We start from the raw sequence: 115698 nt of genomic DNA on the forward strand, positions 1-115698 counted from the left end.
ACGAAGGCGGAACCTTGGCGTGACCCCCCCCGAATTTGAATTAATGAGATATTTAGACTGTGATTTTCTTTCCCCGCCGGCCCCTGAGGGCTACGTGATTATCCTAAGCTGTGGAGTACATCTGTGTCTATTAATTTTCATCTGACACTAAGTAGGCAGGCACACATTCAGCAGGCAGACGTCCCGGTCCCACGTAGCAGAGCTTTCAACGCGCTCGCCGCGGGTCAACAGTCGTTTTGGCGAGGCTAAAGAGCCCTCCCTCCGCTGAACTGATGGCCGCTGTGACTCTCCTGCACCCTCGTCGCCTCAGCTTGGAAGCTGACTTCATTAAGGAAGTGTCTTGCCCCCCCCTCCCCCCTCCCCTCTGAGGACTGTGCCGCCTCACTGTCACGTGGATGTTATGATCTTATGTCACAGTAATTTACTGAATTCAGAGTGGAAGGAGAATCTTTCAATCAAAGCAACTCCATGTACATCGATGAAGTTTTCCAAACATGTCTAAGGACAAGAATTAGCAAGCGTCTCCCTACGTGGCACTTAGAAAGACCACAAATCACCTGACGGGGCCAAACCAGAAGCCGATTATAACAAAACGACGTCAGGAATTTATTCCTTCAACGGGGCGACATCATCATTGGCCTCATTCGTTCTGCTGAGGTTTTCCCTCCCGCCATAAATCTCCAAGCTGCAATTGCAATGATTTGCTCAAAGTAATTAAAAATCTCCAGTACGCGTTTATTATTTCTTAAAATATTATGTAATTCAACATAAACAGAAGCATTTGAAAATTGACAAAAGTTCATCAGGGGTAAAGCTTTCTGATGTTGACTCGTCGTTCTCTGATTGTCGTTTTGGTCGATTACTTGAATCCGCCGCTGAAATTGCATAATACGCAGCAAATAGCATCACAATAAAGTTGTTTTCTTATACCAGCGTACCAGCTTCGTAACATATCCAACATACCAAACAACAGTGTCTCATCCTGGTGATTTATTATAGTTCTCTTTGACATTTGACTCCTACCTTCTCTTTAGAACTCCTCATTAACACAGCGGCTAATGACACACCAGCAACTTTATGTAACAACAAATGTTTGCCAGCGCAGCGTCATGACTCTCAGTCCATATTCTCCTGGGACTCGGTAGTTTCATAGTTGAGAATCCAAGTACATCGTCTGTCCCTACGATTGTCTGCGTACTCGCCGCCGAGGTAGTTCACGGCAATGCATAGTCTTATAGTCGCGTATGGTTTTTTTGTAGGGAGAGTGAAATGATAAGTAATCGTATCGGTGCTTGGTATCGGAAAGTATCTAAGGGTCAGTACTAAAGTAAAAAAAAAAAGTGATATCAACGCATCTCTAGACCACAGTGTACCGTCTTCTACTGGCGACTTCCAGAAGAATAATACACCATGTCAGAAAGCGCCAACCAATTCAAACATCTTCTTTGAACCTCATGAGAATGAAATCACTGGAGTGGAACTGCCTTCAGAGTTCCATGATTTCACATCAAAAGAGTGTCTGTGGGACGTATTTCAAGAGATGCTTAACATCATGGATGTTCAGCTGACAAATCAGCAGCGGCGCTGCGATGCTGTGGCGGGTTGATACGGATGAAAATCTCCCAGGAATATGTTTTTTTAGCATCTTGTGTAAATCAACAACATCAACAATTGCGACACTCCTGAAGTTAAAACTTGGTTTACCTATTATTATAGTGTGTAGTTGAAAATGTATCCATTCTGTACTCTCAGAACTTTAAAAACTTCACACCCTAAAATAACTCTGATCTATATACCATTAAAGCTCGGCATTGGATTATTTTAGCCTCCTCGCTCACCTATCCCGGCACTGCACCTTGCATTATTGTACATATTTAAATAATGCGAGCAGCACAGGCAAAATTATGCGCGGTGTTACGGGGCGATTGCAGGGCTTCTCTCGCTGCGTCGTGCACCGGCAGATTGTAATGTCATGTAAAATGTAGCGGTTCATCCATTTGTGATGGAGGCGCACGGTGCCCGGCTTCGCGTCGCACCCACCGGATCACGTGACCCCGATACCTAGAACGAGCCTGTGATTTCAGATTTTTATTTGGGGGTTTGGGCTCTGACGAATTGTGTGATATGTCAATGCGTGGGCGTGTTGTTGTTTTTTTTTATCTTTTCGTCTCTATTCGTCTGGTTTAATCACATATCCATTCCCGGGTTTTTACACTTATTTTGATCTAAAAAGAAAAGGTAAGAGGTAGAAGAAGAAAAAAAAGAAATCACACAAAGAACGATACTCTAACTTATTCAATCAAAAAAAAAAAAAAAAAAAAAGGAGAGACATCTTTAGAAGTCACACATCCCAGCCCTTTATATGTCTATTGATTTCCCTGCGGATGCCAGTTAATTTAATACAGTTCTTCTTTTCTTTTCTTTTTTTTTTTTGAAGTAAGAGTCAAAGGAGGCGCGATAAAGAGCAGGAGAGGAGAAAAAAAAAACAAGCTGCATAGGACTGAAGTTGAACACACTGAGAATCTGACAGCAGCTGCTGCTAGTTTGATAGAAGACAGACTTCCTTTCAAACACATTGCTGTTCCCCCCCCCCCATCCCAGTATGTCGTATTGCCAGAATGCCACTGACTTGACTCGCAAGGCTGCATAACAATGAGCCGGGCACAGCTCTTTCGCTTTGATTGAGACCTCGAATGGCGTTAAGGTGGGAATTCGTACAGCACAGATGTGTAATTTGTAGAGACGTGCCAACAGGGGCTCTCTCGCTAATGCAAGGAAATAAGTGATTGAAGCATGAAATGAAAGAGGATCCGAAGCAAACAGGCAGTTTGATCTATTTACCTGACTTCGTGATTCGGAAGCTGGAGGCCTGAACTATTGAATTTTCCTTTCAAATTACTATATCCACAGAATAACCAGCTCAGGTATTGAAGAAACGAGTATAGAATCTAGATGTATGGATAGCGAATCCCTTGAAGCCTTGCACTGTATGTAAACCTGGAACCGGGTGAGCAGACGTCTGCGATTTGGGTGATTTGTTCAGAGTTAAATCTGCTTCTGGAAATGTTTAACATTGGATTGGAAGAGAAAATAAGTAGTTTTTTTTGTTTACACCACATTGGTGCTCGGAGCCACTGGAAATGCAACTTTTGGAAAACGCTCTGTCTGACGTGGCAGAAATGCTGCGACTGCATATGCGCACCACGGCCACGGTAAACAGTCCTTCTACACATGCTCAGTAGATAGGCAATAACAACAACGGCGGCCTCCGGAGTGACTTGACCGACAGTCTTTATTGGGGATGGGAATTTATACGATTTTATATGATTCCGATTCCATTCTTGATTCTTGATTCAGTTGTTTAGCGATTCTCTTTTGAACACCTGCAGCATTAAGAGCATCGCACGTGGCAACATTGCCGCTGCTGCTGGGTTGAAAAGGCGATATTCATTCAAGGTTAATGCTGCTGTGTGCAAATGTTTCTGCATAATGGTCCCATTTCCTCCCTTCGATGAAATATCCACTAAATATAAATAAGTATTGCTGTGATGTCATCCTTTCTCCTGAAGTGGAACCAAAACTTTGTGCGTTTGCGCGCCCTGGGGCGCCATGTTCTCCCTCTGGCTGCTCTGGCGATTGACGTAGCCGATGGAATCGATAGGGGAATCGACTGCAAAACGATTCCAAGGAATTGAAACACTGGGAACCGTTTTATCAACAAGAATCGTTCGCCGTCCCTCGTCCACATTCTCCTGGGACTTGGTAGTTTTATAGTTGCGAGTAATAGCATGCTACATTTACCCGCTGTCTGATGCTATAACGTTCTTACTAAAGAAAAACAAAGCAAGGTTGCCGTTTTTAAAAGTGTCCACTCAATGAGAATATGTTTAACTCACCGAAACATCTGCAACACCATTTTTGCTGGGATTCGCCTAAATCCTCCACACAGGAATGTTTGAGGATTACTTTTTTTTCCATATCTACTTGCAGTCCTGAGACTATCTTTAATAAGGATCCATTCAATAATGGTTTTGTGAGGCTAACATTGAGCTAACAAGATTTACCCGGCACTCGTGGAGTGTAATCCCAGAGTTTAATCGACACACAGGCTCTCAAATGATCATTTATTCAGGGTAATGACTTCCCTGCCTGTGCCGGCCGACCATGGTGTTCTGATTAGGTGTCTCTGGCAGGCCAACACAACGCGAATGTGGACCTTTGTCGCCGTGTCCCACTGAAGCTGGAAAGCAGGAAACAAACATCCGTACAGAAAGCGAGTAATTTCATTAAGCGACAAATGGTTTAACTGTGGCCGTTTATCGTGGACGGAGGGAGGAAAGGGGCCCGCAGAGGGTAAAATCAATCTGATCACTAAACAGAGCTGTGACAAACAGCTCTGACAGTCCTGAAACACTGAGTGTCTGAAACTGGAGGGAGACACGCCAGGCCCTCCGTGACAAATCGCCTGAGACCGACAATCTGTCTGCCTGCCCACAAACTTCCAGCTCTCCAATATTGTGGACTGAGAGATTATGGAGCCAAAGCCATATTTCTGATTTCTTCCCCTTTACCCCTTTAAAGAGAAACACGGCTCCGCAGGCAGATACGAATATTCTAAGTAGGAGGAATCCAGAAGCACAGAAGATTGTGTGGACAAAACAAATCTGCATGAAAGTGTCTTTTTAACATTAGTGTTCTGAGGTCTAAAGTCAAACTTCATTATGAAGACACGACGGAGGGCTTTATTCCGCCGAAACGTCGGTAGAAAATGTAATAAACAGTACCCAGTGCTGAATAAGTTAATGAGTAAATACTGAAAAAACAAGAAGGCAGTAATATCATTTCATTTCTCTCTCCGATTTATCAAAGAGGAAATTGAAGCAGGTCAACTGATCTGTCCTGGATGACATCGCACCCCTCTGAATGGCTTCATCAGTTCCACCTACACGAGGCTGGCTGGAGAGTCCTCCTAACTGGACGGATAAAGAAGACGCACGTCACTGATTTATCTCATTTAGGACCCGTTTGCACAACGCAATCAAGTGAAAATGCTAGATTTCCGTTGCATTTTTGGTGTCTTTTTACACGGAGCCACTGAAAACGCAACTTTTTGAAAGCGAGGGTGGGGTGTTTTGAAAAAGCCACAGACTCCGTCTCCATGGAAACGGTTGGGGAAACGCACCTTTTTGGAAACACTGCTACTGCGCATGCTTACTGTAGTGAAGAGTTCTGCACATGCTCAGTAGATGGACAATAAGAATGTTTTCCTCCAGAGTGTCATGGCTCCCGGTCCTTGTTCTCCCATGAACCCCTGTTGTTTCACTACGAGGCTAAAATGCTAATCAAACACCATCATGTGGCCCAGAAAGCACAATTCAAATGTTGGCAAAACAACTAGAGAGTCATTATCTACTAATGTCAGAGGGTAAGAAACAGGAGATTAAACACAGGCCAAGACTTTCTTGAAGGACTTGTGTTGAGACAATTATTTTTTCTTAACTTAAACAAGTATCAGACCCCCAAAAAATTAAGCGAAAATTTGTCGAAAAGCTCCGATATTCTGCACAAAGGTGAATGTAAGAAATGGCTTTTTTCCTGTTGATGATTCCTTTGAAAAGAAGCTGAAATAAGTTTTCTCTGTAGGATGATGAGGCTCTCTGTCCATGACCGATTGAAGACTGTCCAGGAAAGAGATAAAGCTCCTCCACATCGATAGAAGTCAGTTTGAGGTGCTTCTATCATATGAACAGGACGTGTCTTGGTCACTTCCACTTCCATCCGATGGCAACAATTCACATCATTCAAATGGTTTTTCCAAGAGTCATTCTGATGTGTGAAGCTAACCAATAAAACAATTGTCTTTTTCTACTTCTGTTTTTTTATTGTTGCTATGGTGACTTGTTGGGGTTTTTTTTACCAGCTGTGTCCATAAATTAACTGTGAGACTAACTCACCATATGTTCCAAAGGAAGAATAATAATTGCGTCCAATCACTTGCAAATCTTTGTGGAGGTGGAGAAAAAAAAAAAAAAAAAAGAACAATCAAGTTCATTAATAATGGATGAATGCTAATGTAAACACTAAAAAGCTTTGTAACGGTCAAAGCAAAGAGGAAGAGCAGCTGAATGTCACTGTATATATAATCAAATGTATTTAACGAGCAAAGTCACGGCAAGATTAAACGTACAGTGAAACTGACCTGTGGGAACGTGATTAAAGATTATAACTGATTGGACACCTGGATGTAAAGTCTGATGCTTTACACTTTAAATTGTACGAAACCATTAAATGTCCAACGCGAGCCTCCCACTCTGTACAACACGAAATTCAAGCTGCTTTAAAATCCCGTTAAATTAAAGAAAGATGCATCCAGTATTATGCAAATAGTCACCTTTCTGTTGGAGAATCATGTAAAACCCTGTCATATATTATCACAGTGAGACACTGTGGCTTCATAAAGTCGTAATTTTCCTAAATGCCAAATACATTATGTGGTCTTTAAACAAAACAGAATTCACATTAAACCTCGTGCTTTTCTGGCAAGTAAAGTCTTTCATACTTAAAGAGCATCTGAGCGGGATTTAATACTAAAGATTGGAGAAATACATCGATTAAAATAAAAACATTAAAGGGAGTATTGAGTAGAAGGATTACTTTTTGCTCAGACATACTACTCAGGCCTCGATTTCACGTTTTCAAGCAAACGTTTCTGCCACAATTTGCGATTCTGATGATTTACCTACCGTCAGGATTTTTAGCCACCGATGGTCAATTTTCGGAAAGAAATAGTGGACGCGTTGCTCAAAGCCTCTAAAATATTTGTATAAAAGTCGTCACTATTTGTCACAGTCTAATTTTGCCTAAATTCATATTTTTCCCCCCAAAATATAGCAAATTATCGGCTCAACTACACAACTCGCAACTGACTTCCGGTTTGTATTACGCCCAGTGACGAGCAACACGATTGGTCAATTGATACCATGTGGTTTATACCTTTTGAAAGGCGGCCTCTGATTGGTTCGTAATTCTCTGACTCATCCTGGTGCGTTCAAATGCTGAAGCAGAGAGGAGGAGTTTGGACGAATTTTCTTTCCAAGAATTCTCTCTGCAGAATCCACACTGGTGGGGCGGATTCTATGGACCTATGATTGGGCTCATTTTTAATTTCCTAAGTGTTGACACATGTTTGTATAACTGCACATCATTCATGCTTTTCAGTGAAGAATAAAATATTCTTTGCTGTGAAAATGTTTTGGTTTTGATATAAGTATTGACAATCGTGCTCGTTCTCCTACAAATTTAATAGTGTGACTGTGACGTTCTAAGGCTGAGCTATAGGAGGCCTGCAGAGAACAAATAAGATCTAATATTCAATTAAACACTAATAAGAGGAGAATAGAAACTATTTCACGGTTCAGAGTCTACAGGTGCTCAGTTTAGGGTGCCGATAGAATCAACGTGAAACTACTGGGGTCATAAACAAGTACACATGCTGATAGTTTGGAGTGATGTGAATCAGGTATGTGAAGTAAAAACCACCACTAATGAAAATAAGGTACTACCTCAAAAGAAAAAAGGCAACTTTTTAACAAAGCAAGAAAGTACATTAGATGCATCAGCCACAATGTCAAGGAGAAAAGGAAATATAGTACTATTAAGAAGCAAAATCTACATGTCGCAATGCAGTATTTAGTGGTCCAAAATGCATTAGGATGCACCATCTATGGTCTATCTCTAACTACACTCTAATTTTGGTTGTTTTTTTATATGGTGTATGAGTAAAGGCTTTTTCGTGTCCGCTAAGTGAGTTATACTGTCATTCAACGAAGAATAGGCTGTTCCAGCTGGAAACAACTTTTAAACTTGAGTCATTAAGCGCTCGCCTTAATCGCTGCAGACGACCTTACTTCTGACTCAATCAAGATAAACAAACGGCTAAATAGAGTTTAAATGTTGTGGTGAAGTGACAGTTATTCTTTCTACGATTCCCCCGGCATTTCCTTCAGACAAACAGGAAAAACAAGACAACTTAAATGAGTTATAACGTTTGAGGTTTGCACTTTTACAACGAAGGCTTCTGTTCCTTGGACACGACAATTCATGATGCTAAGCTAGCTAGCCTTCGCCCTCACATGCGTCCACAGAGACTTGGACCAGGACCTCCACTCCACTTCACTGCTTTCACCTCACATGGACCACTTTTCTTTTTTTTTTATTGATATTGACCTCAACGGACCAGAAACAGTCCTCACCAGGGGGCGGGTCTCTCTCTATCTCAGCATTCTGACTTTAAACTCACAATTCATACTTTTTTTTTTTTTTCTCAAAAATTCTGACATCAAACACAGAATTACACACAGAAACGTTGCTTCCCCACAGGCACCCGTACTTGTTAGTATTAAGGTCAGAATTCTGAGAAAATAAGTCCGAATTCAGTTGTTGTTTTTCACAGTAGCTGAAAATATCTTATACTTTCATGAAGTCTTGACTCCTCGCACCATTTCCAATCAGTGAAAATGTCTTTTTCTTGCCTCCTTTTCATGGTTCTTCTTTCTTAAAGAGAAAGAGTCTCGTATTTCTGAACACGTGGGCTCTTTGGAACTCCTCAATCCACGGAGTCAAGCAATTATTGAGTTACTTTGATAAAAATTTTACAAACTCGGGCTAAATTGCAGGAAGACGGGCAGCTTAACTGAAGGTCACATTTGCATACAATTTCCTCCGATTGACTTGTAACCTGCACAAGCGGCGGCTGGGAGAGGTGAATATTCCCTCTGACAGCAGCAACATGCTTGAGCGCCGGTGAGAAAGCCCCGAGCCGTATAAAGGCCGCCTGCAAAACTGTTTGTCACAAACACTGAGGTTCTTTTCCTCCTCTCAGACGCCAAGCGCTCCCCTCTTCATTCAGAGCACCAGGGGGCGCACACAGCAACAACGCCGGAAAAGTGCCTCCGGTACAGGAGCGTCATACAAAATTGACTTGTTGGTTAATCCTGGAAATTCAGCCGCTGCTGCGGCAAAACTTTATCATTTACTGCAAATAAAAAGTCAACTTTTGAACTTTTTCAAGCAAAAACATAAAACCTTTGTGTGTGTCTGTGTATGTGAATGTGTATGTGTGTGTGTGTGTGTGTGTGTGTGTGTGTGTGTGTGTGTGTGTGTGTGTGTGTGTGTGTGTGTGCGTGTGCGTGTGCGTGTGTGTGTGTCTGATACGGAGCCACTGAAAATGCACGTTTTTAGAACAACTCTGTGTAAATGGAGTAAAATGCAACTTTTTGAAAAGCTGGTACAATATGAAGATTTGTGTGCTCGCCATTATTGTTTATTTATTGTTTGTGGTTTTCATTTTTAAAAGCATAACTACATCGTTTTTTTGCGTCTCTAATATTTCTGTGAAAATGGCAGATCCTTTTCAAAACATTGCCGTGTAAACACGAAACTTTTCTGAAACCAAAAACACAAAAACGATGCGTTTTCACTTGAAACGTTGTGTAAAGAGGCCTAATTTAGTCATTATATTAAAATAAAGCTATGTCAGTCAGTGGGAGGAAGATGCTCTATATTCAATAACAGCAACATGACCAACGTGCAGACGGCCACACCAATGAAATACTTATTTTAATCATGTTAGTGCATCAATGTATAAGGACCAATGTTAATATTTTTTTTCCATTTAGATGCAATCATCAGTAGGATTTAACCATTCAAGTGCCTTTTAGTCTTTTTTTGTTTGTCTAATGCACTTTCTTTTCCCTGTTTCATTTTGAATTCCCCTCTCAGGCCATGTTTACACGTACCCGGGTATTTGAAAAAACTGTGATATTTCTCTGCGTTTGGGCCGCGCATTTACACATAAAGCAGCTACGGCTCACCACAAACAATAATTCTTGAAAACTGTCCACAGCGGAGATCTGGATAAACTCTGTGTCTCCGGTTGCATCTAATGGGGGGTAGGTGGATATTTACGTGACAATTCGTGACGTCATGGTTTTTTTTCCAGGATTCTGATTGACTGCCATGGCTTCATGCTTCTCGATACACTGCCCCCTACAGGTTTGGGTGCTAATAGCGGCTCCAAATCAGGTCCATATGTGGGTCGGGTAAATGAAGATTTATTTATTTTTTTTTTTTAAAGAGGGGGAAATTTCCGTTTTTGTGAAAACCCAGGTACGTGTAAATGTGGCCTCAGGCTCCTCATATCTGATTGCTGCGCCCCGCCCTGATGTGTTTCGCCTGTGCCTGATAGTGTGATTGTCTTCACCAGGTGGCAGCACTATATATCGAGCTTCTGTCGTGTGTCTTGTTTGCCAGGTCGTCTGTGTTTCAGCGCAGTCTCAGTCCGTTTGCAAGTTGTTGTTTTTTTGTTTCATGTTCTTTATTTAAGTTGGGAGGTTTGGACATTTTTGGTTTTTGGTTTTTTGACTCCACACCGTTTTGGCTGCTTGCTCAACCTACATCTTACCCCGTGCTTTAAGGAAAGCAAACTCGTGTAACTTCGATGGTCGTGTCTGGCCTATGCTGAGTTTTCCATCCCAGAAAGAAAGCAGCAAAAATTCCCCAAATCAATTTGGTATGTTCAATCCACTCGCATACACGCATGTGCAGAAAAGCTGAGTACGTATAAAACTACTTGGAAAAATTCTGAAAAAAAATCTATACATTTTGGATCTGTTTAGATGAAAACAATTCCCTTTAAACTCTGGATTTTATTTTTCCGAGACTTGAAAACTTTTTTTTGTTTGTTTTTGTAAGCAAACAGCCAAAGCACAACGAAAGTTTACTCTTTTCACAAATTAGAATAACTGTTGCTCTTTTGCTGTACATTACTGTTTGGTTCATAGTACCAATGCATTCAGGCATCTCATCTACCTTAAAAAGCCTGTTTTAATTTGCTTTTGGTAACGGATTTATCAGGAAGCCGCATCTGTGGGATGAACAGCAAAGCTCCATGTGTGGGTTTTCCTGCTCCATAAATACTAAACAGTTTGTTCTGGTGAATTTCTGGATAAAACTCTAAGATCTTTTGCTCTCTTAATCTCCTCTTGACATCGTAAACATTTTAAGAATTTGTCCAATCACCTTCAAAGTTTCAAATGATTGAACTCTTTTCTTTTGAAATCTCCCACAATAGTATAGTTGTTTAGTTTTGTTTCCTGCCAAGCTGTATACTGTATTCTCCATCTTAAACCCCCGAGAGCCCCCATTAACTTAATCATACTCTCCACCCCTGGTGCTTATCAGTGGGTCGAGCCCTGTTATAAAGACGGTTTTCTCTATTCATGCATACAGTGATTCCCAGGAGGGTTGAAGAGTAAGTGATTAATTTGATTGGCTTTCCCCGCTGGCGCTACATCCTCACACTTGTGCTGAGCAGATGGGCGCTGCTGCTTCGCTCCTGATGAAATTTTATGCAAACACTATCTCACCTCTGTGCGGCTCTCCGACAAACACCTTGTCCAACACCTCATTGGTATTATAGCGACGCAACTAAACCCCGTCGTATGTGAAATCACCAATAAGTTAACTGGCTTTTGCAGCATTTTAAACTCAATAAATCTTTTTTATTGAGAAACGACTCGCTTAAATAATGTTTATATAGCATATTGGTTGGACATAGTCATTAAAAATATAATCACATACTTCTCTAATTTTACAGCAACTTATCTTAAGATCATCATCTTTTTTTTTTTACCTTGTCCTTCCAGCTATGGCAGAACAAGAAGTGATTTGGATTCTCATGCTGTTGCTGCTTTTATTGGAAATGACGGGGGTGGGAATGCTCTGAGAGCACAGAGAGATAATAATAATAATAATAATAATAATAATAATAATAATAATAATAACATAACGTGAAATAGTCGTGTGCGACACAGCAACCATGTAAATACACGGCCAGTATCACCGATAACGATCCGATACTAATCCTATAGCGATACCTTTTATTGTTCAAGGTTAATGCGTCATCAAAGTGCTAAATCTGGATTATTTTCATGACTTTTAAGGGTTTTTAGGATTTTTTCCTTTGCTTTATTTCTTAGTTAAACCTAGAACACAATTTGGAAAAAGTTTCTCGGTATATAATTATCATAATAAAAACTTTTGTTCAAACAACAGTAAAATAAAAGATTTCCTCCCATACATTGCAATGTCTGGATTTTATTTTTTTAAATAAGGAAAGTGTACAAAATGACCACTCCACAGCCAAATATTATTTCAGGTCGAGAGTTCAGGATGGAGCGGCGTGCACGCATACAGGAGAGAAAAGTATCGATCTCAATGCACTGGTATCATTCGATATTAACGTAGGTATCTATTATCGATATTTCTGATCGATCCGCCCACCGCTGGTGTCAAAGTCCCAGCGCATGGGCCACCTCTGGCTCACGCCACACCTACTTCTGGCCAGTCATGAAAAAGAACCAGTATCGGTAGTTTTCAATCGCAAAGAAGATTTTTCACTAGTTTCTTTACAATAGTAATTATGAATGAAATATGGGCATAAGCGCTTTCACGTGTCTCTTCAGACATTTTTATTCACTAGTTGACTGCAGACCATCAGCATCACTGTAATATTAGACAATATATGAAATAGGAGACACATTTTGAGAATTAGCTGAGTTTTTCTTTGTGCTCAGATGCTGAAGAGGCCCTCCAATGACACGACGGTGCCAGTCGTGGCCCCCGGGTCAGCTTCAGTTAATTATTACGATATTAAAGGTCTTTCAATGTGTTGACACGCTACCGTCATGAAACGTGCAGATAAAGACGGGATTATTAGAAGCCATATAAATGCATAAGTGTAGGTTGTACCTCTTAATGTTGAGCAGCGGGTTGAGTGAAACGTTTGTTTAGATTTTAAGATTTTATCGCTTTTTAATCTGACGCCACCTTTTTGTCTTTTTTCCACAGAAATCACCAAATTAAAAATGCAAATGAGTAGTGCCTCCTGTGACAGAGAGAGAGAGAGAGAGAGAGAGAGAGAGAGAGACCTGCGTCGAGCATATCCCATTAATCTTGTTATGGGCCCGTCCTCTTTCTTACTGTTAAATATGCATTAAAAAGAATGGAGTCATTGAGTATATTTGGCATATAAAAGATACGGGCTCATCATTAAAAATCCATGTAAGCCCTTTAAAGCTGAAGAGAGGTGATTTCATGCTTGGCTGCGTCGTTTCGTAGGTGCTACACCACACCACCACAATACAAACACACACACACACACACACACACACACACACACACACACACACACACACACACACACACACACACACGGGTGTAGAATGAGACGGTGACGTCCTTGGTTGTGCCTCCCCCGTGCGAGGCTCGGCGGGATGAATGTGGTGTCTGAACTAATGGAGCAGGGAGAACACAGGCTGCCTGTGAATAGAAGGAGGTGGAGGAGAGATCAGGGTGCTCTTGAAGCGCCGCTTTATATTCGCACAACAGTCGTTTACCGTCGTCGCGGGTGGGGTTTCTTTTCTTCGCCGCGATTTGGTGGGAGATGAATATTTAGCGGCGGGGTCGGTGAAGCTGCCCGGATCCTCCTCCGATGCTGGAAACCGGATTCCCTCCCGCTGGAGTCCCTTTTTTGGGTGGCGGTAATATTTTAAGAAGGCCCCGTCCTCTTGTTTACATCCAGCTTGGCTCGTACATCAACTCTCTTTGTGTGTGTGTGTGTGTGTGTGTGTGTGTGTGTGTGTGTGTGTGTGTGTGTGTGTGTGTGTGTGTGTGTGTGTGTGTGTGTGAGTGTGTGTGTGTGGGTAAAACACGCCACTAAATCGCGCTCTAATGACACAAACGCGCCAAAAAGTCCCCTAAAGAACATCTGCAGTTCCATAACCATAAAAACATTTTGCCTATGATTAATGTGGTATTCTTAGGCTCATGGCTCTCCTTAGCAGGACCACCAGACGAGATGTTCAATCAACTATGCATGACTTGACCTTAATGGATTTTTCACAGGGAGGCTTGGGTTGGTTATTAGGGAACCAGCTCATGTGGAACAACCTTGTCCCCTTGGGAGGGGAATTACACCAGTTCAGAGGAAGCCCACATTATGGCGCGAGGAGAACCGAGGAAAAGCGCCGTTTCCTCTCGACTCTCCTCTCATACGTCTTTCAGTTTCCAACGTGCCAACCGTGTTGATCGCCAAAGAAAATCCTCCCATCTGCCGCTCCATTATGAATTTTTTTGTTTTCGCTGGCGGGTCGTCTCACTCCGGCTCTGTTTGTCTTCACTGCTTTAAGTTGCCTGTCGTGACTTTTTTTGCGTACACTTTTTATTTTATTTATTTTTTTCTAATTTCTACATCCCCGGCTGAGATATCGGCTTCTCGTAACCATCCGACTGTGCTCACATTTGGCTTAATGGGCCCGGTGGGCGTCGTTCATTAGACTTTGGGTGGGTTTTTGGGGTTTTTTTTTTAAGCCGTAGTGGAATTTGAATGGTTGCACTGGGCGAAAACGATGGCCGGCGGCGGCGTAAGCCTCGATCGACGAGCTTTTTGTTTGCCCCATTCCAATTTGTGCACATCGGTAAATAAACAAACAGAATGGCCCGGTGTTGAATTAATTTTCTCCTCCAGCTGTGTACTCTAATTGGGATAATAAGCTGAAAGGTTATCAACGCTCCATGAGCCATTATTCAAGCACCTAGCTCCGACTCCCTCTCCGTCGCGATCTTCAGCTGCATCAATGTATAATGCAACGTCTTTGAATACCTGCATTTATTACAACAGAACGCAAATGATTATGAAAAAGCAGGAAGACGAATACATGTGGATCGCAAGGTCGGAATCGGATAGAAGTGGATCAAATAGAAAATACAGACAGGTGCCCGAATAAAAGAAACAGACCTGAGTGAATTAGTGGAGACACATCGTAATGTATGCAGATGCTTCCACTCAGCGACACGGCATGATACAAATAGGTAATTAATATCCAATCACACTGTGGCAGGAAAATGCAGAGCAGGTCCAGACGAGGCTGATTTGGTATCGTGGTGATGTGAAGGAGGAGGAGGAGGAGGAGGAGGAGGAGGGTTCAGTATCGGTGCACAGAAAACCAAGAGCTTCAGTCACTAAAACACAAATTAGGAACGAGACAGTAACTTGAGGTGGGAAACGGTGGAAAAAGAACTCATGATCACGTTGCCTGTAAATTTATCACTCAACGTTCACTGATTAACCCCAAATGCAAGGTTTCTGTGAAAACAGAAATCTTTCGTTACGTTTTGGGTTTCTGTTCAAACGTCCGTGTTCAGAGCGCTTTTTGAAAATGGCTTGCAAGGTACAACTTTTTGTAAACTCCCCTCCTCCATGGGAATGGGGCCACAGTAAATAGTTCTTCTATACATGCATGATTGGATGAACAATAACCTTCTTGGTAGTCACCATAATAGCAATCCAACTTCGCCCTCTGTCCATACGGATGTCTGTGTGCTCGCCGTCTCCAAGTGTGTGGCTTCATTACGAAAAATAAACGTGAAAATGGGGCGTAAACGTGGCCTTAATTTCATCCTGCTGGGAAAAAGCTTCCCCCTGACCCTCTGATAGCCCGAGCTGCAGCAACGTGAAGCTCTCTTCTTCCCCCTGGACCCCCAACTGTGAGCTAAATCATAGTTTCCCCACCCACTTTGACAACCACTGTGCTGTTGGATAGCTTGGACATTAAATATTTATATACAGAAACCAAGCGAGAGACGAGAGGAGCCACATTTTAAAAAAAAATTATTAACCACCAGAAAAGGAAGTCATTACGTGGAAGACGCCTCAAGTATTTTTCACTAATGAAGGCCATGAAATGTCAGTCCTGACCCGGGGATAGTCTTTCAACCTGTGTTCTGTCAGCTGCAGTCCTGCTCCGATCGTAAGGTGATTTAGTGTTTATTAGCCTAATGTTAGTATGTTTAGATAAGTGGTCATTGTGCTCTGGACTCTAGATTATAGGTACGCTGAAGCATCGTAATAGGAATTTGACTGAATTTCAAACGTAATGTGAATTTCTTGGTGAATGTCTGACCACAAAACGAAATCAAATCAGCCTCCCTGGAAGTTTATAAGGTCACGAAGCTCAGGAAGTGTTTTCATTGGTGGCACCAAAAAGAAAAGATGAATTTTAAATGAACCGAGAGTACTACCTTTGGTAGTTTGATTTTCACGGTCACCGCTCTTCGTGGCTTAGCGATCTAAAGCTAAACATAGCTGCATGGTTTTATACTCGCATACTCATTGTCTTATTTGTTATCATGTAGTGTTGTGGTGCTGATATCTGCCTGTAAGGCTGATATTAACTTCTTCATTAGTGCAAAAAAAAAAGCCTTTCTACTGACCTTTGCAAGTTCTTTGGTCAACGAATGACTCTACAGTTGGTAATGAGTTCCCAGAGACCGGAATACAGTGCACCGAATTATTGAATTATTGAGTGTAATTTTTAAGGAATCATCAAAGCAGGTCGTGGTAAATTAATGAATACCCATGTGACAGAGTCAGCAGCACTTCCTCCAGATGCCATTCTAGATTAAAACCGATTTGATTTTCCCCGGTCAGTCAAACTGCTGATGTGGCTTTTTATTATCTCCACAGAAATGAGGAAGTAAGGTTTATAACACAGCCCGTGGAGGATTTTTAAAACACCCTCTAGTGGCCGTAGAAATTATTGCAGAACCAATGCAGTCGCTTAATTCAGTGTTCGTGCTGAGAATTACAAAAACCGAACACAATAACTACATAAATTCCATTTCTATTATAAAATGAATCAAGCAGATGTATTTTTGTTGCCTGGACTATGTCTTTAAACTGTATTGTACGTCTTCTATTGTCAAATGTTCAGCGTCGCGCTGTTGGAAATGCTTGGAGCAAATTACATTACATTGTCAGTCCACAAGCCTTACGTTAAAGCTATGAAGTTCCTTGAGAGGTTTGGATTTTGTCTCTGGGAACATTTGCCTGTTCTGTACGAAGAGTATTTGTGAAGTTTGACGCTGATGTTGGAGGAACGAATTTTGGCCAAAAATGGAGCGTATCCGCAAACAGACATTTAAAATCAGTGACGGCAGTAGACGTGAACTCAACCTAACTCTGATGTTATCGCTGTTCTTTCCTCAGCTTATCCAGAGAAAACAACCTCCACACTGATATCTGTCATTTCTGGCCCCGTTTACGCAACAAGATTTCAAGTTAAAACGCATCGGTTTTGCCGATTTTGAAAAGGAAAAGACTGAAAACGATGCATTATACCACTAGTGGGTTCTGTTTGTTTTTGTTATGAAACCACACACACACACATATGCTGTAAGGATCAACATGGTCAAGACCACAGACATTCGTATAGACAGACAACGAGGGTGGATTGCTATCATGGGTACCTCTCAACTGTAAATCTACCAAGTCACTGCAGAATATGGACTGGGAGTTATGACACTACACTTTGGGAGACGATTTCCATAAAAAAAAAAAAAATTGCATTTTCAATTAAAACATTGAATAAATGAGGCCTGAGGATGTTTACTGATCAGAGTTTTATCATGCCGCATAAGCAACTTTGGTCAAGGCGGTTTGACTCCTCCGACGGTGGCGACTGTTTCAAGGAGAACAGGTCTGGGTAAGCTGAAGAAGGACTTTAACCAGAAAAAACAAGGTCAAACTGTCATTGGTCTTTGACCAAAACCCAACCGTTCTGATCCTGCGTGTGGGAGGATAATGTTCTGGCAATTTGTCAACCTGTACTCGTCCGTCAGAATTTAGAAAGAGAGGTATATTTACTGAAGGTAGACGGCGGTGGCCTGGAGGTCAGAGAGTTCCAGAGGTCCGAGGCTCAAACAGGTTACCACTGTGGGGTTCCTGACCCCCCAGCAGCTCCAATTATGTGTAGTTAAGGTTAACTATGAAAAGGATGGGTTAAATGCAGAGAGAAGATTTCCCTGATGGGATCAATAAAGTATCTACACCTGAAAAAAAACAAAAAAACAACCTCTCTCCATTAGTCCAGTTTCAGGTGCTTTACACCATCCCTCACTCTCGGTGATGTAAGCCTTGCATGCAGCCGCTCGCCGCATGAAGCTCCTGTTGCACCGGTGCTGCGCTGAAATAATGCAAGAGGAGGTTTGGAAGTCCACGGTCAATGAAGCGTTGACGACTTTAACGCACTATTTACCTCGGCTCTTATCTAAAAGTCTTTGCAGAGCTAATGTGGTCTGACACATGGCGGCTGAGCGGCTTCCAGTTCCAGTTGATGATGGAAGACCTGCGAGAAAAGAAACTTTACTAAATGACTCGCGAGTACAGTGCCACGCTTTTACTGTGAAGTGTTGGAAACCCAGTGAGACTTTTAAATCCCCCAAGCTCACACTCCAGGACTTCCAATTGTTTTTAACATCATAGGAGATATCATTGTTAGCGACTGCTGAGCTCTATATGCGATAAAAAGCACGCAGGCGCCTGAAATTTTGAATATTATTGAAAATGTGTTTTTTGTTGGTTACTTCAGAACATAAAGAATTAATGGGTTCCAGCTTTCATAATCTTTTGATTATCAGCAACACATTAGGGAAATATTGTGAACTTACATAATCTTTTTTTTTTTAATGATGTCTGTCATTATTATTGATAATATACTCCCAAAGAAAATGCTTGAAATACGTCAGTTGATGTGAGTAAAACACTTTTTACAGGTTGTGAATGGGCAGATCCTTTTCTATTATACCTACTTTTTTATTTTCAAATAATTTAGGTTCTTAAACTTTGCTGCTAAACATGCAGACTCCGGCTGAAGTCAGTAGTTTTGTTCTGCACATGCTCAGTAGTTGGACAATAACGACAATGTTTCCTCCAGTGTCATGATTCCCAGTCCATGTTCTCCTGGTAGTTTTATTTTGACAGTCACCGGAATAACAATCCAACTTGGTCGTCTGTCCGTATGAATTGTCTGAGTTCTCCCGTCGTCATTGTTGATATAGTATTGTTCTCTGTCCGCGTGTGTGTGTGTGTGTGTGTGTGTGTGTGTGTGTGTGTGTGTGTGTGTGTGTGTGTGTGTGTGTGTGTGTGTGTGTGTGTGTGTGTGTGTGTGTGTGTGTGTGTGTGTGTGTGTGTGTGTGTGTGTGTGGGTGTGGTTTCATTACATAAACAACCAACAGCTCCCACTAGAAGCGTGGTATACTAACTACATCAGTTTCTGCCATCTAATCTGTCTTCGTTACACTTGTACTATGTTGTTTGTCCTCCAGGTATAAATTCCTTTTTGATTTTTTTTTCCTCATCAACAACCTTTTGTAGGGAAAAGCCCCCCCCCCCCCCCCCCCCACATTGAACAATCCCACCAAATACATTCTGTTTTCTTTTAACTTCCTCTGCGTAACAAATGTCATAAAATAGTCTTTGAGGATGACTTGAAGGTCGGTTGATGTTCCTCTTCTCTCTTTCATTCGCGCTGAGAGAAAAGTGGTGAACATTTTTTCTTTTTTAAAAAGCCTTAATGAAGCAAAAAGGGGTCTGCGACTGGAGCCGTTGTTTGTGTTTTCGAGGGTTCGTCATAAAACATTACAGGCCCAGCTCATCAGACTCAGCCTGATGAGCTGTCACATCCCTCAACTCCGGCGTCCGACCGCCTCTGGGCTCGGCGCCGCTTTAAACTTAATGGTAATGCCCTACTTTGGCGGGATTAGTTGTGACATTTCCTGTGGAAGCAGCCTCCCCGGTTCGGCTGGCATCGTGTTTGCCCGCGCCTCGTGGACGGCTATTGACAGCGCATATTGTTGATGAAGAGATACTAATGCGATAACCGACCACCCAGAATGAGGTACATCACTTATGAAAAGACTGTAAGCTCGGTTGCATTACATGATACAGATCAGAGACATGGCATCCCCCTGTTGCTGTAATTATGCACCACAACGGTGCCAATGCATTTAAAGCAGCCGCATTATTACAACTGACAGCAGACTCATCGCTCCATCACTTATTCAGCGCAAGGCAATTTTCCAAGGCTTCCCCAGATGGTTGTCAATTTTATGCAAAATGGAAAAGAGATTCAGTCCAGCCCGGCTCAAAACTGATATCTCCCGGCTCAGGGCTTGGATGGTTATTGGAAAAGCCTGGAAATAAAAGTGCAGGGGGGGTCCAATATCTGTCTGACAAAAGTGACAAAGAAAATACATGTTTCTCGCTGATATTTTTCATGGAAGGATGACAAAACATCCCGGCCCGGCTTTTATGGAGCCATTTATTCCACTTTAACATCTCCCACACTTTTAAGGGTCACTTAGGTTACGTCAAAAGTGGCCATTAGCGCCACTTTCAGAGACGGGGACCTCTGGCGCGGGGAGCACGGCTTGATACAAAGAGCTTCCTTCGTCCGGTCCTTCCATCTCAACCCCCGAACACAAACACATCACGCCGAGGTTAAATTATAATGTGTCCAGATAACAGATCCCCAACCTGTTGGGAAATGCATTAACGTCATGAGCATCCAGTGTGTTCTCTCTTTCTTTTTCCTTTTTTTTTTTTACATCTGGCAACCTAGAATTAGTATTAATATGTCATACACAATGCAGCTCGCTTTTTTGATTTGTGTAAAGCTCAATACGGAGCCGCTCATGTCGGTTTTCAATTGCAGCTACCATACAGCGAGGCTTTATTTACCTCTCTCTTGTTTTTATTTTTCATTGAAGGTTGTTTTATTTTTTTGTTTTTTTTGGGCTTAAAAGCCCCTGATGAATGCGTTGGACTCGTACCCGACTCAACTGGCCTCCTTCGCAGCAGCGTCGCTCGGAGCCGCGGACCGAAACGCGCTGCGGTAATATAATAGCTCCTCTCGGCAAAGGTTTTAATCGAGCCAAACCACTTCTGCCATCTCTACGTTTCAGACCCGCGAACGATTAATCCAAATATCCGTCGCTCTAATTCATACGAGTCACGTTCAGACGGCGTGAGCCAGGCTGAGAAACGGCCGCTAAAGTCGCCGTTCCCTATGGTTCCCCGGGTGTCCGTCGGTCGGTGGGAATTGGAGATTAAAAAAGGAGGCCCTCCTTGTTATTCTGGCTGGTTGCAGGGAAATTCAGGTACAGTTCTGTCGCTCAGTGACTAATTGTGTTACTCAACAGTTTGTGAAAATAGAGGGAACAGTTTAATGTCTGCCAGCTCCAGAGCTCGAGTGTAAGAGAACCTCTCCGGTATTGTGTAAAAGATGAACGACTGCTGTAGGAACATATGTTGTTGAATTCAAGGGGACATAATGGCACTTCTGGGAGTTTTCTGGGATACGTTAACGACGCCTCCCCCCTCGGAAGTCCTTCACGCTGCCATTAGCAGTGACTTTTTTGGTATTGCGGCATGTGGAATAATGATTCTCAACGGCGATCGAGGAAAAAGAAGACAGGATTTTGATGATAATCCCGGTTCCAGGTCAGATTTTCCACGGTTCTCCTCGCTTGGCTCCAAGTCAAGGTTCTTCTTCTCCTCTGTTCCCTCCTCCTCTCAGGTGTCATGCTCCACAACACTCAGCATAATTTTTGAACCCACGTCGATGGCGTCACTCGTGCATATTTCCATTTGTGCAACATCAGCTGCCTTTGTCCCTCCATCTGACGGAGCAGCACCACCACACTGGCCCGTCCGCTGGTTACCTCCCGTCTTTCAAGTCAGATGTCAGGTTTGTCCACTTTGATATGGTTATTTCTCCCGTTTCATTGATCCCTGCTGATGATCATATTGAGGTTTCTACTGCTGGACTACGATATTTTTGAACCTGCCAACCAGGTTTCTCATGCTCTCGCCACGAGTGAAACGTCCCGAATCATCATTTAGGAGATAGAGCAGGAGAAAATGGTTTTGCCCTGAAGGAGTATAAAGCACCTTCCTCTATAAATCTGAAATTCCAGGGCATTGCCACACTATATGAATAAAGAAGCCAAGAGTTCCATTAGGGCAAAAACAATTATATGGGTCTGGGGCCAGTCCACTTTGTTGTCTAATTGTCAGTGTATTTTATGCCCAATGACAACATTTAAAATGCATATACTGATTTGGGGTTTTTTGAGGCACCAGCTACGTTTATCCAAATCACATCCCATTCCAAGTTGTTTGTTTTTATGCCACCTCAGCTCTGTCTGATTATTTCATCTCTTATCCAAATCCTTACATAAAGTGGCTCAAACTGCTTCGGCCCAGGTCGTCTCCAGAAGACCATCCGTCTGTCACTGTTGAGCATTTTCCTCAAGTGGAGCCCATCTCTGGCCTCCGACCTAATTGACCTCCTCCACATGAACTCCCCACCACAGGCGTCCAGAGCTTTCAGCTCAACCCCTCCGCCTGACTCCGGATACTGGGAAATAAAGAAAATAAAAATGTCTGTTTTGTGTTTGTCATAATTTGAACAAGTAATGTAACCAAGTTATATTTGTTGTTTGGATTTTTAGCATTCAATTCAAAATTATTATTTTTTTATATATAGATTATTTCATACCAATAATAAAATCAAACACGTGATGTTGACGTTCCGCCATAAAACACTTTGTCATGGAGGTTAATGAACGATGTATAACACATCATAACCACCACTTTACAATCCTTTATGAACTTAGATTTGGTCTTATGAATGTTTTCATGATGTATTATACAATTTACCTTCACAGAAAATCTTCTGCACATATGACGCATTTCTAACTGGAAAAGTGTTGGCAAAGTGTGTTTCCTCCTCATAATATAATGCCTTCTGATATTACATGTACATTGCCATCGATCCATCCATACCATAAATGTATTTAATTGGGGAAAAGAAAGGATAAATCAGCAGAGCCCTCTTCTAAATTGTGCAGTTATGTTGAATTTGTGTTATTTCGTTGGAACATTTTCTGAGGGGACAGCTGAATTCCCGTCACTCACATGGCTCGGATGGACTTCTGTGTGTGTTTACAGCCAAAATCTAAGAGTTTCCTGGAACAAGTGAAACATTTCACGCGTTCTTTTACCTCGTCAGAGTACTCTTTGGCAGAGTACACGCAAATCTCTCACTTCCAGCAAAGCAAAACATTGAGTTGTCCGATGCAGACAAAACTGAGAGCAAAGAAAGGATGAGTGTTCCTCTTGCTTTGTTGTGTATTTTCTTTTTTCAATTGCGCCTTGTTATGCCAACCGAATAGTTCGGTTTGGTTTGGGGGATGTATTTGCTCGTAAAAGTAACTTGCTGAGAAAGTCGCTGCCAGAACAGATCCGGTTTTATTCATCAGGACTTTCGCCACGTCAGACGTTCTGGGAAGCTGCAGTGGTTGGACCAGCAAGAGCAGACATGTCGTGTCGTGGTTATCCTGAGGGAAAATCACTTAAACTGTAATAAAGATAATAGATTTAAAAATAAAATACATCTGATGAACTGTACGACTGTGAGCACAAACTTCTGCCAGTTTTCTGAATTAAAGAAATACAATCAATTGATCGCCAATTGTCTCGTGTTTGATGTGTTTAGGTGCCAGAGATTGATAATAATGACGAGCCCCACCCAAGAGATTTATCAGCAGCCGCCACTGGTTGCCCACAGTTACCTTGAAAACGTAATCCGATTACTGATGTCTAGTTACGCCTTTAAAAAGTAACTTGGTTAATTTACTGATTACTTGTTTTCAAAAGTAACAAAGTTATATTACAAGTAACCTTTTAGTTACTTTCAGCAGCTGCCGACGACACGCCGCCCCCCCGATCTCAACATTGAAATGACAGTTTAACCAATAACTCAGTTCTGATCACTGCCTGGCCTCCTGCTGAAACATATTTAACCTTTGACCTTCATTCCTTGTTGTATTTAGATCTGACTCATGCTTTTATTATCAGATGTTTACTATTACTGGTATTTATTTACCCCAGAGATTAGTTGTACTCTGTGTTTGCACTATTTATTTGCACTACCTGCTCTATGCGACCTTGTAATCCCCCCCCCCCCCCCCAACAATAGGAACAAATAGTCCTTGATTGGTTGAAAAAAAAAAGGAGGGCGGATTGCAATGTTAAGGTTTATTGATGATGTCAGTTTGTTCCCATTTTTTTGTGTCACCTGCTACCATTAGAGCAACTTGGCCTGTGATTGGCTGAGAGTGGAGAAGGGGAACGTGCAGACTGCATCATGCGCTGTGCCAGTTTGGACGAGAACGGAGAAGCGCCTGGTTCTGCCAAATAATAAAGCGGCTTTACAGACAAGAAACTCGTCCTGCTGGACGATACAACAGTAACGCACAGTGACTTGGAGAAGTAACTTTAATCTGATTACTGGTTTGGAGATAGTAACGCTTTAGACTACTCGTGACGGAACAGAGTAACGTGCTATTAGTTAACCGGCATCACTGCATATCAAGGCACCTTTACAGAGGAAAAACACAGCATTTCTTCATGACGGTGGAAAGGAAAACAGGAAGAAACCTGTCGAGGTGGAGAGAGATCACAGAGTCGAGCAGAGAAACCTGGAAAGAAGCTCAGTTTAATGTCTCTCAGCAGTCTAAACCTATAGCAGCCTCATGAGAAAATGATCCGGGGTGGCCTGAATCTGTGAGCTTTATTCATTTAAATGGGCTTTAATTAACCTTACAAAGCTGAAACTGGGTTCTTAATTAAGTTCTTAATGAGAAAATCTACAAATAATTAAACATTAAAATATATATAAAAAAAACATTTGTCGAATTCTATTATTGCAGCATTATAAAATTGTAAATACATTAAAATTGTACTTTTCCACAGTTGTAGATCTTCAATGTTTTTTTTGCATCAAAAGATACAACAAAGACTTCACTTTTATTTTAGCATAAATTTTGCATCCATGTCCTCAGCGGGATGTGTGGCAGTGGAGCGCGCCACCGCCGGGCTCACCCACAGAGTCACGGAGTCAGAACTGCAGTTCACCTTACTTTTTACTAAACTAAAGCAAAACACAAACTCAAAACCCCCACAGCCACAGCCACAGCCACAGCCACAGCCACAGCCACAGCCACAGCCACAGCCACAGCCACAGCCACAGCCACAGCCACAGCCACAGCCACAGCCACAGCACCGTCTGTCTCCCGCCGGTCACTCCTGTGTCTCCGGGCGGCTCCTCCTTTATGGGCAGAGAGGTGAGGCAGCACACCCGATTCCCATCAGGGCCTTAATCACCTCCCTGCCACAGGGACGTTTTCAGTCATTCACCCCGACAGTATTGACTTTGACACTAATGTTAATTTTCTACATTTTCCTGCTGTATTACTGATGCTATGTCCAATATTCTCATAACCACAGTGAAGCAGCAAGAGTTTACTTTGCAAGGTCGTCCAATAGGCCAGAATTGTCCCTCTGACGGGACTGTTTATCGGCTTGGTCCAAAATGGACTTGGACGCACCAACGTCTACTTGCCCACTGAGGATCTGGATGAGGGAGGTTGAGCTGACGCAGCTGTGATTTTACCCTAAACTCTTGAATATCAAACATTAAATCCATAACCACTTTGAATGGGAGCGCCGTGGCCGATTCCCTTCAAACCTATTGAGGGACTTTCACATAAAGCTATTCAGTTCAGTATTATTCATATAAGTAATTATTAAGTCGCCATGTTTATGGTACTTTTATAGAGGAAACCCGAAAAGTCTTACATGAGCAAGACAAGCATTGAAAAGTAGAACAAACTTTATTATAGAATTTCATGTTCTTACTTGAGCTTGTTTCATGAGCGTCTTTTCTTTATGTGTGTGACTTTTTTAAAAGGTAGAAATCACCTTTTCAGGGGGGGAATTCTAACTCTTGTCGGAAAACTGTAATGCTTAGTTTTTTTTCTACACGTCATCGAGTTGAACTTTTAGGCCCCGTTTGCAGGACAACGTTCCAAGTGAAAACGGATTGTTTGGGTGTTTTTGTTGAAGAAAAGTTTCGTATTCAAACGACAACATTTTGAAAGCGATGTCCATTTATGGTTATGATTTCACGGAAATGTAAAAAAAAAACCCCACTCAAAACGATGTAGTTTTGTGGTTTATGCTTGTTTTTGTGATGAAACCACGCTCTAACGCACACAGAGAATGATACGCTATAAACATTAAGGACGGTGAATAAACAGTATGGACAGACAAAGAAGTTGGATTATTATTCCGGCGACTATCGACTATAAAACTACTAAGTCCGAGGAGAATCCTGACTGGGAGTCACGAACACTCTGGAGGCCGCCATTGTTGTTATCGTCCATCTACCTGCGCCTGTGCAGTGGAACTATTTATTTAGTAGCGTCGTTTCAGAAAAGTTGTGTTTTCCCCGTTGGAGCATTTTGGAAAAGTTGTGTTTCCTGTCTAAACATGTTTTGTCGTGGAAAATGGACACCCAGAACTCTGTCGCATAAACAGAGACGAGTTTTTCCCTGAGTGCTGCGGGGCCCGCCGGGCCTTTATGATAAACAAGGTGTGTTTTACGGCCGCAAGGGTCTCCTGTAGACAAGCGGATTGTCCAGTGATCAAAACGACGCCGCGTCCTTGAGTGGTGGTTAAATATGAAACACGATCCTCTTGACACCTGCACGTAAACCCCTGCTCCTCTTCCCGCTTCTGTCGGAGACGTTTTTTTTTATTTATAAATTTTTTTTATTGATGCGACGACTGGAAAAGACTCGGGACCCTATCGTTTTGATTTATTAGCTCCCCCTTCGATGTAACTGTACCTGCATTTGAAAGGTACATATTGGTCGCGGCCCGCTATCGATTTCTCTACAGTTAAAATGGATGGCTTTGTTTAGCGGTGGCGGAAAAAAAAAAGTGAGCAATTTCAGCCGCACTAGCAAGCTGTTTAATAGTCCCAAATCTATATTTCATTAAAATGATGACACGTCGCACCCCGAGCCCCCTTCTCCAAACTCCTGTTCTATTGATCTCCAACAGTTCGGGCCTTGTAGAGAATAATAAATTGCTGCGGCGTCCGCGGCGCTCCCTCTGAAACGCTCACCTTCCATTACACATGTAATGAAGCAGGCGAATTACACGGTGACACCAGGGAATTTGAGGTCACCCCGCCATGAATCTTTATCACTCAAAATGTGTTACGGAGCAATTTCATCCTCGTGATTGCGGCGCGGCGCGGACGGACGGTAAACAGTCTCACGCGACTCGATGAACATTCTCCAAGAGCAAGAAAGAGGAGAATCCATCTCACTTAGCCGCGCGCTGCTCTCCAATTTTTTTTGGGGGAGGCCAACGGCGAGAAGCGCAACAATCAATTTTTCAATTTTTTTTCCCAAAACCCCCACCCCACCCCCCCACCCGACGATTACAGGTTAAATCCCTGCCCCCGCTCGCTCCCAGATCGTCATCATTCACGAGAAGAAGACGACCTTTAACGCCAACCCCGTAAGCGCCGGCACGGCGTCAAAGTTCTCCTGCGTTTCTTTCGGGTTTTTTCCCCCACAGTTCCAGCTCTCAAAGGAGCGCGTGAGTAATCCTGTCGCGTTTGATGGATACCTGATCTGCGGCTTCTGGAGGGTAAACACGCCTGACATTTGCTGATGACCTTATCGCGTCTATTAGGCCGCTTGTTTTTCCTGACAGAGATGAATAAGCGAGCTTTTTCTCGTTTCATCACACAGACTGACGCCAGTTAACAGGGTGTCCTTGTTAGGTCAAAGCCGACTGGCGTTTACATTTCCCACCGGAGACCGCCGCCGCCGCCGCCGTGGCGAGCTCGTGATGAGCCGCGAGAGAGAGGAGACCGTGACATTCACGCGTCACAATGTCGGTCCAAAAATCTTTATAAGACAAGACTTCAGTTATGGAAAGAAAAAATCATTAAAATCCCCCCAAAACAAATTGAAGTTAGTTTGACATAGAGAATTGACGACGAAAAAAATCTTAATTTATGGAAGCTGAATATTGATAAATTACCCCAACAAAGTTTATAAAAGTACAGCAGCTTGTTCCATGAACAATTTGGAAGCTCTTTAAGACCAACTTTATCATTTTAGTAAATAACAATAGGCTTACCGTATTTGCAGTCACACATACCATACCAAACCATTTTTATTTATAAAACACTTTCCCACGACCACGGTTGACACAAACTGCTGTACATAAGGAGTGTGATTTAAAACACGACATGGAATAAGACATAAAACGAGAAATTACACCTAAAGCAGGAATAAATAAGCACATTTAAAAACAATAAAGCAAATACAATCAAATCAGCGTCTGGGTTGTCAGCCAGTCAGATGAAGTATAGGTTTTAGGACAGGTTTTAAAATTGGACAAAGAAGAGACCTGTCAGATGTAAGAAGGCATTTTTGTCCTAAAATTTAGGGGCAGCAACTGTAAATATTGTCAACTCTGAGCTTCTCCTTCGACTTTAAAACCCGGTTAAAAAAACTGTTTCAAATCCTAAAACCTTTCTGAGACGCAAATGCAAAAACATACAATGGGAGAGCATGCGGAATCCATGAAAGGCCTGCAAGTCCAAACCACAGAGGAGAAAGTTCAAGTTCTTCTGCACACAAGTAGAAAGTAAGTGCATTGTGGAAACTCTTGGATGTGCTGCAGAGTGAGCGTGTGCTCCAGATGTCACCGTGTCCAGCACGCCGACCTGACGGACAGGCTTGACCTTTGCGGCGGCGCTGCTCCACGATGTCGTGCAAAGATGCCGATCAGGATTAGCACCTGGGCTCGGTGGCGTGTAGTGGCAGGCCGCCACCAAATAACGGACGTGGGGGGGGGGGGGGGGGGGGGGGGGGTGACCCGGCCTGACCCGGACAACCTCCCCCGACTCGGCTCACGGCTTCGCGCCTCGCCGTCTGGACTCCGTGTAGAAACAAAGCAATGGCCGCACAATACAGTCAGGCAATTAAGATCATCACCGATAGCATCTGGATTTGCGGTGTTTGCACAATGCTCCCAATTTGTCACCGTCGCTTCGGTACACAGAAGGCATTTTGGAGGATTCATGGAATGCCGTGCATTTATGACCTTCTGCTACTAAAACCCACTGCTTAAATACACAATAATCTATCACAATCAGACGGCATGAGGCTCCCTTTCGCTTATCTCCTTGCTGTTGCTCCCATCGTTGGATCTCAGGTAAATCTCTGGCTGCTTTTTCTGTCTGAACGTTTTACTTCTCTTCACACCTTTGGCTTGCACGACCGCTGTGTTTGTTTCCTGTGGAAGGTTGGCCGAGGCAAGCAGACTGTACGGACGCAACTTTAACTGAACCCTTTGGGAGTATGTTCTGTTTTCTTTATGACTACATTCGGTGGGTAAAGCCAACAAACACATCGAACACATTAATCTGATCCGACAATGAGACGGCAGACTGCAACCAGCCAGAGAATGAAATATAGGTAAGGATACATGTCGTGTGAAGAAATGAGGACACCCCATGATGCTCAGTTCTCTAATCCCATTGTTATTCATCTCTGGAAAAGAAAGTTATTTAATTGCAGGTAAACAACAAAAATCAACCTTGTTTTACTCATTAAACAAACATTAGGAACAAAAATGTGGATTCTAACTGAGGAAGCAGTCAGGACGGCCTACCCACCAAATAGCTAGTGTTTCCCCCTGTGGCTGGAAGACGTACGTCCCCTGATGACATCATAGGGGTTTTTGAGATTTAGCATCTTGCGTTCAGTGTGAACAGGGTGAACTTTTTTGGACAGCCAGACCTGAACACGTTGGTATTTGCTTTGAACGTCCTCCACTTGTTAACTACTTTCAGGATATTGAAATGGATGATCGTAAATAGTTTTGAGGTCTTTTTAGATCACTTAGCAGACTCATGCGCTGCGACAAATTAATCAAACGAGGCTTAGAGTGACAAGAATGACATGGTCAGAGACTGTAAAAGAAAAAGCACAGAGTAAGAAAAAGGGCTGAATATAACAACCGGTTAAAGCTACATAACAACCACATGTAAACAGAAAGTAACAAAATAACCACATGTAAACAGAAAGCTACATAATAACCACATGTAAACAGAAAGTAACATAATAACCACATGTAAACAGAAAGTAACAAAATAACCACATGTAAACAGAAAGCTACATAATAACCACATGTAAACAGAAAGTAACAAAATAACCACATGTAAACAGAAAGCTACATAATAACCACATGTAAACAGAAAGTAACATAATAACCACATGTAAACAGAAAGTAACAAAATAACCACATGTAAACAGAAAGCTACATAACAACCACATGTAAACAGAAAGTAACAAAATAACCACATGTAAACAGAAAGCTACATAATAACCACATGTAAACAGAAAGTAACAAAATAACCACCTGTAAACAGAAAGCTACATAATAACCACATGTAAACAGAAAGTAACATAACAACCACCTGTAAACAGAAAGTAACATAATAACCACATGTAAACAGAAAGTAACAAAGAAGTCACAAGAAATTGGTTAAAAAAAAAATGTCTGTGTCCTAGGACCTGGTGCTTAAAGCTCGCTTAGAAACACTCCAATCATTTGTGAATGAGGAAAGCAAACCTTTTGAAAACACACTCTGTGTGTGTGTGTGTGTGTGTGTGTGTGTGTGTGTGTGTGTGTGTGTGTGTGTGTGTGTGTGTGTGTGTGTGTGTGTGTGTGTGTGTGTGTGTGTGTGTGTGTGTGTGTGTGTGTGTGTGTATGAATTCCAGCCATAATAAACAGTCCTTCTGCACATGCCACAACTAGCTGCGGACAATAACAACAATGGCGGCCTCGCCGACCGTAGTTTGTATCTGAACCGAAAAACATTCTGGCACATGAAGCACAAAGGACAAGATCCTGGCATAGCACTCCCAGTCCTGTTCACCATTTCGTCAGCCAAGGTGAACATTCCATGGTTCTCTCGTCCTCGCGAGGCTCCCCGAATCCCAAACATTTCTTTTTGTCGGCGCGTAGCTGCGGGGCCCTGCGAGGGCACGTTACAAGGCCCGCGCTTCCACCTGAACTCTGGTTTTGATTACAGCAATGAGCAGGTGTGAATCAAGAAGGGGCGCAACAGGACAGCGTCCTGTGAATAAATGCATTTTGATTATGAGCAAACATTGCCCTCCTTTGGCCCTAATTATGCAAATGAGGAATTGTATTTTAGGTGGCGGGGAAGAGGGAGAGGGCACGGGCGGTTTGTTTGCAGGAGGATTTTCGTGCAGGCTGGCAGTCATATGCTGTTGATTAACGGACTAATGGACAGGCAGCGGAGTGGGGTGAAGTAATTTCATACCAATCACTATTCATTACTTAATGAGAGATGATGACTCGGGGCGCTCTCCAGCTCAAACAGCAGCAAAATGCGAAGTTGATGAATCGTAATAAAAAAATAAATAAAAATAAATTAAATAGAAATATCATATCATTATTTACCTCTTTAAATTCACCGGGGCCGAGGAATGTAATTAAGAGGCACACGGGAGGAAGATGGAGCCATTTCTTTTTCACGAGGAGACAATCATTCACCGTGACCTAATAGGATTTTTTGTTTACAGCTCGGGCCAGCACGACAGCTGTACTCTTTACCTGTTGAACCCGAGCGTAATCGAATCAAATAGACCAATACGTCCACCATATACTTCACTTTTTTTTTAATGCACCGCCTTCCATTGACTTTGTGGATGAGTGAAGCAGAAAGAGTCATCTTCTTTAATGTCTCCACTTAATTAAATTTGGCAGGATTTTTTCTTTTAATGGCATGTTATCCGTGTTTTTTTTTGTTTTTTTTTTTTCAGAGAATAATGAAGTGGCTCTAACCCTTTCGAGCAAGGATACACCCGAACGTGTTTACTTGAGCTTGCACAGAGGACAATTTTACCTTCAGCGAATCCATTAATAAATAGAGCGCGTCTAAACTGGAGCGAGCACAACAAACGACGGTCTAATCCGATCATTATTTGTCCCGAAGTTGAAGTTAGCAAAGTTAAGTGTGCATTGATCAGCCACGGCGATGCGACTGCTTATGGCGGCGAAGTGAATAATGTGAGGCGGCGGTGGGATCAGGGAGGCGGCGTGGTTCAGTTCGGTCTGTTGAAAAGCAGGACGCACGGAAACGCGAGAGGAACTGACCGGCGCCAAAACGGAGACGCTGCCATTTTTAGATCGACCCAGTTGGATTTCAGGACCGAGGACTTGATTTATTAAAATGTCGCACACAATTAGCAGAAGCTCATGCAGTACTACAAGGTGCACAAACTGAACAAATACTACATAATACCTGCGGTGTTCAACAAAGGCTCACGTTTACTGTCCTTGGAAGAAAAATGGTTTCAACGATCAACACATAGTTCCATGTGTTCAAAACTCTTAAATGTGTCAAGTTCATGGAGACGCCACAGATTTTAAGACACCATTGGAGGATACGCGGATGTCAGAATTGTCTGATTGCTCTGGTTTTCTCACGACATCACAGATGTTTGTCGGGAAAAAAAAAAAAAATATTGCAGAAAAGACGTTGATTTAAAAGTGTCAGCTCGGTGATATTCCTCCACAAATGTAGAAAGTTTCTAAGTGGCTTGGCGAGGTGTGTGTAGCTGGTATTGACCACGAAAGAAACAACAGCATCTTAGAACCAACAGCTGACTTGTTCCTCGCGGGTCTGGCTCCAGGGTCTGGCTCCAGGGTCTGGCTCCAGGGTTTGGCTCCAGGGTCTGGCTCCGGGGTCTGGCTGTCCATTGGCTGGTTGACATCTGTTAACTGATTGGTAGTTTTATCGAGCCTTTGATCAGACAATGAACTAAGATCGCGGATGAATGTAAAACTACCGAGTCCCAAGAGAATCTGGACTGCGGGTCATGACACTCGCCGTGATTCGGACGCACAAGTGTAGGGTTTCAGAAAAGCTGTGTGTCCCCCCCCCCCCTCCATTTCCATGGAGACTGCAGTCAGAGTGTTTTTTTTAAAAAGTTGCATTTTCCTCTGTTTACATAGAGACGGAGAGCTTTTGAAAAGTTCCACCTTGGGAGCCATTCTCGCATTTTGATTTGACGTTAAAAGGCAGACAGAGACCAGATTTTCACTAATTTAGACGCAACGTTTGCCTGTTGGATTTCAACCTTCTCATTTTGGATTGTCTCGTGTTGGTCTCAGCTTTGTAGCGTCGTGGCTTCGCCAGACTGTAAGAACTGCGCAAACTTGATGGCTCCTCTGATCAAATTATCCATCCACTCCTAAAAGAAGCCGGTATTCAATTTTAATGAACTCAATCCAGGATCGAAATCAAACGAGTTCTAATTACTGTTTCCCGGAAGCCGACAGGAACACTATCGACATTTTTGCTTGACAAATCACTTGGCAATCAAGCAATACCGCCGATACTGCTGTTCGAATAATCCTCTGACAATTACTGTATTACTATACTGACACAGAAATGCATTGTTCTTGATAGACGTACTTTTCAGTTCTGGCCTGTGAGCTCGTTTGGACCTCGGGGGCTCTGAGCAGATTCGTCCATCGGTGTATGAAAACGTTCAAACATCCTCGCAGCGATGCAGTTAAACATCCTCAGTACAGAGATCACACTGAGCGCCTCCAAAAGACACTCATTAAAAGTAAAGCCTCTCTTCTCTTTCTCTCTCTCTCTCGGTATTAATGTGCTACAACTCACTGCCTCTGTTTGTTAAAGGTCCTCCGGCAACGACTCGGCAGGCTTTTTAACAGTGTGTGTTTTATGTCCCTATTTTTACCAGGCTTGTACTTGAAGGAGATATGTGGGTATGTGGGGGTCTTTATAGGAACCGAGGCAGATTTTTATTTCTTCTGTGCAGGTTTTAGGAGTTTTGTGTGCGAGAGAGAGAGAGAGAGAGAGCGAGAGAGAGAGAGAGAGAGAGAGCGAGAGCGAGAGCGAGAGAGAGAGAGAGAGAGCGAGCGAGCTCAGCTCATCACATCAGGTGCCCAGACAAATTGCAGAAGTGCATATGGTCCGATAATCTGATCCATATGGCTGAAGTTCTTCCTCCGTGTAAACATCCAATTAAATATGCGCTGCCGTTCTCCTCGCAGTGTTGATCTATCATTACCGAGCAGGAGCTGTTTGAGGAGTGGATGGTGTATATTGTGGACCCGGGTTTCGGCTTCCCCCTTGATGGCTGGTGCGAATGTGTGGACAAGAAATGAGGAAAAAAAAGAGGGAGAAAGGGGACGAAGTCACATTGCAGATGGAGGCGGTGCACCCACACTCCATTGATTCTGGTCATCACAGTATATTGAGTTGCGGGAGGACCTGCGGGCTTCCTGAGTGCCTCCACTTTTGCTGCTCGCCGTCTCGCTATCTGTATGGCACATATGAAATTCAAAGCATATGGGAGCCTGACGGGGAGAGCGTTCCAGCAAAGTTTTCTTCCTCATGTGACTACTGTTTTGAGACGACAACCACAAGGCATCACAGGTCTTGACATTGTCAGTCTGTCGGGTAGAATACAGCAGAACCGGCGTAAAGGCGAGATGGAACCTTCAGCCTGGACTAAAGATCTGTGGGTCTCCACTGAAACTCAAAGCCATTATGTGAAACTGAGTCAGCTGCTGCACAATGAAGCTTTTCTCGACTCGCCACTTGTCCAAAGAGAGCTTGAAGGCTCTTTTATTCTCAAACAAGCAATGGCCTTTGACATCCGTATTTCTGACTGTCTCTTCAGAGCTTAAAGGGGACATATCATGCAAAATCCACTTTTTTAGCCCTTAAATGCATTTTGTTGTATATTTAGAGTGTTTAGAAGTACAGAAAAGTTCAAAGTAGTCTCTTCAGGTGCTCCGTTGATATCTTTATATTCTGTTTTGGTCATATTTTGCGATCGGTTTCGATTTTTCTATTCTCTATTACGTTTTTTGAACAATGACGTCACAGTATTCTCAGCGGAACTGCCAAATTAGGACATCGACATTTCGAGCAATCCGCCATTTTTGTTTCTCGCTGCGATTTTGTAGTCCAACCGAAGTTACGAGAGGATAAGTCGAAATGTTCGGTTGTTGGATGTAGTAACCCACAAGCTTCGTTACACCGTCTCCCAGCATCAGAACCTTTTCCAAGTGCCTGGTTGAGTTTTATTTTTCACAGAAATGTACCCACATCTGTGGGTAAGGTCATTTTTGTGTGCGCGAATCACTTCAAGAATGACTGCTTCAGCAACCTCCGCCAGTATAAAGAAGGATTTGCCGAAAGACTTGGTCTGATTGAGCGGTCAGTTCCTTCTATCTATGGAGACGACGAACAGAGCACTTCGGTAAGCTGTATATAACACTAAAAAGTGTGATGATAAGACGTCCCTGTCATTGTGTTGTTAGCATTAGCAGTTGCACCGTCTTCATATGTTAGCGCTGTGTGCTCGTTTTAGATTATAATGTAACTTCTGTGTTAAATAGTCGTTGTAATACAGGCAGTATTGTAGTAGTGGGCATGGATGGAGAAGTTAGTGTAAATATAGTAACACACCATTGCGTTACATCCATATGAAGACGTTGTTCTGTAGGTGCATCATCGTCATTTTCATCTCGCTCCGCCGGGTCCGACTCTGGCTCCAACATGTATGGCTGGATGGACAAATCTTCCATTGTTGACATTTTGTAAATAATGTGTGAATATAAAGTTTCTCCGCCGCTAGATAATTGTATCTGTTCTATCAAACTACAAAGATGGCCGAACAGGGTGACGTTGAACCGAGTGTCACCTCTGCAACCTGGAGAGGAGGCGGGGTATGAAGTGTCTCATTTGCATTTGAAGAGACCGCCCCAAAACGAGTTGCTCTCAGAAGCACATCAGAAAAGGGGTTGAAAAGGGGCCTGTGGAGCTCTAATAATGAGGAATTCAGACCCAAGCATTGCAGTTCCGCGTTGTATAGACCACAACTGTATGATTTATATGTAAAAAGGAAGGATTTAAAAGCATGATATGTCTCCTTTAAGCAAACGGATCGAATGCTAAGGCCCTGTTTAGTTGCCTTTTGGGTGTCAGTTTTAGTCAATTAGGTCTTAGTTGTCCCTTTTAGTTAATATGTTTTACACAACCCATCACATTTTGCTTCTTCCCCCGAAATTAAACACACGCAAGGTAACACATATTAAATGTACACACTACTAATGTGAATAATCCAAACACACAAAGCAAACACAGAACATGTTATTCAAAAAGGAAATACTGTATCAAAAATCAAATAGTCCCAACAAAATATGCATTTATTATTATTATTTCAGTCGACTGAAGAAATAACGACTCTTCATGAGTAAAAGGAAATCATTCAGGAGCTTCTACCAGAGCAGGAACACTTCAGTGGTCAGTCAGTCTCCTGTCGCGCTTCCCAAAGTGCTCCACAGGGGGGCGCTGAGTGGAAATGGCAGCGCTGCAGTGGGCTGGATGACGGAGATGGTTGTGGAATCCGGGGTTGGCAGGGAGGAAACCCCCCCGGCCAGACGCCAACATTTTGTATGAAGATTTACGTCGTAGTTTTAGAGTTGACAGTAACATGTAATAGTGATCCAACTTGTCCGTGTACTCACCATGGTTAATGTTTGGAGCGCTTTGTGTTGCCCAGTAAAACGAGAAACAGTTCTCACTCATTGTTTTGAGTTAACTTGTCGTCACTTCACACGTATTTATCAGGGTTTTGAGTCTTTTAGGCCCCATTTACACGACAACGAATTTGAGTAAACTTTCTTCATTTTTCGGGGGTCCGTTTACACGGCACCAGTTTGTGGATGCACTGTATCCGCAAAGTTTTTAATCCGGCTCCCGAGGTGGAAAGATTCATTCACGGCACAAATCCCTCCTGCAGAGCCTGTTACTGCGCATGCACATCTCTCCCCCTCCCTCCTGCTCATTCAGTTGTAAACAAACATGGCGGCCGCGTAGTGGTACGACCCGCGGTCTATATTCTAGTTTTATCGTCCAGATCAGTAGTTTAATAGTTGAGACTCTCCCTGATAGCATCGGATGTGTCATCGATCCATGCGGATGGCGGGTTCTCTCCATTTTCTTTACGTTTATAGTGTTTTGTTCTCTGCACACGTCTGTGTAGTTTCATAACAAAATCAGTGCCCTCCAGTGGCCCGGCATACTAACTACATGGTTGTCTCTGTGTCCGCTGCTGCAGTGTAAACGCCCCCCACTTTTGTTTTGCGTATTAGGTGTTGTCACGTGAAACGTTGTCGTGTAAACAGGGCCTTAGTTTTAGCTCGGGGTCAAAGTTCGTCTAGTTTGCTGATTTAGCATTTCTCACAGTTGTCTGGCTTTTCTTTGTGACCACTTTGTGTTTGGACTCTGAGTTGTCTCACATTTACACCGCGTGGCACAAATGCAGGAAGAAAGTTCATCAAACTTTCACGGCACAGAGTATTTCCATACTTTCCGAAACTTCCTATTAAGTGGACGCTCTCGGTGCAGCAGCTCAATTAGAATCAATTAAAAGTCCACCTGGTGAGTCGGGGCCTTTAATCTGCTTCCACCTCGCAGCAGGTCTGAACTCCATCTGCCCCTCGAGGACATATTTACCATATTTACATTGTACTTTTCTCAGCCCGAATCCACACTCTGCTCTCCATCGCATAAGCCGGCGCTACAAATAATGCTTGATAGCAAACAAAAACAGAGCCTGAGAGCGTTGCATCACCTTTTTAAAACAACAACAACAACAACAAAAATAGAAAACAGTGAGAACTGCTTTTAACACTCCCGCTGTACCGCCAGATCCACCGGAGTGCAACTTTCTGACATCCTCCGTATGCCGGCTAATGAAAAATGCATCAGCATTGATCCGCCGCGCGCTGCTGCAAATCTTGCATAACGCGGTCTCGACCGAACAAACCGTCCGCCTTGATTCCCGTTACTCCGTCTTTGTCCCACCTGGTAACCATTAAAATGGAGTCCTGACGGCCGGGCGGCCTCACATCAAAGCGGCCGCCGCGGCGGCACTTCTGCCCAAATGAGACGCGCTTTCAATTAAAACCGACTCCTGACCGCTCGCCGCCGTCCAACTCTCTCTCGTCCGCGGGTTTCTTCTAACCCTTTCATCACCTGCTCTTCATTAGTCGGGTCTCATTTATTCGTCTCTTCCCCTCGTTATGCTGTTTAAGCCCGTTGACTCTGCAATGATGTCTAGTGAAATGCAAAACGTTCCTTGGGTTTTGGGCGTCTGTTTACACGACAACAGTGCTTGGAGCGACTGAAAACTGCTGTTTTTATTTTTTCCCAAAGTGGAACTTTTAGAAAATTGCGATTGTAGGACACCGGATGAGATTTCAGAATATTTTTGAGCAAATTAATCCTGTATTATGTACTTTTACATATTGTTGTTTCTAATTGATATTGAATGTACTTTTCATATATCTAGTATATGCCCATATATTTTAGTATAGTATCATATGGCTTTGTTTACCGTTCTATTATTGGTAAACAAATTGAACAAGTGCATGTAAATACATTTTTTGGAAGGGTTTTTGGTGAAAAGCTCCGTTGGAAGCCGCATTTAAATATCCTGGAGTTGAAATTAGCAAATAAATATTGTCATAATGTGTCAAATGTGATCAGTATTAGATAAAAATTCACTCAACATGATATAACTCCCCCATTCTTCTATATCTGAGTTATGGTGATGAAATATGGTGAAATAATTATCAAACAAACGTTGATGCTATTTTTTTTTTTTTTACTTTTTTTACTTCAGCTCAGAAATCAAGCTGATTATTTTGCTCCAACAAATCCTCTGTTTGCCAAATCAAAGATGTGAAAAATACACGATATTGTCGACATTAACACACTACCATGTTTTTTGTCTCAAATGTACTTAATAATCCTTCCAAATTGGTCAAATATACTTTGAAATCCTTCAAATCAATAATTGATTGATTGATAATCGAGTTTGTCCGTGCACCAAAAAAACGCCCGTAGATGCAGTTGGTGGAATTTGCTGCTATTGCTCGTGCGCACTGCGTCCGTGGTGAATAATTTTACTGCACATGTGCGAGCGGGCGGCCAATCACAAGAACGTTGCCACCCGGAATAGTCGATCAACCCAGTTAACATTGTTCATGTTTGTAGCGTATTGTTGCCTGCTGGCATGTGTGTGTGTGTGTGGTTTCTTTACAAAAACAACCAACAGCCCCCACTGGTGGCCCAACATGCTAACTACATCATTTTCGGTGTTTCTGCTGTTTCACATTCAGAACGTTGCCGTGTAAACGTGAAACTTTTGAGAGACGGAAATGCAAAAAACAACGAGTTTTCCCCTGTAAACCGGGCTTCGGTCTCTTCCCTCTGCCAGCAATGCATTCTGGACTCACCGGGCCGCACAGCGTCACGTTAGCATAATCCCACCCCGTCGCTCTCTGCTTCCTTCTTTCAAATTCATGAGGCGGTCCCAGCATTCCCCTCCTCGTGCTAGGATCCCCACTGCATGCCTCCGCCGAGGCGTGCCGGAGCTTCATGTTTAAAAATCATCTGCATTTGACCGAAAATCAGTTTGATTCCTAGTGCGCGTTTTCTGCCGACGCTGCAAACGGCTCCGCCGCTGACCCGACATCACACGAGGAGCGGAGATGACATTTGAAACTAATCCTTGGTTTAAAAAAAAGAAGAAGAAGAAGAAGAAAATCCTTTGTCTCTGCTATCTTTACCCAGAATCCACATCTGCTGGTGATTAAACGGCTCAGCAGCTTTAAAAATTAGCTCGGAATCATATTACTTTTTATTAATAGACTTCTCCCTTCACCGTCCGGAGAGAGAAAAACTATATCAGTGTAAAAAATGAAAAGGGTGAATGGGCAACTTCTCTATTCAACTCTGAATTTTAATCAAAGTGCCAATTAAGTCTATTAGCAGGGGAGGCTACATGTTTAGAATTGATGGATCCCAGTAGCTCCTCTTCCTCGCTCTTAATGAAACTGTACGCCGAGTGAAATCTTCTGAGGTTGACCTTCATCTACTAATCTGTTAATTAACTTTAAATCAGGACTTTGAGCCTTAATTATTTACCTGCATATGTACGGCCAAGTAAGTGGGGAGGGGGCGGCATAAATGAAGATGAGCGAATTTGTGTACCATGTCCTATTATGTGATGGGGGGGAGGGGTGGGGGGGGGGGGGGGTGGGGGGGGGGGGGGGGGGGGGGGAGGAAACTTCTCACGCCCCATCATGACCTTTCCGTCCCAGCACAGAGATGCAAAAACAATTAAATAAAAATGCTGACTGGAGGTAAAGATGTATGTCAGAGACAGCTGACACACTGATTCCTTAAATTCTGCCTCGAAATGACTTAGGCCCTGTTTACACGACAACGTTTCACGTGACAACACCTAATTCGCAAAAAAGAAAGTGGGGGCGTTTACACTGCAGCAGCGGACACAGACAACGGTGTAGTTAGTATGCCGGGCCACTGGAGGGTGCTGTTGCTTGATTTTGTTATGAAACTACACAGACGTGTGTGCAGAGAACAAAACACTATAAACGTAAAGAAAATGGAGAGAACCTGACATCCGCATGGACTGATGACACATCGGATGATATCAGGGAGAGTCTCAACTATTAAACTACTGATCTGGACGATAAAACTAGAATATGGACCGCGAGTCGTACCACTACTCGGCCGCCATGTTTGTTTATAACTGGATGAGCAGGAGGGAGGGGGAGAGATGTGCATGAGCAGTAACAGGCTCTGTAGCCTCCATCAGTCTCTGTCGGAGGGATTAGCTCCGTGAAAGAATCTTTCCACCTTGGGAGCCAGATTAAAAACTTTGTGGATACAGTGCATCCGCAAACTGGTGGCGTGTAAACGGACCCCCCCAAATGTGAAGAAAGTTTTGCGGATACACTCGAATTCGTTGTCGTGTAAACGGGGTCTTTGTTTTCTTTTTCTGAACATTTGTATTCAAACTAAGTAGACGAATGTAAAGCCACAATGGTTTCAGAATTTGCATGTCCCCCCCCCTGTGCGTGTGCCATTCCTCATTCCTGTGCACTCCAGTTGGCTATTCAAGTGAAAACTGAAATCTTCCGTAGCTTGGAACCACTCAAATGGCAACTTTTTGAATATCCTCAAACTCCGTTTCCGTGGAAACGGGGGAAAACCGTAGCTCTTTTTTTTTTTCAAAAGCTCTGACTCTGCCTTTGTGGAAATGGGAAGACAATTTTTCTGAAACGCTGCTACTGCGAATGGCCGCAGTAAATAGTTCTATAGTTCGACAATAACAACAGTCTCTGGCCATCTTGTACTGAGACTCGGTAGTTTTATAGTTGAGTCACCTGGAATAGCACTCCTCCTGGCCTGGCATGGTAACTACATAGTTTTCAGGGTTTCTGTGTTTACGGGTAAATGGACATTGTTTTGAAAACATGAAACAAGAAAGTTTTCTGAAGCAAAAACATGAAAACGACGCGTTCTCAATTGAAACATCTGCTCACGTGTGAAAAATCCACTTTTCGTGACGTCTGTAGTGCGCATGTGCAGCAGCGGCGTCAGAGTCAGAGCGTTTTCAAAAAGATGCATTTTTCCCGTTTCCATGGAGACGGGGTTGGGGCATTTTCAAAAAGTTCCACCTTGTGAGCCATTTTCCAAAACTTTCGCTTTAAATAAAAACATTACGAAAGTTTTCCATCTTCACTTCGAATCATTGTCTTGTAAACGGGGTCCTAAATAATAAAGTCTGCAAACAGAAATCGAGGTGAGCCAATTTGAGGAAAGATTTCTTTAACCACTCAACATTTATCTACTTTTTATATCTGTTCATTTTGTTGTCTTTAATTTGTTAATTTTCTTTAAACCTGATTTTTAGTTGGACTCTGTATCTTTGCCGTCTTTCCTTTTGCTCCCCTTTCTTCTAAAGGCCTCTCTTTAATCTTAAATATAAACTCCACCGTCCTCAAATTGCTTTCAGCCTCCCGACTGCTGATTTGTCATTTCAGGTGTCAAGTGCTTTTCCATCCGTAATCCCAGACAGTGTCAAATCCAAAACTCAGCAAAAAGAAACTAACTCTTATTATACCGCAGTGAGCAATAAATCCATCCACTAACAGGAAGAACAACAAAAAAAAAACAACAAAAAAAAGCCAGACTCATCAACATTAGATCAGTTGTCTCTTTAGAACCCTTCGTCATCCGTTACGTTGAAAATATATTTATGGAAACAACAGAACTCTCTCTCTTCAAACTCACCTCTCTGTGCTTTATCTACATCAAAATGTCATGTTTAGCTGTAAAACTCAATTATCTAACTTAAAGGTACTTTCATGATATTTTGATTTTGAACAATAACCTTTCCATTTATGTCTCATTTCCAAAAGCGCTGGTCTGTGAGCATTAATGAAAAGACACAACGCTAATATATGTTATCCACACTAAAGGAGAGATCCTGAAAGGCTTCACAACTTTTTTTCATAAATTGTTCCATGCAAGTTTTTAAAAGGTTTTCCCACAGGAAATACTCTTAACTATCTCTGATAATTTCCTACTTTGCAAATGAAATAAAATATTACAAATTGATGATGACAAAGAGATGAACTGTATTTTAATTGAAATTTAATTGAAATTTGCTTTTCCAAAACAACAAAACCAGTCAAAATAAATATGTAAAAAAAATAGTAAAAAAAAAAAAAGGGATTACAATAACTTACTTAAACAATACAGTAAAATGTGGGACCAGTTGAGAACCACTTTGTTTTAAATCATAATTACGATGGAACTACAATCTACCGGTTAATGAGAAGCACTGCAAAAATCAAAAATGCTGCTGGAAAATGGGGAAAGACACGCCCAACCCACTTGAACTCCAAATCAAATAATTCCAACCGTCCCTTGAATTATCAGATCCAACATCTGGTGTCGACAAACACTTTGATAGTGAGCAAAGTAATCTCCACGGGGAAGAACTGATTTAAGTGCGGGAACTTTTGCAGATCGTCTGTTCCAATCAAGCTCCAGGATTATTTTCTGCAGCGCTTCAAACGTGTGATTCAGTTCTTGGTGGGAACTCGGGTTCAGAGAATACACCAAGGAAAGCAAGATGAACCAACGCAAAAGCAACGTTCTGCAACTGACTGGGTACCGTTCACCCCCTCCAGAATGAGTCCAACGTCCTCACTGTGACGCCCGGTGGCCCTCTCGGGGGTCCTGAACCCCAGTTTGAGAAACTTTCCATCCAGCTGCAGTGTGATCACGTCACATTTGGCTCAGCTCTTCGAGAAGAGCAGCTCTTCCCTGAACAACGTTACTGGGGAATTAAACCAGTTTACAAACTAACCTCGTTAAGTAGTCGAACTTGCCGACAACGACATTACCGCCCGTGACATCACAGCCATGCAGATAGCGGATGGCCGCCATTTTCAACCGACGAAAACGTTAAATTAGGTCGAAATGCACTAATATGGCGGTCAAGTATTGCTCGATGGTACTTATTTGAAGGCTGGGTTTGCATTTTGAAGCATTCTTAAAGCAAATGACAGAGGAATCTTACCTTTCCAACCGCGCGACGGGTCGTCTCCTTGTTCTTTTGACTTTATTGACTCAAATAAAAGGTTTTTCAAGTAAATCCCGCAGGATTTGATTCACGTTCATTTTGCAAACATGAGATTGTAAATGTAAACAGCCAGCCAAATTCCTTTTTTTTTTTTTGGACCGTATTAAATCTGTTCTACACGCAGATTCAACGTTTATCGAGAAGGTTTGGTGGTGAATGTGGTTTTAAAAGTGTCCTAAACCAAAACGAAGGCCATATAGCTTTCACTACAGGGCCTCCCTCTCTCTGGGGCGGCTGCACCTTCTTAGCGCCAGAAACACAAACGTATGGCGTATACGTCTGGAGGACGAGCGCTGCGCCAGAGAGGCACATCAGTCCGCCTCGGAGGCGCCGTGTGATGTTGAGCCGAGAATCACAGCGGCCCCTGACATTCGAAACGATGACGTTCGCCGATCCCCGAGAGCTTCGGCTCCAGATCCAGCAGGCAGATCGCGATAATGAGACGTTGGAGGGGGCTGGTAATAAGAAGAAAGATGAAAGAAAGCTGCACGTATACGGATGTGTGCGGCGGCGGCGCTGGTGGATTGGGATGCGTTTCAGAAAAGCGCACCATATGCACTTGTCACTGAGTGGATAATCCCGAGATACGCAGGATCAAGGTTAATCTGTCTTTAAAAATGAAATGGATTCAGGACGTATCAAGACGCCATATCTCCCGCTCAGCATGTTTTGTGCTTCTGCCCATGCAGCAAATTTTGGCTGGAGGACCAAAGTCATGATGACTTACTCCAGCGTCCGCGCGTCAAAGGCGGCGCGGGAATATGTCTTCCTCTCTTCCACTTTTTCCACCGTTTCCATTTTCCGCACAACGGTAGAACGGACCTTTGTAAGGATCATCTATCATTACAAGGGATTACCATTTCTTTACATGCATGGATCTCTTGGGATTACTAAGAGATTACTTCTTCTTTTTTTTTTTTTTTTTTAAACCACCGGCACTCTCCGTGCCAGATCTGTCCTTTATCTTTTCAATCCAGCAGTTTGGTTTTTTTTTTTTATAATTTTTTTCTGTGGGGGTTGGGGGGGGGGGGGGGGGGGGTTGCTCAATCTGCTCCAATCTTCACCAGTACATCCTCACCATCTGTAAAATCCCTCATTCTATGCATTCCTCTACAGTCTGAACTCTTTTCGCAAGAGCAGAGAGACGAAATCCACGCTTCAGTGTTTACATTTTTCATACTGATTTCGCAAACAAGCAGGAAACGTCCCTGAAGATGCTCCTCGGTTGGGGGGCGGGGGGCGGGGGTGGGGGGGTGGGGGGGTTCGGAGACGACACCTCATTAAGAATGCAAGGAGCTACTGTGGGTGAATGTGAAGGTCATGTACTCATGATATTGTCATTACAGAATCGACAGATTACACGGGTGACACGGAGGATGGAACTGATGCATGGAAATCTTGTCAACGAACAGACGCTGGCTTTTAAAAAAAAAAAAGAGAGAGAGAGAGAGAGAGAATATATTACATGCTACTTAGAATTGGATATTGCATGCCACATGCTCATTTGCTTCCTCTCAAGGCCTGAATAGGAAATTATCATATAATTACCAACGTGTGCATATAGACAAATGAAAAAGAGCAGCCGACACAACAAGGAATGTTCTGGTGTTTTACACATCCAAGGACTTTATCGATCAACTTTGAATGGGGTCCATAAGAGTGACAGTTCTAGTGATCATTAAGAACCATGAAGCCGTCTTTACGCTTTACGTTCTACTCAACGTGAGCAAGAAACTCATACTTGTACTCGTCTTTTAAAGTGGTGTCAGTGCATCCCCAGTATATACAGCCATTGTCGTTCAACGACTCATATTGAAGCACGGTTCTACAAACAGCCCTACTGATTTCATCTATTTCATCCTGCCGGGATTTTATTTTAAAGGGCAAGTTTAATTGTTTGTGAACAGTAACAGCAAACAATAAATAAATGAAATAAAGTCGGATCTAATCAGGGGTTGTTTTCTTTTTTGCTCCGTCCGTTTGGTACAACTCCTGTAAGAGTTTTCTACCCTGAGGGAAAATGTTATCTTTCCATAACATGAATCTTGTACACAATGTCAATTGATCAACTACTTCCTTGCATGATTATATTTACAGCTGTTTCAGAATTTTACTTTGAAGGGCAATCATACAAACATCATATGTGAGCAAAGAGGAAACTGCACAAGTCTTGGATGGTATGAAAATACCCAAATAAAGACCGAGTTCAGTTGGGTTGCTGTGGCGGTCGTTACAGCTCCTGCAGGACTTGACTGTGAGCCTCCGGTTGTTGTTGTTGTGGTTGTTGTCTGTGCTTAAAGCTTCCATCCCTTCAGGGTGGAAGTTGCCTACCTTGACGTTGCATTTCCAAACATCCTGCAAACAAAGAATTGACTTTCCTGCGGGTCGACAGCCGCCGTTATCATCTGGCAAGAATGCTTTATTTGCAATGTGGTCACGGCAAGTAACGCCAGTGACTCTTTGAAACAGGATATACTGTATGAGGCCGATTATGCGTTGAGATGTGCCAAAAGCTTTTGATTTGAGAAATGCTTCGATAATGAGCACGACACACGCCAAAACCGAGAAACATTGGAAACACTGTCATTTGCATGCCAGGCCACTGGGCGGTGTTTTGGGAATCCAGTCACATGTGAATCTTCCAAACAAATGAAAAGATGTGAAAATTCTTAACTTCTTAACTGTGTTGCACAGACTCAGAAATGCATCTCCACCTATGCTGATGACGGTGTGGTGTGTGTGAGCAAATGTGCATTTTGTCAGAGAAGCACAAACAATCATGAATCCTAAAATCTATGATGGCTATGGATTGATAAACAGATTAATATTCCGATGGAATAAACGGTTGGCTGAAACTGTATTGCGCATGTGTTTCAGAAAAAAACTTTTTCTCTGGGAGGAACCTGACAATACAATTTGGATTTAAATGACGCACTGATGAGATTGAATCTCCTTCACGTTTTGAGGTCTGATCCACAAACGCAAGCACAGTTTTATCTGTAGAGTCGGTTTCTGTCCAGTTCTATATTTGGTAACACAGTTTTGCTCTGAGTTGTGTGGTTTTGACATAAATGACACTGACACTGCTTTTAGCCAGGGTGGCGTACTTTGTCACACGTTGTTAGTTTATTTACAGACGCGACACGATATCGGAAATGACTCGGCGTCATCGCAAAGACGTCCGATTTCTCGGCACAATACAGTGACGCCAAACAGTGGCAGAGATGGTGACTATAACAAAAACAATTCAAAGCTTTCTAGGCCTGTTTTTTTTCCTAGGTCTTCTTGGTCTAATTTACACAATCTCGGAGATTAAGTGTACAAAAGACTAATTCATTAATTCATTAATTCTAAAGACTGACCATTTATGGACTTAACAAATAGTGAAAGCTCAGTTTTTGGTTCCTGCTATTGTTATTTCTGTCTTGAGTTGTCAGACCTAATCAGTTTTTTTTTAAGCAATCTGCCATTTCTTCATATTAAATACTCAGTATTTGCTTAGTTGTTGAATATGCGACTTTACATTCTGTGATCAATGAACCAGGAAGTGAATCAAACCAAGCAGGAAACCGCGAAGGTCAGCCAGGGCAGAGTTTTACCAAGTGGAAAAAAACACTCGTTTTAAACTTTTTAATAGGCTTTTTTCACCCCGCCGAACTTCACATTTCAAACTCTGAATTTCTGCTTTCACACAATATCTTTCTACAAAACAAACGTTTACAGTTTGTAAAGGCCAGTTTGGCAGAGTTTTTGTTTTATTCACCAACTCAATGTTTTACAGATCTCCAGCCAGAGGCCATTTTCTTTCTTGTATGCTCCATAGGCTAATCACCCCTGACTCTAGTTCTACTTAATGCACAAAAAACTGCACCAAAATCAATCGTCCCCCTGTGTAAATGCAAAAAAAAAAAAAAGTATGAGTTCCTCAAACTCTTTCTCGGGCTGTGTCTTTTTCCTCTCTCCTCCACTTAGCATCACCCCCGCTCTTTCTCGACAGCCTGTCATCCCCCACAGATATATCTGGTTTCAGGATTCACTGACCTCCACACTTACAGCCCACCCCGGCTCGCAAATGATACGGATGTGCCTGGCGGAGTACACCGAAATAGGAGGGTATTGTCAGAAACGACTATTGGAAGTTGACTGGCTATTATCAAAGATGGGAGGAAAGGAGGTTTTGGGAAAGGGTGGTCACCTTGGAGGGGGGGGGGGACGGGGAAGAAATGGCATTTGAGATGTACGATTACCAACTAGTTTTCAGCCATCCACTTAGTAAAGACACGGCGAGGCAGGCTGACACACTATTCCCCGTATGGACGCATCGGAAAATGTCTCTGGATCGATATTATCGCCTTCAGCTCTGCACAGAACAGACTCTCTCTCTCGCTCTCTCTCTCGTTCTACGCTGCTCATTAGGTACCCGTCTAAGCTCATCTCTCAGTCGGCAGGTTGCCGGTTCGACCCCCCATCCCCGACTGTCCTTTGAGCAGGAGACTGAATCCCAAACGGGGCCTCCGTTGCGTGTGAATGGGATTAACAGTGTCAAGTGCTCAAGCGGTGGAGGAGTGCTCCATAAGTGGAATCCCTCTGCCACGTGTCTGAGCTCAAAGGGCTCAAAATGGACATAACGCAACCAGACAGCGAGGAGAAACATTCCATAGGTTTTGTTTCGTCTTGTATTACTGACAAAATGGCCTCATGTCTGAGGCTTTTCATAACTCCAGTTTGTCCTGCAAAGAGGGAGTGAGAGCGGAGAGTAGTAGCACCATCTGCTGGACAAACCCGTCAACCTGAGAACGTTGGCGTCCCTTCAACCTCCCGGTCTGGAGAGGTTCCTCGAAGACGAGCCTCGTCTTGAATTCAATTTGGAATTGTAGCTTGAGAGCAGCAAACGCGCGGCTTCGGAGATGCAGAGATTGGTCATTTTGAAGCAAGGCGGCGCACAGGAGCAGCCGAATGTCAGCTAAAGTAAGAACAAGCGAGGTTTTCAGCCGCCTGACATCTGATCCGCACAACAAGTAGGGCCAGCTGTGCAGTGGAGCATAAAATTACAAAACAAGTAGGAGACACTGGGTTGTTATATATTTTTTTTTTTACCAAGTACTTCCCGTTTTTAAGAGGGAATCCATCAAGAGTAAAAATGATGATGATGATGATGATATATTGCCTTTTTTTCCTTTCGTTTTTCAAGCTATAAATCTTGTGGGCAGTGGTGCCCCGGGAGGTTAGAGAGACGCACCTGGGATCGGAGGTTTGCAGGTTCGATTACCTCTGTGGGGTCCCTGAGCGTGACCCTTGACCCCCATCAGCTCCCTGGAGTGGCTGAACCGCTGCACCCTTAGAAATACGATTGGTCAAATGTGGAAAATTGAATTTCCCCAGGGGGATTAATACTAGATGATTAGTTTAGTTAGTTCAGCCTCACCGTCTTAGATAAACGTCACTGACTCTCTGAAACATGTCATAATAAAGTAATACTACTTAATGTGAGTGTGATGAGTTACTGTCGCATCCAGTCGGCGCTCAGAGATCTGACTTTACTTTTGAGTTGTTGATTTTGTTTTATTGGACAAACAAGCACCAGAGTGTCTTTTGATGCTTTCAACAAAAAAATATTGGACAATTCATTGAAATATATATTGGATCTTAAAATGTAAAAATGACACGATAGTTTTTTCTATGTGTACAGACAATAAATGTTAAAGAAATACTCTATAAACTAGATAAAGAGGAGGATGAACTCATAAGAAGGAGGCTCCCACGTTTCCTTCAGGGTAAAACATATTAATCTTTCCTTAGTAGAGATTGTGTTCATGGAAAAACATTGTCTTTGTTTGTAGATTCAGATTTCAATGTTGATTTATTACTTTTTACTCGTTGCTGCTCCGAGACGTTTAAACCTAAATGTTTTTTGGCACCAATGAAAATGCAACTTTTTGAAAACAATCAGACTCGAAAATGGAGGAAACTGCCACCGTGATAGGGATGCAGTTTTGTTTCCTGTCCTTAAGAATGTCCGTCTTCTCACCATTGTTACCGCTAATAGCGTGTTGTTCGCTGTGCGCGCGTGTGTAATTTCATTACAGAAACAAACGGCACCCTCTAGTGGCCCCACATGAACACAGCATTATTTTCAGAGTTTGGCCAATTTACATGTAAACAAACATTGTTTTCAAAACCGCTTACACACCTTCTGCAAAAAGATGACCTGGACCAAATGAAGTCACAACGTTGTGGCTGACCTGTGTTTTCTAATGATATGATGGAGCACTTGTCAGAAGATTAGAGGTCTCTGTAAATCAGTCAGGAGGATTGATTTAAAGCCCTGTCATTCCTCTTTATGGGCGGCTCGGCTTGTGGAGCAGTGCTCAAAATCCAGTCTGTGCCTCGGTGTCTCACAATAAAGCACTCCCCTTGTTTTTGAAGGCATGCACTTTGTGCCGGGGTGTTATTGTTCTCAGCTGGAGCATTAAATCAAACAAGTCTCAACGCAGGAGGATCTGCAGCCCTCCCGTTTCTCCTTCCACCGCCGGACTTCGGTTGGAGCCACGAGTCTGACCCCTTCTTTACCTTTTGCTGATGTTTAGGCGTGAAATCGTCCTCGTCAGTGTCATGGGAGATAATGAGACCATGTGAGATCGTATTACCTCCCAGCGCCGAGAGTTTGGTGCAGCAATAATTACTCCCACTGGCGGCTTGCTTATTGACGACGCCGGCCCAAAGTATCACAGTGGGACTAATGGTTTCGCTTCTTCACTGGGCAAACAATGGAATGAACACCGCTTCAATCAACTGCGAGTGATGGATTTAATGACTAAATCATTTTTCCTCTGCTTTATAGCCGGGGCGGAGCGACACATGCAGAGTGAGATGGGTCTCTGGAGGGATTGTGTTTGTGCAAGTGCTGAGCTGTAAACAAGAGCGAGCCTTTTATTTGCTGTGATTTCGCCGCTTTTGATGATAAGCGAATGTGACCGACGGATTGCGGGAAATGAAATGCAGTGCTTTAAGCGAGCGACGCAACCCTCTCCTCTTGTTATTTTTAAAATGTAATTATTATTGTTATTTATTTTTTTTTTTGTGAAGGTTGTCTTTGGGGGTCAGGGTGGAAAAATGAGCTCTATTGATTTGAGGCAGAGAAAAGAGGCAAGCAGAGGGACTCCGGCTTGCCTCGGTTGGATCATGAGTTCAACATGCGGTAACAAATGGGCGGCGAGATGAGGAGAAAAACACTGATATCAAATTGAGTATGGATCGTTGAGGGCCTGGATTTATAGCTCGTGGGCATCCCAAACCTGGAAGTCATAAATTGATGGCGTTGCAACGGGTCGTCAGCGGGGGATTGGCGCTACGATTCGTTTACCCGTGCGTCTCACAGGCAGACAATACAAATGGCGAGCCATTGTTGTCCCACAACAGGGCTCGTTAATAGAATATACACAGACAGAAGTTAAAGGCCGTGACAAATCTGCCTCCGAGGACTAAAAGGCGAGGGAAGGCAGGAAAACTGCCACATATCATCGCAGAGCACAAGCAGCGATCAGGAATCCCAGTGGCTGGCTCGGCCACGCATATAAATGAGCTGGAAAGTCGCCAGCCGAGCCAAAGGAACAGCGTGAACGGATGGATCCACCTGGATGATGGACGGAACGCCTTCTGGACGTATAAGAATATGCCTGGACGAACAAGGCTCCATCAGAACCAGGAGATAACAGCTAAATGTCTTATCATTGTCAGTAGATATTTCATAATGGCGCCATCTAGTGGTTCAGGGCAGGACTGACGGGGACAATGTAGAAAATAGTTGTGTATGATGAGTGATTAGAAATTGCATCGGAAAGCTGACAGATGATGAGTAAAATAACTAAGGGAAGACAACATACAAGCTGAGAAACCGCTAACTGATTACCTTTATGCCGTTTTGTCTGTTTACATGACAACGGTGCTCTGAATCTGTCTCCGTGGAAACAGACAAAACGCTGCTATTGAGCATGCGCACCACGGTCGTAGTAAATAGTTCGACAACAACAACAATAACAGCAATGTTTTCCATGACTCCCAGTCCGCATTCTCCTGGGACTTTCGTCTGTTTCATCTTTTCAGATGAATGTCATTTATAGTGTACTGTTCCCTGCTGGCATGTCGGTGGTTTCATTACAAAAAACAAGCAGCTCCTATGAGTGGCCCTAATGCTAACTTCTTTGTTTTCATTGTTTCTGTTGTGTGACCCGACATACAGTGGTGTGAAAAAGTGTTTGTCCCTAAACCTAATAACTGGTTGGGCAACCCTGAGCAGCAACTACTGCAAATCAAGCGTTTGCGATAACTTGCAATGAGTCTTTTCCAACGCTGTGGAGGAATATTGGCCACTCATCTTGGCAGAATTGTTGTAATTCAGCCACATTGGAGGGTTTTGGAGCATGAACTGCCTTTTTAAGGTCCTGCCACAGCATCTCAATAGGATGGAGGTCAGGATTTTGACTCGGCCACTCCAAAGTCTTCATTTTGTTTTTCTCCAGCCATTCAGAGGTGGACTTGCTGCTGTGTTTAGGATCATTGTCCTGCTGTAGAACCCAAGTTCTCTTCAGCTTGAGGTCACCAACATTCTCCTTCAGGATATTTTAGTGGACCGCAGAATTCATGCTTCCATTTGTCACGGCAAGTCTTGCAGGTCCTGAAGCAGCAGAACAGCCCCAGACCATCACACTGCCACCACCAGATTTTCCTGCTGGTATGATGTTCTTTTTCTGAAATGTGGCGTTACTTTTATGGGACATAGATCTTCCAAAAAGTTCAACTTTTGTCTCGTCAGTCCCCAGAATACTTTAGAAATGGCTTTAGAACCTTTTCCACACTGATAGATTTCAATTATTTTTTTTCTCATTTGTTCCTGAATTTCTTTGGCTCTCAGCATGATGTCTGGAGCTTTTGAGGATCTTGTGGTCAACTTCACTTTGTCAGGTAGGTCCTATTTAAGTGATTTCTAGATTGAGAACAGGTGTGCAGTAATCAGACCTGGGTGTGGCTACAGATATTGAACTCAGCTGTGATCAACCAGTTTTGTTTTAACAGGAGCTGGGGGGCAAACACTTTTTCACACAGGGCCACGTAGCTTTGGATTTTGTTTCTTCCTCATTAATAAAACCCTTCATTTAAAAACTGCATTTTGTGTTTACTTGAGTTATTTTTGACTAATGTCTAACTTTGTTTGTTGAAGTGTGGAAAACGTGCAAAAAAGTAGGAAATCAGGAAGGAGGCAAACACTTTTTTACACCACTGTATTTTTCAAAATGTTGCCATGTAAACATAAAACGTTTCTGAAATCAAAACATATAAACAATGCATTTAGACTTCAAACGTTGTCGTGACAACAAGGCCTAAGTCAATGGTTTTATGGGACTTACCAATTTTCAACATTGCTCTTGTCGTGATTCTTACAGCCACTAGAGGGCATCATAAATATCCCGATCTTGCTCCAGAAGAGGCCAATGCTCTTTATTTGCTAAAGCAACGTTAAAACTGAAAGGAAAACCAAAAGGAGACTCAAAAAAGACACAAACCAAAAAAGTATGCAAAAGGAAAATTCTTTAATTTCCACATCATACCTGTTATAATAATACTATGCTATAGTGGGTTTTGTATTTATATTTTTACATAGGACACAAGCTACAGAGGAATACATACAGAACAGTCAGTAACATAGAAAAATATTTGAGTAGTATTGGCACGGATGAAGTCGTATGTACGGTACTTTACATGTTTTACATTCAGCAAACAAACGGCAGAATGAAATAAATACGCCCCCCTCACAGTGACATCAAACGGTTTGTTTATATTCTCACATTCATGAAAGGCGACGCAATAACGGGCGGGCGATGACGGCGCGCCTCGCACGTCTGCGTCACACACGCACACACACACACAAACGCGCGCCTGCTACACATGAAGAGGACTCTCGGTAAAGGGCAATCGAATATGAAAAAGGTTCATGTCAGCGAGATTCCAAGGTTGAGAGCAAGTCGGGTTCACGGATCACGTTCTGAATTCACTCTGGGTGATGACAGGAGGGTAAATGTACACTTATCCCTGTCGGAGGCTTGTTTAGTCAGAAACCAAAACAATTTTTCGGGAGCTCGGGGTGCAAATACAATCCTTTTAGATTCAATACTGCGCCTTGGAGTGAAACCTCTTACAGGACAGCCATCCATCCCGAGAAAACAATTTCATACCTGTATTTGCCCTTGACGGGGGCCAATCTCAATACCTCTCACTTTTTCCCTCCATTGATTCCTTTCCGACCCCGTTGGGCAAACACTCACACACACGCACACGCACACACACACACACACACACACACACACACACACACACACACGAGGGAAAAGCAAACACGCTAAATCCTGGTCCATCCACCGTGTGAGGGCGGGGCGGGGCGGTTGAGGAATGATGCATGATGCATGGCAGCTCCTACAGATTGCTTACGCAGCTTTGCTTTGTGGCTTTTTCGGAAGGATCGGCGCGTCCTGAAGGAACCCATTTGATTAGAGTCAATCACGGTGACACTCTGCTTACCGTGCAGCGCCGCGGCAGGAAAAGAGCACTTTGCGGTGTCATCGCCTGTTCTCCCAGACAGCGCACTTTGAAGCCGGTACAATGCTTGAATGGCCAAGACGGACAGCCGCGAATTCTTTTCTTTTTTTTTTCTTTCTTCTATTTTTTTTTTTTAGTGCAGGACGCGACCTTCACATCTAAAGAAAGCAGCGCATGTTCGAGCAAAAGAAAAATAAACAATAGCTGTTTGTGCTTTGTAAAGCGAGTGAAGGTTGATTCAAGTTTTTTTTTTTTCTTCTTCAATAAAGTGCACTTCTTGTCAAGCCAGCGCAAAGGTGAAAATATAGCTTCTCTGTATGTACAGTAACTACATGTGCAGCAGATGCGCGAGAAACAACAGTTTTCCGATGTAAACGACGCCCGATGACGGACAGCTCGCTGATGAGGAAGAGCGTCTCAAACGGCTATTGGGACAGAAAAAAAAAAAAAAAAAAAAACGTTAAAGTCTGACAGCTGAAGATGGCAGGGGAAAAAAAATCTTCATATTTTGTTGATGAGATGTGGACACGTGCCATGGTCCATTTCCAAGAACATGAGACTGTTAGAATGACGTTTCCCTGCTACCGATCAGACTGTGTGAGAGGGAGAAGCTTGGCAGTGACTCTGTTTCATCAAGCTTTCCAACAAACGTAAGTGGTGACACCATGATTTACAACTTCTTGGAGAAAAAAAAGAAAAGACTTTCCAAGGCAGGTTCTGATTCACAATGGGAAGATGATCATTAGATTACAATATTTAAAGAAACATTGGTACCATGGTTCTTTAGTGTGGAGTCTCTCCAGTACTTGAGGAAGCCCGTTGACCGACTGACTAATGCTACAAACACTGTTAATTGTTGACTATAATGACTCCAAGCTCCACCTCCTCTTCTGAAAGCAATTGTCCACTCATCGCTCACTATGTTGAAAATGGAATTTAGCATTGATATTGAGTATGGATGCTGCTAGAAGCCATTCATTAAAGGGGTCATGTAATGCAGAATTCACTCTCTAAAGGTTTTCCAACAGTAATAATCGTCCCCAGACCTGGAATGACGCCCCAGAAGTGAAGACAGTCTGTCCTCTCTGTCCCTCGCTTTCTTCAGTTTTTAAAACGTGTGTTGCTCCAAGCAGCCAATCAGAAATCCAACCCTGTATAGTGTCATCGGGGGGTTTAGCCAATCCCAATGAAGGTAGGCCCTCCCTTTGACTCCTCCCACAATTAGGCAGCTCTGCTCTGGCACATGGCACCACGAGAGGAAGTACTTCCCCCTCTTCCAAATATGAGCATGTGTGGGCGGAGCCAGTCCAGCTCACACAGACACAGCAGATTCTGCATGCAGCTCCTATGATCCAATATTCAAATGGAGGAAAAGCAACTAAATACAAGGTTTTTGGACCAACGAGACCATGTGGAAGGGTTGAAAAGCTGGAGAATATGACTCCTTTAATGGTCAGACGGACTTTGCCAATGGTATTTCCAAAGTCTGCTTCCTAGAATAAAGGTTCCCAACCCTATTTCCCTGGAGACACTAGTTTTATCCACATTGAAAAGCAGGAGCCTTTAAAATCAAAGCACTGGGTAGTTTCTCAGCTCCTGCCACAGAGTGTAGGATGCACTGTTTGCAATGCAATGTTTTTCTTTTTATGTGCAATTCTGTTTTTGACAGCCTGTGATTTCCAGTTGGTCTCTATTGCCACTTTTGAGACCATTTCCCATCATTTCCTTGAGGAAATATAAAAAAAGTAAACTAGTGAAGCAGAAGCAAAGGCAGTGGAGAGAAACTAGTTCTCGAGAGAGGTCATCAATTAGTCTTTAACAATATCCGCATCGCTTACTTGGATGAATCACGGCAAGAGTAAAAAAAATAAAATAAAAAAAATTCCATTATAGTTACTAGGGTTGCAGTTATCAGGACAAAAATAAAGTGTTTTCTTAAGATGAACAGATCCACACTCTCAAACTACAGTTTGATGGTTTCATCCGTTTATCAATTAATCTTCTAATACCGAATTCAGTTGCTCGTTAGTTTGAGCGGCATATAGGCAGAAGTGTCCAACAGCTTTGGCAAAACTCGTGATTTCATTCCAACAAAGTTAATTTCTTGCCCATTGCCAGTTAGGAGAGGAAGGCTGGGCCAATCAGTCAGTGCAAACAGCAGGAAAAAAAGGCTAACATGGCAGGCTGGGTTTTTTTTTTTTTTTTTCCAAAGCAGAGTAATACAGTTGATAGACAGTTGAGTTGATAGACTATAAAACACAAGTAAATGCATGAAAACAAGCAGACGACACTTAATCATAGGCTACACGGGTTAAGACATCTGCTGATGTACAACACTTTGCTCTTCATTGGACAAATCGGTCGCCGACACGTAGAGGGTCACACTGAGATGGATTAGTTACACTGTTGGTACATACGCGGATAAAAAATAAATACTTTGAAACAATATATTCATTTCTGTAAAAAGGAACGCCTATATTTTGTACAACAAAATACTTCATGTACAATCAAGGGGATAAATGCTTCGCATCTATTGCCTCATTTTTTTAAAGGGTCGCATACTTCGATAATCGGAGTAACCCTTATAAAAAGAATTAGATCACCCGCCGACACTGGAACCAGCTCTAAAGGGAACGTAGGTAAATGCTTCACACCACACTGAGCGTCTGATAGTGATCTGGCCGAGAGGTTATTCGTAAGGCTGACAAAACATCGACAATCAATCCTCTCGCCGACGTGAGACGTTTTGTTTTGCTTTGCATGGCTACACGTCGAACTCGGACCTCTGAGTTAGAAACAGTCACGACACACGGCTCCTCTACTAACGGCTGCTTACAGTCCTAACAAACGGGATATACAGGTGTGTGTGTGTGTGTGTGTGTGTGTGTGTGTGTGTGTGTGTGTGTGTGTGTGTGTGTGTGTGTGTGTGTGTGTGTGTGTGTGTGTGTGTGTGTGTGTGTGTGTGTGTGTGCGTGTGTGTGCGTGCGTGCACGCCGGCACACACTGGGGAGTATATACATTGCATGTTCTGTACAGGGTGAAGGTGAGAACCTCGTGGTCCCAAGTTCGTCAGTCAGAGCCGCGTCTTGAGCGCCCGGTTAAAGTACTTAGCACCTTTTTTATTTGAAGTAGTTGAGTCCCGCCACCAGGAAGAACTTCTCCAGGAAAAGCTCGGAGTCCAAGACGGCGATGTGAGCGGCGCGGCCGATCAGCGTGTTGGCCGTGTTGGGCAGAGCGTGGAAAACGTTCTGGCGGATCAGACGGCACTCTTTAGCCTCCACTAGCGGCTGCAGGAGGTTGTTGATCATCTCGGTGTACACGGGCCCTTCAGGACGAAAGCACAGACAGTCGTAGTAAGTTATAGAAGATGAAACACAAGTACAGAGATTGCAAGCATATAAAGTTTCACAGTATTCAACGTTGGCTTTTGATCAATATTGCTTGATTTTTCATTTGGCGCGGCTGTGGCTCAGTTGGTGGAGCCGTCGTCTCCCAGTCGGCAGGTTGCAGGTTTGATTCCCATCGTCACACTGAATCCCACTGAAGCCTGTTTACGGAGTTAAAAAGCTCTATATAAGTGAAGGCCATTTACCATTTAATGTGATTTAATGATATTACCAAAAGTTTCTGTTGAAGAGTTTCAAGCGTTGCCTGAAGTCTGCAGTGTGTTGACGAGGTCGCCACCTGTTTCTTACTTTCGGGCCACTTTCGGTGACTCGACATCGCCCTCTAGGTGTGAATGTGAGTGTGTGTGGTCATCTGCCTCTGTGCGTTTGCCCTGTGATGGACTGGCGACCTGTGCAGGGTGTTGTCCTGGGCTCGCCCACAGTGAGCTGGGCTCGACTCCGGCAACCCTTGAGAGGATAAGCGGTATAGACGATGGATGGATGGATGTCGTCTCGCAAACAGAGTCTAAATCTGCAGAGTCTTTATTCTTGCGTGACCTATCTTCACTCCTGACCTGTGGTTCTGTCTTTGAGTGCGGTTTTGCACATCTCTATCCTGGCCGAGTGGAAGGGAACGTAGCGGTCCTGCGGAGACGCCACCAACACCACGTTCTTGAAGAACTGGAGCCCTGAGATCACAGAAAAAAAGAAAGTAACAAGACATGCAAGCAGCGAGAGAGGCCAAGACGGAGGGAAGGAGTGAACTGGTTGTAAAACGCAAAGTACAATCACAAAGTACAATGACAGGTTTGATACGATAAAGCTGTGTGCTTTTTCTTTTCTTTTTTTTTTCCCCTCTAGTCTCCTGTCAGTGTGCTTTTAAGAGAGTGCACTGGTGGGTTTCCAATGGCAGGGTTTGGATCATTTTGTCAGCCTGCCACAGCTCGAGAGGAGTGAGAGAAAAGAGAGAGAGAGAGAGAGAGAGAGAGAGAGAGAGAGAGAGAGAGAGAGAGAGAGAGAGAGAGAGAGAGAGAGAGAGAGAGAGAAAAGCAGCGTTTTCAGGCTTATCTTCTTCAAGGCTCTGTGACAAACGACTGCTTTGTTCCACTCACACAGTGGGGAGGCCTCTCACTGCTCGCTGGCAGGGGTTTGAGTGTTAGCGAGCTGACATGCACAGAAATGTGACAAAAAAAAAAAAAAAAAAAAAAGATGACAACATTTTCATGAATATTTGAATAGACTGTCTTTCAAAGTAATAGTCGGTAAAGCGCGGCACGGCCGCTTTCCTCCGCGTACCTGGTTTCTGACTCAGGAGGTAGAGGAAGGTTTTCCGCGGGTCGACGTGATCTCTGAAGGTGAGCTGCAGCAGGGATCCCGATTTCTTCAGTTTCTGCATCAACCACAGACCTGAGCAAGACATGGTAAATGCGGTCAGGCCTCCAGGAAGGAAAGTGCAAAACACTGAAGTACAAATACCGAATTGTGACGCTGAAACTTCCCTTTGAGTTGTATCGAAAGGCCCATAGTTACATACTATAGGAGGTTCTATTCTTCTTGAACAGTTCACAGCTGTTCTTCAGATATGAGGAGCACAAATGTGTCGGTAAAAAAAGTTGGAAATAATCTCGCGGCCAGACGTGAACTAGTGAGGAAGAAGTAGAGAGGAAAACTCTCGTTGATATCTGGTCTGAAGACTATAAAACGCAGTTGTTTGTGGCTACCCATTAGCCACGAGCTAACTAGCCTAGCCACCACAGGCTAAAGCAGGGGGACTTCCTCTTTCGGTACGGACCAATCAATGAGCCGTGTTTCTTCTTTACTTCCCCTCCGGTCAGTGTTTGTTTCAGGCGACAGCGCCCCCAAACTAGCAGCTGGTGTAACTGCGTGACATTTTCCAGGCGGTTTGGTTCGGTCTCTAAAGTGAATGCGAACGCCACCAGAACCAAATGAAAGGGTGAAAATTCTCCCTCCCATGTATGAACCGAATCCCAGACTATCCCAATGTGTAACAACAGGACGCACCAATGGCACGACATGAAAACGACACCATTTATAGCATTTCTGCCATTTTCAAAACAAAACGATGCATTTCCCCTGGAAACATTGTCCTGTAAACGGGCTCTCAGTCACTTTCGATTGAGCCCAGTGAAAACCTTGAACTGGATGAGACGATACAGAACACAGAAGGATGGATGACTCCTCTTCCTCTCCGGCGGTGGGCTCACCTGTGCTGACCAGGGTGCTGTTGTTGTACAGCGTGCCCAGGTGGGGCCCCGACAGCGACAGGAAGGTGTGCAGCCTGGGCAGGTAGCAGCGGAAGCGCGGCCTCGTCAGCACCGAGCGGATGATGACGTTCCCCAGAGAGTGGCCGATGAAGCTGTTGGCCGGAGACGAACAACTTGTCAGGGAGGGAAACTCGCAGCTTTGAGTGGGCGGCTCGGAACGAGAATAAATAAATAAATAAACCCACCAAGTGCCTCCAACGCTGCTGACCTGTGACACTGTGCTCATCACATACCGCCCTGGAAGCCAGGAAGCGGCTATTTTAGAGGATCTTGCTGCAAGATTTGGTAATGACACTAAATTGACTAAGTTGCTCACATCCTCAAAGGCAAGGGCGATATAATGATACTAACAGAGGACGTACCGTAGGAATTAATAGCGGTTTCCCAGCAGTGGGAAATATTAGATTTATGACGCTTTGTCTGTCACTTGGTTTAATTACTGTACTGCTGCGACATTACCCAAAGTCCCTCACCGCCGTGGCTGCTCCTGCTCATCTGTCTGCGACAAACTAAATATAGAGGTAATGTGGAAGGAAGCAGATGCTGTAGAGGCAGTCCATTGCATTCTGTCTTTGATATCCTCCCCCGAGAGAATATGTCATAATAAAAAAGACTTTAAAGAACTTGGGGCGAAAACTCTCACAAAGAAATAAATTGGCACATTGAGGGCAATTAAACGGGAAGATTAATAGCTTAATTTGATTGGAGCCGGGCAACCCGGCGCTGCGTGAGGCAGCACAGTCCATCAAGTGCAAGTCAGAAGCTCATTGCCACTGTATGATAAGAGCTTTGCATCCATTTTGTGCCATTTGGAGACCGTGGTTTCTCATGAAACTCTGGTTCCTGAAAGTTAAGCCTCGCTGTGCTGAAAGGAGTGCACAGTCTCTGCTGCCACCTGCTGACTGCAGTAAGCTCTACCCCGTCACTCCAGAGGAGGACCGACCTTATCCTGCCTATGGTGAGGTTGTAGAGCTGGATGTGCTGGATGATCTCGTCCAGCAGGCGGTCTGTCATCGTGTCGAAGTCTGCGAATGTGTCGGCCTGCAAGGAGAGGAAGGATGTGAGTCATTGCCGCTCTGTGAATCGCCTGAAAAGGGATTCGAACACTCACTGCCTCCAAATGTACCTGGTTCCTCTCAGACATGAGGAAGTCCAGCCTGGATCCTGGCAGCCCCAGCTCGATGAAGGTCTTCACCAGCCGGAGGTCTGCGCTGTTCCCTGGAGAGGGAATCATAACGGCACTTTCTGATCAAGTCTGTTTGCAGTAGTAGTTTTCAGCCTGTAGATGAAACCCCCTCAGACCCTCTAGTAGAATCCCATTTCACTTCAGGAGTCACATAAACCTTCGTTTGATCTCAATTGAGTAAAATCAGTCAAATGAGAGCAAAGCAACCTGGAAGAAAAGACAAATTTAACGTTTTCTCTCGGTTTTATTGCAATCGCATACTGTATAAGGAATTTCAGAAAATCCCTTATATGGTTCCACAGAAAATCTTCACCTCTGAGCCTGGCTCTGCAGATTTCCTCCTATATAACGGGAGCTTTCTCTTTCCGCCGTTGCTTATGCCTGCTCGAGTGGGACTGTTGGTTTTCACTCTGTCAAAGTATTTTGAAATGACTGGGTTGTATTTTGGCGCCGTAGAAATAACGTTTCGTTGAATGGAATACGGGAAACCTGAAGATTTCTCGAAGAAAAAATGCAATCTGAAATCCTCTCACAGTTTGTCTTCAGACCCGCGCCGTCATTGTGGGGGAGAGCACGTTTCGATACCTGTTAGGTAGCTCGCGTTCGCCGCCGCATCACTAATCTCTGGGATACGAGCGACGTCGCAACCAAAAGCTCAGTTCTGGGTCTCCGTGTTCAGTCATGACAGCGGTTTAGTCTAATTGAAAAATTGCAGTTAATGTCACACTTACTGTTGCACTTTGCGGTGGTATTTCGCGGGGCAGATTGAAGTCTCTAGTGGGCATATTCTAACCAGCCGGCTGAAACTCCAATGTCCAATGTCTTGAACTCCATGAGTTCAAGACACTCTGCAGGTTTTACACACACACGTCAGAGATGCGAATCTTTTTAAGCCACCACGTCAAACGTCATAGGAGGAAATCCTGCACACGGATATTGAGGACCCGTTTACACGTTTTCAATTCAAAATGCCAAAAACGGCGGTTGGAACCACTGAAAGCACAACTTGTCAAAAATTCTCCAACTCCATCTCTGTGCAAACGGGGGGGGAAACAACTTTTTTCCGTCCCCGTGTTGATGGCGGAAATGCAACGCGGCCGGACTAAACAGTTTTATAGTTGACAGTCACCGCAACAACGATCCAACTTCGTTATCTGTCCATGTGAATGTCCGTGTTGTTTGTTTATAGCAAATATTGTTGTTGGTGCCCATGTGCAAATAACAAACAACAGCACAGACTAGGTGCCCAAAATTAAAGCGACGTTGTTTTCAGCGTTCCTGCCACATCATGCCGAACTTTTCTCAGACAGAAATGCTAAAACAATGTGTTTTCACTTGAAACGAGTGAGCGGGGACTTGGCCTCTATCGGCTGAGGATGAAAAGCTCGTCAATGCAGCCTTGGTTCAGCGATGCGCTTCAGATTTCCTACCAGCTCTAAGAAAAGAATTCAGTTTCAGGCGCTTGAGGCTTTTTTTTTTTTCCTTCCCCTCTGTTGAATGTCAAAAGATAGATCCACTTTTGTTTCATCTACAGCCCAGTGCTGACGTACAGAATCACATTATTAGCTGGTACACTGTCGCGTAGGAAGGAGGCCTCACCATCCAGGCCATGGACGCACACCACGAGGTGGATTCCGTCATCAAACTCCTCGTCGTCCTCCTCGGGGGGAAAGTACGGCAGATCTGAGGCCAGCAGAGGAAGGTCGCTGTACAAACTTGCTGGGAAGCTCAGCTCTTTGAACAACTCCTCTTTGGCCTTGTAGAAGCTGGAGAAAGTGGAAAAGACATTCGAAAAGGAGGATGAGATCTGAAGCTACGTGAAACCTTTGTCAAACAGCAAAAAACACATATCAAGTTGACTCGCTCGCCAGTTGTCTTGTCAGGTCCTAATGGGAAACTTGTATTTCCCGCAATTGATTTGCAAAAAGTTCACACTGCCCACTTCTGAGCTTCTGAACAAAAGTCTCAGCCTCGCAAGTGAGCGCCTCAGAACTTCCACTGCCCTGTCATCCCGCCAGGTTACAGACTGGAGCCGTGCCAGAGTCGAAACAAATCCGATTGCTGTACTCCCGGCTAATCGTGATGGATTTGTCTGCACGCTCTTTGATGTGATTTAACGCGCTCGGGAGACGTTTCACCTCATCGTGACTTCCTCGCTTCAAATTTGCCCCGTGCCTCGTTTTGTTCCGCCGCGCTTTTTCTGAGCGGAAGTTGCTCGCTCGCGAGCCAGATGTCAACAGCTTGTCTCCCAGTACCCACAAAACCTTGCGCTTTGGCCTTGTTTTCCTCGCACTTGGTGTGTCGGGCTTGTAATCTCACTTCTGCAAACTTTTTCTTTTTGGATGAGGGCCCCAAGTTAGTTTTTCCTTTTACAAACAAGATTTACCGACGGCACGGTGAGGAAAAAGCATTATCCTCACCAGCCTGAACGGAAATAACACATCCAAACATGCTTGCGCTTCCAAGTCCAACTGAAGATCTTGTTTTGTAGTTTGATTATTAAGGGAAACATTTTGACATTAATCAAAAATGACGTTTGACTAATATAACTGGGATTTTGTGGCAATTCTGAAATCTTGCAAAGCTTCACTCAGGACCTGATAATGAAGTCGCAGCTGGAGGTGTAGGCTACGGAAGAGTATTATCCCCCCCCTAAAACACTACTTATATGTTTGTCCAGTGTTTTGTCAGTGCATCCAATGACGTTTTTTTCATGACACTTTTGTCTGGCGATGTTCCTCAAGCTTGAGGAAATTCCTTTTTCTGTTTCCCAACTTGAACTAAACACAAACCGAAACAAGATTTTTAATATATATATACAGTATATATTATATACAATATAATACATGTTATCAAAAATGTATGTGAATGGTTGATAACATCTTCTCAAGTATTTAGTTTCTTTTCTAAATCATGTTATCCCATAATTACAGGCCGAGTAAAAACGAGTCGGGCAACAACCTTGATTGAGATCCTGCCTGCAGGTTTTTAACGAAGTCAATCTTCTCTAAATAGCGGGTATCAACAAGCAACTTTTGCCCTTGAATAAAGTTTGGAAATGCCTTGATTGCAGTCAATTGTTGGTAAACTTCATCAATCAAACCCGTGTGCCTCTGCCTCTCTCATACCGAAGGTGTATTGCTCAGTCACTCGTCGCCTTAAAGTATTTTCAATCTTGAATCTTGACCTTTTGTCTCAATCTCCGCCTGGAATCTTCCAATTCAGTTTTGCCTTCACTCACCTGCCACTGTTGACATGATGGTTCTGCGCTGCGCATCTTAAAGTACACCTGTTCGTTCTTCCAACCCCGAGAAAATCCTCAAATTCCTTCGACCATCTGTCTTTGTCATCTGTTCAGGCTCTCGACAATACCCATCATTTTTTAATCAATGTGAAAGCATTAAGCAAAATGGATGAGGCAGAACTCGTAGCACATTGATGCTCTTTTGTTATTTTGACGATGTCTTTGAGCTCCCCCTAGTGGCCAAAGACAACTGAATAAATCTTTCTTCTTCGAAAACTTTGTTGGTGGGTAACTGGCTCATACCATATGTATATAACGCATCCAATTTCTGTTTTATTGACATAACTTGAGATGTATAACTACCAAAAGGTTTCTGGCTTTTCGTAAGTACCAGTGTCTGTTCATGTAGAAAATGAAATATGAAATGAAATGAAAACATTTAGTTGGAGAGAATAAATTGATTATTTCGTCCCCTGCCAATAATGTCTTTGCAAAAAAAACAAAAAAAAAACAGCACTCACTTCAGCATTCGTTCGTTGGTCTCGTCATCCATGTTGAGCGGACTGAGCGATGAAGAGGAGATGATGCCGAAGGAGCCCAGCGGCTGGTTGGTGATGGGTGAGGTCGTCTGGCGAGTGGACATTCCACTAATAGATGGGGAGTCCCTCAGAACGGATGAAAACGGCAGACAGGTTGGGGCACAGGATACCGACATGTTCACCACCTCCACCATCTTCTTATTCACGAACGCCAGCCCCGAGTTGGGGATCTTCGAGGGCTTGGATTGACAGTCCAGCGGCTCCTTGTCGCCGGTGGATATGCCATTGAGGTCGAACGTCGGCGCTATGTCCCCGACGGTCAAGCCCGCGAGGTCGCTCGGCCTCGGTTTGGCTGCGTTGCCGTGCGACGGTTTGGGATGCGTCTCGGAACCGTTCAGACGCTCCTCGACGGCAAACAGTTCGCTCTGATGGAAACTTTGGCGCTCATCCACGGGGCTAACACACTCCTGATCTGCAGCGCTCTCATGCACACATGGTTTGTTTTCACAGCTGCAGGGTGATAATTCCGATTCAACGAGATGCACATCCTCCACTGAGGCGCTTCTTCCACTGGTGTGTGTTTGATGCTTGGTATTCTCCCCCAGGCAGCCGATAACGCCACTCTGCTTCACATTAGGGCTCTCAGGCTCTCGTAGAAGCAACACTTCAGACACGCCACTTAACACCGACTTGATTCTGTGCGTCTCTGACAGGTGCTGCGAAGGGTTTGACTTTTCAGAACTAAGACCCCCCTTTAGAATACAGCCCAGATTAGAAGCTGAACTCATTTCTGGCGGCGGTGGTTCCGATTTCTCCGAACCCAGACTGCTGTTCAAAGACGAACAGTTTATCCGACACGAATCCTGATCTGGCGCTAAGCTCTTCCTGTCCGTCTCCAGCGCGTGGTCGTCCTCAGTGTCCTCGGGGCTGCTTATCTGCGGCGCCGACACCGACTTGGTGAGTTTGCTGAGCCGCCTCTGCTGCTGGTCGTCCTCATAGGGCAGAGAGCTGATGGAGGTGAGAGAGGCCTGTATGCCTCCGCTGGGAATGCTGCCGTTGCTCTCCATCTGCAGGCCTTCCAGAGAGCTCCGGTGGACCGGGCGCTGGCACACTATTTGCCGCGGGATTTCCCGTTCGCTGGAGAAGTCCAGCGGGGGCCGACCTCGTAACGCGACCTCCACGGGCCACGCCACCGAGCTGGGCTCGCTCTCAATACCTGAGTCAGAGATAACGGAGGAGGAGCGCTTCATGATCTTGCAGCCGACCAGGCCACCGCGGTGAGCTGCCTCTTTTCGGAGATCACTGCCAAACGGAGGTGAGACTGGATGCGCGAAGGCAGTGGGCAGGCTGAGGTGAGGGACGTCCTCACTTTCATCGTCCATGGAGTGGTTTAGGGGCATCGCAATGTCGGACTCCTCATCATTGTTCTCACTCGGTGTTGCGTCACTGTTGCTTGGGGCATTGCAAAGTTGGACAGTCGTTCCAGTTAAATGATGAGCAGGAGACTCACGGTTGCTGTTTGCAGGGTTAACGAGGGGATTGTGGTTTGAGGACGTACCGTGGGCCGACACTCCTACTTCGACTACTTCTGCAGGCTCCTTTAGGTTTTCCAACTCTGCCAAGGGGAGTTCGACGCTGTCCTTTACAGGAATGGTGTTCTGGGTGCTCTTTCTTTTGGTCTGACTTTGGTTGGCCATTATTGACACATATGTGGGCAGGTCCATGCAATCATCGCTGTCCAAAGAATCCTCTGGTATTGCTGGTGTACTGCTTTGAAGAATTCTATTAGCAGGAGTGGCTGTGAGATCTGAGGCGGTTCGTTCATCCGGCACATGCGAGACCCATTCTGAAAAGACAAAGACAACTCCACTTGTGGATCAAAACCTTAGTCTTAAGACAATCATTCATGTCCTGTGAATAGCGAAAAGTGTTTTTACATACATATTTTTGTCTTACCTGTTTGAGGAGATTCAACATATCTGTCCTCAAAAATGATGGGCAGGCTGTTCCAGTCTCCGTCGATGTCCAGGCACTCAACGGGTAAAGGAGGCATCTTGGTCAGGTAGTCGGAGCTTCGCACTTCTGCAGCTATCTGGCCATGTCTGTTGATTCTGGAAACGGTGATAATATTCCGCCCAATGAGTTTCCAAGCTGTGGTCCTGCACACCCTTTGCGGACGTGCTAAACATCAAGAATGACCTTTTAACAAGGTCTTGCACTTACAGTTCCTCTTGGAACGTCAGCGATATCTCTTTGGGGTGTTCCGTGAAGAAGTATGCCTCCGAGAACCTCCTGACCTGGTGATTCCAGAAAGGCAAGAAGGAAGAAATGTAGATACGATAAATCCTCAGTCTCATCTTAAAGGCCTAAAGTGAATCAGAGGATGGAAATACACTCAAATATTCAAGAAATTTGATTTTTCAAGTCCGTGCAACAAACCAGAGCCGGCATTTAATTTTATTTGAGCCCCAATTAGAAATGCATCATCGTTGAAAGTCAGCCACCGCGACGGCCGATTCACCAAGAACAGTGTTTCTGGTGTGTTTCCACCTCACAATAATTACAGAATAAATGTTAATTGAAATCCAAACTCAGCAGGCAAGGTGGCATGACAGTGTCCCCTCGGGGGAATCTAATACCAAAGCAAACATGTTCATTATTTTCAGACAACTGAGACGAAACAGAGCAGGGTAATAAGGCCTTGGGAGCGACTCCACTGTGAAGCTCGTATTCATATTAAACAGCTCAGTGATTAGATAGAAATTGCAGTCGGAATCATATTACCCTGCTCAGCTGGGTTTAACCCGCCAAGGTCTTGTATGGCGTCTCATCATTTCTATAATTCCCCCTTTTTTTTCCACAATCACCGCTCATGTAGGTAGAATTGATTTATTTTATTTATTCACGAGACACTCGAGTACAGTAGATTTCTTTTAGTTTTTAACATTTTACATCAGTATGTGTTCGGAAATCTGATATTTTACTATTTTTTTATGAATTTATGCATTGATACATATTAAGTTTAGGAAATTGTGAATGTCATGCTAAATCATTGAACGGTTGAATATTCGACAAGCAAAAGTGAACTTTGCTTTTGTTACAGTACTTTGTCCACCTCTAAGGCGCCGTTAGAGCCCGGTATGTAACAACGACCCAAAATGTTATCAAATATAACGTAATAGAACCCAGAATGTAATAACTGGTCAATAATGTAAGGAGATAGTTTCCCCTGATAGTGTAATCATTTCATTACCTCATAAAGTGAAACAAAGATTTATGGTTTGCACTTGCACTGCTTCAATTTGAATAACACTGAAAGAACGAAAACATTTTGTTTATACGTATATCTTTATACAGTTTATGCCACGTATGTATGATTGCTGTTGCCCAGGTTATTTATAGTCTTCTCTTTTCTATGATCGTCGGTACAAAATAATGTAGAACAATTAAACATACCAAGGTGACATTTAATTTCTCGCCAAATCCTTTTACGTTACAGACGTTTTCTTTCTTCACTTGAAAACGTGCTAACGGGGCCAAACACGACACGCTCCTGCTTACAACATGGGGATTTTCTTCCTCCTCAAGAAATGAAAGACATTTCCTTCGATATCTGTGAAACCTCAAGAGAAATTGGTCCCAACATGCCCCGAGGAAGCGCTTCCAGATCCGACATGTCAATGGTTATGAAATCCCTTTGATTGTTCGGGGATATTTTTGCCTGTCGGCGTGGGCGCTGAGAATCACAATCTCTATATTTGCGCGTGGCGGGAAGATACGAAGAGCGAGAGAACCGGGGGGGGGGGGGGGGGGGGGGGGGGTGGCGAGGGGAGCCTCTCACCCTGAGCGTGTGGTGCTCCTGGGCCAGGTAGGACAGGATGTGGGGGTTGAGCATGGCGGCCTCCAGGAAGCGGCTCCACAGCGCCGCCAGCTGGGAGCAGAGCTGGCTCACGTCCCTGCTGATCTGCTCTCCCACCTTCTCGTGGCCTTCCTGCAGCTGAGGAGGAGAGAACACCAGAGCAGACATCAACGCGAGCGCAGTGGCTTTGGGAGACGCGCCAGGATGTGTTGCTGCCCCGGCTATTTTAGGACTTTTATTTACACATGAAAGATGCCGGGTGGGAGGAGTGCGTGGCGCTTACGTTTTGGATTGTGTGGATTAATAACGTACGGATTACTAACGCTAAAACCACCACCATCATATAAATCATCTGACAGAGTCCAGTTTGAGCGGAAACATTCCACAACGCCCCGTTTACGCGACAAAGCTTTAATAGAATAGAATGCCTTTTATTGCCACTTTATTATACAGGTACAGTGAGATTAAAAACAACTCCAGTGACAGTGCAGCAGTTAAAAAGAGCAGAATATAGTGCGAGAAGGAGGGTGGGGGGTGTAGGGGGTAAGGTGCACGGTCCAGACCTGTGAACAGTACACAGTGTATTTTCAGGAAATAAATAAAAAACTATAAAAATGATATTGCACATTATGGGGTAATCTGTAAAGTCAGTGCATACGAGAGTTCACAGTGGTTATGGCTTTGGGGAAAAAACTGTTTTTGAATCTGTTTGTTTTTGATCTCATGACCCCGTAGCGCCTTCCCGAGAGCAGCAGGTCAAACAGGTCAGAGCCAGGGTGGGAGCTGTCCTTGATGATGTTCGTAGCTCTGCTGAGGCAGCGGGAGGTGTAAATGTAAATTAAAAACACAAGAAAAGTTTCACGTTTTACAAATTTTTGAAAAGTGTCCATTTATACGGAAATGGCAGAAAGTGCTTCAGCTAATTTAATCATTTTTTAAAAATTCTAAATTATTCTGAAGCAGCTTTCTTATTTTTAATTTTTTTCACAATGTAGTTTTTGTCATTTTAGCAATTTTAATATATGTTTAATGTTGATTTCGCATCTTGGCCATTTTACCCACAGCTGACCTAGTAAAGCTTTTATTATCTTTGTTTATATTTTAGAAATTATTTTAATAGTCCTTTAAAATAATAATCTGCTCTTCCAAAATATTTAAATTAGATTCAAAAATATTACGTATTTATATACATTTTTGTAAAACCTTCAGGGAGCCACTACTTCAGCCAAAGCTGAATAATTAAAATAAAAAGTATATATTTGCGAATGCCCCCTAACATTGTGGCTGCTCACTGAATTAACCTCCTTTTTCATTCCCTGGTTATTGAAATAAAGCCGTAGATCAGTAGGAAGTGTTTGGAAAACATTTTACCTGCAAATCTGTTGTCAACTGGTTCAGTGTCTCCTCAACAGGAAGCGCCTCTGTGGAGAGAAAACCTGTGTTATTACAGAGATGACAAGTTTAGAACAATGTGAAGTTTGATTTTACACATCTTCACATGCTGGTTCAGTCATGAAACTTAAAAGCCAAACATGAAGTGGTGCGCAAGGACGTTCTGCAGGTTTCGTCCCGTTAAAAGTTCAGTCTGTCGTTCCACCATGGCCTGTGCTGGCTCAGAATTGTTGGGTTTGTCTCTACACAATGAAATGACATGTTATTAAAGGCGTTTTGTAAATAAAACTGCAATCACGTTGTTCTCACAGGGTGAGCTGCTGTTTCAGCAGTGGACTGGTTTTTGTGTGTGTTTTTTTTCCCAACCTTTTGCATCTAGTTTATTCGCGGTTTGCTGCAGATGTAGCAATAACCTACCCAAGCCTAGTATCGCCTTTGCAAAAATTGCTCCTCATGAATACTGGATACAAAGTTGTTATATTCACCTCCATCTCAGCTCAAGTTTTTTCTAATGCCTACGCCCCGTCTACAAATACGCTGAAAGGCCGCAGACTCGCTGTTTGATCTCTACTTTGCAAAAGCTTCTGGTTGAAGGCAAATTCCTCCGCACACGATTTCACAAACATACAAATGCAGGAGCTTTAAAGATAAAAGCAGCTCTCGGACACAAGTCTTGCACCCCCCGACTGAAGGACCCTTCTCACTTCTGGTCCTGGCAACTGAAAGTCCAAAATACTGTATGTTGCAAGTTGGTATGAGTACTAACCTTTAGCTACTTGCAGATACTGAGCACTGATACGAGTACTTATTTAATGCCATTAAGCTTAATGCGTTTCTGCAAACCACCTCCACACAGCCTCTGTGTTGTTTATTCGCTTTTCACAATTAGATTGACCACTGATTTATCTCACAATTCCAAAAATGCAAAATGACTTCTGACAGCAGCAGCAGGCAGAGTAGAAAAAGCAGTTTTAATATTGTTATATTTTGTTTAATATGAAGAGAATAGGAGGCTCGTCACGAGTACTAACAGTAAGTATTCCATATCAAATGTTTCACTTAGGTGTTTGAGAATAAAGAAAAAGATCTGCTCCTACTGATTGCTGTCTAGGTTGTTTTCTTTTAACAATATTTGCACTTAAAAAAGGCCTTTTGAAGTGTTTTAGGATGGTTTTTTTTGACATATGCTAATGTAATTTTTTACAACTTCACAGCAGGCGAAGCGTCTGAACTCTGTGGTCGGGACCCGCTGTGATCAAGCAACTTGCACTTTTCTTACTTGGGTACACTTTGTTCATGGCAATCAGCTTTACTGCAGAATTCTACAAGTGGTTTTTGGTGGCAGGAGCTGAGATGGCCCCATTTTCACAATGTTTTCCCGTGGAAACGCAAAACTTTCATTGTGTATTAGGTGTGTGTTTACAACGACAATGGGGCTTGCAGCCACTGAAAACTTTCTACAAAACCACTTCCAAGGTGGAACTTTTTGAAAACGGTCTGATTCCATCTCTCTGGAAATGGGGAAAACGCAACTTTTCTGAGACGCTGCTACTGCGCATTTACACTCAGGCCATAGATGGACAATAACAACAACGGCGGCCTCCGTCGTGTCGTGACTCCTCGTCCACATTCTACACCAACTGCTGCCCTGGCATGCTGACAACGTCATTTTCAGTGTTTCTGCCATTACCGTGTGAACAGACGGCGAATTCAAAACGCAAAACTTTCCTGAAACGAAGTGTTTTTCACTTGGAACGTTGTTCGAGGGGGGCGAAGGACCTCGGATTCCTTGCCTCACCTGATTCCAGTGCAGTCTGCTGGAGCTGCGGGATCTCCTTCGTCAGCGCCGCGTAGTAGGCATGCAGGCCGCCGTGCGCCACCAGCAGGAGGCGACAGAGGCGGCGGTGCCACGTGTGAGCCCGCTGCAGGCAGTTCTCACTGGGAACATAAAAGCTTCCCTGCGGAGACGGGGGAGGAAATGTCAGCAGTCCCCTCTTTCTAATGTGTGCACACATACTTGAACTTTTACGGCAGCGGTTGTACAGGCTTGTCGCACTGACCTACATGGCAACAATACCCCCCCCCCCCCCCCCCCCCCCATGATAATTACTTGAAGGATCAAATGTATTTCTGCAGACAAATAGGCTCTAAACGCAGCTTGGCCCGAGCTGTAAAAAGCACATCAATACGTTTACGTGCCACCGGAGGATAAAGGCCATCGCTCTTATGACCTCTGAAAGTTGATCCAGGATTCGGTGCATCAATTAGCGTTCCAGAGGCGCGTCAAACATGTGGTCTGTAACCAGAAACAGCTCCACAGAGGCTCCGATCTGGACGACCGTCAATAGTTTAACAATGCTAGGTAAACTTAATTAGTTTTTTTTCTCGGAAAGTCACCGCTGCTCCTAATTTGTGAACCCGGGGATCAGCAGAGAACCAGAGAGCCAGAGTCTCAATGTGGGAAATGTTTGGTTGATCTTACCAGAGATTCTAAATCATAAATCATCCATAATAATAAAAAAATGTGTTACAAGAAGTCTGTGTGAATCTGTTAGAGTAATTTTATATATAGTTGCCATATCCGTGCTTAATTATATTCATGTTCAAGTTCAGTTTTATTCCTTGTGTTCTTTCTTAGCAGCGCCGCTGAGGCGCGCGCTGCACACTAATCATATGTTCTGAGCAGGTCAACCTGACCGAGGCTGATAAGCAGGATGAGCGTTATCCACACAGCTGCCTTCTCGACGTCCCATGCGCGGGGGATGTCCTTTGATTGTACTCATAGTTGATAAAACTGTTAAAACTCACAGAATGTTTGTTTCTATGATGTGTATCCTGTAAACCCTCCCCTTTGTTAAATGGAATAAAAACGCAGGAGAAATGGCCTGGGAGCAGAGTGGATAGGAGGTATACTTGGGCACACTCATAGCCATTTCTCCTCGAGTAATCAAAAGCTCATTCTTGTTGTCTTCTTCTTTCTTGCAGATTTAATAAATGTCCGTAGCCTAAACCTGACAGAATCAGAGGTGTGAAAAACACATTTTAGTTCAGGGGCCACATAGAGTTGAATTCTATCTCGATTTATTTCATCTCACACTCTCAGCCGCAAGAAACTTCACTATATATTATCTGTTGTCTTTATCGCTGCACTATTTGACCTCGATTCCTATTTTCGTTTATTCTCCAAACTCTATGCCAACAGTCCCGACTAACGTACTTCGTTTACATGTGGAAGCATGGAAATGACAAGCAAAGACCTTGACTCTTGAGCCTTGGCCAAAGAAAAAACCTTTAAGTTTAAATTTAAAGGTTATTATGTCACTATGTTCACAAAAACTGAACAATTACAAAATGAAAATGAAAAAAAATCTCAACATAAAACCAATTTTAATGAAACCGTCTATACAGAGTGAAATATCCTCAAAACGTCTATATCTGTCTATTTTATCATGTGGACTCTGTGTCTCAAAAATGTTAATGGTCCAGCCCGTTCAAGATAAAAAGTGGACTGTATGTGGCCTCTGAACTAAAAATGTGTTTGTGTTGTCTTACATCTGTCTGGATCCTGTGAGGACATCAGCTTCCATTAGGTTTGTTGCAGAGGATTAAACGTGCAAAGCTTCACTAGATCAGGACCACTGTCCTTTGTGATTCTCATACAAAACGTCCCGGCACTGCATCAGGAATAGGATCTGTCCTAAACGTCGAAACGTCTCATCCAATCTCGCTTGTCATTATGAGACGACCCTCACTGGTACCCCAATGAGGCCTCATCGCCCAGAAACATGTCAAACAGGAGCTTCAGGGTTCTTAAAGAACAAAGTGTCTCGCAGGATGATTACAACCACACGTACACAAAATAGTGAAATCATCATACATTTGGCCTTTTTAAGGAATAATTTGTAAAACATGTCAAATAAATCACCTTTTGTGAGTGTTTTAAATCATACTGTGTCACCTAGTAGCAATACTTTCTGTAACAAAGACAGAAATAATAATTAATACTGATAAATCTGTCATGTTATATATCCTGCCCAAAACAATGCATGAACTCTATCTACAGAAAAATTCTATTGACATTGATGGTTGTGTGTAATTTTAAAAATGCATTAAAATCTATTTGCGGTACGAAAACAATTCCTGGTTTCACCTCTTTAACTTTTCAGGTGCAACGTTTTATCAAATTAAACTAAGAAATGTGCAGAAAAAGGTGTATTTTCAATAGAGAGACTGCAAGTTGCGGCACGAGTCCAGCAGATGGCGCCCTAACAATGGAGTAAAACTATTAGCCGGGCCGAAGCGGTGCAATGTGCTGGCATGCCTTCGACCTCTGAACAGCCAGGTTTAAATCATCCCAGGTCTTCTGCTTTATCTCCGTCATTGCACAACAAAGACCCGGAGGACCGGCGAACGAAGCCGTCCTCCGGTCCCCTGACCTCAAACAGCCACCGCTCGGCGGAGTTCCTCCCATGGCTGGGATGCCTGTGCAGCGCCACGGCGGCTCGAGGGCCCTGGAAGGCATGCGATGTGTATCTGAGGACGTACTGTAATTTGCCGGCCCTATCATCATACCTGAGCGCGCTCTGTAATTGCAGCAGCGCGCTTATACCCAAACCAGGAAGGAACATCTGTATGTTTACTTTCATAACTCTGCTGTGCTTCATAGAAAAGCTCCGGCCCCAGAAAAATAGCTATTTTCTGTATGAAGTAGTCATTACCCCTAAAGCCATAGTTTCCCTCTTTACTGTGCAGGACACATGATGCCAGAATTTCAACTTTTCGACTGTAAATGTTTTCAAGTCTTTTCTTTGAATTTGTGTATAAATTCTACCACAATATCCTCTCAGGCCCCGTTTACACGGCAGCTTTTTGAAATCGGCTCCCAAGGTGGAACTTGGGTGAAAATGCTTCATCTTCAGGGAAGGGTTGGGTGGGGGGGGGGCACGCTTTTTGAAAATGCCTCGACTCTGAACTTTTTTGAAACGCATGTGCTCTATGGTCTTGTAAATTGTGCAAGTAAATGGACAATAACAATGGCGGCATCCAACCCGGCATGAATCCCGATTCTGTGTAGACGGACATCATTTTCAAAATGTTGTCACGGAAGCGTGAAACTTATCTGAAACAGATACGCAAAACAAACCTGAAACATCACGCCTGAACGACCTTTCCCTCCTCCTATTTGTAGCTTATAGAATAGAAATATGCATGTCTGCTGGTGTATAATGAAAAAAACTGCTCTTGGTTTTACGTTAAGCAGACGGAGTGTTGACCCAAATGCAGCCGCAAGATAGAAAAGAAAGGAGAATGAAAAAGCTGCTTTAAATAAATAGGAGGCGGCCTTGTGTGTGCAGATTTCACCTGCAGCTATGAGGTACGTGGCGCTTGTGAGCAGAACTCATTACTGTGATCAAACGAACCCCCCCCTCTCACCAACCCCACCACCACCACCACCCTCACCCCCCCCACCTGGCTAAACGCAGAGCTTATTAAAGCGCCCAGTCAGGGGTGGGAGTATAAAAAAAAAAAAAGAGAGGGAGAGAGAGAACCAAGGGGAGGAAGGGTGGGGGGCAAGTTCATTAGGATTTACAGGCTGTGCCGTCCACGCGGATCTACCAGATGCATGCTGGAGAAACGTGTTGCTTCACTAATGCAAAACTTTAAAGTGCCCGATGTGGGAAATCAATGAAAAAGGTTGTTTGTTTTTTTTTTTGGGGGGGGGGGTTGTTTACATTTAATAATTGGATATTCCCTTCAAAAACACAACCAAAAGAACACAAACAAAAAAGGGTTTGGGCAGAAGCAATGCTTTTAAAATGGACGATGCCTTTTCACTTGAAATGTTGTTCAAACAGAACCTGGCTTATCTAATGTTACCCAAGTTCATTATATCGCTTCTAATGCTGAACACACTTCCTGGAGGTCATTCTATGAAAATTAAAGGAATCATATTCTCCAGCTTTTCAACTCTTCCTCATGGTCTCGTTGGTCCAGAAATCTTGTATTCAAAGCTTCTAGCTCTTCCTTGCTTTTCCTCCATTTGAATTTTGGATTATAGGAGCTGCATTCAGAATCTGCTGTGTCTGTGTGAGCTGGACTGGCTCCGCCCACACATGCCCATCTTGGGAAGAGGAGGAAGTACTTCCTCTCGTGGTGCCATGTGCCAGAGCAGAGCTGCCTAATTGTGGGAGGAGTCAAAGTGAGGGCTTAACTTGACTGGGATTGGCTAAACCCCCGATGACACTATATAGGGTTTGATTTCTGATTGGCTGGTTGGAGCAACACACTTTTTAAAAACTGAAATAAGCCAGGGAGAGAGAGGACAGACTGTCTTCACTTCTGGGGCGTCAGTCCAGGTATGGGGACGATTATTACTGTCGGAAAACCACTAGAAAGTCAAATATTCATCACATGACCACTTTAAAATAATCTCCCTCTGACAATATCAATGGTTCACAAAAAATGTAAGTCAATGGAATTAATTACGAATTTAAAAAATACTGACTCTGTTTTCTGTCGCAAAAGCACTTCACTACACAACCTGACAAAAACACCAAAACCTCCAGAAATAATGAAAACAGTAGTTTTCTTTCTATTAATACTGCACTGAGTCAGTCTGATTGTATGTCTGGGTGATTAAAGGTGTAATAAATAAAAGCATGTCGTCGTGATTAGAAACTGTGGGCAGTAATTGTACTCTTTGTGTGGTTGTGGCTGAGGTGTGGAGACCACACCATCATCTCCAGATGCTCAGCCTGGAGTCTGCATGCACGGACAGGTGGCTCCATCAGATATCCTGCTAATCACAGTGCTGCTCTTTGAGCCTGCGCAGCTCCAACAAAGACCCCCCGAAACAAATGAGCCACGCAGAGAGACCCACACACGTGTAGAAACCCTAATTCAGATCAGAACGCTCGGAATCCTGCTGCTCCTGGATGACCTGCCAAGACAAACCCCCGGCCAAATCCACGAGCGTCTGTCCCGAAAGCGTGGCGTTCACGTCACGGCTTGGCACTCGGTAGGAGCGGGCCGGGGGGGGGGGGGGGGATCGTTTTCAGCTCCGCGCAGACAAAATGAGCCCCGACTTCTCTTTGACTTCCCATTTGAACACACCTGAACTGCTAAAGGTCGACATACCTCAGAGATGACAGGCTTGCAGTAGCCGGCCCCGAACATGAGGTTCTCTACAGACATGGCGGACGGGTCGCCGGCGCTCTCTGGCGAGCCCTTCCCGAGCCAGGCGCCCTTTCCCGTACGTGCAAAGCTGGAGAGACAACAGCGGGGGGGAGACAAACCATGAGTGTGTGTGTGTGTGTGTGTGTGTGTGTGTGTGTGTGTGTGTGTGTGTGTGTGTGTGTGTGTGTGTGTGTGTGTGTGTGTGTGTGTGTGTGTGTGTGTGTACTGTTCTAATCAATCAAGTGCTACAGCAATCTATGTAATGCATGCGGAGGATCGACTTCATGATGCTGAGAGCTTATGGCGAGTGTTTGGGAGACTGAACAGAGGTTTAAGAGCGACCCAACTCCACCGTCTGTGCAAACGAATGTCCGTTTACTCGCCATTGTTAATCTTAATAGTGTATTGTTCTCTGCGCGCATATGTGTGTGTGTGTGTGTGTGTGTGTGTGTGTGGTTTAATTACCAAAACAACCAACAGCACCGACTGGTGGCCTGGCCCGCTAACTACAACGTTTTCAGTGTTTCTGCCATTTCAAGGTAAACAGTTGTTGTTTTCAAAAACGTTTCTAGAAGGAAAACACTCGAAACGATGGGATTTCACTTGAAACGTTGTGTTATTGTTTTGTATCCAATAGCGCCAGTCGTTGCCTTTTGAAAAACCTCGTTTGAGACAAACACATCCAGTGCGTTGTGCAGGAACTCCTCTCGACCGTACCTGATTAGCGGCTGATGTAAGGCAACCAGTGAGGCGTGTATGGAGACGGAGATGACGGACAGGTGGAAATAGTCGAACATAACGGGGACATGGTGGTGGAGGCCTCTCCGCGGGTGGAAATGGAGGCTGAGGGTTCGACTGCTGATCAACGGGACGGTTACGATGTCTGCCAACCTAGGAAAAGGGAGAAAAAGAGTCAAAGACCTCCAGGCTTAGGACACGTCCATCACCTTGTGAGTACTCTGGAGTTACACCGGTCCATTGGCAGTTTGACTCTCAAGCCTTGAGGGGAGTCAAACCCAAATACTTTTCAACTTGTTTCACTGAAACACTGGCAGGGAACGAGCAGTGGGTCCCATTAGGGAGTCCACAACCTGCCAGGGCCGTCTGAGGATGTTTTAAGTTCTTCATATCGAGGATATAGACCAAGTGTGAGCCGTCCCTATGGGAAGGTCCATTTGGGGGAAATTCCCAACATGATTTCGTTGTTGCAGTGAGTGTCCAATTAAAGAAGTTCCCTCAAATTGTCATTGAAATAAATAATGTCAGCACTCTGTGGGGGTCCCATTTGTAGCTTGGACAGTTGTCTACCCTACAAAAGACCAAAGATGCATGGATATCAAAGTGGAGCTATTATCATTACAAATATAACATGGCCTGCATCAGTAAAGTTGCTCCGACTTCAGGACAAAGTTGGTGGTTTCATGGTTGAAAGTCGCCCGGAATAGCAATCCAACTTAATCTGTCTATATAAAAGTTAGTGTACTTATCATTGTTAATGTCTATAGCGTATTGTTCTGTCCTCTGTTCTGTTTATTTGTGCTCTTCAAAGCTGGAAACTGACTTACAAATACCAGTTTAAAACATTCATGCTATTATGGATTGTGGTGTATATTCTCTATTGGTATCTCATCCTAGAGAATTTGTCCTAAGCTTTTTTTCCTGTTAAATTCTAGTTTTGATTGTGTAAGATATACATACAAGTTAATTCTTTTATGAAACAATAATGAAGGAAAAGACGTTTTTGCACTATACTCAGGAATATATATATATATATATATATATATATATATAAGTATATTTGCCCACTGTAATTTAAAAGACAGTCATCCATTTGTGGTATCTGCCAACACAGCAATGTTTCTACCACCAACTGTTACAAAAGCAGAACGGAATGCTTGGTAAGCAGAGGGAATTAAACTACATTCACTTTAAAAAATGTGGTGTAAATGCACAAAGCCTAATGTCGTTATCAGTGCAGATGCAAAACTACTGAGAGAGCACATTAATTGTAAGCATGCGAGTTAATTGATTTTACTGCACACAATAAAAAAGTGACCCTGGAGAGGCTTTAACTTGACAACAAAAGGAGCAGCTTTATCATAAGGGAGTAAATAAATATCACTGACGAATGCTTTTGCCTCTTGCCAGACTCTTAAAAAACAAACAAACAAAAAAAAAAAAATGTCAGCGCATGCAGACTGGGGCTTGCTAATAATGCAGCAGCATGATTTTAAGGGCATCCAGGGTGGAGGAAAGTGTTTCAGATTATCACAAACAAGGAGCTGAGCTATGAGGAGGCGGGGGGGTCCAGGATCCAGGTTCGGTGCCGTGTCAACAAAATACTAGAATCACCCAGGTATGGCAAAAAAAAAAAAACTTAACACCGATTCCTTCCGTCGCTGGGCCGTGCAGCGGCAGCCATCCGGTGCCGTGTTTTACCCGAGCAAACAGACGTGTGACTGAGACACAACAGTTGGGATCAGGTGCTTAAAGCGGTGGCTGCCAGCCAGAAGACATAATGGCCTTTATTCATGCCTAGTTTGCGTTCTTGCTGCTCCGTAAAAGCTGCACAAGGGGGAAGGCACACGCACACACACACACACACACACACACACACACACACACACACACACACACACACACACACACACACACACACACACACACACACACACACACACACACACACACACACACACACACACACACACACACACGCGCTCGGGAAACCTACTGTTGCTCGTTGTCGGTGAAGTGAAGGTCCAGCTTCAGCTGAAAGTCCACCTCACTCAAGGCTTCCTCCACCTGCAGGAGAGAAGCCGGATGGGGTTGTTAAGTACGCCGCATTGAAAGAAGTTAGACAAACAATGGATTTATCTGTGAGCTTTATAAGGAAACAAATGAAGGCAGTATGAGCACTTAGGGAAGTATTGACAGCTATTCTGTTATCTGTTAGAAGTGGACTGTGAGAGATATGGATTTGGAGCGACAGCAAATATCTATTGATGTATATTATAAATTTCACAAATAAAAAAACAGAGGAAGTATACTTTTCATGTATCATCTTCAGTATACATCTCATGTTAGTTTTTCCTTTTCTTTTTTTTTCTTTATAAAGTTGGTTTCCTATTAGACCGCGTACCACCAACTGACCTCAAACTATACACAAAGAAACACTTTTAAAATACATGTTTATTGAAGGTGAACCATTTAAAAATAGGTGAAAGTGTAACAGATGATGATATTGGGTTTGTTTCACGTTTGCCTCAAAAACCATGAAGGTAACCAACAGTAATAAACTATATTGAAAAAACTTATTTTAGTAAAAAAATTATAATAACAGTAATTTGCATTTTATTGTTGACTGATTTCAAGAATCTTTAATCCTAACAAAGATTAGAAAATTGGCATTTAACTACCCAACTCTGACTTGATGGAAGATTCTAGGGTCCTGCTATAAAAAACCTTTAAAAAGACTTGGGTGTCCTGATTCATCTACAAATTTGAAAGAAAAGACAAACATAGAAGCTACTCCCAGCTCAGATGACGCAGCTTTAAACGAATGTGACAGATGGCGGCAATAATTCAATTCATTTGCAACTTGATGATGGAAAACTGCAATCCAGTCGCAGCGCCGCTTCAGCCCAAATGAATCTTATTACTCAAAGACGACACTTTCAAAAACGTACTCGTCACTTGTGACAACAAAAGAAATCCGTCAAACCATTCGGTACCATCTCGCGCTCTTTTCCGTTCACTCGCTGTCAATCATATGTGTGTGTGTGTGTGTGTGTGTCAAAGGTAAAATACCGAGTCAATGAGGAGGAACGACCGTCACGAGTGACCAATGAGACCGTGATGGATTTACTGCGCTCACGATGTTAATGCCACCTCCCTCATTTGCAATGCTGATTTGAGCCACGCCAGTGTTCTTCTAATGAAGTATCCGTGTTCCCCTGTGATATTCCGATCCGAGCAAAAATGAATCGCGCTCATGTTCAAAGTGCGGTGGAACACGGCGGCTTGCATCGGAAGAACAAAGTGGAAGAAACAGCAGCTGGGCGCCAGCCACGAAGGCGGCGCAGACAGCACCTTTTGAACGTTTAGCCGTGGTTTTCCCTCCTCCCGACCTCGCCGGCCGCAGCAAATGCACACATCTTTGCAAGTTCTCTTTTAATATTGATGTTCAGATTGATTAAGCATACATAAGGGTGTACACAGGGGAAGGATGGGGCTATTTTTGTCCGCGCTATCTGTAGCCGTGAGCAGAAGATAACCTCCGGAAGGTTAATGAGCGGAGAGCCTTCGGGAGGGTTGAAATTTGATCTGCCTTTCAGCGACTCGTCTCCACACCTCCATTTCTCTCTCTCTCTCTCTCTCTCTCTCTCTCTCTCTCTCTCTCTCTCTCTCACAACTACATTTAATGAAATCTTCTAAAATTAGCGAGCCATGTGAGACTGAACTTCTACCACGTGACAGGAGCAGGGAATCCTGCCCTCCGCAACAAGCCAAGCTGCAAACCCTGCCGACGCTGAACAGCAGCTGAATAAAGAGTGATGGCTATCAGTCGGACGATGAGCCCAGAGCTGAGGCCATCTCGACTCCCACGTCTTCCTCTCAGGCCCCCCGGTACTGTTGCTGTCATGGTTGATCAATCTGAGCCCGAGTGGATCCCGACGACGACGACGAAAATCCAGGCAGGTTGGATTTTCAGGATGGTGCCCATGGAGGAACCGTAAAGGACAGTACATCAATAACTGTCCCGCAGGTTTATATGCCTGATCATCTGAGCTAACGCTGATGGTCAATTTACATGCATCCGTCACTTTAAGAGCCTTAATTCCAAGAGACGGGCTGTTGAACTCAATAATTCTCACACCGCTTCCGTGACTACAGAGGTTTGGACGGCTTCATTTCTGAGGAGGAGAGTCTGTTTCCCGTTTTGTAGCCTTTACGGGTGTTAAATGAGCAAATTACTTTAACGAAATTCAAAATCGCTGACATCGCCGATTTAAAAACAAACTAAGTAAGACGAACCGCTGGGAGAGCATGCAAGGTAGAGCGAGAAAACCTCTCTGGCGTTATGGAATTCGTTCTCACCGGGGATGAAAGCGAAGCACGCAGTGTGCGTCAAAACATCGGGTAGGTATGACGGTAAATCACGCCGATCTTCATTCTTGGCATCCCTGATTCAACAAAGTGCTGAAAACAATCCGCAGAGATTTTGGTTCATATCGAAGTGACAACAACGCAAAGACATGGAGCGACTGTGGAAGCCTTTTGAGTACAATTTGTCTTGCCTTGCCAATGAGCTCATCGAGTTTTCTGACACGGTGTGTGGAAGGATCCTTTAAAGACGGTCCAGGCTGAATGCTGTTAGGCTCGTAGGGCAACAATAAAGTATTGCTACTCTTGCCTGTTCCGGACCGGCAAAAAGCCCGTCACGTCCAGTAGTGTTGACCTCCTCTGTAGCCGTTTTCTCAACAGGAGTGTTTTACAGAATGAGGTCGTAAGTCCTGTGAGACCAGTGGATTGCCCCTACCCTTTGACCACTCAGGCATGGGCGACCCTACAAACAGCTCCGGAGTTCACCGAGATGCGTAAAAACCCACAAACCACTGCAAGGTGGCGATCCTTTAATGGGGGAAGAAGATGTTACACTGGGCTCATAAAGGGAACGACACTCCGGTCGACTGTGGAGTTGAACTGATATTAAGGGTTCGAATTGTGCCAAGAAATGATGACCGACAACATGATGCCAGCAGCAGTCTGATGGATCCATGCTTCCGTGTTGCTCACACCAAATTCTGAGCCTACAGTCTGAATCTGGTCCCAGAAAGGAAGAGTTCTCAGTCCTTTCGTGGTTTTTCTATTGTCGTATTGGTGAGCCTGTGTGAATTGTGTCCCCAATTTCCTGTTCTTAGTGACACCCAGTGTGGTTAAACAACAATATTAGGTCTTTTTCAGATGTACTGCGGTCAAAACCAATGTTTGTTCCTCATACCACCTACATAAGCTTTTAATGCTGATTGACCAATTCCCTATTACCGATTAGCTCACTTCAGCCGTTCACATTAAAAACCAAGATACTTGACGCACACGGCCACATCGTCGACTGTGCAGCGTTATCTTTAAGCAGCGAGTGTGAAACACGTCCAGCTACAAATTTAGATTAATGCACTGAGCAAGAACCCTCCGCCCACCAGGGACTTTCGGCATAATTTTTCAGCAGAACGATATTACATCTTCTCTTTCTGCTCTGATTAACTGGATTAAATTTATCTGTTATGAAAAGGGAGTATTGTTTGTGTCGGACTGCAAAAACGCAGAGCGTGCGAGGGAACGGAGAATGATGAAACGCGTTCATTAATGGCCTTTTAATAGGCTGTAAAGCCACAAGCTGCAGCTGCGGAATGAAACCGGTCCACATTTGTCGTTTGCTTGATTTGCCTGTCACGGATTTTAAAACACGCACACCACAAAGGCAATGCTTTTTTTTTTTTCTTTCTTCTCCTTTCACTCTCGGAGAGAAAATGTGTGTGATTCTAAAGAAACAGACGTGAACAGAGAAAAATAATAGACGACACGATTCAAGGTCACGCTCAGGTACTCGCGCTGTTGCTCTCGTTTGTTAATTTTCCTAATCGTTTGTCACATTAGAGGCTTATTCAGACCCATAGGCAGTAAAGCCATAACTTTTATTTCCTGTGGGGATGCTTTTAATCGGTCGTTCAATACACATTAACTGCATATACAGTAAATAATGACTTAAGGTAATGTACTTAAAATAAAGGCCTCATTTACACAACAGCGTTTTCAAGTGACAACGAAAAACTTCAGTTCCGTTTTGGGAGTCTGTCTGCTTTAGTGTGGAGTCGCTGAAAACACATCCCTTTTGAAAACTGCTCCCGAGGTGAAGGTATCCGGGGAAACAATACTTTTTGAAAACGCCCCCACACCGAAAATGCTGCTACTGCGCACGTGAACCAGAGCTATAAATAGTTCTTCTGCACATGCACAACAGATTGGCAATAATGATAAGAATGAGAATGAGAATGAGAATGAGAATGAGAATGAGAATGAGAATGAGAATGAGAATGAGAATGAGCATGAGCATAAGAATATTAAGAATAAGAATAAGAATAAGAAATCCTTTTCATAATAATAGGTTTATTAGTGGGAACCCAAACTTGATTGTTCAGGCTGAGGTAACGAAGTAAAGGCAGAGAATCATAACCTCTGTGTTGTGTGTGTGTGTGTGTGTGTGTGTGTGTGTGTGTGTGTGTGTGTGTGTGCGTGCGTGCGTGCGTGCGTGCGTGCGTGCGTGCGTGCGTGCGTGCGTGCGTGCGTGCGTGTGTGTGTGTGTGCGTGTGTGTGCACCTGTTGTCTAAATGTCACCGGCATGACTCACCCTTTCTCCGTCCAACAGCAGGTGGATTTTGAAGATCATGCAGTCATTCACGACGATTTCCTCATTCCTGTAGAGGATCTGAAATATGCGGCTGAACACGGTGCCGTCATAAACCCCCGCCGAGCTGAAGCTGCACTCTCCTGTGGGGGGGGGGGGACAAGAGAAAACATAAATCTCAACATTCGAACACCACAGGTTCCTTCTCCCATTGTTCATATGACGCACAGATGGATCCGTCTGCTTCACGACCACCAAGACGAAGATCAGCCGATGTTTATAACGGAGCAGCTTCGCGTCGCCGGACCTTCGTCTGCAGAATCAGAATACGTGACCTGACATCGGCAAGTGTTTGCTGGGATTCGTGAGGCGTCGGAGTAAATAATCAAATCTGGAAACGTGTTGTATCTTTGTGAATTGCAAGTGCGTCGAAGCATTTCAGTAGCTAATCCTGTTATCTCCTTTTGGGAACTGAGCCTCATTGAGTTACTGTAAACCAACTATTTTGGGCAGTAACTGAGTACTGGGATTACATTTGAGGTTTCAGTGAGGAAGCTTTGCTACTTTTGTTCAGTGACAGAGCTCTGATGTGTGTCTATTCACACGACAACTGTCATCCAAGCCACTGAAAACATGACTTTTTGAAAACGGCTTCCTTGGTGGAACTTTTTGAAAATACTCAAACTTCATTAAAACAGGGGGAAATGCATCTTTTTGAAAAAGCTATGTTTTTTTTTAAATGTCCTTTTTTTTATTACACTATTGTTTTGAATGCGGTATTTTTTATCCAAACTTTAAATCAAGATTGTGACAGAAACATTTTGCAGTTTGACACTGGAAAAATCTATTTCCAAGTACCATGTGAAGTTTGTTAGTTTATTATCGGTTTATTATCGGTTACATGTTATCCTGCTGTGCTAATGCTAATTTTGCAGCTTGGCCTGACTTATCGTCTCACTGACTTCTTCTCTGGGCGAAATGGCTGCCGATAGATTACAACGCTGCCATCTAGAGGCCACATTTGTAATCTTTTTTTGATAAACTAATACAATGCTTCTTGTCATTGGGGCCATTTCACATGTATTTGAAGCATTTTTTAAATAGTCTCTCTTCAGATCTCGCAGATTCTTGATAATTCCCACTTTTAAATCCTGAAAATGTTGACGTACTCGAGGAAACTACAAGTCAGAAAGTTCTGCTTCAACACCGACGCCCACAAACTGCGCCTGCGCCCGGTTGATGAACGAGGCTGTTCGTCATCGGCAGCAGCCCCCCCTTCGTGTGCACTGCGGTGGCTGTTTATTGTCTCTGCGATGGCGCGTTCTCCCCCGGCAGGACCGCACTCTGCGAGGCAGAGCCGCCGTCCAGCTGCCTCCCACTGAGGCTGAGCTCTTCTTCTCTCTCTCTCTCTCTCTCTCTCTCTCTCTCTCTCTCTCTCTCTCTCTCTCTCTCTCTCTCTCTCTCCGCAGGCCTCCTCCCGATGGTTCTGTCGACTCGCTCGTCCCGGCCGGGGATGACGGACGTGCGAGGGCACGGCTGTTGTCAAAGACGAGGCGGACGTGTGACAGAGGCAGCAAAATCCCCCCGGGAGTTGTAGGTCTGCGTTAGCGCCTCAGTCAGACGTGTGATTTATTTATTAATTGATTTTCTTAACATTTCCTTGTTTACATTCAGACTCACAGTTTGGGTCCAAAGACATTCAGCCCCCGTTTACACAACATTTCATGTGAAAACTTATTGTTTTTGTGCATTTTTGTTTGGTATTTTACATGGCAACGTTTAGAAAATGATGTCCGTTTACGCAGGTGTCGTCACAATGTTGCGGCACTAGGGGGCGCTGTTGGTTGTTTCTGCAATGAAACCACTCCCACAATAATACGCACTAAACATTAACAATGGTTAGCACACTCTGGAGGCCGCCATCTTTGTTAATGTCGATCTACCGAATTATTTACGACGGCCGTGGTGTACGTTTGCCTTTTCTGCGGCTCCCAGCACCGTTGTCGTGTAAACGGAAACTCAAAACGTAACCAAAGTTTTGCACTTTTCACCTGGAAAAGTTTTCGCTTAAACGGGGGGCCTGACTCCATCAGGGATTCTCACCCCTGACCCCCACATTAACATAACTGCTTCTGGCCTGTGACCTGCGGAGGACTCGTCTTGTCCCGCATCGCTCCTCCAGTGCAGCACGAAGCCCCGCCAATCAATGGAGCGGCGCTGCTGCAGTTACTACTTTCACACACTCACACATCTACTCCCTTTCAGCGCCGGTTTGTTTTGCAGGATTGATTAAATGTTACATCTTGTACCGCGGGAGCAAAAGTGATTAGACCTTGATAAAGAACGCCGTGCGGCCGACATATTAACCCCGATAGCAGGGCTGCTTGCATACAAAGAATACTGCGAGAACACAATATACATACACTGAGTGTTCCAAACACACAAAAGGTGTGTTTTGTTGTTGGGGGATTTAATTAGTCTAACAAACAAACAAACAAACAAACAAACAAACAAACAAACAAATCTCATTAGAAGCGAGTCAGTGTCACTTTCATGTCTGCAGGGAAAAGATATTTAAAAAGGCTAGTTTGGAAATGAAATATTCATGATTGAAAAGTTGCACATTGAGAGTTAATGAAACATTCTACAAGCCTGACTTGAATGAAGCAGTTATAGATTATGAATGGATGAATCATAGATTAGCTTTTGACTCTAACGGGATGTTCTTTATTATGTTCTTTAATAGGTTCTGTAATAGGTTCTGTAAAGTGTTTGTCCGACACAATTAAACTATTTTTTATTCGTCACTATTATTTGCTTGGTAATTAACCATATTTAGTAACTTCCTCATTTCCTCCAAACTAACTATGACGACATAAAAATCTAAATTTAACATAGAAATTCCACCTGCTTATGTAGGATCTCTTTTTCTTTTTTTAGTTTGTACGAATACAGACTTGGTCTCCGTGTGAACCGGTGAAAACCAAACTTTTCGCATGCGCAAGTAGATGAACAATAACCCCGATGGCAGACTCCGGAGTGGCCTAACTCGTCCATGTTGTCATAAGAAAGCCCCTGCATTCGCCATCGTTAATGTGTATTTGTATTGTTCTCCGCGCACACGTGTGTTTCATTTCAAAAACAACCAACAGCACCAACTGCTGGCCTGGCGTGCTAATTACATCGTTTTCAGAATTCCAAATCGCTGTCCTGCAAACTTTCTGAAACGTCAATGCAAAAACAATGGGTTTTCACTTGAAACGTCGTCATGGAAACAAGGCCTGAATAAATAATGCTATTAGCTTCAGCTGCTAAGATCTCGCTGCATGGCGGAGTGATTTTCTGCTATTTGGTGCGTGTAAACTGGGATTCACCTTGTTTTGGCTTATCGAGGGGTTTAACAAACACAATCGGACTGGAAAACAACAGGAAGCAGAGGCGAGGGTATTTTTAATCCTCTGTCGCATTAGAACATTGACTGGTGCCATTTAAAAAAAAAAAAAACAGAAACAAAACAATGGCGGCTCTGAAACGCCGTCGCCTACATCCGATCAGACCGACTTCCTGTGTCTCACCACGCAGCGGCACGCGAGGCCTGTAGAGGCGCCTGCAGCAGGAATTTACATTAGATCCAGGATCAAATCCATATTGTAATTGGAAGGCTGCAGGCTACCCCCCTACCTCCCCCCTCGTCTTTTCTACCCGCCCCCCTTCCTGCAGCTCCTTTCCACAAGGTCATGCCTGCACATCTCGCGGCCAGAATCCTGAACATCAACGCAGCAGAGGCAGCCGGTGCTCCGTCCACCCAGAAGAAATCCGTTTATCATGCGCAGACGCAGGAAATAATCCTTTACCGTGTTCTTTTGAGAGAGTACGCTTGACATTTCAATTATTTGTGCCCTTGGGGGTGGGTGGGGTGGGGGGGTGGGGTGGGGTTGCGAGTGAAGGATGGTGTCATCGTGGCACACACTCAGCTGAAGCATTTAATGACTGTGATTCACGCACAATAACAGGAGGCTTTTTTCCAGCCCAAGCGTTAAGAGCCGGATCTGTGTTTATGGCGTTAAGATACTCCCTCATATTAGTATCATGAGAAGCGTGGAGAGTCGTGCGCTCTCACTGACGGGCGGCGGACAAACACAGAGCAGATGTAGAGCACTAGAGGCTGTAAGCAGATTAGAACCGGCGCAGAGCCGTTGTGGCTCCGGCTTTAACGGCATTTTGAGGATTTTTTTTTTTCTTGTTCTTTTTCTAATGTGCGGGCTGCGATAAGGGGCCGTCACCTGCCAGAGACGCAGCCGAGCAACCCGAAGGTGTTTGATGCGCCTCCGCTGGCCTCATTCAGTGGAAATGTGTTGAGATTACGTTCACGTCAAGCAGCAACAAGAGCATGGAAATATTATTATGCCCTGCAAATAATTTAACAGAGTTATTACCTCAGTGTCACACCGGTGGAACTCGGCTTTGAGGCGATGTTCTCACTTCCTGTCTTATTGTGACTCACCTGTCCTGTCTGCGTCTCTGCTGGCTTGTCCTTCCTGTGTGTCTGGTTAGTCTGTTAGTCAGGTGGATTTAGCCTCCTTTTCCTAGTGTGCTCCTGGTTTGCTCTTCTAATCTTTGGACTTTGTGTCTGGACCTGCTCCTGAATTTTGTTTTTGGATAACTTCGCCTGCTCAAGGCCAGGCCAGGCAAGGCGAGGCAAGGCGAGGCAAGGCGAGGCAAGGCGAGGCAAGGCGAGGCAAGGCGAGGCAAGGCAAGGCAAGGCAAGGCAAGGCAAATTTTATTTATAGAGCACCATTCAAACAGTGCTTTACAAAGAAATAACAGAAATACATTAAAGCAAGTAACAAAGATTGTTAATCTTAATCTCCAGATCTTTAAGTATTTTGACCATACGGTCACTTTGGGACCACGTAGATCCTTCAATCAATTTCAAGCCGCCAATGAGCCAGGAAGTGCCAAGACCTCTCAGTACAAATTGGCGCCATCTTCTGTCGCCAATCTCAGACCATTTCACAGATGACTGATTTGTTAACTTTTCAGAAACAGAAACGCAAAAAAAAAACGACGTGTTGTTGTGTGAACGGAGCCTTCGGAGAGGCTGCTGTTGAGCGAAATCACGATTGCTTGTGTGACTTTACGACTGAAGAACCAGGATCTGATCACTTCAGTTCTCCACTCATAATAACGTTATTGTCTGAAGCGTGCGACTTGTTCTTCATATCCATTCCGTGTAACGGATGAATCACAGAAATGTACACGTCCAGTATTCAAACCCAAGAGAAAAGGACCTCGTGACTACTAAATTGCGTGAACTGGATGTGTATCACGCCAGGTTAAAGTAAGGTACGGTTACTGTCGTCGTGTGAATCTGCACCTCCAGGATTTCGCGAGCTTAAAATAGAGTACCGTGCTTTACTGGTTCTATCGCAGTCCGCCTGTGTGTCGGCTCCCGGGGCTTTCTCTCTCTCTGCAGGCTGTTTCCCTGCTGTATTGCAGTCGCGGCGTCTCGGGCAGAAACAATGACGCGTCACCTTGTCGCCATTAGCGTCGGGACCGGCATGCCTGCAAACAACCTGTGACTGAGATTTAATCAGAGAGAGGACTCGAAAATATCCTCACAAGAACAGTGGGCCCGCTCTGTCAAGGACTGGTCCTCGCAAGTACAGCGAGTACACGCTTTGCAGGACGCCTCGGTCTTCCCGGGCTAAAAATAGCCGCTATTACTGTGAATCAGTATTGCCGGCAAAACGGCTTTCTGCATCGCCGGGGATCCAGACTTTTTAGAAACGCTCGGTCACAACCTCTGAATGCAGGAGAGGACAAAACCTACAGGGGGGAAATCTCTGTTCGCAGAGAAGGCAGTGCAGTTTTTAGAAGCTGCTGGTTATTCCTAATCATTTGATCGAAGGCAGAAAATTACCTTTTGTTCTCCGGATTCCTCGGGGAGAGCAACATCTTAAGATCAGCCTTTGTTAAACGTATTGATTCATTCCAATACAGTTTTCTTTTGTCCAATTGTATTCGGGATGTGTGATGAATGAATCAGACCTTTTTTCTTTTTTCTTCAATTAAATCCTCTCATTTCCAAAGTGAGATGGGAGGATATTAAAGGTATTCTGCAGGGTGAGTCAGGCGCTTTCCAAACACAAAGGCAGCCAAAGGCCCTAAATCAGCGAGACAAGACAGGGCTATAAAATTCCCAGACACCGCTCTCATTCCCCAATACTAATAGCGACCGAGCATAAAGACAGTATCGCCTAATGCGCACCAGTGTTTCCCATTAATAACCCACAGAACGGCAGCCCACTATAAGCTACAGATCTTTATTCAACCATAAATATATGAACTCTTACTGCATTGTGTTTCGCATCTTTCACTTCCATTCAGACAAACTGCAGTGGTTTCCAAAGTGTGGGCGAGGCTCCCCCTGTGGAGTTCAACAGCTGGACTGACACTATTGAAGAATAATGACCTCTTCTGAATTCTTTAACGGAAGAATTGTATTGTAATTCTTTTGATTACAATTAAAAACAATTATGGAGGGTAGATCGATTATTAATGAGACGAGATCTGCAATATCTTGAAATTTAAACCAAAATGTGGGGCTGCCAAGTTATCACAAGGTAAGCCAACATTTACAGGACAATTTTAAAATTTTCATTTCAGAAGTTTCACGTTTACAATACTAAAGTAACGTTTTTACATGGAAATAGCAGAAACATTGTAATTAGCATGCCAGGCCACAAGTTGGCACTGTTGTTTGTTTTTGGAAATGGCCTAACTTACGTATATAGCAATTTTTAGCTGACCCAAAAGTGCATCACATTCACCCATTCACACACCACTGGAGGCTGCAGCCGTCACTCCAATTTTGGGGTTCAGTGTTTAGCCCGAGGACACTTCGGCATGTAGGCAGACAGAGATGGGAATTGGACCGGCAACTTTCCGATTGGGGGACGACCGCTCTACCACCCGAGCTATGCCGCCCATATATTGTAATAGAATTACACACATGCAGAGGACAGTATGCTATGAACTTCAACAATGGAGACTTTCATGAAAGTTGCATTTTCTCTCCTTTCCTGGGAGTCAGTTTTCTTTTTAAAAGTTGCTCGTGGCAGTCTTTTTCAAAAAGTTGCATATTCAGCAGCTCCGAGCCCCTTTGCTGTGTAAACAGGCGGCCAAAATACTATGAGAGTTTTCCGTCTCAGTGGAAATGGGGGAAATTGAACTTTTGAAAATCGCTCCAGCTCCAATTTCTGTGTGAGCAGGGGAAAAATACAACTTTTAAAAAAAATGCTTCTGTTGGTCATGTGCAGCACGGCCATAGTAATTAGTCCCGCATAATAACATTAACAACAATGTTTTCCTCCATGACTCCCAGTCCATCTTCTCCTGGGACTTGGTAGTTTTATAGTTGACACCAGTCACCGTAATATAAACCCAGCAACGTCGTCTGTCCACGAGAATGTACGCGTACTCTCCATTGTTAACTATTTGGGTGTATTTTTCTCTGCGTATGGATGTGTGGTTTCATTATTAAAACAAAACAGCAGCATCTCCTCGTGGCCCAACATAAAAATGACATTGGTTTTGTTGTTTTTGCTGTTTCATATATACAGACATCATTTTCAAAATGTTGCCATGTAAATTTTTTTCAAATCAAAATGCAAGAATTATCTGTTTTCATCCGTCATGTAAACGAGGCACTACGATTTAGTTGAGCAAAGCGTGAGATTATTGTTGAATTATGACTCAAATGTAAATAATTGTTACTATTTATGTATATTTACCCATTTTCACAGTGCCGGTAAGAAGAACTAACAATTTTTACCTGACCAAAGAAAAGACTATTATTGCAAGAATGTGACGTGTGGAACACTAAAACTGCCATATTTTACTGAAGGTACAGGTTTGTGGAAATTAGGCCAAACATGACTAAAGTGGGAATGGGAATCCATCAAAATCATGTAACACAGCTATTTTTTTTTTTTTTTTCCCATCAAGACATGTGATATTGATCTGAAGCGATAAATGATAAAAACAGGTTTTCCACCTTTCCCCTCAGGGAAAATAATCTACGACGGTCCATCCACCGCAGCCTGTGGAAAAACACCGTTGCATGGTTACTTCTGTATTTTCTCACATTCCCACGTTTGCAGAACTGTGTCAAATTATGCTTGTTTGTTCCGGGAAAAGGTGTAAAAGTAGAGGAGCCCTGCCCCCCCCCCCCCTCCCTCCCTCCCTCCGTCCTCACCGCTCCACTCCAACGCACATCACCAGACAGAGATTAGTGTTTTCACCCAGACTTCAAAGACACGCACGTCCAAAACAATGTGTGTAATTCAGCCACGAAATCCTTCTCCCTCAGTGGGCTGAGATTTTCTCACACTCGTCGCCGTTCGGCAGACCAACCAGTTCAAATGAGATCTGGAGCAGATATCAGCATCTGATCATGTGTCATTAATGTCGGACACTTTAGCAGCTCAGATGATGAAATGATAGAAAGAAATGGATTTACTCAACATAGGATGAGTGACATTTCCTCCCTTTTTGCTTTTTGGGATTTTATCCGTTGAGATTTGAATGTCAGGTTGTGTTTCCTGCATTTCAAGTGTATCTTGTTGCTCAATGCAGTCGATCTTTCTTCGGTGAAAACTGTTAAAGCTTTAAAGATATGCAGGAAAAAAGTCTGAAATGTGCCTACAAAGTGGTGCGAAATGATGAACAAGCAGATAAAAAAAAGAAAAAAAACACCAGCAAAAGTGAGATTTACAACGAGCTCAAACACAATAACAAAAAGCAGCTCAAGGTTCACAAAGAGACTGAAAATTACTGCAAAAGCTACAAAATAAAAGCAGAGGAATGCATAGATGGTTATAAAAAGTAATTGCAAGCAGCAACAAAACGAGCGAGCAACAAGAACCTAATTTAACAAATAAGATGATCACAATTAGAGAAACACAAAAGCATCATGAAGAGATGAAAACTACTCAGGGAATGAAAAATGACACATAAAAGTCCTAAGATTTCGAAAACGAAATGACAAAAAATTTGACAATTGACGAACGAAACTACTATGCAGTGAAAACTACTAAAAAAGGCAAGAAAAGAGACAAGTTGAAAACTTAAAATCTACATTTATGACGTGTCATCAGGGTGAGCTACAAAGGCATGCGAGTGAAACCTGTGTTTTGACATCAAACCACAACAATGAAGCTCCAAACAACAACAAAAAGACAATAAATCACTACAATGAAGCTCCCAACAACAAGAAAAAGACACTAAATCACTACAATGAAGCTCCAAACAACAACAAAGAGACAATAAATCACCACAATGAAGCTCCAAACAACAACAAAAAAAACAATAAATCACTACAATGAAGCTCCAAACAACAACAAAAAGACAATAAATCACTACAATGAAGCTCCCAACAACAACAAAAAGACAATAAATCACTACAATGAAGCTCCAAATGACAACAAAAAGACACTAAACCACTACAATGAAGCTCCAAACAACAACAAGTAAAAAACAATAAATCACTACAATGAAGCTCCAAACGACAACAAAAAAACAATAAATCACTACAATGAAGCTCCAAACAACAACAAAGAGACAATAAATCACTACAATGAAACTCCACACAACCACACAGACATTACCACAAAATCACTACAATGAGATACAACATACCAGCAAAGAGACTTCTAATCACTTCAATCACAATGAGAATTCAAACCTGTAAAATTAGACAAACCACTCATACAAAGAAAATGTCGATTTCCTCTATTGCAACACTAAACAGAAGCTTCAGATCACAAAAGAAGAGAAAACTACAACAAAAAGCCCAAAAATAGCCAAAAAGAGATGTAAAACCACTTTAATGAGGCAACAAGTGGCAAGAAAAAAACAAACAAACGGCGACAAACAAAGGCGCCCGACAACCAATCAAAGACATAAACTTCTACAGTGAAGGTCCAAAGGCCAAGAAAGAAATGCATTTATCACAATGAGTCACAAAACGCTTCCTGAAGTAAAAGTTACTCCAACTGTGAGGCTTAAAACACCTACAAAGAAACATGAAACCACTACAGTGAGGCACTTCAGCTACAAACGACCTGTAAAGAGAAAATCCTCAAAACATCTCAGAAAAAACCTTCAATGGGGAAGAAAACTACAAAAACACTGCAAAAGCTGCAAAGTGACATTCTACTACAACGAGACACAGAACCTCTCCTAATGAGGTGTAAACTTAACCAGACGCGTTTTCAAAGCATCCAAAGGAATCACAAAATCCAGATAATGAGAATAATTAAACATCGAAAAAGTGAATGTAAGGTAAACCTTTATCGTACAAAAAGAAGATATCTACATGTTATTTCTCTCTGTGATTTGGCTTCTTGCAGCTACTGGCATTTTATGAAATACGGGACTATATGCTTAAAATTGTTATTTTGCAGAAATATTCAATATGCATCCTTGTACGCCCGACACATGTAAGGCTATTCTCGTTCAGCTATCGGATCTAACGTGAGGGAAGTTGCTCCATGGCCAAACAAACGTCTGACAGTGTCACTGTAGATCTGTCCTTGGTCTTCCCTAATAGAACCTTAAGATGGTCACCAAACTGTTCAGGAGTCAGCATCTTCCGCTTTCGACCTACAGTGTCGAACACCCTGAAGACATGGCTTGTCCTGGGTAGTGATCCTGCGGCATCTCTGGCATATGTAACTTCATCTTTCCTTCTCTTGGTCTTTGGCTTTAGGTCATCTGCTGTATTCTGAAGCTCCTCATCAACATGTTCAGCTGCTGTGAGCGGTCCGCCTTGGTACTACAGTCTATCCAAAATACTGAGTTTTCTGTTCTCAACGTGCAGCAGATTAGCTCCCTTCTTCCTAAGCCCAGCAGCTCCAAGATCCTGCTGCCGTTTGTTCCAGTCTGCGGTGATGTTGTCCATGATCTTGACCGCTGGGCCCATTTTACGGAAATCACTAGTGGTATTTAGTATATTGCCACGAGATAAAGTGTCCAAACTAGGCTTCTTCTTCATCCTCTGATCAGGACCTCCACACTGCCTTTCCAACTGCAAGTTGTGAACAGATATTCTTTCTCACATCCTCCAAAATCACAATATTTCCTTCTTTGACTTGATTTTTGGTTTGATTTCAGGTCATTTGAAATAAAATTCAATAAGAACGTGTATCTTTGGCAAACAGAATTCTTCCCACAATGGCTGACGTCCTTGGATGACCCTACCCTAAGTGACTGCTTCTTTTGGTATGTCAACGTGGTCAGTGTCGATATCAATGATGCTGCAAAGCTAATATGATGTTCACGGTGTGACCTGCCTGGAGACCAAAGAAGGTGGTAGCTTGTTCATGGTATCGACGAAATGTTAAGAAAATGCGGTTGAACATCAATGCAAACGTTCTACTTGGAGGATTATGGTCAAATGGTAACCTGGTATTGTTAACGGTCAATCAAGTGACAAGTTTTCCTTTAAATCTTTTGGTAGTTGTCAAACTTCACCAGTCAAATGAATAATTGAATGCATGCATTTAAGTTTAGCCACATAATGGTCTACGTGATCTTGGCGATAAACTCTCTCATTGTGTTATTTAGGCAAAAATGTGCGAATACGGTTTTCACATATATGCCAGTAGCCAAGGGAAGCCGACTCTAAATGCTAAATAATGTTTACAAATATAGTTTTTATGGATATGTGGTTAATTTGAATTCATTCCAGGCATTTTTTAGAATTATAACACCCCCCCCCCCCCCCCCCCACTGGTTCGTTTATCCACGCAGGATTAAAAACAACTGGTTGAACCAGAAGATCAAAAGACAAACTTGCTCATCCCGAAAACTGCAAACAAACCAGGTGGAAGCTCATCCACTGGCCAGACAGACGCTATTTCTTTCAGATCGGAAGAGTCTAAAAATAGGAGAGAGGGAGGACGGAGCCTTCGAATGACCTTACCTGTATTTTCTTGAGTCGTAGCGATCAGCCGGTGGGGAACCCGAGGTGAGACCTTCAGCCCGGCTCGGATCTGATAGAACCTGTGGGTGGAAACAGGAAGTGAAAACACTGAAACATGCTGGTGCTCACCAGCCTGTGAGGAGAAAGACGTCAAGGAATATTTTCACTCTGCTTTAAAAGTGTGTGTTACCAACATTTTGGAAAATTTTAAAGGTCTTGTTGAGCTTATTTTGAAAATCAGTCTCAGTGGAAGACACTATTTGTATTGAAATAAAGACGTATATTGGGGAAAAAAGAAAAAATACAACCAAACAAAATTCAAATCATGCGCAGCTGCATTTCTCCTACTGGCTTCCCAAAACTTGCTTGTACATGATTGACTTCATATTAATCAATGGCTACGATCTAATGAGCCAGCTCACTTCAACTCTATTTAAAGTTTCAACTATATAACCTTTAACGTTAACTAACCATGTAGCTCCACGTGTTTCACACAAGACTTCAAATTAACTGAAGGTAGATTCACGTTTATTGATGGACGAATAGTTTTTATGCAGCATTTCAATTGTTGTATACGAAAATAACCTGTTAAGACATAATTCCAAAATATGATTCTTATTCCTGCCGTGGATTCTATTATATATGACCTGATGATGCAAATTAAGTCATTATCGTGAAAAAAACAATTTTTCGACTCAGCGGTTTGTGGTTAATTTTGAAACTTTTATTGAATTTATCAAAGTGTTGGCCAATAAGAAATACACCGTATAAGGTGAATATGCGATACGGATAAATATAAACACTTATGCAGATGACGTTAATGTCTTCGTGATGTCAAATGACAGTGCTCTTCCACTTGTTCCTAATTCACAGCTATAAAGTTATATATATATTACTGGTTGGTCTTTTAGAAATCTAACTGCAGAATTTGTGTTCAAACAAAAAATAAAACGCACATTAAACTAAATTGTAAAATATAATTTCATAACATAGTAATATCAATGTATCTGGGATTCCGATTCCTGAAAAATGCAATAAAAATTCCAAATTTTCCTGCAGACTTTTTACAAAATAAGGGTGTTTCTTGTTGCATGTTTGCTACCCATAGAGCATATTTTTGGTGTGTATATCATCAGTGTCATTTCTATTGTGTTAGAGGCTGACAATCATGTTGAACAAAATGAATTGCTCAAATCTCGAATGAATTATTAAAGAATAACATGCAGACAGTTTTAATAATGTAAAGGACATAATAATGCACCTCCACTGGGAGGCTGTGGAGCATATTGTGGACTGGTCTGAAGCAGAAAGACGGCTTCAGTGTGACAGAAGACAAAACCTCACTTATTGACTCCGCTGTGGATTATTGACATCATTTCTGGGCCTGGCGGGTCACTCACTGCAGCTTTGTGTTAAAGCACAGCTCAGCTCTCCGGGGACACGTTGGCAATCTAGGAGACCAAAGCGTTCGGCCGGTGACCGCTAACTCATCGAATCGCCACCACTTAAAAACAGATTGAAGTGAGCCAATTAAGATCATTTGCGATATAAACTAATGCAGCTGTCGGAGCTTCATTGTTCTACATCTGGAGAATTTTGAAGACTATCTCCAGTGGTGGACTGTCATGAAGTGAAACTAAGACCCCAAGGCTAATTCTGGGAGGAAATGAAGTTCAAATGTAAGCAGTGACATCGTGCGTCATGCTGGGCAGTGAGAGCTGGACTGTGTTGGTTCCTTCCTTTATCATTCGCGATCCCGTCTGTCGTTTTAGTAACTGTGTAGGAACAAAGTGAAGCGATGTTTGAAATGTGAATGGCTTGGCTTCCAGAGAAAACATCTTTGAGCTCTGCTTCAGCCTGGAGGTCATCATCATCAACTTCATCCGATTTTTCGAAACAGTCCCTCATCAAATACTTCACATCCATGAACATAAATCAACTGTTAAGAATTTTTTTGTGGTAAATATTTGACCTTAAATTTGTAGAAAAATCGTTCTATTTAAATTACCCGACGAGTATTAAATTAGTTGACGGGTACTAGCTCGTCCCGGTCGACTATTACACTAACACCCTACTGAAAACGCCATTTTTGAAAATGGCTTCCAAGGTGGAACTTTTTGAAAAACACTCTGTCTACGAAATCTGTGCGCTTGCCACCATGTCATTACAAAAACAACTAACAGCACATACTAGTGGCCTGGCACAGTAACTGCATCATTTTCAGCATTTCCCTGTAAGCAGATGTTCTCAAAACGTCTCCATGTAAATGCGAAACCTCTCAGAAATGAAAAGGAACAATGTATTTTTTGTAAACAGGGCCTTATTTACAATGACGACCCGGTAGGAGATCCTCTGAACTCTTACTTAATGCAAATGTATGACTGTCAACAGATTATGTGCGGTATACAAAACTAAAGGCCAGGATCAAAATTAAAACGTAAAGATCTTAAATTGTGACATTTTATTTTGAGTTTCAGTGTTTTTTGCAGCATGTTGGTAGAAGAGAACAGTTTTCTCAACGGTTGTGTAATGATGGACAGTTCAGGTACAAATTCAGCGCTTTGTTCTGAAAGGACACATGAGGCTAAACGAATAGCAGAGTGATGAAGAACATGAATGGTACAGGCTGATGGATACACGGTGCCGCTGTAATTGAACATGAGATGGATTGTCATGTCGTCCAAGGTGAGTGTAGGAGACATAGTGAAAGAGGAGGCTATTCTATACAGAAACCCAGGTTCATGATAAAACTTACTGATACTCTATGAGAAACGCAGTGCTGTTTAGCCGGATACCAAGATATTAATACTTCTTACTCACTACTTTTGATCTCATCAAGTGTTTATTTATTCACCCTCTTACATCACGTCAGACAAAAATGTGTTTTCTTAGCTGGGAAAACGTCTCCAGGTATGTGTCGGGCTCAAGATGAGCTTTTGTGACATGATTCTCGGCGTTTCAAATGAAATAGTTTCCATTTTAAAACTCGCAGCGCAGTGGAACGATGAACAGTGACTTTCTGTGGACGAGTTTACCTTGAAAAGATTGTTCTCGTTTCAATTTAAAATAGAAGTACGATTGTGAATCAAAGGGAAAATAGTACATTCTATGTCCAGGGGCGTGAAAATACCTCATGATGTACTCAGTTGCAACTACAAGCAAAATACTTTTTTTTTTAGGGGAAATTATTTTTTTTTTCCGTTGCAATATAATACAATTTGGAAAAAAGGAAAAAAGGAAATTGATGAATGCAGTTCAATTTCTGGTCTGATACTTCTTCTATTTGTTTGACGTGAGAGTTTATACAGATATAGTTAAATATAGTCGTGGTTAAAGGAATTCTTTCCGGTGCAAGTTGTTATACTGGATGCTTATCTTATTGGTCCTTGGAGGTACAGTAAGTCTGGTTAGAATAAGTTGGTGTTTGCACAGAAAACGGGGAACGCGTTTTCAAGTAAATAGTAGGACAAATTAGTTTTACGCTCATGGAATTATGTTGTGAAAAAAAACAGTTATGCTGCAGAATCTGTATCATGAGTTTTTCAATGCACTTGCCATGATAGGATTTAAAAAAAAAACTAATATTTTCTTGTATTGGGAGTCATTTTTAAGCATCTATTTACCAAAATGCTTAAGTTGTTTACTTTGTCCAGCCTTGATTATCTCATGTCCATTTGTGTCATTTCTACTTATTCAGAGATTAAGGACGACAATTAGAGGATGCAGCTGGGTTCCTAATTTCAGTATCTGAAGCAATCTTGGCCTTCTTTGCAAATCAAATGCAAATTTATTCAGTGTTTTTAAAGCAATCAGCCAATCCATTAAGTGTACATCTGCACAACCCAACAGTTCAATACAGGCATTAGTAATAATTTCAGCAATTAGATTTTATTGCGGTGAGATGCAGATCTTGACGTCTTCAACTATCCTTATTCCAACGGCGCGTCGGCTCCAGGTCATGTCGGCTCCGAAGCAACATGGCAACCGTAAAAACAAACATATTAGTGCACTCAGCTGAGGGGATTAACCGTGATGGAGCTTTAGCCCATCCCATTTGGAGGGGAGGGAAATCATTTATATAAAGCTGGCGTTGCGGCAGGCCATATGAGAGCTTTTAATCTTCCAGCAGACGCATCACAGCAGAACAAACGGCTCTTTTTATTATTATAACGGAATATCACAGAAATCATAAAGAAGGAACATTCGACGTTTTTTACTAAATTGGTTCAGTGTGTTTTCATACTGTCAACGCAATGGATGAAAGATCTTATTAAACTGTGTAAATAATAATTATTTCAATTATAGAGGGAACTTTAAAGAGATATTTTGCTGTAGAGTCAGATGAGGAGTGAAAACTACTGAAGGATTGAATAAAAAGCTGTTTTTTTGTAACCGAATAATGTGACCAACTTTATTTTATGCAGAACGGATTATGTTTGGGACTAATATAAACCCACAAAATCATTTGGGACAAGCAACCTACATTTATCCTTCATGTTTTTCTTTCGCAATATCTATACAGTGATTGTTGATATTTGTGATATATCATTCGGCCTGATGGAAAATCAACCGCTCAACAGTGAAAAATACCAGCTTACGGCCAATAATTCACATTATTTAAATATATTTAGTTTAATTTAAAGTTTGGCTTTATTAGTAATAATTGCTTAATTCAGCATCAAAATTTAAAAGAATATTTGGTTTCACATGGATTGTAGTTTCTTCTTTAAGCTCTAGTTCATGCCCTGAAAGCCACCTTTGTATTCCTCATAAATTTTACAAATATTCGTTTTGCTTTAGGTTTGGTTTTTCAAGTGAAAACTGAAACCTGTGTTTGTGGTATCCATTGAGACTAACCCATAATGATAATATCAATCTAACTATTGTTCTCTGTGTGAATAAGTATGTGCTTCATTTACAAAAACAGCATCTACTAGTGGCCCAACATGAAAAAGACATAATTTTCTTCATTTTCTGTTTAAACGCATATCGTTTTCATAATAGACTTTTTCCCACACAAAGAGGATGTGTTTTCACTTTATGTAAACTGGGCCTTAGTAGGTCAAGCCGGGACATAATTAAGACTTAAATCCAATATTCATTGCTGATTACAACTGAAATCTAAATCTCAGTTTCGCTAACAGCCATTGACACTGACGTTTGCTCCAAATATTCTTGAAACAGGAATCAACAATAGGCGTGCTTATACCTGTTCAGAGCATTTTGCAGTAATGTAAGTATTCTTGGTGCCTTTAGCGTCATTCAACTGAGGTTCATTCTCTTTCTGTAGAACAGATAATAATATTAGTGCGCGTGCACCAACGCGGTGGCAGCAAGTCCAGGAAGTTCTGTGTTTGTGCTTCGGAATTTCCTCAATTGGGGATGAATAAAGTATTTATCTATCTATCATATTGATAATAACATTAATAATAATAATAAGAGGAAATTCTATGTGCCCGCTTCCTGCTGCCGAGCTCCTACAGCTAGCATGGCTAGTTGATGCTCCCGTTAGCATTTAGTCAGCGCTAGCTCGTGATGCTATTTCGCGATGCTATTTCACGTTACAATGATAACTGGCTAGCCTGCTAGCTCGCGATGCTACCTAGCAATGCTAACGTGTGTGTGTACGTGTGTGTGTAAGCGAAATGACACTGGTTTGAAGTGTTTAATCTTCATCTCTATCTGGAGCTCGTATTCCCAGAGGATTACCCATTTTTACCAGGATTGAAAATGAAATTACAGCACATTTGTAAACGACTGCAGTTTTTTTTTTTTTTTAAACTCATCACACTAGCACATAACTTATGCTACAGTCTCACCCTCATCACAACCATATGATGACTCTCAGTCATAACGCCATTTGGGGGTGTGGCTTTGGCCACGTTCGCCATGGAACAGGAAGTGAAAAGTAAATAGTAACTTGATACGTTGCATCAGAGCCTTGTCCTCATCACGACCACACAACAATTATGACTATTACCCATGGCGCCGCCATTGTTCCCTAAGAACAAGACGAAAGTTCGGCAGTGCGGGGTCCTGCCAAACAAAATGACGTAATTTCCTTCTTCCAGCTCCCTAGAGCCGAAGAAATTTGTTTCGGCCGAACTATGTGGGTGCCGCACTGCCGAAACTTCTGCACTGCGCATGCGTGTTCCAGTTCGCTCATGACTATCAGTCATATTTTATTCATATTTAGCTTGTAACATCGCTACTGTACGAGCGCCGCAGCTCGTTAAAATGTCAAGGCTTTTACATGATGCACCTGAACGCATCACGAACAGCTGTCAGCTCCTGTAGTTAATACCAGACCAACATCGCGCTCGGACAAAAACTCTGTTTTATTACTGAAAAAGTTCAGAGAAATGTATTTCTGAAAGCACTGGAGGCGAGAAATAAACTGAAGTTGAAAAGTTTAAACGCCGCTTCACAGACGTGTGGCTGTTGTGAGGGGGCGTGGCCTGCGAGTTCGGCAGCTTCTTATCGGAGTATGAACAGTCCTGCTGAAAAAGCTTTTTTTTTCAGCAGCTGGCTGACGTCACTGCCGAATTTTCTTCTTCTTCTTACGGGTTCAAAAAGGGAGTATGCAGGGGCCTTTAGATGTTTTCAGAGATCGAAGAAGTCCAAGAGAACAAAGGAGAGTCAGAAGAGCAGAACAAGGAAGAGATGCAGCTGGCAGGGAAACTGATAGAGAAGGAACTGAAAAAGAGAAAAGGGTTTTCTTCCACGGATCATTCCAGGTAAGTAAGAAGTCACCAAAAGAGGAGAAGGTTGCCCGTGGGACCGGAAATTTCTACTACCTACCGTGACAAAGCCATGCAGATCAGACTCTTCAGAAACCATTAATCCATTAGTAGTCATTAATGTGGGTTTCCTCCAGGTGCTCTGGTTTCCCCCACAATTCTGGTTATAAAACAAAAACGACCTTTCTCGTGGAGCAGATCATTGAAACCGTCAGGACGTGTGCGGGCGGACTCACAAAGTTCCACAAAAAACCAAGTTTATTGTACAAAAGTGCAGGGTACACAAGGAAACAGGGGCGACAAGAGGGCGGACGAGGCGACACAGACAACAGAGGGAGAAGGTTTAAATACACAGGGAAAGTGAAGACACAGGCGGAACTCATAATAACAGGTCGACACAGAAGGAGAAGACCATCGGAGATGACGTCTTAAAGACGTGATTCGGACTCTTTCGCTCAGTGGGAATTGTTCTGGTGAACCTATTCTCTGTTTGTTTGGTGAAATATCTTTTGTTGTTGTGAGTTATTGATTTTGATTTTTGATTTTGATGTTCAAAATAAAGAAAATGAATTGAATTAGAAGGAGTTCAGAGCTTAACTATGGAGGCAAAATCCACCGCAGAAAAGAAACAACCTAAAACAATCTCAATCTGTCCACATTTTGCTAAAGTATGTTCTGTAAAGTGATGTGCCGAATCTGTAATTTAAGTATATATGTTATAACAGGGGCACTTTTTTAATCTAAATATCATTGCAGCTAACAATTTTACGTACATTTCGCTCATCCCAAAAATGACAAGTTAATATGGAGTTCTATTTATAGTTTGTCTCCCCACTGGCTGGTAGGGACTACTTTATCCTTCACCTGTAATAGTAACATTAATTGTATAAAAGCGCCTGTGCGCTGACCATAAAGCGTCACACAAAGCGCCACACAAAGCGAGCAACTGGCGAGTAAATCATGACAGGCTCAACCAACAACGAGAAAACTTTGCTGAGGCTCCTCATATGTTCAGATGAACATTTTCAGACTGATTTCACATCCAGCTCAGAGGGAAGCGTCAGCACATTGTTCCTCATTTTCCGTTGGTAAAAAAAATGAACCTGACTCAGTCGATGAGTCAAATTTACGGTGTAATCTCTGTCAAGTGGGAGCAGGGGTGGTGGAGGGGCACATAACATCCAAATTGCTGGATAAATTCAATCACGCCTTCATCATTCAGGGGATTAGTCATATCTTTATTACCATTTTTCCCCACTATATAGTCATATGGTGCTCGTATTGTTCTCGGTGGCTGTTTTCACACAGTTTAGCTTCATTACTTTTAAAAGAAAAATGTCTTGTCCTCATCTGATGTGAATGAATATCACTTTCAAGGACACGAACATGGATTAAGCTCACTTAGTCACTTTCATCAGTGCGCCCTTCAAACTGACTCCAGTATTATTTAAGATGAATGAATGCAGTTTCGGGGGGGGGGGGAGTGCTTACCCTCGTTGGAAGAGATCCACATTGTGAAACTTGTGCAACTCTAGAGAAAACTCCAGTGTTCCCTGTACTTCAGACATGATATAATCCCACTCATCACCTGTCCAAAAAGAGAAAAGAAGGTAATCAGTACAAACAAATTGGCACAGACGAGGTACAAATAAGGACGTCTCTAAATCTGGCTCCCCTCTATATGTCTCCAGTGTGCTGCCGCCGAATGACTCACTCGGTCCGGCCTGTCGAAAAACAGACTGTGGAAGACCAAGATAGACTCTTTGGTCCCAATATAGGAAGCGTAGATACACCTAAATGCGTTCTTCCCAGAATTCTGATTGGCTCGGAGTGTGGACTTTGGCTCGGATCGGCTGCCTAAATCCGATTTTTTTATTTATTTTTTTCCTATGCAGTTACACGTATGTTATCAAGTGACCCAGATTTATTGACGAGATTAACACTTGCCTACTAAGTCTGAAATATAGCACACGTGTACTTGTACTGTTTCTACTTGTCTCTGAACCAAAGGCGTGAGTCACGTCGCGGTGCCTTAGAAGTCCGTCAAACGTCGACCTGGATTTTAATGCAAAGACGAAGGAAAAGGCTCATAAATGCTGCTATCATTCTCCTCCACTGACCAACTATGTCGGATCGCCTCCATGCTTCTCATTTCTTCACTATTGATGCAACAAAATCAGCTTGGCGGTCGCAGATCCGACGGCGTTAGAGACGCCATGTTCGGAAAATACGATCAGCCTGGTCACTTATCCGACGCATATCTGACTTATTTTTCCACCTATGAATGAGCTCTGTATCCGACCTCAAAGTATCTGAATGCATGCATCTCTTTTCCTGCTTTCACAGTCCATAAGAACATCCAATCTGTGCCACGTAAGAGAAAAAACTAAAATTGGAATTAGGTCACATTACATGCTGCCTTTGTCACACATGGGCATTCTTGAGGGGTTACAAGTACAGGCGTCAACAAAGTACAGGTTCGTTTAAAACCCTGGGCTCTGAAACAGGAAGTGTTTCTTAACAATAAGTGCACACCAAAGACGTCACATGACCTGAGACCGATTAGGAATGACAGAAAAGCAAAACTGAGATCCATCATGGTCAACATCTTTCACAACTGAGCAGCTTTTTTAGAGTCAGACTGCTAAAATACCTGCTGTTATGTGTTCCTCTACCAGAAAAAACATTGATAATATACTTCCCTTTAAAAGGAATCACTTCTGCACAGAGAATCAACTAAAACAAGACCGTCACCACTCATTTCCACTCATTTCCGACCTGGAGTTTCACAAATCTTTCACACCAAAGTCCATATGTTCACAAACAAAACATCAAACTGTATTTATGTTTCACTAACTGACGCCATCTTGGGGAATCTGCCGAAAGGTTGTCTTGGAAATCAAAGACGGCGTGGCGGCAGAGCAAGCGAAAATATCAACATTTGACCGATTCGGCCCGAAAAAGAAAATCCAGACTTTCTCAAACACAGAATATTTAAGCTACAAGAATAGTCTTAAATGTTGTAAAACGGACCGTTAATCATTTTTATAGTGTGAATCGAGATCTGGCAAGATCGGGTGTAAAGACACGAGGCAGACAATGTCAATGATCCGTGAAATTTAAATGCTGGCAACACGTGGTTGTATGAGTGTAATGATGAATTTCCTTCAGGAAGGTTTTGACAGCGTTTTAGAGACGCACACCATCAACTAAAACTGACTCCTACATTTTGGATTTTTTTTTTTCCCGTCAGGAACTTTAAACAGCACTGCTCTCATCCCCCTGTCCATCTTTCAGAAGAACTGCAATACTTTTCACAACTGTCACACGAGAACCAACTGCAACCTCAGCAAACAATGTCCGTCTGATTCCAGACGAGACACGGTGCGTCTCCGACCGGCTCCGTGTTTGAGCTCCGTCTCTTTGGCATAACACCTTCAGTCAACCTGAGGCGAGCAGGACAGGCTGCAACCGCAAGGAGCGCGTCAACCACTTTTCATGCAGGCGAAATTGAAGGGAAACATATCGCGCTGGGAAAAGGCTTCCCCCTGAACCCCATGATTTTTTTTTTTTTTTTTTTTCTCCTTTACCCTGCTGAAGCTCAATGCCTGCAGGGCTGGAAGGCTTCATCACTAATCTCACCTCGGGTCTCAGGTTTTCTGTGATTATCACTTCAATGCACGTATTCAAATGATGAAAATCAAAGTAAAAGCGAGCGGTTATGTTCGACATTCGTGCTCTAAACCGTCTGGCTCTTTCAATAACTGGACATTTTTAGACTTAAAGTGTAAATAATATGCAGTATAAACTGTAAAGTTGAGCCCCTAAAAAAAAAATAAATGAATAAAAAGAGACGGAGTGTTTACGTCAACGTGGACGAAATGATCCCTCAATAACTGCTTTGAAATATAATCCTCAGGCATGAATTCTGGCTTTAGGAGGACTCGACAGCGTCGCAGGGGAGCGTGCAGCGCAGCACCGGCCCGCCTTGAAAGGCACTCGTCTTTATTTAACTGGCTGAGATTTATGTAGACGCGCCGCTTTATTGTACCGGCGTAGCGACACAGGGGCATCGTCACCACCTGATTTGCTGCAACTAAAAAACAAAAGTTAAAGCAAACTGCACCGCCACGACTCCCACTGCCTTAATTGTCGGGCCCTTTATTGGAGCGCATGCGAACTCGTTACGAGGCGACTGTGGCAGATTTACAGCCGAGACTGAGTGGAAATATACAACTTCTCATTTTCAGCAAGCAGGAAGCCGCTGCCAGGAAACTGTCTCTGTAATATGAGCAACGTAATTTGGCCAAAATTTTATGCAACAGCATTTTTTTTGGTTGATCTATGTGAGTTATGTTTTTGTTCTTAATGAACACAAGTAAAAATAGTACTTCAAGATGAATTTTTTAATCCTGCACTAAGTGCTACATTAACTCTGTGGGACTAAGAACTCATTTACGTTGCATTTTCAAGTGGAAATCGCAAATTTGTTGAACTTTTTGAAAATGGCTCCCAAGGTGGAACTTTTTGATCCGTGGAAACCAGGAATTCTTCCATTCTGTCGCCATAGAAACGAGGTAAAGCGCACGTTTTTGGAAACGCTGCCAGTACACATTCTCACCTTGGCCATAGTAAATAGTTCCTCTGCACATGCTCAGTAGATGGACAATAACAACAACGTTTTCCTCCAGAGTGTCACGACTCCCAGTTCATATTCTCCTGGGACGTGGTAGTTTTATAGTTGACAGTCACCTGTCATAGTCGTCCAATTTGGTCGTCTGTCCATGCAGGTGTCTGTGTACTCGTCTGTCTTGATGTTTACAGCGTTTTGTTCTCTACACACAGGTGTTTGTGGTTTCAAAGCAAAAACTACCAACAAGCACCAACTTTTGGCCGGGCATGCTAACTACATCAATTTCACCGCCTCTGCCGTTTCCATGTAACCAGACATCATTTTCAAAACCTTGCCTTGTAAAAGCAAAATGTTTCTGAAGCAAATTGCAAACATTTCCTCAATCCTTATTGAAAGTTATTTTTGCTCTTTCAGAAAATGGACTTTGTTCTACTGTTTTTTCATTATGTTTCAATTGTTTCTATTAACAAATATAGTAACAGTAGAGACAGTAACCCATTGTTTGTATGATGTTTTCACTTCGCACTATATGAGATTATTTACTTTTATTAATGTCTTATGCTTATAGTGTATCTTTTTGTCTTGTTTCGATTTGGGTGTTTGGCTAAATTTAATTGTTTCACTATGTATATATATAATAAAGTAATAAATAAAGGCAGAACAACACAAATTTCCCAAAATTCTTGGTTTTTCAAAAATGTCCAAATACGAACTAGTTCGCTAAGAAGCAAGAAAGCAAATGTATAATTTGCTTCTTGTCTCATCTTATTATCCCACTTGGTACCACATGGTGGTGTTGTGAGTCACTCAAGCTTCTGGTTTGTCCAGCAAGAGAAGAAGAAGAGTAGGATTGCTGGTAGTTTTAACAGCAGCTTAATAACTGGTAGCTCAATTGCAAAAACGTATAGAACAGCTCTAAATGCTCACTACTGCCTCTCAATGCACATATGTGGTATTACATCAGTGTTTTACGACATGACATTCCAGTTTTGTTGGGATGTCCGCGAGACAAAGGGTCACATACTTCTCCCAGTCGTCTCATGAGATATCCAGATGGAGCAGACAGTCAGGTACAATTTATCACATTTTTACGAGCGGAGAAATTATTCCTACATGTCCTTTCTGATCGCTAAAATTTTATCTGGGAGGAGAGGGTGTGTCCGTGTCTTTACAGTTGGCAGAGAAGCCCTAATTGCTTTAACTTGGACCGATAAAGTGAATTAGAGGAACTTTGCCAAGCATCTGGAACAAAGGAGTCAAACTCATCGTAGTCCAGGCGCATCATGCGGTCAGGTTTCCTGGCATTTTAACCTTTTATCCCATAACTCCCAGTGTTTCTCCTTTATTTCAGGAGCAACAATGTATAATATTGTTTTACAAAACTTCAAAAGAAGGTCAGATTTCTTATTTATTTCATTTATAAAAAAATGCTGATTTGAACAGACAATCCAAAAAGGTTGTTTTTTTTCTCCCTCCTGCACAACATAGCTGTCAAGCAAACTTTTGTTGCATTTTAGATTTTAGCTTGCAAACACAATGCAAGTTTGTGAAAATGTCTCCGCCTCTGTAAGAACTCGAAAAACACAACTTTTGCTCACTTTCACTATGATTGCAGGAAATACTTGTGAAAGCTTCTTCAACATTTAATACACCATCATCTGCATACATGGAGACATTTCTTATACAGAGCACATATAGACCAACAAAGAAAGATGGCTTAAATCTGCTTCAATGTTTATTTTGTACTGTACGTGATATTACATTGCACCAACTAGTCCCGTTGGCGTGCAAACTGGTGTTTATTTGTGTACAATGATTGTTAGATGAAGGCAACGTACAGCCGACGTGAACCTTTTTGAAACAAAAGTGATGCCACTTCCAGTTGATTGTTCGCATGTAAACAAAGCCCAAGTAACTCGTAGGTGTGAGTATGAGTGTGTTTGTTGGTCATTCCTTTCTGTGTTCACGCTGTGGTGGACCGATACGCAGGCTGTACGTTGACTTCGTCCATAGTTACCGCCAGAATCTTGTGGGATTGACAAATCAATAGATTTGTTGTATTTGATAAATGAAAAATCTGCTTCACATTTACTTTGATTCAGTGAATCTGCTGAAGAATGTGAAATGTCAGCTCACGTGATTTGTTTCTTCACAAACTTTAATTTGGCTTTAATATCAATGCTACGTTGCTAGCACTGAGGTGGCTGGCTCTCACGTCTTCGTCACAGGTTATCAGGTCTTACGAGCCTGATAGAACTTGCGCTCACAAAACAAACCCTTCAGTGTGTGGTTTAGAAGTCTTTCTGTTTTACTTCCAAATCACTGTGAACCGTCTCTTCCTGGTCGCAACTCTAACCAGATACAAGTACATCATGTTTATTTGAGTTTTTATTTATTTTTTTCTACAGTTTCCACCAGTAGCATCGCAGAAGCAGAGCCGTTTGTCTTTGATTTTTGCGCTTTTAATATTTGGCCTGTGAAGTCAGAAGCATTAAAGTGATCAAGACAGTCTCGTGCAGGAGTTTTCCATCTGATCGGCCACATTGAAATGTACTTCATAGCAGTTCAGTTTTTTGCAGCGTGTTTATTGTGGTGACGAAACAATTTGGAGATATTGTGCAGATTATTCCCAGAGTTTGAAGGGAATTTTCTTCAGAATATGAGACATTTGGTGCCTGAAAGCGCATGACAACAAACAAATGTTGCTCACAAACAAATACAAGTAAACTTTATACTGACAGGGTTGCCAGGTCTGACTGACAGTTTCAAGCCCAAACATGAGATAAAACCTGCCTGAGTCATTAAAAACCAACTAAAGTCACAATCTCGTCAGAAACTAGCATTAGAATCACCACATGGGAAATCAAGAAAGACATCATGACATCACAAAGCTTCACAAAGAAGGGGAATACAAACAGGCTTTCTCTTTTGATTACGGCAAGAGTGCAATTATGTAAACAAACAGCCAACACGGCCTGTTTTTCTGATTATGGGCATCACAGTAGTGAACCAATAGTGATTTAATACCAACAGGAAGCGTGCGGCTGCACAAGATGTGTCATTGTCCTGTTTTTACACTTCTGGAAGTTTGTTGCCATGACAAATGACATTAGAACGACAATACCACAGACTTTTAAAGAAACATCATCTTTATACCAGGGAAATTTGTCATACACAAACAGAAGCAGGGTTTGAATCCCCCCTACTGAAAGTCTCCTATAGAAATGAAATGGAGGTGAATTGATGTTTCGCTTCCCAGATTTTAAAATGCAGCTTAAACCTCTAAAATAAAGAAAAACCAGGTATTATTTTATCCAATGCTGTGGGGATGAATTCCTTGCACGTTTTGTAGATTGCTCTTTAATAAAAATCGACATTGACAACTGCATTTTAAAGTGACACTTGATAAACTAATGACTGCCATAGATTCTCTCTCATCTTATAATAAATGAAGTAATAATATCAGTGAAAGAACTCAGCAGTTTGTTGAGGTTTTCACATCTTTTTCTCTTTTGTAGCAACCAATAATGGAATAATGGCTGATTACAAACATTTTAGTAGTTTTACTAGCTAATACATCGGTATCAGGTATTCTATTTTCAATGTAATAAAGCCCATTATGCAATAATATTCCAATGATATAATAGCATATTTGAGCCACATTAGCTACATTAAAAGGGATATAAAATGCAAAAAAGAGGATATGAGGGAAATAAAATGTTTTTTGCAGGTTTTGTGCAGTTTGCTAATGGAAAATAGTATGTATTACAGTATTGACTACTGATTATGGTATTTTCTTTATTACATTCAAAATGGCCCAAAATCTTACATTACTGGCCATTATTCCATTATTGGTTGTTACGTTCTTTACTATACATGTTTTTTGTTTTCTTTGGAATTTTTTATTTTTTTTTAATTGGTTGGTTGGTTGAAAAACCTTTATTCGTCCCACATTTTCATTGCTGCAGCAGCAAGTGGGAGAGTAATAAAAAAGAATATGAACAATAATAATAAATATGCAAAAAAATAGCAGTAACAATGCTACAGAAACCAGGTGATAACGGTGACCATATTCTACAATAATATTGACAGTAATTAGATTGAAAGTTATTGTTCCACAGAATAATAAGATGACTAAATTATTCCACACAGAACAACATCTAAAAGTGCAGTGTTTGAAGTTGTCCAGGTTTGGGGGGGTTAAGTGGTAAGTTTCTGAATCATTGTGTTATTTTGGGGGTTTAAAACGACCCGATTGAGAGGAAACTTGTCCAATTTGGCAACTCCTGCCGCAACCACCATGAAGAAGCAAGACATGACAGAGCTGTTTTCTCTCTTTCCGCTGACTCGGCATTTCGCCATGTGACAGCAGTCATCACAATGGGATGGTGAGATTCCCCCCAAAGCTGCCTCCTCCAGGCCCGGGTCCTGGTGATCTGCCGACACTCGGAGGGGAAGGAACAGCTCGTGCTTGATTAAATGGGGACTTGCAGTAATATGTATTCTCAGCCCGGGAGGACAGATTATTCTTCGGAAAATTCATCAATAAATGAATGGAGTGAGCGAGGCGGCCCACGCAGGCAGCTTCAAAAGACACACAGCCGTCAGTCATCTGGGGGGGGGGGTGTGCTTTGATGAGGATGACAGTGATGGTCACGGATGATGACGAGGTACGGTGGCGTCACACACGTCTGCATATTGTCATCAATCAGAACGCTCCTGCTTCTCCTGAATTTTCTAACTTTAGCTTCACCACTTGTTGTGAACTATCATTTATTGACTTTACGTTGACTCAGAATTTTTGACGAGGTTTGAAAAATCTCAGGAAAAAAAAGAGAAAAAAAAAAACGATGCCGTCTTGGAGCGTTGTCCCTTGAAAAAGCTGCTCTGTGTTCATAAAACCTGAAATTACAGTTTGAGAATCAAACTAATCATAAAAAATCATATTTTTTCCCGCCAAAGTGGAATGTTTCTAGTGTTTTCATTTAAACATTAATGTGGAAAAAAAAACTTTAATCTATAAAGGTTTAGAGTTAGGATTAGGATTAGTGGGTTAGAGTTAGAGGGTTAGGTTGGGGGATTAGGAGGTTTGGGTTTTGATTTGATTTGATTTGAAGTTTTTATTTCGAACATGTAAAAAAACCAAAAACAAAAAATGGTTAGAATTAGAGCGTTAGGAATAACATTGGTATGAGACTGTTGGGGTTAGAGGGTTTGGATTGGGGCTCGGGTAAGGATTAAAGGTTATATTGGGGGAATTACGGGGTTAGGATTAGAGGGTTCAGGCTAGTGTGAGGATTAGGGTTAATCTTAGAGGGTTATGTTTAATATTAGAGGGTTAGTATTAGAATGTTAGGCTAAAATGAGGTTATTGTCAGGGTTAGGGTTAACGGGTTAGGGTTAGGGTTAGTCAAGGGGTTAGTAATCCTGGGTTACAATCAGAATGCCAGCATTCGAGGTTTAATATTTTGCTGGTTAGGTTTAGAGGATTCACATCAGAAGTTTGGATTTGGGTTCGTTTGGAGGCCTAGAATCCAGTTCGCTCTATCTTCTACCACCTCCAACCCCACATGCGTGTATGCGTGTTGTGTTGACACGATGCCTTGCTTCACAGTCCCTGAACGACCCGGAGCAAACCGGCAGCCCGTGCACTTTTCACAAACTCTCCTCTTCCTCTGCATTTCCACTCGCAGCGAATCATTAAGCAGTAATCATTACAAAACAGCCATCTGCTGTGTGATTACTATTTAATGCAGACCATAAACACACACACACTCCCTCTCTGACTCTCTCTGTCACACACACACACACACACACACACACACACACACACACACACACACACACACACACACACACACACACACACAGACAGACATATAATAAACATGCTGGTGGAAAGTTTGCAATATGTCCACCACCTTAAGAAGAGAAATTAAGCTTGTCCTTAAGGCACCTCCTCCTTCTCCTGGTGCCCCCCGTCAAACCCCCCACCCCTGTTGGTGTCAGCTCAGCTGGGATCTCTGACTGGCATGTCCAATCTCAATCTTAAGCAGGAAGGGGGGAGTGCGTGTGGCGGGAGCAGATTTTAGACAGCATTTTGGTGTCATTGTGACACAGAGTCATTGTGTGTGTGTGTGTGTGTGTGTGTGTCGGTGTGTGGCCGGAAATTAATCTCGGGCAATGTTCCATTCATTAGCATCCTGCGTAAAGCCTCACACCATAACACACGGGGGGGGGGGGGGGGGGTCGCCTCCTGAAATAATATGACAAAGGACGAGGTTGCTGTTTGCAGAATATTAAGATCCGCCACGTTAAAGTCGCTGGAAACAAGCTTTGTCTTTTTATGGGTTTTCACTGCTCCTGCAGTCGTGGGATGACATAATCCAGCGTTGATGTGAAAAGCTCCTGAGTTTAAAGACAATGCTGAATCCCCGCAGAGGCCAGGACAAAAGAGAGGGAGCTCGACTTTGAGAGAGAGGGAGAGAGGGAGAGAGAGAGAGAGAGAGAGAGAGAGGGGAGTATTCTGCATTCACAACTCTGTATGACTTGGTGTTACTCGTCCTCGCTCTTCCTCACACAAAGTACAATGAGTACCGGGGGTTTATGTCCGGCGCAGTCTTGTGGTTTTCCCTCAGATGTTTATATCACATGAGCGATCTGTTTAACCCTGCGTCATGATTTGGCACTATTTGATCACCAACGCCGAGGTTCACACTGTAGTTTGTCAGGCTTCATTACATCTGGCTGCGGCTTGATCATACAAGCTTTTTATTGTTTTCATTGTTTATTTATTTGTTTTCAAATCCAAACTTGAGCTCCGACACCTCTTCATACCAAACCCAGCCCGAGTCAGAAACCGACAGTCTGCACATTACAAACAGCGGCATGCTCCCGTGCACACAACAACAAGCATCCAGCAGGAGGAGGATGAAGAGGAGGAGGAGGAGGAGGAGGATGAAGGGGAGCAGGAGGGTGTCACACGTAGGAGAAGACGACCTCACCTTTGCAGGGATGTGTTGATGTCGGCAGAGGGGATCGGTGGTCCAGCCAGAGCAGATTGCTGCTTGCGGACGGATGCGCGGCTCCTCGCAATGTTTATACCGCCGCTTCTCCTGCTGCTGCTGCTGTTGCCATGGTTACTCATCCAGACCCTGCATGTTCTGCAGTCCCCCCTCCTCTCTCTCTCTCTCTCTCGCTCTCTCTCTCTCTCGCTCTCTCTCTCTCTCTCTCGCTCTCTCTCTCTCTCTTTGTCGCGCCTCCTGTCCGGGTGCGTCCCAGGTTTTTACGCACAAACACACACACGCTTTGGATAGTTTGATTAAAGGGGGGACTGTGTGTGTGTGTGTGTGTGTGTGTGTGTGTGTGTGTGTGTGTGTGTGTGTGTGTGTGTGTGTGTGTGTGTGTGTGTGTGTGTGTGTGTGGTGACGTCAGAGCCTGCCCCTTTAAAGGCTGAAGTGAACCGTGCAGTGGGAAATTACCACACCGAGAAACCAAAAGAGCGAGCAAACAAAGCATTAATGCAATAATACACACGTGATGCAGGGGGCAGGACCAGTGTGTGTGTGTGTGTGTGTGTGTGTGTGTGTGTGTGTGTGTGTGTGTGTGTGTGTGTGTGTGTGTGTGTGTGTGTGTGTTCGTTCATGGTGAAATTATCACGACTTTTTATGATTGACTAAATGACATACCTGTCTATCCTTGTACTTATGTGTCTGTTGCTTATGGTTAAATTATTTCTTATTGAATAGCATTATATAGGTATACTAACTCCAGGGGTAATTTATTCATAGCATTAAAGCACTAAGTAATCAATCAATGGATA

At 43.1% G+C, this 115698-nt stretch overlaps 1 protein-coding gene across 1 annotated transcript; it reads right to left on the minus strand.

The window, feature by feature from the left end:
• Positions 1 to 54180: 54180 nt before the first annotated feature.
• On the minus strand, positions 54181 to 115041 carry fam135b (family with sequence similarity 135 member B). The gene is made up of 20 exons (XM_080484521.1): positions 114881 to 115041; positions 104735 to 104831; positions 96504 to 96583; positions 84518 to 84657; positions 79841 to 79911; positions 77824 to 77997; positions 77068 to 77194; positions 71729 to 71888; positions 69910 to 69959; positions 68521 to 68676; positions 66903 to 66976; positions 66636 to 66790; positions 64662 to 66525; positions 62496 to 62662; positions 60837 to 60928; positions 60654 to 60751; positions 59651 to 59802; positions 58722 to 58832; positions 58001 to 58114; positions 54181 to 57364 (listed from the first exon to the last, which is right to left on the minus strand). Exons 2-20 carry the CDS (start codon positions 104809 to 104811, stop codon positions 57159 to 57161), a joined length of 4068 nt encoding a protein of 1355 aa, XP_080340647.1. The 5' UTR covers positions 104812 to 104831; positions 114881 to 115041; the 3' UTR covers positions 54181 to 57158.
• Positions 115042 to 115698: the final 657 nt, after the last annotated feature.

The sequence above is a fragment of the Lipophrys pholis genome (genome assembly GCF_963383615.2).
Source record: "Lipophrys pholis genome assembly, chromosome: 17".
Lineage (NCBI taxonomy): Eukaryota > Metazoa > Chordata > Actinopteri > Blenniiformes > Blenniidae > Lipophrys > Lipophrys pholis.

What these genes read in the sequence shown, in the direction of transcription:
- fam135b (XM_080484521.1), bottom strand. Translation starts at nt 104,811, where the DNA reads ATGTCTGAAGTACAGGGAACACTGGAGTTTTCTCTAGAGTTGCACAAG. An exon ending in TGCTGTTGGACGGAGAAAGG is followed by an intron (nt 79,912 to 84,517) that starts GTGAGTCATGCC and finishes TCTCTCCTGCAG; the next exon opens with GTGGAGGAAGCCTTGAGTGA. An exon ending in CAGCACCCTGGTCAGCACAG is followed by an intron (nt 58,833 to 59,650) that starts GTGAGCCCACCG and finishes TGTCTTGCTCAG; the next exon opens with GTCTGTGGTTGATGCAGAAA.